The sequence below is a fragment of the Panthera tigris genome, chromosome A2 (genome assembly GCF_018350195.1).
Source record: "Panthera tigris isolate Pti1 chromosome A2, P.tigris_Pti1_mat1.1, whole genome shotgun sequence".
Classification (NCBI taxonomy): Eukaryota; Metazoa; Chordata; class Mammalia; order Carnivora; family Felidae; genus Panthera; species Panthera tigris.
The window spans coordinates 114,208,411-114,349,362 of record NC_056661.1 but is presented as its reverse complement, the minus strand read 5'-3'; the positions used below and the strand labels follow the sequence as shown (position 1 = coordinate 114,349,362).

The 140,952-nt window shown below is 38.9% G+C and overlaps 2 protein-coding genes, 1 long non-coding RNA gene and 1 pseudogene across 13 annotated transcripts; 2 read left to right on the top strand and 2 right to left on the bottom strand.

Annotated features, from left to right (window-relative positions):
* Positions 1 to 35,468: 35,468 nt before the first annotated feature.
* NUP42 (nucleoporin 42) lies at positions 35,469 to 52,880 on the bottom strand. 7 transcript variants are annotated; one of them, XM_042968129.1, is made up of 8 exons: positions 52,684 to 52,772; positions 52,145 to 52,232; positions 51,654 to 51,793; positions 50,037 to 50,262; positions 40,728 to 40,804; positions 39,901 to 39,987; positions 37,532 to 37,616; positions 35,469 to 36,312 (listed from the first exon to the last, which is right to left on the bottom strand). In XM_042968129.1, exons 3-8 carry the CDS (start codon positions 51,672 to 51,674, stop codon positions 35,744 to 35,746), a joined length of 1,065 nt encoding a protein of 354 aa, XP_042824063.1. In that variant the 5' UTR covers positions 51,675 to 51,793; positions 52,145 to 52,232; positions 52,684 to 52,772; the 3' UTR covers positions 35,469 to 35,743. The 7 variants fall into 7 exon arrangements, with proteins under 7 accessions (XP_042824063.1, XP_042824053.1, XP_007089121.1 ...); XM_042968119.1 differs by lacking the exon at positions 52,684 to 52,772 and adding an exon at positions 52,328 to 52,604; XM_007089059.3 differs by lacking the exons at positions 51,654 to 51,793; positions 52,145 to 52,232 and adding an exon at positions 47,071 to 47,165 and having other exon boundaries at positions 52,684 to 52,880.
* A 159-nt stretch (positions 52,881 to 53,039) lies between these two features.
* LOC122234007 lies at positions 53,040 to 103,225 on the top strand. The gene is made up of 4 exons (XR_006211678.1): positions 53,040 to 53,232; positions 92,826 to 92,899; positions 93,957 to 94,034; positions 102,698 to 103,225. It is a non-coding gene; the product is annotated as an uncharacterized LOC122234007 (long non-coding RNA).
* Positions 59,352 to 128,814, bottom strand: KLHL7 (kelch like family member 7). Of its 5 annotated transcripts, none has more exons than XM_042968086.1 (12): positions 128,736 to 128,814; positions 113,043 to 113,173; positions 108,054 to 108,156; positions 107,136 to 107,229; positions 106,736 to 106,860; positions 99,113 to 99,288; positions 96,492 to 96,666; positions 84,180 to 84,322; positions 69,385 to 69,625; positions 66,780 to 66,981; positions 61,696 to 61,793; positions 59,352 to 60,792 (listed from the first exon to the last, which is right to left on the bottom strand). In XM_042968086.1, the coding sequence occupies exons 3-12, from the start codon at positions 108,130 to 108,132 to the stop codon at positions 60,509 to 60,511; spliced, it is 1,617 nt and encodes a 538-aa protein (XP_042824020.1). In that variant the 5' UTR covers positions 108,133 to 108,156; positions 113,043 to 113,173; positions 128,736 to 128,814; the 3' UTR covers positions 59,352 to 60,508. The 5 variants fall into 5 exon arrangements, with proteins under 5 accessions (XP_042824020.1, XP_007089124.1, XP_042824024.1 ...); XM_007089062.2 differs by lacking the exon at positions 128,736 to 128,814 and adding an exon at positions 128,434 to 128,523; XM_042968090.1 differs by lacking the exon at positions 128,736 to 128,814 and adding an exon at positions 127,778 to 128,390.
* A 2,881-nt stretch (positions 128,815 to 131,695) lies between these two features.
* On the top strand, positions 131,696 to 132,893 carry LOC102960278 (annotated as a pseudogene).
* Positions 132,894 to 140,952: the final 8,059 nt, after the last annotated feature.

The window sequence follows — 140,952 nt, the reverse complement described above, 5'->3', positions numbered from 1 at the left end:
CACTCATATGAAGACTTTAAGACACAGAACAGTTGAACACAAGGGAAGAGAAGCAAAAATAATATAAAAACGGAGGGGGACAAAATGTAAGAGACTCTTAAATAAAGATAACAAACTGAGGGTCGCTGGAGGGGTTTTAGGTGGGGAGATGGACTAAATGGGCAAGGGGCATTAAGGGTGAGCACTGGGTGTTTATATGTAGGGAACGAATCACTGGAATCTACTCCTGAAATCATTGTTGCACTGTATGCTAACTAACTTGGATGTAAATTTAAAGAAGAAAAAGAAAAGAAAAAGAAAAAATTATGATTCTTTAAAAAATTTTAATGATCAACTCCTCAGTACCCTTTGTCAGGTGTGCCAGGTGTGGTACCAGAAACTGGGATACAGAGAAGAATAAGGAACCTGGCTTTCTGGGGCTTCCAGTCCTGTTGGAAGCAGCAGCCCAGTGAGGGAGCACGTGTAGGTGCTGAGAGGGGGAATATGTCAGGGTGCATAGTAGGGGCAGAAAAAAGTGGCTGTTCTGTTCCATCTGGGTAGCGCAGTTCCATACAAATATAACGTAAGCCACATATTACATACATAAAACTTCCTGGTAGCCACATTAAAAAAAGTAATGAGAAACAGTTGAAATTATTTTAATACTATTATGCATCATGTAACTCAATATATCTAAAACATCATTTCAGCCTGTAATCAATGTACAAAATTTTTAACAAGGTCTTTTACATTCTTTTTTTCATGTGGTCTTTGAAATTCAGTGTTTGCACTTACAGCACATGTCGCTTAGACCAGCCGGTGCTCACTGGTGCATGGGCCAGGGGCTGGTGTGTGGGACAGCGCCGCCCTGGAGGGACAGGAGAAGCTTCTCCAGCGGGTGAGGCATGGCCTGGGACTTGTGCTGCTCCAGGCAGAGCAAGTTGTGGGGGCCACAGCCCAGAGGGGAGCAGAGCTTGGAGGAGGGCTGCTGTCTGCCAGCTGTGAGGGTGACAAGCAGCCAGGGTAGAGGGTCCAGTCTGGTTTTGATGGAAAGTGAGTATAACAGGGAGTATGTTTTAATGAACATCTGGTCTTTTTTTCTCTGATTTCCCAGGAGTGGAGATAAAGAAGAGAGGCAGAGTTGTCATTATGCATAATTGATTTTTCTTACACAAAATTGATTTAATGACTATTCCCCACCCCCAACACCCCGACTGTCCGTCTCCAGCATTCTTTTCAAAGTGGTAATAAATCTTGCAAAACTTGGTTGTAAAACTTGTTCATTTCAACTTAATCATCAGTGCCTTGCTCAAGAGAATATTTCAGTGTTAGCCAAGAGTGGTATCTCTCAAGGCAAGTAATTTCAGAAGTGTAACATATGTCCCTATAACTTAAAAAAAATTCTTTTAATGTTTACTTATATTTGAGAGAGAGAGAGAGAGAGAGAGAATGCATGAGCAGGGGAGGGACAGAGAGAGATGGAGACAGAATCCAAAGCAGCTGTCAGCACAGAGCCTGAAGCGGGGCCTGAACTCAGAAGCCATGAGATCATAACCTGAGCCGAAGTCCAATGCTCAACCGACTGAGCCACCCAGGCGCCCACCCATAACTTTTTAAACTTTAATTTCAATTCAAAATAATCGCAAACGCACAGAAAAGTTACAGGAAGAGTAACTCCCATATACCCTATACCCAGATTTACCAGTTTTAACATTCTGCCACATGTGTGCGCTGACTTACATATACATGTGCCCATACATACATATGCACATTTATTCCTGTTATTATTTTTTAATGAAATATAAATTGCAGACATTACGCTCCCTTACTCTTCTTTTCTTTAGCTAGCATTTCCTAAAATCAAGGGCAATCTGTTGACATAAGTACGGTGCAGTTATCAAAATCAGGAAATCTAACATCTACATAATATATACTATCCAATCCCCAGTTTTTTTCAAATTTTTCCTATACTCCAATAACATCCCTTTTTAAAAAATGTTTATTTATTTTTGAGAGAGAGAGAGAGAGCGAGAAAGAGAGTGAGTGTGCTCAAGTGGGGAAAGGGCAGGAGAGAGGGGGACAAAGGATCCAAAGCCAGCTCTGTGCTGACAGCAGAAAGCCTGATGCAGGGCTCACACCCGTGGGGCTCAAACCCACGCACAGTGAGATCATGACCTGGGCCAAAGTCGGATGCTTAACTGACCGAGCCACCCAGGCGCCCCTCTAATAACCTCCGTTAGAGCAATTCCCCCTCTGGCTCCACCATTCAGGATCCAATCCAAGATCGTGCACTATATTTGGTTGTTATGCCTCTTTAGTCTCATTTAATCTAGAACAATCCCTCGGCCCACTTTATCTTTCATATCATTAATATTTGTGAAGACTACTGGCCAAGTTTTTATAGAGTGCCCCTCACTTTGGAGTTGTCTGGTATTTCCTTGTGCTGAGGTATTCCTGAATAGGAATACCACATAAATAATATTCCTCCCTTTTCAGAGCATCTCATCTTCCAGTATCTGTTGATCACTTTTAGCTCATTAAATTAAGAGGATATGATTTAACCAGAAATTCATGCAATCTCTTAGCACAGGGTGAAGCATGGAGTAGGCCCTGGAGCATTGTTGATTGAGGTTTGGAGGCCTTTAGGTCACTAAGAGAGGGCTACTCCAATTGTCACATGAAATTTATAAAACAAATTAAAGTTTCATTCACATAAACTGCAGCAATCTTGTTCTGATGTTAGAATGTATGAGAAAATTCTGAACATATTTAGAATGTGATTTCACTGAAAACATTCACCTGGGTATAAAGAGACATAGCTCACACACACAAGAATACTCTCTTCCTTTATTCTAACAGATCAATATTTATAAGAGGGTACATTCCAGAAGTTTTCCAGCTTGACCTCTTTACCTTCAGCATTTGCTTAGTTCTTTGGGTTTGAAAAACATCTACTTACCTTTCTTTTATTAGTCATGTAAATTGTAAAGCTTATGTAGCTTTGTAGCTGAATGGTACATATTCATTCATACTTTATAAAATGAAACAGGGGTGGGGTGCCTGGGTGGCTCAGTTGGTTGAGTGACCAACTCTTGATTGCAGCTCAGGTCATGATCTTGTGATGGAGATGGAACCCCGTGAGGGGCTCTGTGCTGAGTGTGGAGCCTGCTTGGGGTTCTCTCCCTCTCCCTCTGACCCTCCCACCTCTCAAAATAAGTAAATAAACATTAAAAAAAAATGAAACGGGGGTTTTGCTCAATACCTCTAAATATGGAAATGCAAAAGTAACACATCTCAGTGCAGAGCATGCTCAGTTATAAAATAAAACAGGATGGCATTCCAGAGCCCAAGACCTCTGAGCAGGATCAGATTTAAGGTCCAGCACCACAGGCCTCATCCTCGCTTCTCCCAGGATCCGCGGATCCCAGCTTGGAAAGAGGATATGCCTTCAAGCTGTGCCGGCTCTCTTGGCTCCCTTCCTTCTCACCCATTTGCCACGGAATACAAATTCGATTACGATTTTGAGTGCCTGCTTATGCAGTGGGTTGAGGTGCTGATAACAATGGAAGTCTGACTGAAGCAGAGAGGCCTCCATAGCCATATCTGAATTTCTGGAAGAGGTTTGGAGAGACTATAGTTCATGGCAGTCATCGATGCTTTAAAGTTTAAATATTTAAATATATTTTGTTGTTCCTTTGACCAATTCCTCACTACCTTCTGATGTTAGGAAACATCTACAAAGTCAGGGCTATGCACAGGGCTGGTCAAGGCAGTTGCCTTTGTGAAGCAGTGTTTTATTTGCTATGTGTGAGTTTGCAACTTCTCATCACACCCCTATTCCCTCCAAGTTTCCGTGGGGAGGACTGTGTGGATCGACTCCTTTATGTTCATGCCTGGATCTAAGGCAGGTGGGGTTGTCAGAACGGGACAGGGAGAGAATGTGGGGACAGATCCCACTGGAGTCACCAGACTAAACGGTCATTGAGAACGGTGCCATGGAGCAAGCAGAGCAGCCCAATGTTTTTAAAAGTATATAAAACCCACCCTATCACACTTCTCTCCTTCTGGAGTTGGCATTTCAGGATTTCTAACTTTTTAAACATTTCTAACTTTAAAAGGTATAAGAAAATATTACTTTCCTTGCTAGTCCTTGTTTGACGGTGCCTTCATTTGCACATGTACTGAATCGAGTGAGCAGAGGCACATAAACAGAACGTGTAGCACGGGGTCTGGAGGATCAAAGGAGCCATCTGTCACTGCATGTTCACGGGCCCACAGCTCTGACTCACGAGGCCCCAGATCACAGGCTGGGCACCGGCTCCTGTCTCCTCCAAGCCTGTGTGTTCTTGTCCTACTCTTTCATTTCTACATGCAGCAGAGAACTCTGGTTGTAAGCCATTACTTACACTTACACATAATAGTGTGTTTGATTGCTTGCTTAACCATTGCAAAAGAGGACTCTGGCGATCCCGATGAGCCAGACATTAAGAATAGGAGGGTTTTGAGGACAAGAGCCTTTCAACCCACGAGTGCGCAGCCGCAGAGAGTCCTGGGGACTGGGGAACAATACAATTTATTAGAAAGGGCCAACTGTCTAGTAAAAAGCTAAAAAAGCTACTCAGCCAACTCTGGTGCTTCTATGGTTTGAAAACCATCTGAAAATATTTGGTAAAGATATGCTTTTGTAAAACGAGTCACAGTCTTAGGAAAGATGGGAATTAAGCTTCTGCTTGGTTTCATTCATAACACGTTGTTCAAACTTCTGGGTTGCCTTTCCAAGGTAAAACATCAGCCTCACTGTTTGTCAGCCTCGGGGGACACTTTTTATTGCATACCCCAAAACCATTCTCTTATTCCTCATTCCCTGATGATCTTTGAATTTTGGGAGGAGATCTCTAGTTCTCGGGGGAGGGAGGTCTGGCCCCTGGTCCAGTGTGTGATCCACTTTTGGCTCACACCATGAGGAGAGGTCTGCTGGGGAGTCTCGGGGAATATTTTCCTCTTCTATAAGAGAAGGACATACTAGGTCAAGTTCTTTGTTTAAGGACACTGGCATTCGTATTTCACATATTGTTCAAGGGTCACAAAATGTTCTTTTTTTTCCTCAACCATTTAAAGATGTAAAAACCTTTCTAATTTTTTTAACGTTTATTCATTTTTGAGGGACAGAGAGTGAGACGGAGATATAGAATCTAAACCAGGCTCCAGGGTCCAGGCTCCAAGCTGTCAGCACATAGCCCAACATGGGGCTCGAACTCACAGACTGAGAGATCATGACTTGAGCTGAAGTCAGACGCTTAACTGACTGAGCCACCCAGGCGCCCCCAGGATGTAAAAACCTTTCTTAGTGGGTTGTACTAAACTTGAAGATGGGCTGGATTTGACCCGTGGGCTGTAGGTCACCAACCCTGGTGCAGGAAAAAGGGGAGGACTACAGAAAAGAAATCTTTTTGATTTAGAGGAAGGGAAAGCTGAAAGTAGGGAAAAGACAAGCTTTAAAATTTTGTTGTTCTTCCACTTTTGTCCTTACACAGAAGAAAAGGTCTGGGCAGTTGCCAAGGGCTCAGAGATGGGAGAGGGCTGAAAGTCATCGTGAATGGAAGAGATATTCAAGTGCTTTTCTGTGTTTGAGGTTTGAGAATCTCCCCCTAACCCCCACCACGGAGGCATTCACCCGCTCTTTCTTCTATTAATCCCATTGTTCCAGCTTTGAGATTTTGGTTTTTAATCGAGTTGCAGTTCACTCTGTATGCAGTGTTGGGTGGTGCTCCAGTTTTATTTGTATCCATGCAGTCCCAAGATTTTCCAAGGCCATCTTCTGAGAAACTCCTCTTTTCCCTGGTTTGTTGTGGAGGATGGCTGGGGGCAACCTAGGTGTCTGTCACCTGGGGTAGGGGAACGTCAAATGACAGGATGTGTATCTAGGATGCAGGCAGCAAGGAGAACAGAAGCCTTGAAATCCTCATAGCAACAGGGATCTTAAGACCATAGGGAAAAGGTACATGTAACATGCATGTAAGTAAGGACCCGTAAAGACCAGTGCATTCACCAGCATACTCCCTTTACCAAACACTGGGAAACTGAGAGACACCTTCAACACAGAATGTGTGTGGAGGGATATGGTAGTGAGGAAAGTGAATAAGGGAATACATAAATAAATAAAGCAAGGGAAAAGACTTACATGGAGATTTATGACAAGCATATGCTTCAAAAGGAGGAATAAAATGATCTCTCCTCATGTAGGTTAATATTTTTAACAAAAGTAATAAGCATCTTGAAAAACCAGACCTGGTTCATGTTGTAACCTGCGGTTTCCTGATCATGACTGCCTTCCAAGTAAAAGTTTGGTAATTTATCATGCCACAGCAAGGCAGCTTCCTCCTCCCCTCCCCCCTTTTTAAAAATTTACATCCAAGTTAGTTAGCATATAGTGCAACAATGATTTCAGGGGTAGATTCCTTAATGCCCCTTATCATTTAGCCTATCCCCCCTCCCACTACCCTTCCAGTAACCCTCTGTCTGTTCCCCATATTTAAGAGTTTCTTATGTTTTGTCCCCCTCCCTGTTTTTATATTATTTTTGTTTCCCTTCCCTTATGTTCATCTGTTCTGTGTCTTAAACTCCTCATATGAGTGAAGCCATATGATATTTGTCTTTCTCTGACTAATTTTGCTTAGTATCATACCCTGTAGTTCCATCCATGTAGTTGCAAATGGCAAGATTTCATTCTTTTTGATTGCCGAGTAATAATCCATTGTATATATATACCACGTCTTCTTTATCCATTCATCAATCGATGGACATTTGGGCTCTTTCCATACTTTGGCTATTGTTGATAGTGCTGCTATAAACATGGGGGTGCATGTGCCCCTTTGAAACAGCATCCCTGTATCCCTTGGATCAATACCTAGTAGTGCAATTGCTGGGTTGTAGGGTAGTTCTATTTTCAGTTTTTCGAGGAACCTCCATACTGTTTTCCAGAGTGCCTGCACCAGCTTGCATTCCCACCAGCAATGCAAAAGAGATCCTCTTTCTCTGCATCCTCGCCAACATCTGTTGTTGCCTGAGTTGTTCATGTTTAGCCATTCTGACAGGTGTGAGGTGGTATCTCATGGTGGTTTTGATTTCTATTTCCCTGATGATGAGTGATGTGGAGCATTTTTTCATGTGTCGGTTGGCACATGATGGGTTGTCTTCCTTGGAGAAGTGTCTATTCATGTCTTTTGCCCATTTCTTCACTGGATTATTTGTGTTGTCAAGGCAGCTTCCTCCTAAGGGGAGTGGCGGACCACTTGATGAGTAAAAAAATGCCAGAGGTTTGTGAGATGTGGGCGGGTGTTAGGGAGCAAGTGTGTGAGGAAGGATTGGAGCAGTGCCGCAGGAGGACCATTCTGGCAGGAGTGTAAGGCCAGATAGATCAGAGTTAACATCGTTCACCCAAGATGTCCCTGACACCAATGGCAATCAATGCTGATTGCTTTTCACTTGCTAGACCATAACTTAAGTGTTTTACATCTCATAGCAACCTGCCTGGGGTAGGTACTTTAATTGTTCTGATTTTTTAGATGAGAAGACCAGGGCACAGACAGGTGAGGTAATTTGCTCAAGTTCACACAGCTAGTAAATACTGGAATTGGGATTTGGATCCCCTGCAGTCTGGTTCCAGAATCTGCCAGTGAATCCTCTTCCTGTGCTGAGGGTTTCACTATATCACTTGCACCACTTAACTATGCTGTTGGTATTAATGGTCTAGTTATACAAGGCTTAACTTTTTTAAAATATGGGGGCATTCAGTAGTACCAGGGACAATACATAGACTTTTTTTGTCTTAAATCTTTTTTCAAAAAGACTTGCTCTATGGTTTTATTTTTCAATAACTTAATATGCCACTGACTACTTTTAAATAAAAAATATAGTGGGCCAGGTGCCTGGGTGGCTCAGTCGGTTTAACGATTTGATTTTGGCTCGTGATCTCAGGGTCATGGTTTTGAGCCCCACATTGGCCTCTGCACTGATAGCACAGAGCCTGCTTGGGATTCTCTCTCTCCCTCTCTCTGCCCCTCCCCACTGTGTGCTTTCTTTCTTTTAAAATAAATAAACATTTAAAAAAAAGAGAGAGAGAGAGAGAGACAGAGGGCCATGTTCTTTGCTGGTGCCACACATATACCATGAAGTGTCCTTCCTGGGCCTGGATATTGAGAATGACAACAGTGGGAAGAGTCCATTTTGACGGAGTTACAAACATGGCAAATTAATAGGTTAGCTGGAGCTTTTAATTGCAAATTATGTCATTTGTAACTTAGTCCATGGAAAAGATCTGGCATGTCTTCATTAGTCTTGAAAATAAATGATTGCGTTTTACACAACCAAACATAAAAATACCGTCAGTGAGCAGAATAAAATGAAGAGGAAAGAAAACGATTAGAATAATGCCAGTGAACTGCATAAAAGGCAAAGTTAAAGATTCTTGTGTTCAGGGCTCTCCAGCGTTAAATTGATCTTTCAGGCCAATGTTTTGGAGTGTGTTCAAACCCAGAAAAAAGAGCGACATTCTTCATTAGCTGGAGATAACAAGAAGCATTTTCAGCGGGATTTAATGCTGGGTAGAGACTGCAGCAAGTGTGGAAATAATTGAAAGTCTGAACTCATTGAACTGATTTGTGCTGTTTACTGATGTTCAAAAATAAAAAGACCCCATTGATTCAAGTTCTCTGCCCCTGCATCTTTTCATTAAGTGTGCAAGGAATTGGCATGACACTCAAGGCCAAAAAGAGTGACACCATGAGAAAGAGACGCGTAAAGGAAGTGGACTTTTCTGGCAGGAACACCTCCAAGTCTGTGAAAGGGAACAGTGAGTGTCTGTGGGGCCAGGCCAGGGGCCACAGCTGTCAGATGGGGCCTGAGGGGAACACGTGGCTTCTGCCGAAGGAATCGGGTTTCTGAGAAAGAATCAAGGCCCCCATCAGAGGTGGTGAGGAGAGCTCAGAATGGTGAAAAAGACAGCTGGGGCTGGCATCAGGAGAACACACCAGGCTCCTGAAAGGGGGCCCTGCTGCGAATAAGGGCCATTGTTCCACGACACTTCAGCCCCAGGGCCTGCAGCAGACCTGCTGCGGGGAGGTGGCCGTCCCTGTGGGTCAGCTCACACTGGGCTCCGTGACACACGAGGCTGCAGCTGAGAGGCTTAATCCAACTTTTAAGAGGAGAGAATTATGAAAATATTCTTTAACAGGTACATCCTTCAGAAAGACAGCAGGCCAATGTAGGGGGCAGCCTCGTAAATGAGACAAATGAAAGTGACAATTAGAAAACACGAAGAAGGAGGAGGAGGAGGAACAGGACAAGAGGGAGGAGAAAGAAAACTTAAGCCTGAACTTTTCTGTCTAGGCACCCATATCTATGTCTATATGTTCACATTTTATTATGACAAATTTCAGACATACATGAAAACAGAACAGCGCAACGATTCCCCGTATATCCATCACCTGGGTCTCACGCTAACAGCATTTTGCCATATTTTTTTCATATATTGTTCATCTGTTTATTTTTGCTATAATTTTAAAATAGATCCCAGACATTTCCTGAATACTTCAATGCCCGTCACTAAAAAAGCAAGAACAATTTTTGTAATTCCAAATTGTGACAGTTCTAATAATTCCTTAATATCATTTTATACTTAGTCCATTGTATTAGTTAGCTGTTGCTGCGTAACAAATGACTACAAACTTTGTGGCTTAAAATAGCACCAATTCATTGTCTCCTGATTTTGATGGGTCAGAAGTCTGAGCACGGCTTACCTGGGCCCTCTGCTCAAAGTCCCACAGACTTCAATGAAGGTGTTAGCTGGTTTGCATCTCCCTTCTAGACCCCAGGGTCTTCTTCCAAGCTCAAGTGGTTGTTAGCAGAATTCAGTCCCTTGTGGTTATAGGACTGAGGTTCCCATGCTTGCTGGTCAGCTGCTGTCCCTGTTGTCTGCTCTTTGCAGCACGACTCCTAAAAAGTATGTCCACATTCATTGCATCCACAACCTTTCCTCCCATTCTTTTTTGAAATCGTTTCAGTCAGGGTCCCCATCCCACCATTGCATTAGAACAGCTCTTACCAAGGTCACTGTGACCTCCATATTGTCAAATCTGATGGTCCATTCTGAGTTTTCATCTTATTTTACCCAACAGCATCATCAAACACAGCTGATCCCCTTCCTCCTCTTTACACTGTCTTTTCTTGGAGTCCAGCACCCCACCCACTCCTGTCCTCTCCCTCCTTCTCAATCTCTTTTGCGGGTTTCTTCCCAACTCTTTGACCCCTAGCTGTCATGGTGCTCCAATCCTCTACCTGCATGCAGTCCTTAGGTGAGCCCATCTACTCTCATGGCTTTAAAGGCCTACTGCATGCTGCTGACTCCAAACAATCTCCAGCCTGGTCCATTGTGCTAAACTTCAGATACATAAATAACAATAATAATAACAACAATAATAATAATGAAAACAGTAACAACAAAAAACTAATAAAATAAACACAGTGTATTGTGTATCTGCATTTGCAATACCATTAATTAAAACAATAATTATTAGGGGCACCTAGGTAGCTCAGTCGGTTAAACGTCTGACTCTTGATTTTGGCTCAGGTCATGATCTCACCATTCTGCACTGACAGTACAGAGCCTGCCTGGGATTCTCTCTCTCCCTCTCTCTCTCTTCTCCTCCCCTGCTCACACACACATTCTCTCTCTCTCAAAAATAAATTAATTAAAAAAACCAATAATTATTAATTAAAATAATTATTATCTAGCCAACACAAACACATATTGTGTCCTCACTAGTTTCTCCAGCTTTTCATGAGGCTATTCAATGCACCCAGGGCTGCTCCATAGGTGTGTGACTTGTGCAGTCCCACGGGGCTCCATCCTTACAAGGGCCCTGTGGCTGCTTCACCACTCTGCTGTCACCATCTTGAAATTCTTAAGTTTTGCACATGGAAACTTGTATTTTCATTTTGCCCTTGGCCCACAGATTATGGAGCTATTCTGGTTCCTGCCTCCAGTTGGCGCCTTAGAGCACATAGCACTGCAGCCTGGAAGGGCCACATCCACATCCTAGGCTGTCAGGGAGTGTTTCCCTGAACTCCTCGGTGCTGAAGAGTTTGCAGAGCTGGCTTAGAAATAATGGCTATGGAGGTGTCATCTGGCCGTGCCACCAGGCCCTCTGAAACCCACCGAGGGGTTAAGCTAACCAGCTGAGATGTGTCCTCAAAGGGCATAGTCTTGGTTCCCTGTAACATTGATTTCCAATGCTTGCTTTGGCCTGAAGCCCCCAACTCTGCTGAAGGATGTGGTAAAAAACAGCCCTGTGAAGCCACTATGGTGCATCCCAGAGAAATCATTGAGGACCCTGTTAACAGCATCACATGTACACTAGAAACTTCTTTTTGATCTCAGCACATGGGATGCTTAGCCTTCTCCTGAGCAGTGGTTTGTTTTTAGAAAGAAAACGTTAGGGTCACCATGGACCATATACGTCATTGTTGCCTTTGCTGTCTGGCTGTGAGGAAGGTGAGCCAGCTGTGCCACCACCGTGGAGCCCCTGATGCATACATTTGTGACTGTCTTCATTCTTGGCTCCATTTTATCTTTCCTGCCCTCCTTCTCCTTTTGCCCCAGTTTCCTCATCTATTAAAGTTTTATCTTATTGTATGTATTTTTATAAGTCATTTCATATCCTTTCTAGAAAAAAGTTGTAATGCAATAAACTAAATGACAATTGTTAAAAGAAATCAAATCCTAGGGGCACTGGGGTGGCTCAGTCAGTTAACCATCTGACTTCAGCTCAGGTCATGATCTCACATTTTGTGAGTTTAAGCCCCGCATCAGGGTCTCTGCTGTCAGCACAGAGCCTGTTTCTGATCCTCTGTCTCCCTCTCTCTCAGCCCCTCCCCCACTTGTTCTCTCTCTCTCTCTCTCAAAAATAAAAACATTTAAAAAATGGAAATATAAAAAATAAATAAAACCCTATATCAAGTGGACTCTTCTCATAACATTCCTTTAAGATAAAAAGATTTTTCAGGACCTACTCACTTCAACAGTATCATCCACAAGAACATTCTGGCACAACAGTGACCCGGGCAGTCCCATGAAGTCATGGGATTTGCTCTGCGAGAGTCTGAGCCTGCCATTGAAATGCTGCCAGGCCAACAAGCCCGTGACACTGAGTCAGCTGTCCAGGGCTCCTGGGGAGAAGATCACTACCAACCTCTTCCTCTTTCTCAAAACTAAAACAAATCCAAATCAACTCACTGGCCACTGAACAGATAAATGCCTGATAGCCTTCTCTGATACCCAAGTGCAGCACAGTCATTCCAGCCGGTGGGTTCTGCCTTGTTGCACCAGCTATGCAGGAAGCAGGCAAACACAGAAAGCCAGCCACTAGGTTAATGTGCTTTGCCTACAGCAGCTTATTTAGAATATTGCTTAAAAAAAATAGGGGCGCCTGGGTGGTTCAGTCGATTAAGCATCTGACTCTTAGTTTTGACTCAGATCATGATCTCACAGTTCGTGAGTTCAAGCCCCACATCGGGCTCTGTGCTGATAGCACAGATCCTCCTTGGGATTCTCTTTCTCCCTCTCTCTCTTCCCTCCCTCTCTCTCTCTCTCTCTCTCTCTCTCTCTCTCTCTCTCTCAAAATAAATAAATAAACTTAAAAAATTATAAAAAAATAAAAAGAAAATTGCTTAAACATTAAAAAATAATTTAAGGTACTCCTGTGTGACTCAGTCAGTTAAGTGTTCGGCTCTTGATTTTGGCTCAGGTCATGATCTCACAGTTCATGAGACTGAGCCCCACATGGGGCTCCGTGGTGAGCCTGGAGCCTGCTTGGGATTCTCTCTCCCTCTCTCTGTCCTTCCCCTGCTTGTGTGCTCTCTCTCTCTCTCAAAATAAATAAATAAACATTGAAAAATGTAAAAAAGAATATTGCTGGAAGAAGCATGGAAGACGGTCAGGCATCACATTAATGAACTCTGATGAAGCACCATGTTTTACGCAGCATGAGAGAGAGCAGGGTCATCAACTTCATTCTTGTACCACCTTTATGGTTTTTATCATCTCTGTGTACTTTTTACTTAATATTTATCTTTGAATCCACATCAACACTTTAATCTCATCCTAAACAATAGTACTCCAAATGCAGGGGTTTGATGCACTGGTTGTGTCTTTTTCTATCTATAGAAAGATAATGTACTGTAAAGTCATCTCCTGTACCTCTAAGTGGTAGACATGCCACATCCTGGGACACACGGAAGGAGAAACTTGATCCGGGTCTCATGGGGCTGCCCAGAGCAGTGCTGTCGGTGATGGGACTTGACGGGAGCAGAGAACTTGTGTTTTAAGCACCAGATGTACATACACACGTTATTATAGCCTGAAAAAAATTGGGTTTTGGAAAATAATCAAAATAATCACAAGGTAGGATCTATAACTTGTACACCTTTCCTGCCTCTATATCAAGGCTTCTTTGGGTAAAATTGTCTTTAAAACAAATACGTTTACTAATGCCAGTAGTACAGTGTCTGTAGAGCCGTTTAGAAACAATGCTGGCAGTTATAATAAATTCTCTATTTTATGAGTGGTACTTGTTCATTCAGCTTACCAAGCACCAGTAAAAGGAAGTTTTGTTTTAAAACATCGGCAAATGTGGCCTGAGGGAAGACCATATTCCAATGTGGGCTGAGACTTCCTCTGGGAGCCCCCAAGGAGTTGAGCACACTACAAGCGGGGTGAGGATCCCATCACAGAGAGGCTGGAGAGAGAATATTTTCAGTGTGTGTTTTCACTCCATACTGCAGATGTGGGAGGGGCAGGGCAGGAGGAAGAAGAGGACCTGTGCTGTAAGGGGTGGCAAATAGCATTGTTGGTGTTTTCTCATGGCACAATAGAGGATATAAAGGCAAAAGAGAAAACAGTTGCAAAAATAAATGTTCTGCAAGGTCAGGGAAGAGAAAGCTTATTTATCAGCAACAAAACAAGGACGGAAAGTGTAATTGGGTATTGACTGGAGATCTATCTGGTCAGTGGTAGAGCTGCATACTAGAACTTCAAAACTGAGTTTAGCCCAGAAAGGTTTGTAAAGTGATTATTATTGTTGTTGTTGTTGTTGTTATTTTAAATCAGGCATCAGAAGCAGAAAGGATACATGACATGCTTCTGAGACATGCTCCATTCATTTAGCTTAGGAGTGCTGATTCATGGCTTCAAGGTGGTGGGTTGGCTGGATAAGGGCATCATAGGACAGGCAAGGGCTTTTGCCACAAAGCCAGGGGATCAAGAGAAGGGCTGAGAAGTCACGTAGTGGACTGGGGGCAATGTCACCTCTTTGAAGATGGAGGTAGGAGGGTCGTGGTAGTGGCTCTTCCTATGGCTTGCGCTGAAGCAGCCCTTAGACAATGGTAAAAGAGGTGAAATTGGAAATTCCAAGATTTTTTGCAGTTCTTTTGAACTGTTAAGGTAGAAGCAGAGGTAGAACAGATTAGGAGAAATGTTACCCTACCACCCACAAAAGGTCGACTCAGAAAGATCGGAAGGCAAGTGAGGCTTCCATAGAAATTTGAAAAATTATTTTCCTTCTAATTTTAGGGGAAGCTTCAAAGAGCCCCTCTATTGACAGCTGGACTACCTTTGGTGACCTGAAGACAATGAAGAAAATGTCTAGACATTGCAGACTCCGGGGTCCCCTCCCCCTTCCTCTTTCTCAGAGTGGTCACAGGAACTTACATTGTGCCATGCTGGTGGTGTGATGGAAAGTTCCTTAAAAGCATAAAAAGCACAATTCAGCAGTCATGTGCTTGGTGAGGTTAGTAAAGAAAGAACCGTGTGAGTGTGAGTGTGTACGTAGGGGGGCAGGGTCCTAGAATGTGCATCTTGGAATGGCTTTATTTGTGTTAGGAAATTGGTAGAAAAACCCTAATGTCCTTCAGCAAAGGAGAGGTTAAATAAATTATGATATATTCATGCAATGGGATATTATGCAGCTGTTAAAAAGAAGGTAGACCTTTGTATCGGAGATTGGTCAGGTCATCAGAAGAGCCTCGGTGAATTCTGTGACTGACCCAGGATGGACACATGGTCTTGATCAGAGCCAGTGAGAGGCTGTGAGGATTCTGTTGGGAATCCTGGGAGAGACTCTTTTTCTTCACTAACTCTCTGAGAGATGTAGGGTCTGGAGCTGCTGCAGGAATGTTGTCAGTGTGAAAAGGGAGCCGGAAAGAGGCCTGACCAGTACCGAGAACTTAGCAAGGACAGTTTCAGTGAAATGAAGGCTGAGACAAATTGGGATGGGTTGAAGAGTGAGGTGAGAATGGGTGGGGGAGGAGAGTGGTAGAGTGAAACAACATTTAGAGAAGTGTGGCTTTTACAGGAAACAGAGATCTGGGGCAGTGGTTTTTGGAAGACAAGGTCAAGAGCATTTTGTATTTGTTTTCCCCCAGCAGGGAGATGCTACAGCATGTGAAATGTTTATGGGGGTACTTACTGAAGGCAAAGAACAGGTGACTCAAGAGAAAAGTGGACCACTGGTGGTGTCCCATAGCATGTGTGAAGGGCTGGCTTTGGAGTACAGAAGAGAATGACCAATGTCCTCTCTGAGGCTTCTAATTTCTCAATGAAGGATGAGGAAGATCATTTCTTCAGAGAGAAGACAGATGAGATGATATAGAAAAGGTATAGAAAAGCTTATGTGGGGGGCACCTGAGTGACTCAGTCAGTTAAGCATCTGACTCTTGATTTCAGCTCAGGTCATGATCTCATGGTTGGTGAGATTTAGCTCCACATCAGTCTCCATGCTAACAGCACAGAGCCTGCTTGGAATTCTTTCTCTTTCTCCCTCTCTTTCGGCCCCTCTCCCCCACCTGCACATACTCTCTCTTTCTCTCTCTCAAAATAAATAAATGCTAAAAAAAAAAAAGCTTAGGTCGGGGTGCTTGGCTGTCTCAGTTGGTAGAACACGCGACTCTTGATCTTGCGGTGGTGAGTTCTAGCCTCATGTTGGATGTAGAGATTAATGAGGAAGGAAGGAAGGAGGGATGGAAGGAGGAAAGGAGGGATGGAAGGAGGAAGGAAGAAAGGAAGGGAGAAAAACTTAGTTGGGAGCAGGTGCCTGGAGGAACTTTGTGGCTTTCTGGGCAGCATTACTGAGAGGGAAGGTCGTGACTTCATGGTGTAGCTTTCTGTAGCAGCTACACTGCTCTGCAGGTGTGCTGGCCATGGAAGACAGCTGGCCAGTGTCTCAGGTTGGCAGGAAATTGCCTGGAGGAAGGAACGCAGAGGAGTTGTAATTATATACTTTCAAGAGTGATTGGACTCATGGACTATGGAATCTAAGCTAGAAGAAGAAAGCTGTGAGGCCAGGAGGTGTCTCAGACACTTGGGGATAGTTCTCCTCATTGTATAGTTCTCTATATAGAGCCTCATTTTCCTCTCCCTTTGCCCATTTTGGTCTCAGACTTGGCTTGTTAGAAACTACTTGGCCAGTTAGGAAGCTGGAGTTGTTTCTTAGAATCACCTCTCTCAATTCTGCCCCCATGGGTGTGCTGTGTTTTCTTTGTGTTTTGATGAGATTCATCTCTCTGGTCAATGACAGGCTTGTACACTCAACCATCGCACATTATGCAAACCTGTTTACAGGACATATGGCATCTTCAGAGCACTTGGAAATCCAATCTCTCTGGGTTTTTCTAACTTTGATGGGAAAAAACCCAACAAGACCTGAAGCACTGTCTGTACAGTAGTGGTTCAGGGGGCTCATTGGTAGGGAATGTATATACTGTATATACTCAATGACATATATATATGTCATATGCTGTATATACTCAATGACAACAAATTCATTATCTCTGAAATGTAAGTAGGCTGTGTCTTCTGTTCTCAGGACTACATGGTGGAGGGATGGGGGAAGAAAGGATAAATTAGTAAGACATGTCAAAGATCAATTTAACAAAGTCTACTAAAATAAAAAACTATTCATACTTTCAACTCAGCATTTTCACTTCTGACAAAACACTTGCACAATGGTGCAAAGATATACGCTCTAGAATGTCCTATTGAAGCACTGTCGGCCCATGAATAGACATAGTTAAATAAATTAAGTAATGGACATACAGTGGAATACTATTTTATCTATACATTTTTAATGTATACAGTGGAATACTATTTTATCTTTACTATTTTGATAGAGTGTGCACAAGCAGGGGAGGGGCAGAGAGAGAAGGTGAGAAAGAGAGAGAGAGAGAGAGAGAGAGAGAGAGAGAGAGAGAGAGAATCCCAAGCAGGCTCTGAACTGTCAGCAGAGCCTGATGTGGGCTTGAACCCACAGACTGTGAAATCATGACCTGAGTGTAAACCAAGAGCCAGATGTTTAATTGACTAAGCCACCCAGGCACCCCTACCTCACTCTTTAAAAAAAATTTTTTTTAATGTTTTAATTTATTTTTGAGAGAGAGAGAGAGAGAGAGAGAGCGAGAGAGAGCACGAGCAGGGGAGGGGCAGAGAGAGAGGGAGACACAGAATCTGAAGCAGGCTCCAGGCTCTGAGCTGTCAGCACAGAGCCTGATGCGGGTCTAGACCTCATGGACCACAAGATCATGACCTGAGCTGAAGTTGGAGGCTCAAGTGAGGCACCCAGGCACCCCCCACTCTTTTTAAAAATAGTATTCCCTATGGGGCACCTGGGTAGCTCAGTTGGTTAAGTGTCTGACTCTCGATTTAGGCTCAGGTCATGATCTCATGGTTCGTGAGATTGAGCCCTGAGTGAGGCCTTACATTGACAGTGAGGAACCTATTTGGGATTCTCTCCCTCTCTCTCTCTCTCTCTCTGCCCCTCCCCTACTCATTCTCTTTCTCAAAATAAATAAACTCAAAAAAAAAAAGAGTGAGGTAAACCTATACATGCTGATTTGGAAGGCTCTTCAAGACATTTTGTTAAGGTAACAAGATGAAAAACAGTATATAGCACTGATAATGATAATAACTACTAGAATGTGTATAAAATACAAAAATGAGGGGTACCTGGGTGACTCAGTTAAGCATCTGACTCTTGATATCGGCTCAGGTCATGATCTTGGGGTTGTGGAATCAAGCCCTGAGTTATCAGTGCAGAGCCTGCTTGGGATTCTCTCTCTCCCTCTCTCTCTGCTCCTGCCCTCACACTCAAAGTAAATAAATAAATAAATAAATAAATAAATAAATAAATAAATATTTAAAATATATATATAAATGAGAGAATCGCCCAATAATGTTAAAGACAATGCTATTGTGAAAGAGGACAATAACTTTTATTTTATGAATTTCTGTGTGGTTTGAATTCTCTATTGTGTACAAGCATTATTTTTGCTCAAATAATGTAATCATTGAACATAATTTCTCAATTAAGCATGTTACATTCATTACTGATTCACACAGTCACTAGATGGTGGATATTACCTACTCTATGGACAAGAGGATTGGGAAAGTTAACCTGCCCAAGTTCACCCAGTTAGTAAAGATTCTTTATCTAAAGAGATAAAGAAGCTTTTCAAACTCTATATAATAAAGTTAATGTGATCTTCCCGGGCTCAGCTTATCTCTATTTAGAAGCTCACTTCTGGCTGTTTTGGCTATTTCTCCTTCCCATTATGATTTCATTTCCCTCTGCACACTATTAAAATTCATTTCCTCTGGGAAATTACCACCGGCTGATGATGGCTCCATTAACTCTACTCTGTGGCTTTTTGATGTTCTCACTGCAGCGCCTTTGAATATATGTTACCATCTGAATTTGCATAGATGATTCTATTCTTGCTCATCTTCATTTTGATGATGAGCTCCTTGAGAGACCTGATACTTTGGAACTTTCCATAATCTTTCAGGGTCATTTCCAAACCTGCTCAGTAGGTTTTAGGACTGAATCCTTAGTGTAGCATTTGCATTTGGTGGGTCCTTAATATCAGAGAGCAACAATTCCAATAAACCAGGCAATCTTTTTCTTATACAAGACTGTGTTTTCTCTACTGAATTATGTAAATGTCCCTGAGTTGAGTAGCTTCTTGATTAATAAATAATTCCAGTACTGTCTTCTCTTGACTTTTTTTTTTTTTTTTTTGTTGGAAAGGAGATGTGAGTCATGCAGTCACTAGAACTTCTCCAAATGGAAAAAGCTTGACAACCACCATGTCAAAAGAAGTATTAATGGCAGAGAATCCCTCTATTCCACTGCTTTACCAATGACAGGATTAAATACTGTTTACATTATAAATGACAAGGAAATAAGATGAGACTTCCAGCTGGTTGATGACATGTGGTTGAGAAAAGAGCTTCAAAGTAGCTAGTTAACATAGATTCTAGATTATCTACCTTGTCTGGTATAAGTAGAGAGACAAGCACATGACCATACCCAAACTAGTGAATCAAATATAATTTTCATTTTGCTCCATAAGAATCTGTGTACCCTTAACATTTCATCAGTCTGGCAGCAAAAATTACATTGTCTCTATCCACAGTCAGTTTCCTAGAGTAGTTTTCCTTCTTGTGCTTAGGTGTTTGAAGACAAGCTTCATCAGGGTGGCATATTTAATCCAAAAGACTTGGATACAGTTTGACAAACCAGCTGATCCGTAGTGATCACTTCAGAAATCTAAAAGTTACTTGATAATACACAATTTAGGGTGGAAAATAAGGGATTCCTTTCCCCCCCTAAATTAAATCTTTATAAATGTGTAAACTTATTTCAAATATATGGAAAAACATATAAAATAATATAATGAATAACTATGTACTCATCATTTGTACTTTCAAATGTCACCACTGTCATATTAAGTTTAGAGTAAATGTCACAGAGATAGGGGTGCCTAGATGGCTCAGTCGGTTAAGCATCCGCCTTCAGCTCAGGTCATGATCTTGTGGTCCGTGGGTTCTAGCCCTGTGTTGGGCTTTCTGCTGACAGCTCAGAGCCTGGAGCCTGCTTTGGATTCTGTGTCTCCCTCTCTCTCCGCCCCTCCCCCACTCATGGTCTGTCTCTCTCCATCTATCAAAAATGAATAAATGTTTAAAAAAATTTTTAAATGTCACATGCCTCCAAAATCTCATTCCTTTTTTCCCTCCCTAAGTCAATTTGATTCTGAATTTGGTGCTTATTCTCACGCAGTTATTCCTTTATTATGTTTATATATTCATAAATAACAGAATATTATTCTTGCATTTTGTACTTTAAAGGGTATACCCTACATATCAATTTGTACTTGTCCTTTTTTGGCTGTTCGTAGATATGACTGGAATTGCTGTACAGATAAATGCCATTTCACCGGATATTTATCCTATGAATGGACTTCTGGCTGTTTTCAATGTTCTGTACTACAAACAATACTGTGCATAGATTTGCATGTTTTTCTCCACACGCAATTGTTTCTCATATATTCAGGTGCATCCAATCATCTGGCAAATCTTGTTAACACGCAGACTCTGATTCGATAGGTCTGGGACGGGGCTTGAGATTCTGCATTGGTATCAAGTTCTCAGGAAGTATTGATGCTGCTGGTCCTAGAACCATTTCTGAGAAGCAAAGAGGAGTGGAATCACTAGGCTGTAAATGGTGTGGACTTTTGCCAAACTGTTGCCTCGAGTGCTTGCACCAATCCACACTCATATCAACAGCTCACAAGGTCTCGACAACATCACATCTTCTTCAATACCTGTTGTTGTCAGACTTTAGTTTCTGCCAATTTGATGGGCAAGAAGTGGTATCTCGTATTAATTTGTTTTTCATGAGAGTTATTGAGGTTGGACCACTTGAGTTTCTTTTTCTAAAGTAATTCTAAACATAAACTAAAATTTGGGGCAAAGAAAATGTCTTCATTCATTTGTTTCATACTCTAAAGCCTCCTTCTTAAAAGATTCCATCACATTTTTAAAGCCTTCAAGTGTTCTTTTTTTAAGGAATGGAAACAAAAGTGGAAAGGCAGAACTGAAAGAATGGTGTTGGAAGGGAGCCAGGAGAAGCATCTACCATCACCCCAGCTGGGAGAATGTCTTAGTCTTTTTCCTACACTGTTTCTTTGCTGAGGGTAAAAGAAACAGAATTGGAAGCTCAGGGAGGAAAGAAGGGCTAAGAAGTTTGTACCTTCTGAGTGTCTCATTTATCTTGAATTTTAGGGGAATGAATTTAACTTAAGTAACTAATCCTGCTAAAATTAAGCCTTTGCATCTAAAAAGTCTTATGCTCCATCCTACAAATTCCATGCCTATAAGAAAAATGGGAGATACATGTATTGCAAAGGTAATGCACATGTATTATAGAAAAAAGCAAAAGGCAAAAAGCAACAAGCAAACAAACAAAAAAGAAATATCTCCCCCATAATCTAATATCTAGAATAGCATGGTAGTTAAAGGCATACTTTTTTTTTTGTTCCAAGTTTTTATTTAGATTCAAGTTAGTTAACATATAGTGTAGTATTGGTTTCAGGAGTAGAGTTTAGTGATTAATCACTTACGTATAACACCCAGTGCTCATTACAACAAGTGCCCTCCTTAATGCCCATCACCCATTTAACCCATCCCCTGCCTACCTCCCCTCTAGCAACCCTCAATTTGTTCTCTATAGCTACTCTATACCTAAGAGTCTCTTATGGTTTGCCTCCCTCTCAGTTTTTCTTATTTTTCCTTCCTTTCCCCTATGTTCACCTGTTTTGTTTCTTAAATTCCACATATGAGTGAAATAATATGGTATTTGTCTTTCTCTGACTTATCTCACTTAGCACAATACACTCTAGTTCCATCCACGTCATTACCAATGGAAAGATTTTGTTATCATCAATAGTGTTGCCATTAAGATGGAGGTGCGTGTGCCCCTTCAAAACAGCACACCTGTATCCCTTGGATAAATACCTAGTAGTGCAATTTCTGGGTCGTAGGCTAGTTCTATTTTTAATTTTTTGAGGAAACTCCATACTGTTTTCCAGATTGGCTGTACCAGTTTGCATTCCTACCAGCAGTGCAAAAGGGTTCCTCTTTCTCTGCATCTCGCCAACATCTGCTGTTGCCTGAGTTGTAATTTTAGTCATTCTGACTGGTGTGATGTGGTATCTCATGGTGGTTTTAATTTGTATTTCCCTGGTCATGAGTGATGTGGAGCATTTTTTCATGTGTCTGTTAGTCATCTGGATGTCTTCTTTGGATAAGTGTCTATTCATGTCTTTTGCTCATTTCTTCACTGGATTATTTGTTGTTGTTGTTTTTCCAAAACATACTAGATTTTGTTTTTATTGCAGAGCACACACATCAGGGCAAAGTGCTGCACACACAACTACAAATCATTTTGGGGGAAAAAGCTGTAAAAAAATAAAATAAAACTGCAACTGGTTTAGTTATGCAGTCCTGACTTGAATCCATGCTGGCAAAGGAGTTCTGGCCCTTGAAAATGAATGGTAACTGTCCCAGATTTCTGCATTCTCAGGCCTAGGCCTCTGTAAGACAGGGTACCTGGGGTGGTGGCAACCTGGGTACTGGGAGGCCCTCTGCTCTCAGCAGGTCTGGGGCTTGGCCCTGGCTGGCAAGGAGACATTCCTAATGAATCTACGTCATCAAAACCTTGCAGCCTTTGAGGATCTGAGTAGGTGGAAACTGTCAAACACTTTATTTTTCTTATTATTTCTTAAAAGCCCCTTCTCAGCTCCCACGCTCCTGAGGCAGAGGAGCCACCAACCCAGCCTGCATTCCTGAGCTCTGGCCTTGGATACATGCTATAGGCAGACAGAAGGGGCCCAAGCTGGCCAATGTAGGAGAAAGGAAAGGGTTAGGAAAAAGACAGAAGACCAAAGGAAAAAATAAAGACTCAAAAGAAAACAAAAACCCTACCACACACCACAATTTTCCATACCCCAAATGCTCGACTTGGGAGGACACTAGTCCCTCTAAGCTAGAAACAATTCCTAAAACTGTTCCATACAATCACACACATATGCTAGAAAGGAACAACCCAGCAAAGAGGCGTACCCTTGGCAATAAAGGTCAGGACCACTGTAGCCAGCCCCTCTGCAGCCCAGGGACCTGTGGGCAGAGTAGGCCAATGGGCATGGAGGAAGCCTGGGGTCTCAGCCAATAACTTTGGGGTGGCAGAGGACTGCTGGAACCTCCACCCAGTCATTCTGAACAACGCTGCTGCAGGAGGAAGAGGGTGTTTGCATGAACTTTCTAGGCCCTGTAGAGCAGGTGAGAGGTATACATACACACACACACATACACCACATCTTCTTTATCCACCCACGAGTCGATGGACACTTGGGCTCTTTCCGTAGTTTCACTGTTGTTGATAGCACTGCTATAAGCATTGGTGTGCATGTGCCCCTTAGAATCAGTATTTTTGTATCCTTTGGATAAATATCTAGTAGTACAACTGCTGGGTTGAGGGTAGTTCTATTTTTAACTTTTTGAGGAACTTCCATACTGTTCTCCAGAGTGGCTGCACCAGTTTGCATTCCCACCAACAGTGCAAAAATGTTCCCCTTTCTCCACATCCTCGACAACATCTGTCGTTGCCTGAGTTGTTAATTTTAGCCATTCTGACAGTGTGAGGTGGTATCTCATTGTGGTTTTGATTTGTATTTCCCTGATGATGAGTGATGTTGAGCATTTTTTCATGTGTCCATTAGCCATTTGTATGCCTTCTTTGGAGAAATGTCTGTTCATGTCTTTTGCCCATTTCTTAACTGGATTATTTACTTTTTATGAGTTGAGTTTAATAGGTTCTTCATAGATTTTGGGTACTAGCCCTTCATCCGATATGTCATTTGCAAACATCTTCTCTCATTCCATTGGTTGCCTTTGAATTTTGTTGGTTGTTTTCTTTGCTGTGCACAAGTTTTTTTTTTTTTTAAGTTTATTTATTTTAGAGAGAGAGAGCAAAAGTGAGTGGGGCAGGGGCAGAGAGAAAGGAAGAGAGAGAGAATTCCAAGCATGCTCCCCAGTGCCAGCATGAAGCCCGATATACTGTTGGATTCGATTTGCTAGTTATCTTGTTGAGAATTTTTGTATACATGTTCATCAGAAAAGCATGTGTTTCTAAGTCCTGTGTTTGAATTCCAATTTAACCATTTGCCAGTTGAGTGACCTTGGATAGGTCATTTTCTCACTTAGAAAATAAGCATCATGATAATAGGACCCAGATCATAGGGCTTGAGGATTAAATTAGGTAATAGATGTAAAATATTTAGGACACTGTTTGAAACACTGCAAAAGCTCATTAAACCTACTGGTTTATGGAGCTATTGGAAATGACATCAGTAAGATGTAGAAAAGGAAGCCCTTCCCCCTTCTTCCCCCTATGGAGACACAGATTTAACAGTAATGCCTGAACCAATTGTCTGAAAAATCTAGAATTCAGTCAAGAGGTTCCTGCATTCCAGGTGAGTTCAAAGTCAATAATATTAAAGCCTGGTAGGAAAATATGTGGCAATTTCTCTTGCCAGAGCCCCTCCTTCTAATAGTGCTAATAGTGTAGCACTATTGGGAGGAAACACTTAATTCCCATCTCCTTCCTGTGGAAGAAAGAAGCAGAATGTATGTCCAACATTCTTTTATGTAGACTGCCCAAGGGCCTAGTTTACATTTTGCCTGACAACCAGGAGCCAGGTTGGGAGCTTCGACTCTGAGAACAAGTGATCAACATGCACCAGAGTCTGCAGTACCACAGATAGACACTAGGTGGAGCTCCAGTGTCATGTGGCATACTACAGCACCAGGGTGGCCACCAGCAGACATCAGGTGGAAGTACTGCTTAAACATAGGCAAACCTCTTTAATTAAGTTACACACAAGCCCAAAAAGGACACATCCCCAGAAAAGGCTTGAGAAGTCCAGAATCTCTAGCAAGGTTGAATTGAGAATGTCATTCCTGTACAAAACCAGACTAAGAAGTCTGAGAGGGATGGGTGATTTTTAAAATGCCAAAATTTCAACAGTAGATAACAAGACATACAAACATACAAGGAAATATGACCAATTTAGAGGAAAAAATTAAATTTCCTGAAACTGACCCCAAATAAATGGAGACATATGAGTTACTAACAAATGTGAAATAAGCATCAAATAAATGCTCACTGAATTAAAAGAGAGCACAGACAACTAAACAAAATCAGGAAAACAATGCATGAACAAAATGAGGATATCGATGATGAGATAGAAACTATGAAGAAGAGTCAAACAGAAATTCTGAAAATGAAAGCAACAATAATTGCACTGAAAAATTCACTATTCAGCATCAGATTTAACCAGGAAGAAGAATCAATGAACTCAAAGATAAGAATTTCAAAATTACTTAGGCAGAGAAGTAAAAAAGAAAAAAGACTGAAGAAAAATGAGGAGAGCCTAAGTGACTTATAGGATACTATAAAGCAGAACGACACACACATTATGGAAGCCTCAGAAAAGGAAGGAAGGAAGGAAGGAAGGAAGGAAGGAAGGAAGGAAGGAAGGAAGGAAGGAAGGAATAAAGAAAGACAGAAAGAAAGAAAGAAAGAAAGAAAGAAAGAAAGAAAGAAAGACAGAAAGAAAGAAAGAAGCAGAAAGCCTACTTGAGGAATTAATGGCCTTAAATATCCTAAATCTAAAAATAGAAATGGACATACAAATTCATGAAATTAAAAAAACTCCAACTAAGATAAATCTAAAGAAAACTCTACCAAAGCATATCATAATCAAACTGTCAGAAGCCACAAAGAGAATCTTGAAAGTGGAAAGAGAAAAGTGCCTTGTCATGTACAATTGGATTATCAGATTTCTCAGCAGAAACCTTGCAGGCTAGAAGGCAGTAGGATGATATATTAAAAATACAGTAGAGGCACCAGGTGGCTCAGTCAGTTAAGTGTCTGACTTCGACTCAGGTCATAATCTCATGGTTAGTGAGTCTGAGCCCTGCATCGAACTCTGTGCTGACAGCTTGGAGCCTGGAACCTGCTTCAGATTCTGTGTCTCTCTCTCTCTCTGCCACTTCCCCACTCACACACTCTCTCTCTCTCAAAAATAAAATAAACATTTAAAAAACATTTTTTAAATACAGTAAAACCTTGGTTTGTGAGCATAATTCATTTCAGAAACATGCTTGCAATCCAAAGCACTTGTATATCAAATCGAATTTCAAGAACCATTGTCTCAGTTGTGATCATGTGACATTTGGCATCATGTGCTACTCGTATTACAAGACACTGCTCGTTTATCAAGTTAAAATTTATTAGAAATGTTTGTTCATCTTGCAGAACACTCACAGAATAAGTTACTCACAATCCAAGGCTTTAATGTATTGAAAGAGGGGTGCATGGGTGGCTCAGTCAGTTGAGTGTCTGATTCTTGATTTCGGCTCAGGTCATGCTATCAGGATTGTGAGATCAAGCTCTGAGTCAGGCTCCACACTGAGTCAGGCTCCACACTGAGTCAGGCCTGCTTAAGATTTTCTCTCTCCTTCTCCCTCTGCCTTTCTTCCTCTCATGCATACTCTCTCTCTCAAAAAAAAAAATTACTGATAGAAACAATTGCCAGCCAAGAATACCATATCCAGCAAAACTACCCTTCAACAAATGAAGGAGAAATTTAGATTTTTCCAGATAAATGAAAGCTGAGAGAGTTTCTCATCACTAGAGCTGCCCTATAAGAAATGCTGATGCGCTCTTTCCCTTGGAGGTGGCAGAGATGGCTTGCGCAGCCATGGCCAAAATTAAGCCCCAAGACCTTCAAGGTAAGAAGGAGGAACTGCTGAAATAGCTGGACAACTAGAAGATGAAGCTATCCCAGCTGTGTGTCACCAAAGTGACAGATTGGCATCCAAGCTAAGATCAAAGTTGTTCATAAATCCATCACCTGGGTTCTTGCCACATTAACCAGACTCAGAAAGAGAATCTCAGAGAATTCTACAAGGGCAAGTAGTACAAGCCTCTGGAACTGCAGCCCAAGGAAATGTGTGCCAGATGTTGCTGGCTCAACAAGCATGAGGACTGAAGAAACTGAGGACTAAGAAGCAGCCATGGAAGACACTGCTGTGCCCACTGTGGATGTATGTGGTCAGAACCTGAGCACTGCAGTGTCAATAAACTGTCTGGGAATAAAAAGAAATGCTGAAGGGAGTCCTTTAAGTTGAAGTCAAAGGATGATAAACTGCAGCCAAAACCATACAAAAATATAAAACTCTTGTGGTGAAAGTAAATACATAAATGTAGAACTATGCAGTGTTGAAATGCAGGTGCATCTATCACTTTCTGGTATAGAATTTTAAAAACAAAAACATGAAAAGCAATTATATATAGATATATGGCTAATGGATATGTGATATAAAAAGAGGTAATTTGTGTCTCAATAACAAAGGGGGGGTGCAAAGATATAAAGGGGCAAGTTTTTATGTGATCGAAGTGAAGCTATTAACAGTTTAAAATATATTGTTACAACTTTAAAATGCTTTTACAATGATAACCACAAAGAAACTATTTATAGAATATACTCAAAGGGAAAATGAGAAGGGAATCAAAATATGTCACTAAAAAAATTTATAAAATTTTTTTTAACCTTTATTTATTTTTGAGACAGAGGAGACAGAGCATGAACGGGGGAGGGTCAGAGAGAGAGAGACACAGAATCTGAAACCGGCTCCAGGCTCTGAGCTGTCAGCACAGAGCCTGACGCAGGGCTCAAACTCATGGACTGCGAGATCACGACCTGAGCCGAAGTCGGACGCTTAACTGACTGAGCCACCCAGGCACCCCCCCAAAAATTTAAAAATTAATGAAACATAAAATAAGGTAGCAGGAAGAAAAGAAGGATAAAACAGCCATAAGATAGGCAGAACACAATGAACAAAATGGCAATAGTAACTCCTTCCCTGTCAGCAATTACTTTATAGGTAAAGGGATTTTAGATGTACCAACTGAAAGACACAGATTGGTTGAATGGGTAAGAAACAAGATCCAATTAATATACTGTCTACAAGAGATACATTTTATATCTAAAGGCACCATAGGCTAAAAGTGAAAGGTTGGAAAAAGATATTTTCTGCAAACAGGAAGCTGAAAATAGCAGGGGAGGCCATATTTAGACAAAATAGCCTTTAAGACAAAAACTATCACACAATACAAAAAAAGGACATTATATAATGCTAACAGGGTCAAATAAAAATAAAAGAAAAGATATAACAATTATAATATATATTCCCCTAACATTAGGGGTCCCAAATATATGAAGCAAACATTGACAGAACTGAAGGAAGAAATAGACAGCAAGACAATATTAGGAGATTTCATACTCCACTTTCATTTATGGATACAACAACCAGACAGAAGATCAGTAAGAAAACAGAGGACTTGAACAACACTATCAACCAACTGGACCTAAGAGATATACATAAAACAGTTAACAGAAGAAGAATACATATTCTTTTGAAGTGCACATAGACATTCTCTAAGGTATACCACATTAGGCCACAAAACAAGTTTTTTAAAAATATATATATACTTATGTTTATTTATTTTGGGGGGAGAGAGAGAAAGAGAGAGAGAGAGAGGCAGGCAGAGTGCAAGCCAGGAAGGGACAGAGAGAGAGGGAGACACAGACTCCAAAGCAGGCTCCAGACTCCGAGCTGTCAGCAGAGCCCAATGTGGGGCTCAAACACACAAACTGCAAGATCATGACTTGAGCCAAAGTCAGATGCTTTAACTGTCTGAGCCATCCAGGTGCCCGAGGCCACATAACAAGTTTTAGCAAATATAAGAAGATTGAAATTATACAAAGTATATTCTCTGACCACAATGGAATAAAACTAGAAATCAATAGAAGGAAAATCCACGTATGTGTGGAAATTAAACAATGTTCTTAATGAATGGGTTAAAGAAAAAAATCACAAGGGAACTTAGAAAATATGTAGAGACAAATGAAAACAAACACAACATACTCAAGCTTATGGGATGCACAAAAGCAGTACTAGGAGGGAATTTTATAATGGTAAGTGCTTACATTAAAAAAGATCTCGGGGCACCTGGATGGCTCAGTCGGTTGAGCGTCTGACTTCGGCTCAGGTCATGATCTCGCAGTTCATGAGTTCAAGCCCCACATCAGGCTCTGTGCTGACAGCTCAGAGCCTGGAGCCTGCTTTGGATTCTGTGTCTCCCTCTCTCTCCACCCTAACCCCACACGTGCTCTCTCTGCCTCTCAAAAATAAAGAAAACTAATAATAATTAAAAAAAAAGATCTCAAATCAATAGCCTAACTTTACACCTTGAGGAGACAAAGAACAAACTGAATCTAAATTTAGAAGAAAGAAAGAAAGAAATAATAAAGATTAGAGCAGAGGCGAATGAAATAGAGAACAGAAAAATAAAAGAAAAAAATCAATGAAACCAAAAGTTGGTGTGTTATGGACTGAATGTTTCTGTTTCTCCTCAAATTCATATATTGAAGCCCTAATCCCCAATGCAATAGTATATGGAGGTGGGGCCTTTTGGAGGTAATTAGATTTAGATGAGGTCATGAGGATGGGAACCTCATGTTGGGATTTATGGGCTTGTAAGAAGAGGGAGAGAGAAATCTCTGTCTTCATGCACATGCACCAAGAAAAGGCCATGTGAGCACACAACAAGAAGGCAACTATCTGCAAGCCAGGAAGTGGGTTCTCACCAGCACCTGATCATGCTGGTACCTTGGGCTTTCAGCTTCCAGAACTGTGAGAAATAAATGCCTGTTTTTTAAAGCCACCTAGTCTATGATATTTTATGGTAGCTTGAGCAGACTAAGATATTGTCTTTTGAAAAGATTGACAAAATTAACAAAGCCCTAGCTAGACTAAGAAAAAGAGATAGAAGACTAAAATAACTAAAACTAGAATTGAAACTGTGGGTATAACTGATATCACAGAAATTAAAAGGATTATAAGAGACTACTATGAATAATTCTAAAACAACAAATTGGATAACCTAGAAAAAATTGGATAAATTCCCAGAAACAACCAGCCTACCAAGACCGAATCATAAAGAAATAAAAAATCTGAACAGACCTATAACTGGTATGGAGATTCCAGCAGTAATCAAACACTTCCTAACCAGGACCAGATGACTCACTGAAGGATTCTACCAAACATTTAAAGAGTTAACACCAATCCTCCTCACAACCTTCCAAAGAATTGAAGAAGAGGAAACACTTCCAAACTCATTCTATGAAGCCAGCATTATTCTGATATCAAACCTAGGTAAAGATACAAGCAAATAAAACTGTAGAAAAATATTCCTGATGAGTAACAATGTAAAAATACTCAATAAAATACGAGTAAACTGAACTAAACAGCACACTAAAAGGATTATACACTATAATCAAATGGGATTTACATGTGGAATGCAAGAATGGCTCAATAATAAAAAAATCAATGTAACACACTACATTAACAAATGTAGGACAAAATCCACATGACTATCTCAAATGATGCAGAAAAAGCATTTGACAAAATATAACGCTCTTTCATGATAAAAACACTCAAAACTAGGAGTAAAAGGAAACTACCTCAACAGTGAATACATATCATACTCAACCATGAAAGACTAAAAGTTTTTCCTCTAAGATCAGAAACAAGGCCGGGGTGCCTGGGTGGCTCAGTTGGTTGAGTAGCCAGCTTCGGCTCAGGTCATGATCTCACAGTTCGTGAGTTCGAGCCCTGCGTCAGGCTCTGTGCTCGCAGCTCAGAGCCTGGTGCCTGCTTCAGTTTCTGTGTCTCCCTTTTTCTTTGCCCCATCCCCACTCATGCTCTGTCTCTCTCCGTCTTAAAAATAAAACATTAAAAAAAAAAGAAAGAAAGAAACAAGGCAAAGATGCCTCCTTTTGGGGCGTCTGGGTGGCTCAGTAGGTTAAACATCTGACTTCAGCTCAGGTCATGATCTCATGGCTCATGAGTATGAGCCCTGCGTCAGGCTCAGAGCCTGAAGCCTGCTTCAGATTCTGTGTCTCCCTCTACCTTTCTCTCTCTGCCATTCCCCTGCTAGCACTCTGTCTCTCTCTCTCAAAAATAAACTTAAAAAATATTTTTAAAAAAGGTGCCTCCTTTCAACACTACTATTCAACATAGTATTAGAATTGCTAGCCAAAGCAATTAGACAAAAAAAAAATAAAAGGTACCTAAATTGGAAAGGAAAAAAGTAAAATTATCTCCGCTCACAGATTATTTGATCTTATATGTACAAAACCTTCAAACACTCAACACACACACACACACACACACACACACACACACACACATACACACAGCTGTTACAATTAATAATTTCAGCAAAGGGGCACATGGATGACTTGTCGGTTGAGCTCTTGATTTTGGCTCAGGTCATGATCTCATGGTTTGTGAGGTCAAGCCCTGACTCAGGCTCTGTGCTGACAGTGTGGAGACTGCTTGGTATTCTCTCTCTCTCTCTGCCCCTCCCCCTACTTATGTTCACTCTCTCTCAAAATAAATAAACTTAAAAAAATTTCAGCAAAGTAGCAGGATACAAAGTCAACACAAAAATCAGTTACATTTATATACACTAGCAATAATTAATACAAAGAGGAAATGAAGAAAATAATCCCATTTACTATGGCATCAATATTTAGGAATAAACATATCCAAGGAGGTAAAAGACTTGTACACTCAAAACTATAAAGCATTGCTAAAGAAAAGAAAGAAAATACAAATGAATAGAGACATCCCACGTTTATGGAACGGGAAACTTAATACAGTTAAAATATACATACTATCCAAAGTGATGTAAATATTCAATGCAATCTATATTAAATCCCAATGGCATATATATGTATATTTTTATATACATGTATACGTACATACATGTATGTATATGTGTGTGTGTGTGTGTGTGTATATTTTTTTTTTTGAAGTAGGAAAAAATCCTAAAATTTATATGGAATCTTAAAGTATCCCAAATCTTGAAAAAGAACAAAACTGGCAGCCTCACAGTTCCTGATTTTAAAGCATAACACAATGCAACACTAATGAGACAGTGTGGTACTGGTATAAAGGCAGATGTATTGACCAACGAAACAGAATGGAGCCCAGAAGCAAACTCTTGCATATATATACCCAAATAATTTTTGACACAGGTGCCATGACTACAAAATGGGGAAAAGACAGTCTTTTCAACAAATGGTATTGGGAAACCTGGATATCCACATGCAAAAAAAATGAAATTGGACTCTTACCTTACACCATATATATAAAATTAAACGGATTAAATACCTAAATGTAAGGCCTAGAACTATATAATTCCTAGATGAAAACATAGGAAAAATCTTCATGACACTGGAGTTGGCAATGGTCTCTTGAATATGATACCAAAAGCACAGACAACAGAAGCAAAAATAGACAAATGGGACTACATCAAACGAAAAAACTTCCATCTGTCCAAGGAAACAATCAACAGAGTGAAAAGGCAATCTATGAAATAAGAGAAAATATCTGTAAATCATATATCTGATAAAGGGTTAATATACAGACTATATAGAGAATTTCTACAACTCAAGAAGAAAACAGATAACTGGATTAAAAAATTGGCAAAGGACTTAAATAGACGCATCTCCAAAGAAAATATACAGATGGCCAAGAAGCAACTGAAAAGATGTTCAATATCACAAATCACAAGAGAAATGCAAATCAGAACAACAAGATATCACCTCACACCCATTAGGATGGCTACTATGAAAACAAGAAAGTAAGTGTTGGAGAGGATGTGGAGAAACTGGAACTCTGCTGGGAATGTAAAATGGTGCAGCTGCTGTGAAAAGTGGTGTAGAGGTTCCTCAACACACTAAACATAAGAGTTGCATTGACTTATCAATTCCCCATCTAGAAATATATCCAGAAGAATTTAAAGCAGGATCTCAATGAGATATTTGCACACCCGTGTTCATTGCAGCATTATTACAGTAGCTTCCATTGGTTGGAAGCAACCCAAATCCCATCAACAGATGAATGGTTAAAGAAAATGCGGTTCATAAAACAATGGGATAGCTTCAAGTGTGGCAAGATGAAAGAGATCTAGAGATCTGTTGCACAACAATGTGAATGTTGTACACACCACCTAACACTACTATACACTTAAAAATAAGATGATAAATTTAATGTTGTGAATTTTTTTTTTTACAGTAATAAATCTGAGCTATTATGAACTTTCAGGCTTTCTTCTCCCTATGAATATACAATTTCCCCCTAAAATGGACCACATTGTACATACTATTTTATAATAGGCTTTTGTCCATTGACTACAGAAGAAAAGTCTTTTCCAAGTTATTCTCTATCTTTTATGTCATTTATTTTAAGTTTTTTTGAGAGAGACAGAGACAGAGGGGGAGGGGAGAGAGAAAGGGAGAGACAGAATCCCGAGCAGGTTCTGCACTGTCAGCACAGAGTCCCATGCAGGGCATGAACTTATGAAACTATGAGATCATGACCTGAGCTGAAACCGAGAGTCGGATGCTTAGCCAACTGAGCCACCCAAGCGCCCCTCTTTTAGGCCATTTAGAAAGGCTGTCTAGTATTGTTGGACACTAGACTGAATTATTTTATTCTTATGAATAATACTGTGTAGCTAAATCATATTATGCCTTTTGAACAGTGATAATCTCAGCTTTTTTCTCTCCTTTTCTAATCAGCTCTCAGCTATTAGACTTCTAATCTGTGATCAGACAACCAAGCTGGTTAAATAAGTTTACTTGTAATAAAACCTTATTTGCAATTCTGTAATTTGCTCCCATCCTGGGTAAACAGGGACAGCCATTGCAGCAGCTGTGAAGGGAGGTGGATTTTGCTTATTTGGGGGTGTACCTTCCAGTTAGACCAGCTCACCCAGAATTGGTTCTTGCCTTACTGAATAAATCTAGATGGTAGCACATGCTCTTGGGGTTGCTTTTTCCATTCCACTTGCTCTCAGGGTCTTGAAATTCAATCTACCTGGCCACCACCTCATTGGTACCTGTTTCTATTTTCTGAAGCACTGCTGCCTCTTAGCCAGGTCTAAGCTGGCCTTCTTTGACTCCTGATACTGCTATGCACGCACACTGCTGGTTTCTACTGTGTAAACATCTTTGCTTTAGTTCCTCACACTGTTAAGTAACCCATAGCACTTCTTTGTGCTTTTTGACAGCAGCACTATTTGACAACCTTGAATCTCATTAAGTTCACCACACCGTGTGTGGGGGGTGGGGGAGGTGAGCACGTGTGTGTGAAAGCACATAAAATGCACTTCAGCAATTACAACAGAACTCCCAAATCACATATTACTGAGTAGTGTATATGCAACTAGACAGGCCCCTGTTTCCTAAATTTGCTTGTAGAATCTCATGAAACGCTTGGTAAAAAACACATCCCCAGGTCTAGCCCTGTGGATATGTATTATTCTGGATATATAATTTAACAAATACCTCAGGTAATCCTTCTCATCAGGCAAATTTAGAAACACTAGACCCTTAACCTGCATCCTCAGAGCCTCCAGGACACTGGGAAGTTCAGCTGGGACCCATGGGAGACTGGTAAGTCTGGTAGCACAGGGTTCATTCCATTAGGGTAGGAAATTTCCTGGCGTCACCTGTAAGTTGGAATAAACATTGAAAAGTCTTTAGAGCTTGAGACCAAAGCAGAAACTTAGGATCTATTTACCATTTCTACACCAAGAATGGTTCCAAACATATACCCCTTGGCTATAGATTCTATCCCAAACTTTGGGTTTCCAGAAGTGTTAGCTGGGAGTCATAGAGTTCTTTGAAAGAAGTAACAACTGGATCCTCTGAGGACTGAATGCTTTGCATATGTGCTAAAATCATTTGGGGTGCCTTTTATTAGGTAAGATTCTGTTTTCACTTATATCAGCTCAACACCAGATCTATGTCAGGTAACTGCTCTTGTAGTGCTAGCTATGTCCTTCTGGAGGCTTGAGGGAGGAGCACAGAACTCTGATACATATGCCTCAACTCATGACGAGTCTTTGGCTTCTTGTGTCAACTGTATATAAGAGATAGAAGCATTCCTCTCTCAATCTAAGGACACAGGGAGACCCAACATGTATGAGAATTCTAAGAGAAGCTCACTAGAGCTGGTGAATCTTGACCCCACCATAGACACTATTTATTCACATGAGACCACAATTTCCATTTCTCTTACAATCCTGGGCCCATTTAAGAATTTGCCTAAAACTGATGAAGAATACTCAAATAGTGGCCCATGAGAAAGTTAAAACTGAGGGGGAAACAAAATTATGAGGGGAAAATGTCTCCACAGACCTGAAAAATACATTTTTGCCCTTTAAAAACTTATTTCTCTTTAAGAGAATTTTAACATAAAGGAAAGTGATGTTACTGACGTTTATTTGGTAAATAAGCTACATATTTAAGCATTTTTTCCCCTAACGGCTTTAGGAAAGATCTCCTTCCTTAAAAAAAAAATGTTTACAGGTAAACCTTTAAAGGGTATGACAGTAAAGTGATGTAGAATGAGAAAAGCACTTTATTCAGTGCACACTGACAGTTTTTCCAGTTCCATTCATAATTAAAGTAAAAAAAAAAAAAACCTCTTGAGTACTTTTTATGAAAAAAATATTGAATTTCAAAACCCCTGAAGTTACTATTGAAAGCTTATATTCCTTAAACGTATATATGTACATATATACGTATATATTTGAACCACTCAGAGAAATTATATATGAACCACTCAAAACAACTTTAAGAGCTGTTCTTTTCTGTATTTAAAATTGTCCTTTCAAATATTTAGAAGTTCCACAGGTGGTGGCTTTAATGGAATTTTTCCCAGAGTAAATTTCTTGGATTGAAACTGCTCCAGTTCTTCTGCTGTTAGTTGATCCTTGGGTGTGAATAACACATTATCTGTTGTGATGCTGCCATTTGAGACTGGTAAAGAGGTGGATATGCTGCTATTTCCAAAGGTGTCACTGGATGACTTGGAAAAAGCACTGTGAGAATGTGAGCCTAGATTACCAAAACCAGCCACAGAAGTGCCACTTCCAAAGGCTGGGGCTCCAACAGAGCCTGCTGCCATGGGAGCTGGAAATCCTGAAAATCCAGGTGATCCAAAACTGGAAGCTGCAGGACTTTTAAAAGAAAATGAAGCAGCAGATGTGATTGCAGGTTTCCCAAATCCAAATGTTGGAGTGGAAGTAGTGATGGCAGAACTGGCAGGGGGTGCGGCTCCAAACGCTGGAGTATTCCCAAACACAGAAGGACTTCCAGAAGCGGCAGAGGCAAATCCAGAGCTTGGTTTAAAACTAAAATTCTGAGCATTAGCACTGCTGCTGTTATGCACTGGAAAACCTAAAAAAAACAGAAAAAGGAAAAAATAACCTATGATAAGTCAGAAAATGTAACCATATTAACCACCCCTCCTTTTTTTCTTATTTCTGCCATGTTTGAATGTTGAGAAGCTTTATTGGAAAAAGTGAAAAGAAGAAGCTAGAACAAACCCATTAAAACCCTGTCGTCCTGTCTTTCTGCTGTACTGATCTCATTTGTACCATGATTATCCACACTCATGGAAACAGCTTTGAGAAACCTCTGGGATTAGGAGGTGGACTTTGGCTTTCTGTGCTCGTGTGCCCCAAGTAAATCAGCTATATCCATTATCAAAGAAGTAACTCTTTCCTCAGCTATATTCTTTTATTTAAAAATTTTTTAATTTAAAAAGATATTTATTTTGGGGAGGGGGACAGAGAAAGAGACAGAGAGACAGAGATGGAGAGAGAGAATCCCAAGCAGGCCCCATGCTGTCAGTGCAGAGACAAACGCAGGATGTGATCTCACCAACCGCAAGATCACGACCTGAGCCAAAACCAAGAGTCAGATGCTTAACTGACTGAGTCACCCAGGCGCGCCAGCTATATTCTTTTAAGCAAATATAGAGTGGTCACTTCATCTCAGTTTCCTCCTGTATAGATGGAGTGATTCTCAAGCCCCTTCCAGCTCTCAACTAAGATGAATATGATGAAATCATACTCTAATAATCGACATCTCTAGTTTTTGCCTAAATTTTTCCTGAGTTGCCATTTTTTGCATACTTTTTATGACAGTTGAAACCCCCAGTCCTAATTTGCATTTTTATTTGTCTCTAAGAACCATTGTTCACCTGTGTCCTAACTTAAAAAATTTGTCCTTTAAACTAAAAAAAAACCAAAAACAAAAAGTGACACAGTATTGCCACGTGAGACAATACTATGCTGTTATACACAGTGAAAAGAAGGTCCTCAATTGTGGTGCTGCTACAACAGTTACTATGTATTCCTATAAAACTTTTGAAAAAACTCCTAAAATACACTTTGAAAGCTTGAGCCATAGGGTCTTTCAAAAAACATGCTCCATCTGACCTCCATTTCACAAATGACTGATGAGCCAAATTCTTTGAAACTCCATTATGGAAGACAGTAGAATCTGCAATGGTAATTTAATGTCCCTTAACACACCTTCAGACTTTATGATCTGAAACCTCTAAAATCCTGTTTCCAAAATGGATAAAGTCTTGCATCACTTTATCATTTACCTGGTGGCCCAAATGTTATTCCTTGCATACTGCCAAATCCAAATGTAGCTGCTGCTTGATTTACTCCACCCTTTACATCTGAGAGCTGTAAAAAAAAAAAAAAAAAAAAAAAGCAGGCAAATAATAAATTAGTTGATGAATAATTCTCAATTCACAGCCAAATTAAATTTTAAAAATGTGCACTTACCAGGCGCATGGGTGGCTCAGTTGGTTGAGCATCCGACTTCAGCTCAGGTCATGATCTCATGTTCTGTGAGTTTGAGCACCGCATTGGGTTCTGTGTGAACAGCTAGCTCAGAGCCTGGAGCCTGCTTGGGCCTGTGTCTCCCTCTCTCTCTGCGCACCACCCCCCCCAACTCTCTCTCAAAAATGAATAAACGTTAAAAAAATTTTTTTAAATGTGCACTTAAAAATGTTTACCATAGAAAAATGCCCACAATATGAATACGCATAGGAAAAAATGGACTAATTTCAATGAGTTAAGAGCAACTCATGAATTATGAGTGATGAATTATGGGTGATTTTAATTTTACTTATGCTTCTAAAATATTTTCTAAATTTCTTCAATGAATTTATATTAAAATCAGAAAAAAAAATTTAATAAGACATTTTAATGACTAGGTTGATTATCAAAAAATCTAGACTTCAGGCAAAGGGCCTTTGGAGGCTACCTAGTCTACTTATTCTGATGCCTAAACTGAATTGATTCACAATTACATAATTAAAAACTTACTACTAAAATCTATTGAACATTTCCTATTCCTTGAAAATACTTTATGTTCTTACTATTTTCTACTCTAGAAATGTCTTTCATCTCTGCATAGTGAAATCTCAATCTCCCTTTCTTTTATTTTATTTTTAAGTTTTATTTATTTAAGTGATCTCTACACCCAATGTTGGTTCAAACTCATGACCCTGAGATCAAGAGTCGGATGCTCTACTGACTGAGCCAGCCAGGCACTCCTTTAAAATCCCTTTCAAGGAACTTTTCCCTTACTCCTTACCTCCAAGAAGTTTTTCCTAACTAACTCAAACAGATATAATTTCTCTTATTTGGAAGCCTCAATAGCATTTTCTAAAAATCAATTTCATTGAGGTATAGTTTATACGCAATAAAATGCATCCATCGTATATATGTATTTCAGTGAGTTTTGACAAACTTCTAGTCACCACCACAATCAAGATTTAGAACATTTCCATCACCTCTAAAAGTTCCCTTGTGTTTTTTTCAGTCAACTCTCTCCCAAACGCTAGGTACAGGGAAGAACTCATCTCCTATCACTATAGATGAGGTTTGTTTTCTTTAGTGTTTCATATAAATGGAATCACATAGTATGTACTTTTTTTTTTTGGTCCAGCTTCTCTCCTTCAGTGTAATATTCATTAACAGGTAAACAGATAAACATATATTCATACACTGGATTAAAAGAATAAAGAATGAACTACTCATATATGCTAAGCCCACTGTGGGTGGGGCTGTCCAAGATCTTAACCTATGGAGGGGCACCTAGAAAAGTGGCAAAGAGCAAGGAACTTCTAACCCTGAGGGTAGTTGTGTAGTTCTTTGGACTCAGTTATCCCCTTTACATCAGTAATGGTGATGGTGGGCTACCTCTCATGTACGGACAGAATCCTTCAAGAAGTCCTACTAAACTTAAACGGCATTATAACAACTAAACGGTGGAGAAATTAGCTTACACAAGAGTCTGTTTAGGAAGTACATATTTAAGAAAGGGGTGGAGCACTGCAACTGTCACACAGTCATTTACTAAGTTAGGCAGTGACAACCATCATATCCTTTTTAGAAGGTAGAAATATAAATCGTCTGGGAAACTCTAAATATCTAATTTCAAAATAAGGTCCTTAAGAAGTTTTAATGGGAATAGAAACATCATAACTTTATTGACCAAGAGAATGAATATGCTATAGTCAGGATCATGTATCTTTGGAGACAAGTGGGTATACATCTACTAAAGGCATTTCTATATAGGTCAGGGAATAGATGGTGAGTGTTTTCCAGTCACAAAAGCAAACAGTAGTCTAAATGTGTATCCAGATCATTTTTCAAAGCAATTTCTTTGTAAATGCTAATAACCTGGTATATTTGAATTTATGTAACATTTTCAAAACTAGACTACTTAAGTCAAAAACTTTACCCTAAGGAAAGCAAAGTTACCTGTGCTTTTCTGACTGAGGAACAGAGAGAAAGCAATTCCAGGACTGTGATTTTAAATGATACAATCCTGAGAATGTGTATCATAATTCTTGACAGAGAACTTTAGCTTTGCTTTCTAAATCCGAAGTGAAATTCTCTGCAAAAAAAGTAATAGATAAGACACTTCCCTGTAGAAAACTCTCCCAATACTCACCGAAGCTATGTTAGCCGATGTATTTAGATTTTTCAGTTCATTTACTCTGTTTCTCCACTGATTTATTAACTGTTGGAGGGAATTTAGCTAAAGAGAGAAGACAGAAAAATAATTAGTCAATTCTGAGTGTTTAAGTTAGTCTCTCTAACTTCATGTCTTTATTTGCTAAAATCACAAGTTTAGAAAACATTTTTATGGCCCATTACTCGTACAATTTGCCCAAGATGTTCCAGCTATAGTTCCCTCCCTGTTCTCCAAAACCTTGTGTCACCTGGTTTAGAATTTCAAGTAATGTGGCAGCACAGAGGTAGTTATATCTGGATGGGAACAAACATGTATACTAGTTGAAATGCATGATCATGACCGTAGGCAACACAAAAATACACTTTATGTCATTTCTTTTAAGCACTAACTTATTGAAGTCCAGCTTTTTTATTTTTTGATATCTCTTATGTGAGAATGTTAATCCGTACCACAGACTGTGTCTTATTTCACTGCTTTTCTAGAATTCATCATGGTGTCTGTACCTAATAGATGCTCCATAAGTGTCAAATGATGAAAGGGTCTGACTTCTATGACTGATCACTGGATAATTTGCAAGAAAAATAGTGACATTCCTAGTTACATAGTCAAAATATATTATTACCATTTTAGATAACCAACCAATTTCAAAGAAAGTAATTTAGAAAATAAAAATAGCCTTGTCTTGAGAAAAATTATTAGACCTCATCCACTTTGCCAATGTACAAGCAAGCCACTACAAACAGAGAAGACTATAATTAACAGCTAATCTGGTATTAAGGTAGATGAATAGGAAACAAACTTACATAACTCTGTAAGTTATTGCTGGTTAAGTAGTTATGGTATTCAAGCCTCAATTCCTCTGGTGAAATGTCTGTAAAACCTGAAGTGAGGAATCAATTGGAATCTTTAAAATAAATACCAGTACTTTTGATAGTATAGTAAAGCTAGAAGTCCTAGACAAGAATATATGCTAATGTTGATCATAAGAAAATTTTCATAATCATAAGGAAAAATTTCAAAGCCTATATGTTTAATAAAGTATAAGATTAAAATAAAATATAGTTGTATATTTGATCTTTAAAGGGGGAAATTTTCTAAAGATAAATGGAGTGTAAGGAATAATACAAGAGTTAACTACATATACATTCAAATTTCTGTCTAAAATAATATTCTGTATGCCAGAAACTATAATAAGCAAAATTAAAAGGCAAATGGAAAACAGTAACTTTAACATATATGACAGGAAAAGAGCTAATGTCAATGTGTAAACAGCACTTACAAATCCATAGGACAAACAAATAGGAGCAAACATAAGAAACAGGCAATTCACAAAAAAATTCAAATAGCCAGTAAGTAAGTGAAATAAAAAAGTTCAGTTTAGGGGCGCCTGGGGGGGGCTCAGTCAGTTGAGCATCAGACTCTTGGTTTCTGCTCAGGTCATGATCTCAATTGGTAAGTTTGGGCCCCACATAGGGCTCTGTGCTAACAGGGTGGAGCCTGCTTGGGATTCTCTCTCTCCCTCTCTCTGCCCCTCCCTGACTTGCTCTCTCTGTCCCTCTCTCAAAATAAATGACTAACTTAAAAAAAAATTCTTTAAAAAAAAAGTTCAATTTAAAAATACAACTTAAAATACAGGTAAGATACTTAATGGCAAAAATTAAAAATGGATGGTATTTATTGTTAGTAAGGGTGTGGTAAAATTGACATTCTCCTAAATTGCCTTTAAGGCAACCAGAAAGGCACTTTTCTAGGAGGACAATTGTCAGTACGTGTCAAATGCCTTAAATATGTTTGTACCTTCTGTCCTTAATAGAATTTCTAGGATTTAACCTCAGAAAATAATCAGACCTATAATCAAAGAGTTTTATGTATGAAGGTGTTCATTCTAGTATTTTTAGTAATAGAGACAACCTGAAAACAACAAAGTAGAATACAAAACTAGATTATGGTCCTAATTATATATATACAAACAGGAAATATGGTTGTGTGTGCATATTGTGAAAGGAATAATCTGAAATATTATAGTTTGTGACACCAGGTGATCTTTATTTTATTTATGTATTTCTGTGTTTTTCAAGTTTTCTATGGCAACAGCTGTAAATTTATAATTAGGAAACTTTTTAAGAAAGGAAAAACAACATTCAGGATATTTCCTACAGAGAATTACTTGTAACCCAGATATCATTAACTCCATGGACTTCTACACCCCAGAATAAAGAAAAGACTAAATGTTCAAATTAGAACCTTGGATTCCCTCTAACAACTTGTCGTTATACCATCTTTAATAACTGTTCAGGCCAAAAAACCTAGGAATCTCCTTGTATTTATCTCTTTCCCCACATCTAATTAATCAGCATCCTGCCAAGTTCTAATTCCAAAACACACTACGAATTTGACCAATTCTGTCTCCACTGCTAGTGATTCTAACCCAGTCAGTCACCAGCATTTGTCTCCTAACTCATCTCCTTGCCACTATTTTAGTTTTCACCCCACAGCACTCCCTACAGACCACTTCTTTCATACAACAGTCCGACTGAGTTTTTTCTAATCAGATCATGTCCTTCTGCTTAAAGCTCCACATGGCTGTCCTTACAGTTAGTCCAACATGATCTGGCTCTTGGCTGACTCTATGGCCTTATGTCCTATTACTCTTTCTCTCATTCACTCTCCTCCAGGGGTTCTGGCCTCACTTGTCTTCAAACTTGCCAATCTTGTTCCTACAAGGGTCTATGCACTAGCTATTCCTACTGCCAGGAATGCTTTCCCCAAATCTTCCCATAAGAGACACCTTCTTCTCACTTAGGACTCCGCTCCAATCCTGCTTTGTAAGAATGGATAACTTACTCTAAAGAAAAACTGTCCCTCCAGTTACTTTATCCTCCTTCCAGCTGTTCCTCATCTGAACCACAGAACACAGAAAATTATCTGAGTGACTATTTTCACGGTAAAAAAGCAGTATCATTTTAGATGCATAGAGAGTTAATTCATTACAACTGATGTCTAAGAACAGTTCTCCAACTTTTTGGTCTCAAAACCCATTTATATTCTTAAAAATCATTAACAATGCCAAAGAGCTTTTGCTTATATAGGTTATAATATACATATTTACCATATTTAAAATGAAAAATAAGAAATAATAGAACATATTTATTAATTCACATAAAAATAAGAAACCAATTACATATCAACATAAATGAAAAAACTATTTTTCAAGCAAAAAATAAAAATTTAGTGAGATGAGTGGCACTGTTTTATGTTTGTAAATGTTTTTTTGCATACTTTAATGTAAAAATATTTTATTGCTAAAAAATGCTAACCCTCTTCTGAGCTTTCAGTGAGTCATCATCTCTTTGCTGATGGAGGGTCTGTTTGTAAATTTTTTTAATGTTTGGTTTTAAGAGAAGACTGCTGGATTATTATATCTACTTCTACATTCAGTCTGTTGCAATATACTACCTGGCTGAAGTGTATGAAGAAAATCTGTTCTAACACAGATAGGGAGTTGGGAAGGAGAACTTTAATAATCTTTTCAGGTAATTGTGGTGTTAGGTTCTTACAAGTTTAGCTATAATGTAAATTTAAGCCTTAATATTAATTAACTTTTTGTATTATTATATTAAATCTAGTGGTTTATCTTGTGCTTAGAATGAATTTTTCAGCCATGCATGTTTTTATAACATCGTACATTGTCATTTAGAAACTACTGGTTCATTGAGTCATCTAGAACTTTCAAATATTGCCACATGCCATTTTACAATATCAAAAAACTCTTATTTGTTAATGTCACTGTCCATCTCATCAGAAGAGACTTTAAGAGATATTTAAGTCATCAAGCTGACAGTGGCAGAAAACAGTTTTCCATAATTCTAATTCTCACATGAAAGTTGAATTTTGTCATTGGCAATAAACAGTTGTTTTCTTTGAAGCAACAAACTCACTCCATTTGTTTTTTTAGAAAATGCTGCCAAATTCCTAAGTCTAGATAACCATAGCTGTCAGTCATTCTTTCAAGTAAAAACGATCTATGGAAAAAGTGGCTGGTTCAGCTCACAACTCAAAGGATCACTCGTGTCTTCCCTCAAGGAAGATAACCATCATATCTGAGTATGTGGCAGAAGCATTTCATGTGTGCTTCTCATTTTGTCACACAGATTAAAAAAAGTGTGCATACAGGACACCTGGGTGGCTCAGTCAGTTGAGCATCTGACTTTTGATTTCAGCTCGGGTCATGATCCCAGGGTCATGGGATGGAGCCCTGCATGCTGCTCAGTGCTGAGTGTGGAGCCTGCTTGATTTGTTCTCTCTCTGTCTCTGTCTCTCTCTCTCTCTAAAAAATAGTGTGGGGCGCCTGGGTGGCTCAGTTGGTTAAGTGACTGACTTCAGCTCAGGTCATGATGTTGCAGTTCATGAGCTTAAGCCCCACGTTGGGTTCTATGCTCACAGCTTGGAGCCTGGAGCCTGCTTCAGATTCTGTGTCTCCCCCTCTGTCTCTGCCCCTGCCCCGCTCACATTCTGTCTCTCTCTCTCTCTCTCTCTCTCTCAAAAATAAATAAACATTAAAAAAAAATTTTTTTAAGGTGTATACTCAAGGGTCATGATTAATAAAATCACTATTTTTACCTCTTCATCAAAAACTTTAAGTGAAAATGGCATTAAAAAGTTTTTTTATTGGGGTGCCTGGCTGGCTTGGTCAGAAGAGCATATGACTTTTGACCTCAGGGTCCGGAGTTCAAGTCCCATGTTAGGTGTAGAGATTACTTATAAAAATTAAAAAAAAATTTTTTTTTATTGACTAATGTAGTCTGCTAGTACAGTTATGTTGCCTCTGCCTTGATTCATGCTAAGATACAAGGAGTTTGACCCATCAATGCTTTTGCACCAACAGTGCAAATGTCAACAGAGTGAAATGGCAATTAATGTCTTGGTATTATTATGAAAATATTTTTGAATTTGTAGAGCCTTTCAAAAATTTTTTAAAATTTATTTTTATTTTTTTTTAAAGTTTATTTTTGAGAGAGAGAGAGAGAGAGAGTGCAGGGAAGGGGCAGAGAGAGAGAGAGAGAGAGAGAGCGCGAGGGAGGATCTGAAGTGGGCTCCATGCTGACACAGAGAGCCTAATGCGGGGCTTGAACTCACATACCTTGAGATCATGACCTGAGCCAAAGTCGGACGCTTAACTGACTGAGCCACCCAGGCGCTCCTGTAGAGGCTTTTTAAAAAAAGTTTGACAGAAAGCATGTGTGTGCGCACTCAAGTACAAGTGAGAAGGGGAGGGGCAGGGGGAGAAGGAGAGAGAGAATCTCAAGCAGGCTCTATGCTGTCAGCACAGAGCCCACTGTGGGGCTGGATCTCACAAACTGTGAGATCATAACCTGAGCCCAAATCAACAGTTGGATGCTCAACTGACTGAGCCACCTAGGCACCCCAAATTTGTACAGCCTTTAAAAGGGTCTCAGGAATAGGGCTGCCAGATTTAGCAAATAATACAGGATGCCCAGGGGTGTCTGGGTGGCTCAGTTGATTGTTTGACTTCGGCTCAGGTCATGATCTCACAGTTCGAGAGTTCAAAGCCTGCACTGGGCTCCCTGCTGTCAACGCAGAGTCCACTTCAGATCCTCTGTCCTCACCACCCCTACCCCTCCCCCATGCACAAGCACTCTCTCTCTCTCTCTCTCTCTCAAAATAAACATTAAAAAAAATGCAGGATGCCCAGTTAAATCTCAATGTCAGATATATAACAAATACTTTTTTAGTATAAGTATGTCCTAAATATTACATGGGATTTCATATACTAAAAATATTTTTTGTTTACCTAAATAAAAAAGAATTTAAATTTAACCGAGTGTCCCATATTTTATCTGGCAATCCTACGTAGGAATCTATATTCCACAGTTTGAGAACCATTGCTTTAGGGCATTAGACATTAGGTTTAATTCCAAACTGATTAAAAAAGGTTCAGTACTTCTTTATTTTCTTTATAGAAAACACTATCTAAAACTATCTGATTTATTTGTATTATTTACTGTCTCCCTCCCTCAAGAACATAAGCTTTGTAAGCATGGGAGCTTGTCTATCCTGCTCATCACTATATTCTTAGAACTTAGAATAGGGCCTGGCACAAAAGAAATTCAGTAAATATTTTGTTGAACAGCTGAGTGAATAAATAACTAAGGACTGGTGTGACAAATGCTCAGAGGGAATAAGCAGGCAGAGCTGAGACAGAGTAGGGATCCCAGAGTTCTGAGGGTTTGCAGGGGCTCTCATCTGCGAGGTACTTGCTATTTACTCAACAGCACAGAGGGCCCAGGACCACCCAAAATAGGATTAGAAAAGTGTGGTGCTCTAGGTTTGAGTTCAGAAAGGGCTTAGGGACCACGCACAAAAGAAAACAGGGAGGAAAAAGGGTATTCTAAAGAAATGCTATCCCTGTAGCCAAGCTAAAGCTCTTTACCTTCACATGCTATCTCCAGAATAGGTCTCAAAACGCTTTACAAAAAATAACTATCTTTGGAAGGAAATACAGGGAAGGGAGAAGAGAATCAGGCAGCCAAGGCCTTAATGACAAAAAGGATGTGAATCTTCTATTCACTGTTAGCAGCTAAGAGTTTTGAAAGTTGTACCTATAGGGGACCAAGAAGGCAGAGACTCTTTGGGGGCTTACAGAATTGGAATCGGGGTGGGTCCTGATTTCACTATTTTCCCATGAGAACTACATACTTTAAAAAAACTGTATCTTCTTTTAATTTTTTTTAATGTTTATTTATTTTTGACAGAAAGATACAGAGCATGAGCGGGGGAGGGGCAGAGAGAGAGGGAGACAAAGAATCCGAAGCAGGTTCCAGGCTCTGAGCTGTCAGCACAGACCCCGACACAGGGCTCGAACTCACAGACCACGAGATCATGACCGGTCATGATCATGACCAGATGCTCAACCGACTGAGCCACCCAGGCGCCCCCTCAAAAAACTGTATCTTCTAATCTCTATCTCTGAATTATTCAGTTCCGCCAGAAAAATGGAATACTTTAAACAATGTCTAAACTCTCCTAACTGTAGCTAAGTTTGAGATTAGTTTATTAAGCATGACCTTCGTTTTAGAAACTAAGAGTTATAAAACACAATTTATAAACATACAATTTCTCAATTACCTGAAATATTAGGCTTCTTTTTCACTGGCGAATAAACAGAAAACATCCACTGCCCTGATGATTCCCAAACTTCCATATCTTTTATAATTCCTTCTCTGGAAAAAAAAAGAGAAAAGGAACTTTTTAATCTGCTTGTTAAAATTTATTGTTTATAATTTTCAATGACTCAAATTTTAAATTATAGTAAACATATAATTTCAGATTTTTTCAATTGTATTTTCTGAAGAGTATTCTTTAAAGCAGAATTTATAGAATAAGAACTATATTTCATGATTTTAAATATTGTAATATTGGGGTGCCTGGGTGGCTCAGTTGGTTGAACATCTGACTCTTGGTTTGGGTCAGGTCATTATCCCAGGGTTGTGGGATTGAGCTGTGTTGGACTCCACACTGAGTGGGGAGCCTGCTTGGGATCCTCTATCTCTGTCTCTTCCCCTCCCTGTACCCCTCTCCTTTGCTCGAGCGCTCTTTAAAATAAAAAAAAATTAGGGGCGCCTGGGTGGATCAGTCAGTGAAAGGTCTGACTGCAGCTCAGGCTATGATCTTGTGGTTCTTGGGTTCAAGCCCTGCGTCGGGCTCTGTGCTGACAGCTCAGAGCCTGGAGCCTGCTTTAGATTTTGTGACTCCCTCTCTCTCTGCCCCTCCCCACTCATACTCTGTCTCTCTGTCTCTCTCTCTCTCAAAAATGAATAAGCATTAAAAATGAAAATAGGGGGCACCTGCATGGCTCAGTCAGTTAAGCAGCCAACTTCAGCTCAGGTCATGATCTCATGGCTCGTGAGCTTAAGCCCTGCGTTGGCCTCTGTGCTGGCAACTCAGAGCCGGGAGCCTGCTCAGATTGTGTCTGCCTCTCTCCCTGCCCCTCTCCTGCTTGAACTCTGTGTCTCTCTCTCTCAACAATAAATAAATATTAAAAAATAATTTTAAAAAATTAAAACAAAAAAATATAATACCAAAAAAGTTTATAGTTTTGGTTTTCTAGTAAGCTGAACCATTAACCAATACATTTATTAAGTGAGAACTATCCAACTATACATATTTAAAGAACTAAAATACAATAAGATATACAATACTAACTTTAATCTTTCTTTGTTATCATAAACATCAACGGCCATTTAACTGGAAAAAGACACAAAGCACCATATGAGTAATACAGAACCATGACATTTTAATTTTATGTATGTATGTATGTATGTATTTGAAGTTTATTTATTTATTTTGAAAGAGAGAGAGAATGAGCAGAGGACGGGCAGAAACTCTGAGAGGGAAAGATAGAATCCCAAATAGGCTCTGTGCCATCAGTGAGGAGCCGATGTAGGGCTCAAACTCACGAACTGTTAGATTATGACCTGAGCTCAAACCTAGAGTCAGACACTTAACTGACCAAGGCATTCAGATGTCCCTTTATTTAATTTGTTAAAAAAAAAAAATTTTTTTTAAGTAAGCTTCAAGCCCAGCGGGGAGCCCAATGCAGGGCTTGAACTCACTACCCTGACATCAAGACCTGAACTGGGATCAAATCAGACACTTTAGCCACGTAAAGCCAGCCAGGCACTCAGAACCTTAAACTTTTTAAAGTGGGCAGGATTTGGGGCGCCTGGGTGGTTCAGTCGGTTAAGCGGCCAACTTCGGCTCAGGTCATGATCTCGCAGTCCGTGAGTTCGAGCCCCGCGTCGGGCTCTGCTGACAGCTCGGAGCCTGGAGCCTGTTTCAGATTCTGTGTCTCCCTCTCTCTGACCCTCCCCCGTTCATGCTCTCTCTCTGTCTCAAAAATAAATAAATGTTAAAAAAAATTAAAAAAAAAAATAAAGTGGGCAGGATTTTAGAAACCATTTTGTTTAATTCTCATATTTTGCAGAACAGAAAACAGACCCATGTCCATATAGTTATTTTATTGGCGAAGGTGTGGATAGATTTGACTCTAAATTAAATGGTTCCCTCCACTATCCAAAAAGCCACAATTAATAAAATTTTAGCTATCACAGAATTTTAAATAATTTTTAAATTATTTTACAACATCAAATATAGGAAGGAAGGCTTTGTTTGCTTTTACCTTTAAAAAATCAATTGTATGTAGTACATGGCTCAAAATGTTTACCACTTGTTCTAATTTATTATGGGAAATAAAAGACTAACAAGTATATTTAAGTTCTGTCCTCAAGTGGGGAGCTGAGGCAACAGTTACAGAGAGTCAGGGAATATTTTGGCACCAGTCATACATTCTACCATGATCAAGAAATCATAAGGAATATACTCCACAGTAATGAAGGAAATCAAATGAAATCAGTTTCAATGGGGTAGGTGAAATAAAAATTTTAGAAAGAAAAATGCCAGATGTTGTAAGTACCACCAAGATTACAAATAGCTTAAATTACCTCATACTTTGCAAAGACCTCATAATTTGCAACAAATTTAAACAGAACTACTTTAGAAAGATATTCACAATATAGTGTTAGCCATAGAAAAGTGGGAAAAAAAATTAGCCCTGAGAGTCACTGTACTGGTATGGTAAGGTGACCAATATTTTTTTTAATTTTTACTTTAGAGAGAGAGAGTGTGTAAGTCAGGGAAAGGGAGAGAGGGGGAGAGAGAGAGAGAGTCAGAGAGAGAGAGAGAGAGAGAGAGAGAGAGAGAGAGAATCTCAAGCAGGCTCCACAGCGTGGAGCCTGATGTGGGGCTCAGTCCCATGACCCTGGGATCATGACCTAAGCTGAAATCCAGTTGGATGATCAACTGACTGAGCCACCCAGGTGCCCCAAGGTGGTACATTTTTAAGTGAAATAAAGTCTACTGTGACATATGCAAAATAGTTATCTCTGAGTAATAGGATCATGGGTGCTTTTTCTTCTTTTTGCTTATTCTGATTTTTTAATAATGTATTACTTCTTTTTTAAAGAAAATATTATAGGTACTTTTGAAAAAAATAAGCAAATGGGTAGTTAGTTTTTCTGAAGGCTTCCACTTACAGAAGTTTCTTTTCATCTTTCTGCTCATCAGAGCTGGGTGAAGCAAATGGATTCTGGGATAGTCCAAATCCCCTGTTCCTGCTAGTTGAAGCTCCAGAATCCGAACTGAAAGATGGTTTTTCTTGATCTCTGCTGCCCCCCCATGGTGTGGATTTGGAGAAGCTGGATGGCTGGATAACACTGGAGTATCTCTGGCTGGAGGGATTCCATCCACGTCTGTTACTACCTAAAAACAAAACAATTTTATTGGCAACTCCTTTTTTAAAACTCTAAAAATTTCATTACATTTTGTCTTATTATGTGCAGACATTATGCAAAGATTTAAGAAGCACATTTCCACTCATTTTAAATCACAAAATTCTTCATTTTTGATTTATATATTTACTTGTAACCAACACATCATGTAATGGTCTAGTGGCATTTTTTGTTTGTTTGCTTAAAAAGATTGAGAGGACTATAAATCCACAGAAAAATAATGATATATTACTAAGTTAAGATGATATAAGCTTATTAAATAAATAATTGCTTGATAATGGATTTAGGATCTATCTTAAACCATAAGCTCCTTCAGGATAAAAAGTTCTGTCTTTACCATTTTTTGCTCTCCTACTGGGCCCTTACACAGCAGTAAAGTCTGAAAAATGAACAATGTATTAAAGAGTTTGTTGAATATAAAAAATTAGATCCTACCCTTCGTCCTTGAATAGATGCTTAAATCTTTTTTTTTTTTTAATTGTTTTTTAACGTTTATTTATTTTTGAGACAGAGAGAGACACAGCATGAATGGGGGAGGGGCAGAGAGAGAGGGAGACACAGAACCGGAAGCAGGCTCCAGGCTCTGGGCCATCAGCCCAGAGCCCGACGCGGGGCTGGAACTCACGGACGGTGAGATTGTGACCTGAGCTGAAGTCAGACGCTTAACCGACTGAGCCACCCAGGCGCCCCGATGCTTAAATCTATTTGACTCCATCTTCCCTCTGGGAAAACACCATTACCCACCTCTCTTTCATAGGGAGATTATAATTTACATGTGAATAAAATGCATTGAGTTCTATTATGAGCAGATTCTAATATTTCATAATTATCGAAATGAACCAACAGGACTCTCTCCTCTCTCTGTATTTAAAAAAATCTTCTCACTTAAAGTACCTCATTTACTCATCACTTCCTAGTTGGGGCCAAGATAATTCACCTTGTTTTTGACTGAATTAGGAGATATGCCATGAAATATATTAAAAACTGGAGTGATGGGAGATATATTCCTTCTTGAAAATTCATCTCCCATTTCTAAAACTACTTAATAAAACCAATGATAAAAAGGAGCAGATTGCTGGGCCAGATTCCTCATGAAAGGGTTAATGGTATTTTATTTTTCTGAAGTTTCAAATCCTTTGGGGGATGACACCCTGAAGAAATTCATTCTTTCTTTTGTATATAGCTTTTGGCCTTCACTTATTAATTCTAGAAGCATTCCTTTCTGGGAACTAAATACACTGTTTACTTAATGAGTTTCTTCAACCATTAATCCATTCAACATTTATTTTTTAATTACTACATTTAGAGTGAGTCTTCAAAGAATGTCAAATATTAAGTGGTTTTTCTAGGAAATACACTCACATTTATCAAACCCCGAGTCATAATTTTTGGTTTGGAATATTCACTAGACTAATGGTGGGTGATGCAAAAGGACTGTCTCCAAGACGAGGAGGGATCAGACGTGAAACCACAATGCAACATGAAGAGTTGGATGAACAGTCCTACAAGAGGGAAGGGAAGGAAGAGTTGGAGAGGTGGTCAGCATCTTGTGACACTGTCAAGGGCTACCGTCAATCCTTAGAAAATAAAACCTAACTATTCATCTGAACTTTAAAACTTTGCATTGTAATATGGTTTCATTTTTGTTCCCTCCTCATCTTGAACACCATCCTTTCACATCATCCACGATTGGCTTAAATATTCCAAAAACTTTGACAATCACTAAGGACCAGATAGTAGGTCAACGCGGTCCCCCACCCCCTTCCCTCATAACTCACAGTTCTTAACTGGGCATCCCACCCTTCTAATTTTACCCCCAATGTTATGAACATGTACATTCACCTGGGGTATACCTTTGTAGCTATTATTAGATTTTGAAAGGAGTTTGCAACTTCTCCAAAGTTAAGAATCCAGGCTCTGACCCCAGTCGCTAGCCTCTCTCTGGAAAAAAGTTTGGTAAAAATTATATTTAAGGTGACAAGGGAAAAAAATACTCAGAAGGGTAGTAAAGCAAGGAGGCATCTGGGTCGACCTACACCAATTCTCCGGACCATTACCACCCACAGACAAGGTAGCTTTCCACGTACTCCCGACCTAAAAACTCATTGTTTCGCATTAGTAACAAAGGCCAAGTCCCTGTCTTCATCCCCTCAACAAAAAACAACCCAGGGGCTAACAAGCTAATAAAAGCGTCGGAGAGAACCTGAACCCAGCCTGGTGGGCGGGGCTCAAGAGGGGACGACGCGAGCAACTCAGCGTCACCGGACTAGTGCACAGCGCCGTAAAGCCTAGTGGCGGGCCTCACGCCTGACGCCCGGTCCCAACCAGACGAGCCCCGCCGGCCAGGCCTTTCCCTAGTCGGCTACCGGCGTAGGACCGGGGAGAACGTCACCTGAGGGCTGTTGCTGCCGTCCCCCGCCCGCACCCCCGGCGCCGGGATGTTCGTTCCAGCACCGGTCTCCAAAGCGGCACCGGCCTTGAAGGAAGAATTGACAAATGGTCATAGCGACGGCGTCGCCCACGGAACGGTCTTCAGGCGGCACCCTCAGCGGAAGGAGAGCCCAATGCAACCACAGGTCCCACCCCGCTACCGTGATGTCATCTTCTCGCGCCCCTTTCTCTCTTGTCCCGCCCTGGGATGAGAGGCGTGGATTTTACCCAATAGGGTTTGAGAAGAACGGGGCGGCCCCCACTCACTGAGCTTGTCTTGGGAAAGCGGAATGTTTGGATGGTTAACGTGGAGAAAGAGGCGTGTTTGCGCGTGGTACTAGGCCTCCGACTTTAAGGGAGGCTTGAGGGTCGGAAATGAGAAGAAAGCAGGTTAAGGAAACAGATCTTCAGCAAGGCCCTGTAGGACAGGAGTACTTGTAGTTTGAGAGACCGAATCGTACTTTTCATTTCTGCTGTTGAGGAAGCAAAAATCTGCCCAGCCATTCATCAGGTGGGTAACACATAAAGCCAGTCATAAGGTTAACAGGAAACTGGTTCCTTCAAGGACAGACAGCAACTGAAAAGTATCATAACAACTCCTATAAACACTACATTCTTACACTGAGAAAGTTAGTTGTTTAAAGTCCACATAAACACCGCTATTTGAAATTGTTTTCCTTAAGAATGAAACATCCCACTCTTCCTTGGAGGAGCGAAGAGAGAAGTAGCATCGATTTCTACCCAGGTGTGGAACTTCAGGTTCCTGAAAAGAGCATTCCATATTTTTCTTAATTTTGTAGTTTCCAAGAAAACGACCCTACATCCACTTCTCAGTCCAGATTGGATGTTGATGCCTTTACACACAACTCTGCTTTGCTTTGAGCTTGCCAAATTTTACCTAAAATCCATCTTACCCACAAAATCCTACAACTGTCTTTTCCTTTGTATGGTGAGACACCCTACTCTCCCCCTGGTTCCCAGTCTGCTTAGTTGCAAGGAGGCAATGAATATGAATTTGTTGGAATACAGGTTTATCCCTGGTGGTTTAGGATGATTGGTCATAGTTCTTGCTCACATCTTTGGATTTTGAGTACAATGGAATCTACCAAAGCACTGGGAATAACTGGTACAACCTAGCTTATTTAAAGTAATCTCTAGGGGTGCCTGGGTGGCTCAGTCGGTTAAGTGTCGGACTTCGGCTCAGGTCATGATATCAGTTTGTGAGTTTGAGCTCGGTGTTGGGCTCTGTGCTAACAGCCTAGAACCTGGAACCTGCTTCGGATTCTGTGTCTCCTATTTCTGCCCCCACTTGTGCTCTGTCTCTCAAAAATAAATACATGTAAAAAAAAAAATGTTTTAAAGTAATCTCTGTGCCCAACGTGGGGCTCAAACTCACGACCCCAAGATCAAGTCACATGCCCTTCTGACTGACTGAGCCAGCCAGGCACCCTAACCTAGTTTATTTAAAAAAAAAAATCTATTCAATTCACTTACTTTGAAACTTATTGAAGATTTACAAATACAGTATAAGAGACTATATTGCAGACTTGATACCCCATCACCCAAATAGTTCCTGTATTTCCTACAAAAACATTCTCCCACATAACCACAGTGCAGTCACCAAAATCAAGACGTTAATGTTTGTGTACTACTGGGGCGCCCAGGTGGCTCAGTCTTTTGAGTATCTAACTTCAGCTCAAGTTTGTGAGTTCGAGCCCCGCATGGGGCCTACTGCTGTCAGCACAGAGCCCGCTTTGGATCTTCTGTTCCCCTATCTCTTTGCCCCTACCCTGCTCATGCGCGTGCAACCTCTCAAAAATAAACAAACACATTTATATTAAAAAAAAAAAAAGGATCCAGTTTAGAATCATTGTTGCCTTATTCATATTTCTTTAGTCGTCTTCATTCTGGAACATTTCCTCAGTATTTCCTTTATTTTCAAGAGCATAACACTATTAAAGACCTTAACACTACGTCAAGACCTTGATAGCTAGTTATTTGGTAGAAGTTCCTCAATGCAGATTTATCTGATGTTTTCTCATGATTGGATTCAGATTGAGCATCTCTGGTAGGATTATCACAGAAATGAAGCCATGGTCTTCACATTGTACCTCCCAGATTGTGCACAATTTCAATTTGTCTCACTACCTCACTCTGATCACTTGATAAGGTGGTGTGTGCTAAGCTACTTCACTCTACAATGACTCTTTTCCTTTTTGTTATTAGTAAGGACTTTGTGGGGAGATACTCTGAAAGTATAAAAATGTCATTCCTCCTCAAGCTTTTTGGTTCATTCATTCATTTATTCCTATCAGTATGGCCTCATGATTTCCAGTTTTATTCAGTGGGTTATAATCTATTAGTCATTATTTTGAGGTTCATATCTTCCCCAATTTGGCCAGCGAGAGCCCTGTAAGCTCCTTTGTTTTTTGACACATCGCATGATTCTTTGAGCACTTCTTTACTCCTTGGCCCAAAAGATTGCCAGGCTCATCTTATGCATTCCTTGATCCAGTCTTGGAATCAGCCATTTCTCCAAGAATCTTGGGTCTTTTAATGGTACTTAGAAGCCATGATCTGAACTTTAAGTTTTCTGATTGCTGTTGTGAGGTCTTTGCTCCCAAGCCCTTTCATGGGCATTGCTAGGAAATATGTACTATAGACAGACACACATTTACACCAACACATTATTTCTGTGTCTATGTGTATTAGAAACTAGGAGTTTACACTGATAACCTCCAATTCTATCCCAAGATCACAGGATTTATCTTGCTCCTGTATTTCTAACTCCCTCCTTTGATTGGAAGGAGAAACTTGGTTCCCACTGTTCACATTTGAGTAATCCCCTTGTATTAACCAGTTTCTCATTGTGGCCACTGACTTGTCTATGCAAACACCAACATGTATAAGGACTCTGCTGGGTTATCAAAGACCTAAAATAATGTGGCTGAAGCTGTGAGGGTGAGATGGTGGTGTGTGAAGGTAGGGAGATGGGCAAGCCCAGATCCCAATGGAGATCATCTTGGTGGAGTGCTGTGTGAGACAATAGAGCGTAGGGCCAATGGATGCAGAATTCAGTAGTGATCAGTCAGGGAAGGGGAAGGTGGAAAAATCAGGAGTGGGGTCACAGGAAGGAATGGTGGAGTGAAAATACTAATGACCCCTCCCTTTTCCTCTTAAAAATCATCTCAAAATAAGAGGGAAAAGCAAAAACACCATCTTTCATTATACTAGGAGATAACCAAAATCTCAAACCACAATTTATGAGGACTGAATGCCCATGGAAGAATATTCAATTACTTAGAAGATCAAATATCTATGTCCCCAGAGAAGGCTGAAAAGCCTCAGGAACTAAAAGCCTCTAGGTAACCAGAGAAGAGTAGACTGAAAGTCTGTAAGTGGTGAAGTTAGAATCTAGCTCCATAAATCCACCTAGTGAGGCAACTATTCGTGCCTGATGGGAGATAGGTTTTTTCTTGGAAAAAAAAAAAAGGGCAGGTGGGGTGACAGGGGTAACCAGAGGTGCCTCAGAATCCAGGACATCAACGACAAAGGGGAAATTATGGTACTGACAAAGCAACTTATGTTTATTGTCCCCTTTGCCTGAGCTCCAGAAATCTTGCAGCCAGGCTTACAGTCCCCTTTTTCCCCAACTTGCCCTCCCCACCCAAGGTCCAGGAGTTTGGAAGTTTATTTTTTTTGAGAATCAAACAGCTCAGAAAAGTATCTATGAATCTCCGATAGATCCCCAACAAAAATAAGTGGCCATTTCCTCATCATATGACGAATCTCACTGATAAGTTTTACTTTTTTATAATTATTTTTACAAGTTTATTTGAGAGAGAATGGGGAGGGGGGTGCGGAAGCAGAAAGAGGGGGACAGAGGATCCTGAAGCACGCTTGGTACTGACAGCAAAGAGACCAACATGGGGCTTGAACTCATGAACTGTGAGATCATGACCTGAGCCAAGGTCAGATGCTTAACTGACTGAGCCACCCAGGTGCATCAAAGCTCACTGAAAATTAAGCCCACCTCTGTACACAAAAATTATTTTTAAATGTCTCATTTTAAATATAAATACACAGCCAGGGATCAGATATTTGTGTAAAGACTCCAACAGAAAAGAGCAAACAGAAAAAGAAGAGTTAACTGAAAGACATCAAGGTGTATAGAAAACGTTAAAGAAACTAAAGTATCCCCAGGACAGAATCCTATAGGAAAGAATATTTTTTAAAAAGTGTTCTTAGAAATTAAACATGGCTAGTGAAAACAAATTCAATAGAGGGTTGGAAGATAAAGTCAGAGAAATCCCGTACAAGAACTGACTAAACCAGATCCTGAACCCAATTACTGTAGTTATGAGAAGAGGCTTAAAGGTCTGGGAACTAAAAAGCTTTTTAGTTAGTAACATTTCAGACAATTTCCCAGCACAGATTTAAAAATTTTTATTTCTCCCAAAAATAGCCTTGCAAAGGAGGAAGTTAGGAAGGTGAAAATAAATTCAAACTTTTAAGTCTTTTGAGGCAAATGTAAGAAAAAGAGTGTTAAAGGATTTATCACAGGATGAAAGATGCAGCCTGAAATTGTCTTTCATTTTGCCAAATTATTGGGGCTTAATTTGGTGTCATGTTGGAATGGACTGAATTTTCTGACATTGTGGGTATATGTTAATGGCATCACCCTTAAAAAACAAAATTTCCTCCAAATATTTCCCTTACCCTGGCCTATGCGGCAAATCTCAAATTTTTGCTGTTAACAGTATATAAGGCAAAAGGAACATAGACTGCTTGGTTAATATGTGTTTATTTAATGGCTTATTTTTGTGATTCAAAATTTCCTTTAAGATTGTAGGTCAGGTTTTTGAAAGCTAAGTCAAAATTGTAATTGAGTACTGTTTTTTTATAGCAACATTTTTTGAAGACATTAAACTTTTTACGTTCAAGTTGTGATTTTTAAAATTTCAACTAAACTTCTGTCATCAAAATCGTGTCACTGCAAAGGATATAGTATTAACATATCACAGGGTGATTAAAAAGAAAGTAGAGACCTTTATGTGAAGGACAGGAATTTTGTGGGGAGGAAAAAGGAATAGAAAAAATACTTGCCGATATATCATGTCATCATTACTCATTATCCTGGCATTGACAATTTTGCAGAGTATTTCCAAGGCAGAAAATAGGTACTAATTAGTAATTACTAAGATTACTAACACCACCCCCCTCCCCCCAAACCACTTCATTACAATACATCAAATCTCTCTACATACTTACAGTGTGTTCTAGTCAGTTGATACAGCCTAAAGAAAAGGCTAGTCTGTTTAAAAGATTTCAAATAAGGGGTGCCTGGGTGGCTTAGTTGGTTAAGCATCCAACTTCAGCTCAGGTCATGATCTCAGTTTGTGAGTTTGAGCCCCGACTGCTGTCAGTGCAGAGCCTGCTTCAGATCCTCTGTCTCCCTCTCTCTCTCTGCCCCCCTCCCATGCTCTCTCTCAAAGACAAACATAATTTAAAAAATATTTCAAAGAGTGCTGCATATTCCATATGGGAGATTATTGTATTAAATTAATATAACCAGATCAATATTTCAAAGAGTGCTGCATATTCCATATGGGAGATAACTGTATTAAATTAATATAACCAAATCATGTTAAATGGATGTTCTGCCCTCAAAGAAATTAAAGTGGACATTTTTTTTCTAATTCAATTTCACAAAATTCACAACCCAACATAAAAATATTCAAGATAGGCAAATCCAGAGACAGAAAGATTAATGGTTGTCTTGTTTGGGGTATGTAACCAGGGTGGGTAATGTCCCCCTATAATTCATGTCCACTTGGAAATTCAGACTGTGACCTTATCTGCAAACAGGGTCTCGGCAGATGTTATTAAGATCATACTAGACTGATCTAGTAGATCTACATTGTAGTAGATACAATGACTACTGTCCTTGTAACACCACACCAAGACACAGAGACACATAGGAAAGGACATGTGAAGACAGAGGCAGTGATTTTAATGATGCAATTTCAAGTCAATGTATGCCAAGGGTTTCCAACAACCACCAGAAGCTAGGGGAGAGGTGTGGGCACTTTCTGCCTCAGAGCCTCTACCCAGAAGGAGGCAACTCTGTCAACAACCCGATTTAGGACTTTTGGCCTCTTAAACTGAGAAAGAATAAGTTTCTTTTGTTTTAAAGTCACCAAGTTTGTGGTAATTCATTATAGGAGCCACAGGAAACTAATAGAGGGGACAATGGGGACTGATGGCTAATGAGTATGGGGTTTCTTCTCTGTGGTGATGAAAATGTTCCAAAATTGTGATGCTGACTGCACAAGTCTGTGAGTATATTAAAGACCACTGAATGGTATACTTTAAATGGGTGCACTGTAGGATATGTAAATTACATTTCAAGAAAAGTGTTATGTGCATTAAAAACCCTACATAAATAAAAATACTATCACTATGCTTTTTATAATTTCTTTTTCATTTGAACATTTTTAGGATTTAAGATTATAACCCCCATATAAATAAAACAATGAAGATCAAAACAGAAACAATGGTTCACAAGTTTTAAAAACAACCGTTGCCTAACACATTTAAAATGAAAGATGAATAAAACTTAGCAGTCTATTTTAAGTTAAAAAATATTTAATATAATTGGATAAAAACACTGATGGTGACAGCTTTACATGGCTCATTCCATACATTCCATAATGTAAAAGGGCAAAACATTACTAGGAAAGAAATGAGTAGTTGGGTTTGTAAAAGATTTATTGACCACATAAAAGCAATTAATACGAGATGACAAACATTTAACTCAAATTATTACAAAACTTTTAGGAGATACCTGGGTCAAACCTCTCTGATGCGTCCTGCTAACAAAAAGAAATCATGTATCTTTTTAAATCCATAAGAAGTTCAAAGTCAACATTGATATTGTATAGCTATCAGTGCTATTCTAGTAACCTAGAAATTTACTATAAATAGCTTTATCTTTTGCTAATCATTCTTACTATGATTTTATTTTATTTAACAGTGAGTGAAGAGGCATAATCATTTTTTAACCACGGGGTAAAACAGTACTATAAATTAACCGGCGTGCTAAGCTTGACATTTTGTGTTTAAAAGATGGAATATATTTAATTGAATATATTTCATGAGGACTTGGGTATGTTTCTAAGCCCAAAATGTGTTTATGAAGTTTTGTGAGAGAATATGTGTATGCCTTGACTCACTCTGGCTTGCTTTTAAAATGGAATAAATTTGGCACTAAATGGAACAAATGAAGACAAGCAAAACTAGGTGAGACTAAGCTGCTTCATCGGAGTTGCCTGTCTTGACTTACACTTCATACTATGTCTTCGTTCTTGACTGAACAGAAACAAGTAGACCTACCTACATAGCACTTCTATGATGTATGAAAATAGAATCTAGAGCTAAGATGAGACTGCTTCACTGACGAGCCAATCCCCACTCTGCCATAATCATAGTTACACATGTAAAATTCATTCAAGAATTTGTATTTTCACCAAATGCTTATGATTTTTCAAGTTTTCTCACTAGGTATGTCTTGGTTAAGTGGCCAGCTAAAATATGGTCTTTGAATTAAGTAAGGAAATTCATATAAAAGAAACATCTATTTTATAGCGATCTTACTTTACTTGAAATTTCCTTAAAAACAAAACAAAACAAAACACCAAACTAAACCTTTGTAACCAAACTCTTGGAACAAAGCACTGGTGGCCATATTTTTGAGTCTCCAATAAATCTTGAAGTCCATTCACTTTTCATGTTTCAAGTGTTTCTTCATTTGCTCCACAAGTATCAACAACACAAATTAAACAACTTGTTACTGGAAAAGCTCGGACTTTGGAGTTGGCAACCCATTTGTCTGTCTCAGTATTATATTCAAGGATGTGTCCTAATCGACCCACACCTTGAAAACCCGCCAAGACATAGACTATAGAGCCAACTGCTGCACACTTCACTGTTACACCCTTCCATGGCATTGGTGAGACCATCTTCCATTCGTTTAATTTAATATCATAATATTCCACGTTGTCCAGGCCACCTTCAAAAGAATAAAATTACATGAACGACTATATGAACAATTCTAAGATCTCTTAAAGTATTATTTTTTTGCATTTTCCCAACATTTTATTGCGAACATTTTCAAACATGCAGAACAGTTAAGAATCTTACAATGAATGCCCAGAAATCTACCACCTATTCTTATTTTTACTCTAACATAATACAAATTTAACTTAATTTTTACTTGTTGGTTTAGAATCCTAAATATTTATATTTATTTTGCAAAATTAAAAATGTTCTGTTCTGGAAAAGTAAATCAGTGGATTCTCCTTCTGATTAACTTTGATTATAATTATTCAAATTATCCTTCTGGCATTTATCAATTTACCAATGGCGAGAGACAGGAAAAGGGAAAGAAGGTATTTCTTTGTTATATATTTAAGTAATGCTAAAAGGTACTAAAATGAGGTCTGTGGACTATAGATTCAGTCCAGATTCTCCATAAGATTTTTTATTATAAATTATTTAAGAAAGTAAAAAGTCAAATTTACTTATTTAAAAAATAGTAATATTGATATTTTCATGCAAATTTTAAAAATGTTTAGGAAATTATGCCATGCAGGGTCTGTATACAAATCTTAAAAGTTGTAAAGTTTTTTCTTTTTTTAATTCCAATGTTTCTGTTACTCAATAAGTTCTTTGGTTATTATGATACTACTACCCAGGAAATGTGTGAGGTGGACATTACCTACATTTCATGGACAGCAATGTTAAATACACTGCAATGTCTCATAAAATAGTTCCCAGAAACTATAAAAATAAGTATAATAATGTGTGTGATAAATGCTTGTATTTAGATTTTAAGAAATGTTTACAAAATTTAAGAGAAGGAGGTCTCAGCAAATTCACTGGGAAAGTTAAACAGTGAATTAATATCACATACCCAAGCCATTCTGACCACCTACAGCAAATATCTTGTCTTTTACAAATACCAGTCCATGATTCTTCCTGGCCTCAATCATTGGACACAGCTCAGTCCATCTGAAAATAAAAGAAAGTTTTTAGAGTACTTGTTCACAGGAGGTAAAGTACTCACACTAATTTATAAGAAAGGTTTGTTATCCCAATTAAAGTGGTCATTTACCACTCACCTATGTGTTCACACACAAACACACACACCTGAGAGGCTAGAAAACAAAAGTCTAACATGGTTTTGAGGAATTTATTTAAAGGTCAGGTAAATGGGGATTTTACTCCTTTCAACTTCGATAGAATATGAGAAATAGAGAATATCTGGAGACTGCTAACACGTCTTTGGAGGAAATCCAATCCCTGTAGTTCACAATAATTTGTTAAAATGGTAACAAAAAGAAAAAAGGGAAGGTATTTAAGTATAAAATACTAATATTGTCACACATGGTTTTAATTAATATTTATGTATGAGTAAAATACAAATTTAACACTGGCTCTAGCAATCAGCAAATGAGTAGTATCTGTTACTATTCACATGTCCACCTTCAAATGTACACTCGAATTTTAGGCAGCTCTAGTAACAAAAGTACTGTCACTGTGTCTAATACCTTATTAGCATGTTATTTTGTTCACAGCCACTACTATATGTAATGAGCCTGAGAATATAAATGTGGACACAAGTGTTGAAGAATACTAAATCATAGCTAACAGCCTCATACACACAACTGTTACTTTTTTCTATGAGACTCAATCCCTTCTTTTGCATATAATCCAATATACCCAATTGACATTTCTGACTGTGAAGGGAGTACTGGCACACAGGCTTGTTTGTGTCTCAACAGCTAACATATCAAAAGTCTCCAAGCAAAAACAAACAGGAAATTGGACATAAGTGTAACTCTTTAATATGATTATTTATATCTCTTATTTAAAAAGTTTTTTTCTTTAATGTTTATTTATTTTTGAGAGAGAGAGAGCACACGAGCAGGGGAGGGACAGAGAGAGGGAGTCACAGAATTCAAAGCAGGCTCCAGGCTCTGAGCTGTAGGCATAGAGCCCGACGCGGGGCTCGAACTCACAAACCGTGAGATCATGACCTGAGCCGAAGTTGGACACTTAACCAACTTACCCGCCCAGGCACCCCTATCTCTTCTTTTAAAAGTTAAATTTATAATTTTTTCAAAATAATTAGGACATAATGATTAACTGAAATATTAGCAACTGTTTTGTTGCCTTATATCTATAAATTTTGTTTGTTTTAAAAGATATTTGAAAGTCACCACTCTCATTTTCAGAGCACTCTGTAAGGTGAGGTGGGCAACACTGGTCCTTTTTTTTTTTTTTTTTTTTTTTTCTTCAGGGTAAATACACATGTTCGCCCATGCTGGTCTTTTCCAGCAAACAGCTCAGACATGGGAGCCACACTGGACCTCCACTGCCTTTCCACGCAGTGAGCTTCATATGGTGAGCTGTCAAAATGCAATAAACATAGTATTTGACTTGGAAAAATTCAAAATATATACCCCTTTCTTCTCCACATATGTCCGTGATATAAAGTAAGAGTATATTTGTATGTATGGTGGGTGGTCTGATGCTAATGATGGTTTGACTTACGATGTTTTGACTTTATGATAATGCAAAAGTGAAACACATACAGTAGAAACTGTGCTTCACATTTTGAATTCTGATCTTTTCCTGGGCCAGCTGTATGATACTCTCTCGTGATGCTGGCCAGCAGCAGTGAGCCACAGCTCCCAGTCAGCCAGATGATCACGAGGGTGAACAACTGATACACTTAGGACCATCCTGTACTTGTACAGCCATTCCGCTTTTCACGTCCAGTATTCAATATATCACATGACCTATTCAACACATTATAAAATAGTTTTTGTGTTAACTGATTTTGCCCAACTGCAGGCTACTGTAAGTGTTTTGAGCATGTTTAAGGTAGGCTAGGCTAAGCTATGATGTCCAGGTTAGGTGGAGTAAGTGCATTTGCAAGGTAACAATATTTTCAACTTACATTGGGTTTATCAGGATGTAAACCCACTGTAAGTAGAGGAAGATCTTTGTAGCTAAATCTCCTGAAGGTTTAGAGTAGGAAGTTTCCCAAAATACATTTTCTTCTTCCTGTAATTTCATATGTGGAGTATGTACTGTGTCCATGCTCTCCCCAACCTGAACTTTAGTGTTTAGAAGTTTTTCTTAAAGTTCTGACTGCATAAACTGTGTCATGTTGTTTCCACAGGCTTCATTTCTTAGCTTCCAATTAAACCAGTTACAAAACACTTAAAAAAGGAAATCACTGTAGCATATAACTTTTCATTTTGGGATGTGAATCATTATAGTCACACTAGCTTTTCACTTAGGGTAAAGTTAAGGGCATTGAAGAGAATATAGAGAATTCAGGTTTCATACATAAGCTCAATATATACAAAAGAAATGCTAAGTTGTGTAAGTTTTAAAATATTCCCCTAAATTGAATGTATTGATCCAGTTTTAAAAAATATTGAGGTTGTAGGCACGCCTGGATGGCTCAGTCGGTTGGGCATCCGACTTCGGCTCGGGTTATGATCTCATAGTTCGTGCATTCGAGCCCTGCACTGGGCTCTGTGCTGACAGCTCGGAGCCTGGAGCCTGGAGCCTGGAGCCTGCTTTGGATTCAGTCTCCTTCTCTCTCTGTCTCTACCCCTCCCCAACTTGTGCTCTGTCACTCTCTGTCTCTCAAAAATAAGTAAGTAAATAAATAATAATAATAATAATAATAATAATAATAATAATAATAAAATATTGAGGTTGCAGAGGTGCCCGGGTGGCTCAGTCAGTTAAGCATCCAACTCTGGATTTCAGCTCAGGTCATGCATGATCTGATGGTGTGTGAGACTAAGCCCCATGTAGAGTTCTGCACCGGCCTGCTTGGGATTCTCTCTCTCTCTGCCCTTCCCCAGCTACTGCTCTTGCTCTCTCTCTCTCAAAAATAAATAACTTAAAAAAAAAAATATTGAGGGGCAGAATTCCTTTATACTTCTTCCCTGCTGCTATGAATAAGAATATACTAATTTACACTGACAGTGCCTGAATAAAGACCTCAAAATTTAGAATCCTGGTGTTTATCTGGTATGGGTTCTACTTTAAGAAATTTTTTTAGAAATGAAAAAAATAATTAGGCAGCAGGATGAATGAGACCACAGTTTTCCAACTAATATGCAGTACTAGTCTTTGAGCATAAAATTTCTCAGAGGCAAAGCAGAGGTATCTCAGGGATACAGGAGGGAAGAGAGTTGGCATACACCCCCCTCCTGTAATTTGGGACAAGATGGGGTGGATAGCTCAACTGACAGATGATGGGATGAGATAAGGGGTATCCCCAGTGTGTTCTGGCAAGTACAAAGGTATATTTTGAAAAACACTGAGGAATAGTAAATTTGATGATCTCTGAGAGATTTTCTAGTCTCAACACTTCAGCAAAGGTAAGTTTCAAGATAAGTTGCTTTCAATTCTATTACTAGCACTGGTAACCAGCTGGGCAAAAAAAATGAGAAAAGAACAACTGTAACTGCAGCTTTGTTTGGGGAAGGAATTACTGATTTTAAATCCTTTAAAAATGGGTGGAAGTATAAGTAAATAATGGTACATGGCTAAATCACATTTTATAATTAAATTATTACTTTTCACTAAAAAAAAAACCAAAACAAAACAACAACAACAAAAAAACAATAGCTGGAGTAGAAGACTTCTATGTTTTATAAGCTGGCAATATTTCCTAAATGTAAAACTTGAACGTAAGACTTATGGTGCAGTTCTTTGGCATAATGTTTAAGTTGAACATATTTACCTAATAATTGGTTCTGGTAAAGGAAGAACAATGCTTTCAAATCAGTAAGTTACTTGTCTTATCAAATCTCTTTGGCTGTTTCTGAGTATCAAAAAAAGGTCTGACTTGGATATTACCCGTGGTCGTTTCCTTATTAGTTTAATGGCATTTTACTTACCCACGCCCCCTACTGTTCAGTAATTTGCACATTAGCTTTGTCTTTGTCTACATTGAACAGGTTCCATCATTAATTATAAGGTCAGAAAAGCTGTCTAACCATTTATTTCTTTAGCATTTTGTCTTTAAAAAAGCAGTTACTTGGGCGCCTGGGTGGCTCGGTCGGTTAAGCGTCCGACTTCGGCTCAGGTCATGATCTCACGGTCCGTGAGTTCAAGCCCCGCGTTGGGCTCTGTGCTGACCGCTCAGAGCCTGGAACCTGTTTCAGATTCTGTGTCTCCCTCTCTTTCTGCCCCTCCCCTGGTCATGCTCTGTCTCTCTCTGTCTCAAAAATAAATAAACGTTAAAAAAAAATTAAAAAAAAAAAAAAAAAAAAAGCAGTTACTTACTTCCTGGATTTAAGAATAATCTTACTGGAAAAATATGTATCTACCCATACAAACTCAGAATTAAGACATTATACCTAGGGGTACAATTTATTAATGATACAAACCAATCAATATATGATATTCCCAATTAAAGGCAAATTTACTACTGATCATAAATTTTTCCCTGTCCTCCCCTACATTTCCTGACCTCAAACAAAAGTATTTTATGACTTTGATGAATCAAGTCATACTTGTCCCATTCACAGCATCTGCTGCACAAACAAGAACAGAAAGAAAGCAGCTCCCACAGGGTATATAAGGTCAAGCCATTTCTTAAAGCATAGAGGAGTGGTCCAGGCCATGAATGTCCCAAACCTAGCACATTCCCAAGTGTATGCACATTCTTGATACGAGAACTAAATTCTTCTGTTGGGTTCCTTTGCCTTTTGCCATCTTCTTCCTCTGAGCTTACATACAATTAACTGAAAGAAGACTTTTTTTTTGTTTATACAGTGTAGTTTTAATGAGTTATGCATAAGGTTATTCCCACACACTTCTACACATAAGTTTACAAACCCTTATATCTAAAGAACGATGTTACTTAAAAGACGAATTATACCCAGTGTGATTTCAATGACTTAAGAACAGGTCTGTTCTTGCATGATTTTAAAATAGGACTTTTAAACTGATACATACGTTTCTGTGGCAGGATCATAAACCTCACAGGAATTCAGCACGCGCCCAGAAACATTGTTCCCTAAACTTCCACCACAAACATAGATCAGGCCATTGGCTTCCACCATCCCGTGGCTGCAGCGCTGAGTCAACATGCTGGGCTTTGTGTGCCAGCTTTCAGTTCTTGTATCATAGCACTCAAATAAATACAGCGCTGAGTTTCCTGTAAAAGAAAAGGCCCAACCAGACTTAGCTTAGTGTGTGTGTGGGCTTGGAGTGAGCTGATTGTAGAAGTAAGTCCCTAGTTACTGGAGGGAGGAATTTACAGTTGTAGAGTCTTTTCTAAACTTAATTAACAATAACAGCAAAATGTAGGAATAGCTTAAGAAAAAGCTAACCCTGTTTGTATAGACCTTAGAAAATATTAAAAAAAAAAAAAAAGGATCTGCTGAAGATACTTATTTATTGGTAATTTAGGAAAAGATTGGTTTGAATTCAGAAGAAAAATTAAATAAATAACATTATGTATGTCTTCAAGCCCAGTTATGCATGATGGGAATTATCCAAACTTCAAATGTTTGGATAATTAGAGATATGAGAAACCATAGTTATTTATAGATGATAAATCCATACCTTAAACCCTGAAAACTATGATCTGATAATATTCTAAGGATTATAATTTAACATTCTGTAATAGTCACTGCACCATTAACAAAACTATTCTTCCTGACTACTCTTAGTGGTTGTGTGAGTAAACCCTGAAGTCATGCTGGGCCATTCTGAAGTATATTCTCAAGGTACCACTGCATGACTCTGATGTAATTTGATTATATGTTTTAATAGCAAAACATATATTCATCCTGTTTTGCAACTTCTGCAAGTTATAGGGGCTCAATAGAGAATTTTAGAAATAATACTAATGAAGAAACAGGTGCTTTTTTCCTTCCGAAGAAAAACGTTAAAATTTAACCAAATGATTTCTCATCTCCCACTCTTCTGGACTTTGCTAATGCTAACAACACCCTTATAATTCTCAACCACAACCAAGGTCTCTACAGAAGGCAAAATTCAGGGAATAACAAATGGAAGAAGCAACCGTCCTGATTAACATTAACTTCTTTGTAACTTTTAGAACATTTTCTTTTTTTTTTAATTTTTTTTTTTTAACGTTTATTTATTTTTGAGACAGAGAGAGACAGAGCATGAACGGGGGAGGGTCAGAGAGAGGGAGACACAGAATCCGAAGCAGGCTCCAGGCTCTGAGCTGTCAGCACAGAGCCCAACGCGGGGCTCGAACTCACGGACCGCAAGATCATGACCTGAGCCGAAGTCGGCCGCTTAACCGACTGAGCCACCCAGGCGCCCCTTGAACATTTTCAATTTGATAGATTCAATTGGTTGATATTAAGGGGAAATACAGGGTATGTGGCAGATATAAGAAATTACTATTTAAGTAAAAAACTCAGTAATTGCTGAAGAAGTAAAGTTACATATTATACTTTCTATAAAAAGTGTATCTATAGAACAGTTACTTTCTATTATCTTTAGTATTTATTGTGTTTGAAATGTCTTCATAGACATTCTATGAAGAATGCTTTTAAAGGGGGGAAAAGAAAAAAAAAGGAAAAAAAGAAAGGGGGGAAAAGGTCACTTCTTAAGTCACATTTTAAAAATCTTTAATTTTTCTGGGTTTCTTGGGTGTCACGAGGATGAGTGTCCAACTCTTGATTTTGGCTCAGGCTGTGATCGAGCCCTGCATGGGGTCCCATGCTGACAGCATGGAGCCTGCTTGGGATTCTTTCTCTCCCTTTCTCTCGGACCCTCCCCAGTGTTTGCTCATGCTCCCTCTCTTTCAAAATAAACTTAAAAAAAACTTTAAATTTTCTAATATTTTAGAATCTAAATATTTTTGACATCTAGTGGGGGAGTAAAAACATCAAACAGATAAATATGCTGACCAAAAGTAAAACATTCTCTGGCCTAATATAAAAATTATCAAAGAAAATAAAGACTTAATTAACATTTAAATTCTGTACCTTAGGTTTACTTGGTCTTTCTAGTTTTCTTTATAAACCCATTATTTAGCTAAAGAAATTATCTGAAAAGGTGAAAGCATGTAAATGCTATTATATATCCAGTCTGCACCTAGAATATTCATTTAGAAAAACTACTCATTTAGAAAAAGACCACTCCTGATGCTAACAAATTATCCATTAAAGAGAAAGGTGTTTTACACCCAAGCCCATATGCTGTTCTAAAAAGGCAATATAGATTTTAAAAGCAAGAATGTAGTAAAGAAATCTTAAAGAGTCTATGAGTGAGCCACACTCTGAAATCGTTAAAGCAAATACTATGTATCTTAAAGCAATCTACATAGAACTAAAATCTAGACGGCATGAGAGAAAAATGGGACAGTTAACGTAACTCAGGAAGCTGAAGTTCTTGTAAAATTAACGAAGTAAGGTAAACCTTCAGGGAAATGGGCTGTACAATGTGACAGATGTGTATGTAAGTTATGTTAAAAAGACCATACCAGTTGTTTATATAAATATGAAAAACCAAGAAACTTTACCAAGATACTTGGTAAAACACTTTTTGCAAACAAAGATACCAAGTAATTCCTTACCGACTTCGGAACCTCCAGATGTATAAATTTTGCCTTCTGCAGCACAGGCAGCAAGGCTGTCTCGAGGTGTCGGAGGGCCCAGCTTGGAATACCAGCTATCCTTCACGACATTGTAGCAATCCATTCGTTTTATGGGGAAAAGCTGAGAGCCCCCCAAAATGTACACTACGTTGTCCCAAAACACACATGCTGCATCCCTTCGTTTTTCAAAGGGGCAGCGGATGTCTGTCCAGCTATAATCCTGTAACAGGAAAAAAATGGTCAGTAATGCAAAACTTATCAGATGATAAGATGATCTTATCTTATTGATCAGATGAGGCATTGATCTGATGAGGCAAATTGATACAGATGAGGCAAAGACATAGTTGAGAAAATACAAAATATGTTTGTTAATTTACTAGAGTACATATCACAATGTTTGGCTTGAGACATTATCTAACTTCATCTTGTGTGATTTCTTCAGAATGTCGGTTAGGTGGGGGCAGAGGGCGAGAGGAAGATAGTGGCTGCTTTGGGTGTTTTCTGGCTCCAGATTAAACTGTCACACATTTGAATGCATCCCTACCACCAGTCTCCTATTCCTTCTGTTACTAAGCATAATAATACAAGAAAATTCTAAAATAAGTGAAGTACTTTTGTTACTTAGAAAAAGGCCTATTTCAAATGTAACTCTAGCCATCCCTTCCCTGCCAGATACACTGAGAGATGTAAATAATCATTGGCTAACATGAAGTTTAAGGTGCTGTGATCTTCCTGACATCTAAGGCGAGAAGGTATTTTGTGGACTTCTGTAATATTAACTTTTTAAAAATATTCAGTTGAGCCAGTTTATTCAGATGGACTCTTAAAGCTGTGATATTTACTATGGAATACTTGAAGAATCTGTTCAACTAGGCTGGAAGCTCACTTTTTTCTTCCCAGGGATTAAAAATGAGCACATAATCAGTACTTCACAATAAGGGTGGTTCACAGCACCATTTAGTTTCCTCACTATGTCTGATACATCCAAGGATACCTTTTTCTGTGTAAATGTATGGGGATTCTCCCAAAGCTACAGCATCTTTGATTCCACCCCCCCCCCTTTTTTTTTTGAACAAGGAAGCTATAGTGTTTCTGCTGCTTTCTGAAAATGTCTAAAAATAATTTGGGACTGGCAGAAATCCAAACAATTCCTGCTGTCACTGAGCAAAGCAGTGTGTGTGTGATTATTAACGCTCAGTGCCCTTTGGGAAAATCTGATGGATATCTGTCATACTAGCGCCCACTGTTTTAGGCATTCATCAGATTAGATCAAAGCATCATACAACACCAGGAAGTCTCAGGAAAAAGAGCCCCTTATGCAGAGCACCTTGACTCCTTGTGATGATGAACATTCTGCTCTTTAGGTGACCAGAAAAACAAGAGACTTTTTATTTTTAAATACAAATTCTTTTTCTTTTAATGTTTATTTTTATTTTTGAGAGAGAGAGAGAGAGAGAGAGGGAAAGGGCGACAGAGGATCTGAAGCAGGCTCAGTACTGAGTGCAGAGCCTGATGTGGGGCTTGAACTCACAAACTGCGAGATCATGACCTGAGCTGAAGGCAGATGCTTAACTGACTGAGCCACCCAGGCACCCCTAGAAAAACAAGAGTCTTAATCCTTGCTTTATTCTCAATTTGGGATCCCCCTGGGTTACTCAGTGGTATACCTATGGCAGGCATACAAAACTATAGGATAAATATAACATTTTCCCAAAGTTTGTTTTGCTCAATGGACACTGAAAAATGGGAAAATTATTTTAAAAATTTGTTTTCTTAGAGTTGCATACCACAGAATGAAAAAAAAAATAAGAGAGAAAGTAATGACCATACTCTACAGGGAATGATCCCTCAAAAGTAAACTAATGACTCTCTTACATATTCTGCAAATCTACTCATAATTCCGACCTGACCAACTTTATAAGTAGAGAACTTCAGTTTCATTCATAAAATACATTGTTAATTCACTGAATCTCAAGTCTTGCCACTTTTACACCCAATTTATTTGATATTATTAGAAAGCAGTATGGGAACTTTCCCATAATTTCTAAAGATATTCTCAAGAACATTATCTTTTCCTGCTCTTCCTTTATTTCAGGATGAGAAAGTGGGTGATATATCCTTTTAAATGATCTCTAAGACCCGCTACTCTTCAAATTAAAAATAACTGCCCATGTATGAGCTGGGATTAAACACACAAACAAAATACTTTTTCTTTTAGCTAAATGAGTTTGAACATTTAGACGCTAGGATATGAAGTTCCAAAAAGAAAACAAAACAAAACAAATAACTCCCAAGAGTTTGATAATAGAATAGTTCTAACTTTTGATACTACCCAAGGGTTTGAGTAAGGAATAAATGAGTTCTCATATGTACCTGTCACATAGGGCTTAGGCTTCAGATTTAAGAATTAAAATAAATTGTGCTCTTAGAACTATAAGCTCAAGGGAAAAATGATTATCCAGTGTGTGTGCACACATGTGTGACCAGGAATAGATAGGCACATGCACATGCTTGTATCTACTTGCAATTTGGGCCCTGATTTCTTTAGAAATCCTCAAATTTTTAAATCTTTTTCAATTCTCCAAATACTGTCATTGGTCAATGTACATTGTAGACGCTAAGCTTGATAAATACTAACTACATATAATATTCTTACCTAAGAGTTCATCTTCAAGGCAGATAGATGAAATAACCTTTGCAAGAATTTTACCTAGAATGTAAATCCGACTTCATTTCAGCTAAAATTTAATATTTTATATTTTAGCTCATTAAATACACCTGTCAGGTATACACAGGTATGCACCTGTGCTTGAAAATACCTGGCTTTGGTTGTATCCATGTTTGAGGGAAGGGAGCTTTTTTACTCACATGTACGTATGGTAGATCTCACTCCCATCTACTAACTGCCCCCATCTACACTTCATCCAAAACAATACTAAGAAGGTGATTTGATGTTTGCCCTTTAATAACTTGTTATACTGCCTAGGAGATAATGTGTGCAGTTGAGAGAGCAAGCAGAGAGGGTAAAAATACAGATTAGAAGTCTGACTTAAAGCCTCTGTGGGTAGGAATGCCAGGTCTTATCCTAGCAATAGGACCATTCCCAACTTGGGGCCTGCAGGTAGAGGAAGGGTTGCTTATGGCTCTGAGCTCCTAGGCTACAGGTCAAGTTAGACACGCAGCTTTCCTGTAAGTCCAGACACATACATAGCACTAGAGTTACATTGTATATGTGTGGGCATGGAACTGTTACTCTAAAAACAATGTAACTCAGTTAAGTTTTATTGAGTATCAATTTCATGCACGTTTCTGTGCCTGACCGCTGATATGAAAATGGGATAACTGGAAAGCCTGGAAAAGACACAGGTAGAAGGAAGTTTTGACACATCACTCATTTATGCATCCACACACATATACACTCATGTATAAAGTCCTGTCTTCCTTTGTCCTTAGCCTTTCTGGTCTCTGCTGTGATATATACCACATTCAACATTTTTTTCAAGCTCAAGGCTTCTTTCCTTTTTGTAGGCTTCGCTGTCTTTTTCTGAATCCCCACCACACTTAAGTCTGGGCTTGATGACTGAGCACTCCATTACATCGTGTCCTGTATGATTTTCCAGCAGTGGTGTGGTACTACAGTGAAATGCTTCTTGAGGTGAGGGGCTGTAATCGCCTCTCTAAATCCCTCAAGGCAAAAATATCAGCTTGCTGTTTTCCTTGAGAGTAAGGACTGATTTTATACAATCTGCATTCTGAAAACACATGAATCTTCAAAAAATAAAGACACCACACACAGATATTTTAACAATCAAGACAAGCAAAATCCAAAATAAAAGAAATACTTTTTATTTTTAAGACTCGAGAATTTTATTTTGGATCATTTTGAGAGGAAACCAAGCAAACATAGGAAAGATGGGGTCTTAGAAAAAAAGGAAAACAAAATTAACAAAACAGCAAAAAAAATTAAATAAATAAAAGAAAAAAAACCCTTAAGATTTCTTGCAGAAACTTCAAGGAGTCAATCTAATCTGAGTTTACAATGTCCAAATTGTAAGCACTTTCTGTAAAGCCATTATCTGACTTATTTCAAGCATTCCCCTTCCAGGAGCTATGCTGAAATACCTTAAAACATTTTATTTAATTTCCTCAATAACTCCATGAGGAATGAGCTTATTTTATAGATGATGATATCTTAGAGAGTTAAGTACCATGTCAAGATCACAGCGTTAGAAAGTAGTGAATCCAAGATTTAAGTCCCAATTTGTCAAGACTCCAAAGCTGTGCTCTTAACTCCTACGCTGCCCTGCTCTCTAAAAATCTTCTTATAGGGCCTCCTAGAAAGAACACTGGACTGGGAGTGGAATAATCTGGGTTCTTCTTATTCCTGTTGTATTTCTAGCTAAGTCACTCTGGGCATTTGACTTGACATCAAAGGACCTGAACCACCCTCATCTACCAATCAAGATGATGGCGAGAGGACCACTGAGGTCCTCATGCACAGTCTCCATATCTTATCACTTAGAAAAATAATAATTGAGCACTAAAACCACAGCCTCTCTGAAAACAGTGATTTCCCCCATGTCTTTGTATGGTATTTGGCCGAAGGCTTAGCGTACTGATGGGAATGTTTTTGTTGGGAGATAGGCCAGATTTGTGGGAATGTCTTTCAGCTGAACCACCTTCATTTTTGACTTTCTAAAGGTCAAAGACTGTAGATGCTGCTGCACGGGGCTCCTAGTCCAATGAGTCAGTTCCTCATTGTAGTGATGTCTTTATACTGACTCCAGTGTGCATCTTGTCACTCTAGTCCCTGGGCCTCTGGTGGCTGCACTACTGAGGTACAGGAAACCTATGACCCACCAACAAACAGTAGCTGATGTTAGGAACCAAGCTTTTATCTACTTTTTTGGTAAACTGAAAGAGTTTCCATCTTTATCCTTAGCTAGAACAATTCTTCTCCTAGGAATTTACTCTCCAGAAAAAATTGGGACAGTGTAAAGTTGGCATATACAAGATGTTTCACTGCAGGGGTATTTTAACAGGGAAAAATGGGAATTAGGCCAAATGTGCATGAAGAAGATAAGCATTAAACAAATTATGGTATATCCTTAGCTTCAGATAAATTATGTTATATCCCTATGACGGAACACTCTGTAGCCCTTTGAAAGGATGGTATTTTCACTGACATGAAAATACTTCCACAATATAAATGCCGAAAGAGTAAAAAATAGTTTTTACAAGATAGCGTGTACAGTATGATCTTATATATGTAAAATGAGAGGACTGGAATGATATTCACTAACTTCTGAGAACTGTCTTTTGATACTGGGAGTGCTTTGGCTTTCTCCTTTATATCTTGCTATATTTGAATTTTCTACATGTGTTTATTTAAACAGAAAAAGTAGGGGCACCTGGGTGGCTCAGTTGGTCAAGCGTCCGACTTTGGCTCAGTTTATGACCTCGTGGTCCATGGGTTCATGCCCCATGTCGGGCTCTGTGCTGACAGCCTGGAGCCTGCTTGGGAGCCTGTGTCTCTGTCTCTCTCTGCCCCTCCCTTGCACTCTGTCTTTCTCTCAAAAATAAACATTAAAAACAAACAAACAGAAAAAGTAAATACATCAATCAGGCAAATGGTAGCAAAAGTATGGTACAAGGGAAACAACTTCTCAGAGCAGATGTTTATAATAGTGCTAATGTTTTAACACAAAGGTGGAAGTAAAATTAATTTCAGGTTTTAAGAACTGAAACACATAAATAGCTACTATACTATGAGGCTGAGTTTCAACTACAGGACAGATCAGAAGCAGTCTTTCTGCCTTCCTTCCAAACAGCACACTTACCAGGGCACTCTGGTTTTCAGAAGTAAACATTTGATCATGCCAAGTAATTTCTCAGGCCATACCCATTTTGAAATACACTATTTTCAACAGGGTCACACAAATATTGCTGAGAACATATTAACCTTCCAAACTCCAGAAAGGGATTTAAATAATCAGCCATTAGGAGAAACTGCTCTTGTAATTTAAGTTCTTCAAGAAATACAGCATTGTAGTTAGGAAGAAAGGGCTTCCACAGTGGGGGCTGGGTGGGGGTGGGTGGGGCATGGCTGTGCTGTAGTAAACTGTGAGATAAATAAGGAACAACAAGCATGTAAGTGGCCATTTCTCAGCTGTTAATGATTGTTAAAATTAGCAAGGAGCCTGAAGGAAGGGCAGAGACCTGATGAAAGGGAATTACTGATTAAGAATAACTGCTGCTGGGTGTCTGGGTGGCTCAGTAGGTTTAAGTGTCAGACTCAGTCTCAGCTCAGATCTTGATCTTGGGGGTCATGAGTTCAAGCCCCACATTGGGCTCCATCCTGGGCGTGGGACCGACTTTAAAACAAAAAACCTGCGGCTTTATAAAGTCACAAAATGTCTTCCCTTCAACTCTCAGATGAATACCATACCACCAGAAAACAAAACTCAAACCTGAATTACTCAGAAATTTAAATATGAAATGAAGCTCAATGCAAAAGTGGACCCTGAGAAGGATGTTAGGCTTTATAAGAGCCCTTGTGCTTTGCGTGGAGAATCCATGAAGCGCCCCTATGCTAGCGCTCTGCCAGTTACTTCAACACAAGATCTGCCTTTACAGCCCTAACTTGCAAATCTTGGCACGGGAAGGCACACTACGCTTTAAATGACTGTCCCAAATCTTGAAATGCAGTAACAGACTCCTTTAATAAACTGTTCTCACTAGATGGGATGAACATCTGCTGTCTCAGATGGACAGAGTAGGGGAGATGCTGCACAAGGGCAAGAGGTTTGGAAGAGTTGGGGAAGGTGAAGAGACAAAGGAGATGAACAACAAAGGAAGATGAGAAGCCTTTTTATGTTTAAATATGGAAGATGAAGAATCCTAAAGATGTGGCAGGGAGAAGCTGAGTGAATGAAGGTCAAAGAAAAGATGGAGTCAAATAAACATAACTGATGCTCACACAAATGCTGAGAAGCTTTAAACTTTCTTAATAGACCAGAAAGCTGAAGTTTAGAAAGACTGATTTGCCTTAGTTCATATACCCTAAACTTGAAATGCTCTTTCTCCTAAAGAGGTGCTTTCATTTACAAAAACAAAACAAAACAAAAGTAACCAACCAACAGAACAAATAAAACAAAGAAAAAGAACCAAAAAAAAAAAAAAAAAAAAAAAAAAAAAGGGCATCACAAAAGAAAAATGACCAATGGCCTAGTCTTTCAGTTCTTCCACCTACATCTAATTTCTTTTTTTAAAGCACAAAGTTAGATTCCATTCAGCTAAGTAATACTTTGGAAGCTCACATGAAAAATTTTAATAACCATACTTATCAAACCAAAAAGATGCAAACATACTTAGGATTCAATATATTCTTCTCTTTTCTCTTTCTTCCTATCCAAACTCTACCAGTAAGTTTCCCTCAAGAAAACCTCCATGGGGCGCCTGGGTGGTGCAGTCGGTTAAGCGTCCGACTTCAGCCAGGTCACGATCTCGCGGTCCGTGAGTTCGAGCCCCGCGTCGGGCTCTGGGCTGATGGCTCAGAGCCTGGAGCCTGTTTCAGATTCTGTGTCTCCCTCTCTCTCTGCCCCTCCCCCGTTCATGCTCTGTCTCTCTCTGTCCCAAAAATAAATAAAAAACGTTGAAAAAAAAAAAAAAATTAAAAAAAAAAAAAAAGAAAACCTCCATGAAGCTTCCATGGACAAATCCAACTCAGGTGGAGCTCTTCATATCAACAAGGCCATTACTGTCCATCCCATATTGGGACTTTTGATTGGCTGTGTTCAGTGGCTTCCTCACTGACCTCAGCCTCTAACTGCTTCCTGCTTCTGGACATAGTCCATACAATATGTTCTGTTGTTTATAACCACTGAGGATAATTTTCTCTTAAAACCTGATCACCAATTTTCAAAGAAAATAATCACAGCAAACCTATTTGGACGTGATTTAATACTTCTAGGATGACAGATCTTACTGTGCCTCTGGGTCATCATATGAACAATTACCCAAATTAGCCAAGAGAAAATTCCAAGTGCCATGGTAGTGGTAATTTTTCTACTTCTCTGAGGATTACCCTCAACCTGACCCTTATCCCTGTAGTCCTGTGTTCATATGCCCACTACTCTCCGGCTCATTTCAGAATGGCTGGAGTCTTTAAAGCACCACCACACACAGATGCCATGTTTAGTTTTCTCATTCCTTCCCCCTTACACCCCTTAATCAAATACCTACTGCTCTATTACAGAAACAAAACAAAATAATAAAACTACAGCTCTATTTCTGCTCTCTCCCAGACTTTTTTAGGGGATTGATCTGTTAATTTATGATAACTATGGCTTACAGAGAATGAGTCTGGTATCATCCCTCCTGTGGTTAGCTGTACTTCACTGGGGTTTCTTGCAGACGCAGTGACTAAACACAAAAAGAAACAGATCCCTGAAGGGTGACAGCAAGGGGCTGTCAGGTTGGTTTTAGAATAAAACTACAAAATAGTGTGTGGTGGAGATGCTTGAAGAGAGAAGAACTGAGGCTCTCAATATTTTAGAAGACATTTTAGGAAGGAAGAGCACTCTCCTGAGAATTTACTTCAGAATGTACTCCAGTCTCTTCCATATGAATGTGAGTACCGCCTCTCTAACCAAACTGCATGCAAACAAGCTCACGGAACAGCTACTGTGCCCAAGCTGTAGAGGACCTTATTACCACTGGATGCCTATTATAACGACAACTAACGAAGCTGAAGGGATACCCAGGGTGACCCACACTTGCGTTCCAACAATGTCGGCCCCTGGGTACACAGCCAGGATCCAATCCACTTGGGATGACTGCTGCCCACTTTGGATATTTTGTTCCTATGGGCGCTCCTGATCCTTTGAGCAGTGCTCTTCCTTTTACCTCTGTGCACTGCTTCTACAGCACTCTTTTGCTGGTGGCAAACACAACTGATACACTCTCATACAAGCTTTGTTAATTTTTTATTTAAGTAATCTCTACATCCAATGTGGGGCTCAAACTCACAACCCTGAGATCAAGAGTTGCTCTCTGACAAAGGAGCCTGCTCTTCTAGGTTCCCCATGTGCCTTATTAACTTTTTAATTTAAGATTTACACTTCTTCGTGTACATGTCTTTTAAAATAATATGCAATGTATAACTGCCCATTTCCACCCTGATCACAGAGTGGGACTGTCTCCTCAGTGAAGGCCTGTTTAAGAGGTAAGGTGGCTATGATGCTGTGAGAAAAAGCACTGTGAAGCACACTGATACCTATAACAAACAATATTTCCAGCAGGAAAATGTGTTCTGAGTGGAAGGTAACTTCATTTCTTTTGATTTAGGGCCCACCTATGTTTAAACCCAGTCCTATAAAACTGACAAAACTGCTTGTGAAGTGTTATATATAAAGTTATCTTGGTGTATTCATCCTTTCAAACTTGAGTGTCCACATTGGGCCAGACACTAAGCTCAGTGATGAATCTGTCAGAGTTCTGAATGAGAAAATGTACTCAGGGTAATCCTTCTGAACCTGATGGTTTCATATGACACGGCACCATACGGTTTTCTGCCTTTGTAATTTACAGGCTCTGGCCCTTACCTTGTTGGGTCTCAGTCCTTATTTGTTTTTGGCAGGGAATAGGCAGAATCCCTTTTTCTCTAGGACACGGTCTCCTATTTCTCCACTATACTGAAGTGGCAAGCCAAGACCTTTACCAAGTTCTAAGCCCTTAGAGCTCATCATTTTACCGGTAGTAACAGTCCATATAAAAACTGGTCAATTAAGTCAACTTTTATTTAGGCATTAATATCATAAGACATTCCCATCCTACAATTTGAGAATACCAGTACTAAAAGAGTAGAGCATGGTTACACATAAATAACTTTTTTAGTAATCACTAAGCACTTGAAAACTTTAAGAACAGGTGCAGATGGGAGAAAGGAAGACTCAACAGACTTTATAAAAGGATCATAACAAGAATTACATCATTTCAATTCAATACAGCAACCCAAGACTCCTTTTTCTGTCAATACTCAGGAAAAAAAATAAGATTTTATCATTTTTCAGTCAGCAATTAATATATTTGCCTCTTCTCACCAGTGATATCCAAGGAATATCTAATGATAATAGTTTATAGGGATACCACCTTAATTCTAGACAATTCAATTAAGTAATAATACTGCTTAAATTGCCTCCTTTAAAGGAGATCAATTCAATGAAAATAATTTTTGGTGCATATAGCACACACACAAATGGGGCCCACTTGATGACCGTCAAATCTGAATTTCTGAATTCTAACTGATGAAAGGTTAAGTTCAATAAAATATAATTTCTGAATAGTACTTCTTATTAAGCAATCTACTTGAATACTGAAATAGTGTTCACTTTGGGAGATTCAAGATAAATAACAATAATTTATAATGAAATCAGCCTTCCCAATTATTTAAATATTAGATATAATAAAGACTAATCAACTTATATTAAAATATTATATACAAATAATAGTAATGGGTGAGTTTTTCAAGATAAAATTTTATAGCAAAAAGAAGGGAGGGCGTGATACTTCTAATAGAAACATTTAATAAACATTTAGTGGAATTCTAATGGTGTTAGCTTCAGGGCATAAGAGAATTGATGGAATGAGTATAATTTTATTTCTGGTTATTTCCTTAATTATTTGAATTTTTCCATTGAAAGCCTAAAAATTTGTGGTTGCATACAGGGAAGAACATTAAGTATGTATCAGGCATTTATAAGAGCAAAGTAAGACAATGAATGAGAATTCTGGAGTTACAGTCTTACTTTCAGGCTTGTATAGAATATGTGTCTCTTTTTCACTGTCCAATAAAAAAAAAAAAAAATCAAGGAAAGGGTTAGAACTACACACCAAAAATAAAGTGCTGGGAGTCATTCCACATTTGCCACATTCTACAATGCTCAGCCTCGTAAATGAAATTAAGATCTCCTTGTCCCTCCATACATCAAAATAGCCACCTACTTTAATATAAAATATTTTCTACCAAAATGTAGTTTCATTTCCTTTTAAAGAAACTGAAGTATACTTAACACACAATGTTACATTAGTTTTAGGTGTGCAACATAGTGATTTGATAAGTCTATATGTTATGCTCTGCTCACCACAAGTATAGTTAGGGTTTTTTTGTTTTTGTTTTTTGCTTTTAACTGTAAAAATCAATACTGTAGTTAGGCTTTGGGTAACAAGAAGGGGTTATTATCAACACTTGAAAGCTGTGGTTCATAGAATTATAAACTCCTATGATTTCAATTTTTGCTTGGAAAAAAAAGATCATACTTGTAAGTTTCCTGCTCTTTATTCAAATGGATCCTGAAAAATTAAAAAACAATGAAACAGTGAAATGTCAAGAAGTCTTAACTTTACCTGGTGTGAAATAGATGGGTAGGTGTATCAATCACTTAAGCACAACACCATTGTGCTTACTGGGTTGTACCACATAGGCCATGAAGCCTTGTTGTACCTGCCAGACACCAGTCTTCTGAGAAAGGAAGCCAGATGTCTTTAGTAAAGAAAATACAGCCTATATTCTGGAGATGGAAGAATGGGCCAGAGACGGATGGATGAGTTGAGACCAGACCAACAGGGACAGTCCAAACATGATGCTGTTTAACCAATCTAACCCAACCCTCCCTCCTTGGAGAGAGGTCTTCTTGCTATCTGGCAGTATATTTACTCATGGGTTGTGGTGTTAAATACTACAGTAAGAAGGAAAAGCCTTCTTTGGTAAGGCCTCTTTTTCTACCAAAACAGAGGAGGAACTGCTGCTTTGTAGAACTGCCGAGACTAATGCCTCTAATTGTTGCAGCAGGGTCATGTGTGGTCTTCTGACTGGACCAGATTGAAACTACTGCTAACACTTGGTATATAGCTAACACTCTGCTAGGAGTATTTCTGTTACTGTCTATCCACACCATTCGATGGGATTTCTTTTCAGCTGGCAGGGAAAACAAAATCATTTCATGGTCTGACCTCAAGTCAAGAGAGGACTCTGTATGCTATAATCTAAGCTGCAGGACCCTTGGTCTATCTCACTTTACCAAAGGTTGTCACACCCTGGTTTCCTATATTGATGCCCATAATTCTGATCAGTTCTGGAGAACAGGAAGTGGTAAGACAAGTGCTTGACAGGACAGAAGCTTAGCCTAGAATATAGTCACTACAAAGTTCAAAGATGTGCACAGGTCTAGAGCTGGGTTGGCAAACTATGGCCTACAGATGGCAAAACTGGGCTGGCAAATCACTGCCTATTTTTGTAAATAAACAAGAACACACCCATGCCCATTTGTTCATGTAGTTTATGGCTGTTTTCCTGCTATAGCATCAGAGTTGACCAGTAATGACAGAGACTGTGTAGCCTACAAAACTGAAAATATTTATTATGAAGTCCTTTATAGACAAAGTTCATTAAGCTCTGATCTACAGCATGTTGGTATAGCTCCTTGGAAACGAAGGCTATAGCTTGCTGCCCCAAGTATCTCCTACATACTACAGATGGAACAGATCCTGTAACTGAGTGTCCCACTTTTATATGTTTATAGGGTAAACCAAAAAGCTGCCAGTTGCAAGTGAAACCTAGAGCAGGAGACAACCTTCTAAGTAGGACAGGCTATAGTAGAATGGCTTGGCTGCTCAGGTTACTTTGTGATCCTGGGGCATCAATGTACTGACCAGTGTGCTGCTTATAGCTTGGGGCATGTTCCAGTATGATCACGGAGCATGCCCCTGGGATTCTGGAGCAAGGCCAACCCATTTTTTTCAGTACATAGCTCCTGGCTGGCCACTAGGTTGTGACAGACAGCAAATGTCTGACACCAAAGGAAACCAGGTTGACCATATCATTAACCTGTTTTGAACCATTTTACCTGATCTATCAAATCACAAATAGCATGCCTTTGACCAGTCATTTGGTTTGTAAACATAACCCTGCACTTACGGAGGTCCCAAAGGCACAGAATACCCGAAAGGACGAATCACAACTCCTTCCTAGGAGGTCTTCTCCTTCGACCAGGGTTATGTCTTTGTGGAGGTGGTCCCTGATAAATCAGCTGATGAATTTGAAAGACCTGAGCTTGGATCATTTGTGATAGTACTAGTCAAGAGGGGACTGCTAAAGCATTTTAGTCCCTTCAAAAATGGTACTAAAGGACAATTCAGAAGAAACCTTCTGATTTGGCAGAATTTCAAGTAGTTCCTTTTATCTTCCATTATGCCCTTCAGGAGAGACAGGCTAAGATCAGTTTTTATCAATTCTGACAGTAGCTAATGGTTCACCCAGATGGATGCAGACCTGAAATAAGCAACAATGTAAGACTGTTGACAGAAAGATTCGAGGAAGGATAATGTAGATGGCCCTCTAGAAAGGACACAAACCTGCATCCCATATGAATTCTTAACAGAGCGCCCACCAGTAAAGTCTCTTAATAATTACATGGATAGGACTGCCATCTATACCTTCCCTTTTCAATCTGATGCTTGTGCTCAATGGGCTTATGAGTGACCACAGGGTCAATGACAGAGGCTACATATGCTAGCAGCTATGGAAGCTAACATACTTTCCCGCCCTAAGGCCAATGTGGCTATCCACTAGTCAGCTCCCACTTTGTCAGGAATATTGATCAATCCTAAGCCCTTGATTTGTTACCAAACCTTGCGGGAACCAGTTAGTTATCTAATACCAGGCTAATTGCACTGGGACCCCTCCACTGTTAAAGGGACAATGCTCTGCCCTCATTGGAACTAATACTTTGGACTTGGCTTGGACTTCACTCTCTCTTGTACACTTGACAACATCACCATATTACAAATGCTTTGTACATCACTACTACAGTATGACATAGACTGCCTCCAAAGAAACAAGTATCAGATAAGCATCCTGATGTCAAGAGGATGCTCTGGACTTATCAGGTATCTATCATCAACCAAAAATGGGCCAACAAAATAATAAAGAGACCATTATATGCTTAGATTCAACACCAGTTATGGGTACCACCTTGCAAGGTTGGGGTGTTATATTTTAGGACTGTGATATGTGCTCTGCCCCAGCAACACATTTAGTACTAACAGAATATGGTATTATCCCTTCCATAGCCAAAACATACAAGACTAAGAAACGAGGGGTAGAAATGTAAGTGGCCTTTCTCAAGGTTATAATTAATAGTCTATTAAAAATTGTATTTCTAGACCTATGACTCAGGCTCTGCTTGTCCAAATGGTATAACATGTACTGGAAAACACATTAAAATTGATAATTATTTCTACATAGTTAAAGGTAACTTTATCTGTTTTCTTTGTGATTTTCTAGGTTTTCAAATTTTCCAGAATGAGTATGTATTAATTTACACTAAAACATAATTACTAAAGTAAAAAAAAAAACAACAACCCACATACAGCTCCAGAACCATATTGTCATTGAAAATAGCACCTAAAGGAAACAAGGAGTCGTAATGAATGCAAGGGGTTAGTAACAAAATGAGATAAGATAGGAGAACTAGTTTTCCATTTTCTTTGGTACAGTGGTTACTACCCTGCATTCCAGAGCAATTACTGAAACATTTAAAATCTGAGTAGCCTCAATTTCTTTATTTGTTAAAGAAGACAACTGTGTATATCAAAAGATATGTGAAAGAACAACACAAACTGTAACTTCTCTAAACGTATGAGCTATTACTAGTGGCAGATGAGTGTTTATGTGCTCTGAGCTTTCAAAAACCAAAACAATAAAAATCAGTTACCTTTGGGTTAAAATATCTACAAGATTGTGGCTGGGAGCCTCCAAACAGGGCTATGCGGTAGTCATGTTTCTTTCTTCTGGGCCTTGTGCCTTCTACCAATTCCTCTCGATCCTCTGGAGACAGCAGATGATACCTCATTCCACCTGTGGAAAAACATATAGCAACTTTTCAAAGACTTTAGGCACTTTGATGCTTTGAAAAGGAAATAACCAAATATAATAGTGCTTTTACTTCTGTAACTGTTTTTCTATTATCCTTTTAAAGCAGTTAAGGAAAGAGGGGGAAAAGGTAGGAAAATGTGTAAGGGTTGGAGTCCTCACCAATTTATTATTCTCAGCAATCACTATTAGGCTAAGAACGCCAAACCCACTTACTTTACACCAGGTAATTATCTGGCTCTTCAAGCAATAGTTGCCAAAATAATAGTTACTGAAATTCAGATCTCCTAATCTATCAGTTCTCAACCCTAACTGTACATTAGAATCACCTCGGAAATCTCTGAAACTACCACAGACGAATACGGTAAAAAACTCTGTTGGAGGGGCCCAGGCACAAGTATTGCCACTTAAAATGTAGTTCAAAGACCAACAGCTTTAGCATCTGGGAGCTTATTAGAAATAGTGAACCCCAGAACCTACTAGGCTTAGTGAATCAGAATCTACGTATTTAACAAAATCCCATGGTAGTTCAGATACACACTTCGAGAAAGTAGATGCCTTAGATGATTTGAAAATGCAATGACAGTTCAGAATTATTGTGATCTAACCTGATCCTTTTCATTTAGCATTTCCTTCATTTTGTCAATGGCCATTTAACAATGAAAAACTTTTAAGGTATTATTTGAAACCAGCATGGGAAGGTGGGTTGCTCAATAAATCATGTTAGATAATGATATAAAGAAAAAAGTTATGGGGCGCCTGGGTGGCTCAGTCAATTAAGTGTTGGACTTCGGCTCAGGTCATGAGTTCACGGTTTGTGAGTTCGAGCCCCGTGTCGGGCTCTGTGCTGACAGCTCGGAGCCTGGAGCCTGCTTCAGATTCTGTCTCCTTCTCTCTGCCCCTCCCCCACTTGTGCTCGGTCTCTCAAAAATGAATAAATGTAAAAATTAAATAAATGTAAAAAAAAAAAAAAAAAAAAGGAAAAAGTTATACCCCTACCTCATAATTTATTCTAAGTTCCAAATCAAAAGAATACCCGAATATGCAAAAAATCTCATAAATGTACTAAGAGAAAAATACAACAGTTTTCTTTTTTAAAAATAGGCCCCAAGTGGAAAAGCTAAGGCAGAAAACACAGAAGCCGTGAAAAAAAAAACAAACCAAAAAAACTGACTTAACTACATACAATTTTAAGTTAAATTGCTGCATGGCAGAAAGAAAAAAAACAAAACCAAAAGACGATGACAAACTAAGAAAATATTTATCAACAAAAGGGACAAATATTGAAAGATACCGTTAACAAGATAAAGACCAGTTACTAACAGAAAATTCCATTAAGTAACTGAACACAGTTCACAGAAAAAGAACTACTTAAATATACTAACTCTTAAACACACAAAAAGATGCTGAAGTGCTCTAGAGAAATGCAAATTAAATCATACTTTTTCACTTATCAAATTGGCCAAGATCAAACTGTCTGGACACAGGTTAGAATATAGGTGTGGGGAAGCACATGCTGCCTTCTATACAGTGCTGGGGGTGGGGGGGTGGGGTGGGGGACGTGAACAGGTACTACTATTTGGAAGGCAATAGTGTGATCCACCGAAATTACAAATGCACACACTCTTTATAGTCAATGATTCTTCTTAATTCTTCCAGGAGTTTATCAACCTAAAGTTCAGTTAGGAAAGTGGTTAAAAATTACTGTATATCCATATAATGGAGTATTGTATGTGGCTGTTAAGAAAAATGAAAAAGGGAATATGTACCCATGGAATAATCTCCCAAAACTAACATGGAATAAAAAAAAGCAATATGTAGCAGAGTACACAGTGTGATACCATTTGTGTTTTAAAATGTACGTTTTATGCATATATACACAGTTACATAATTTATACAAGGATATGTACGTAAATGTGTATGCAGACTCAAGTAACCTCCCGCATGAGGGAACAAGGGGATAGGGGACAGACTTTTCACTATATACCCTTTTGTATCTTTTTGAATTATGTATGATGTGCAGTATTATAGATCCAAAGACAAAATAATGTCAACAATTCTTAACACACGCAAAACACTTTGTTCATGATGCTGTGCTGGGCTTTCAAATAAAAAGAGGTTGGAGAAGTTTGTGAGGGAATGAAAATCAATATTTAGCACCTCCTTCATTTCAGAGTTTGAGTAGAAGCACTTTGTATTGGAACAGCAGGAGACCTTTGCAGCCAAGGCTCTGGCACATGCTCTAGGTCAGGGGTCAGCAAACTTTTTCTGGAAAGGGCCAGTAAATATTTTAGGCTTTGCGAGCCACAGATGGTTTTTGTCACATACTCTCGATTTGTTTGTTTTTATAATCCTTTTAGCTCAGGGCTAGCTTTAGCCTGTGGAGTGTAGTTTGCTGACCTCCCCTTCAGCCCTCCTGTTCCTGGTCTGAGATAGTGGTTCTTGCCTGACCATCACTAGTAGCAGCAGCGCCTGGAAACTTGTTAAAAATACAAATTACTGTACTTGGCCCCAGACTTTGTGAATCAGAAATGCTGGAATTTGATACTTGACCCCAGACTTTGTGAATCAGAAATGCCGGAATTTGAGAGCTACTGCTCTAGGAGGGCTCCACACAGGCACAAGTGTACTGTGGACACTCCCAACAAGAGAAGACAGGTAGCAAGGAAGGAGAGGGACAGGAGGTAATGGTTTGCAACCAACAGGCCACTGGGTAAAAGTGGCTGACTGTGGCCAACTGTGTTGACCTCTGTAGGAAGCATAAGCTGGGGCTTTACTGGTAGGCTTTTTCTCTACAAGGACAGGGCTAGAAACAAATACTCTGACATCTTTCCTGGGGAGCTCTTTGCTCTTTAGGCTTATTGCTTTGGGAGTTATTCCCTTGAGAGTCAGGTATTGTCACTTGCAAATTTTGAGTAAGAAGTTGGTCTGGCCCTTTGCAGTGGCTTTGTGCTTTTTGCTTCCGCTTTGAAAAGACAGTGCTAAGGCAGATGTTAGGAAGGTAATTAATGATCTGAAGAAGGGAGGTTTGAGGTCTTCTTTCCTCCATTTAGCTCTGCCCAGGTCCCAAAGCCTAGAAGAGTCTCAGCTGCTTGTATTAGGGAATTTTAGAATAACCTACTGTCTTTATTTTTAAAAAAGAAAAAAAAATGTAATAAATAACAGAGCCTTGATTGGCTTTCTGGAATCCCTATACTTGGTTGGATTTCCAGAATAATCCTGCCATCCTGTTTCTAAATCAATTCAGAATCTACATAGGAACTAAATACTGTACTTGAATGAGATTGGCTAGTTGTCTTTAACAGCTCACATCATGTATGAAGAAACAGGTGCAGTGCTTTATCCAATGAAACCAGAAATATAACACACGGTGTGGGAATGGAGGCATGACAAAAAATCTAATATTAACATGTGTGAAATCCAAAAGGTGAAAGCCCTAATCTAAAGGTATCTTTTTGGTCCCAATTTTTTCTTTCATCTTTATGAACTTAAGAGACTAGTGGGCACCTATGCTGTACTTCCTAAAATTCTCTCTATACCTTGGTTTTCAAGACACCATCCTTTGGTTCAAGCAGTTTAATAAATTCTCCTTTCCTGGTTCTTTTCCTTCTACCACTGCTTAAATGTAGGTATTCATAAAGATATGTCCCTAACTTATACCCTCTTCTCTTTTTTCTCTTCACACTTTAACTGGATTAAAATATTCCTAGTCTTTTAAAAATTCTTTATTTTCATTTAACAAAAAGATAGTATACCATATACTATTTCATGCTTTTACCACTTATGAAAAATTTCCAAATTACTAGATATTCATTTAAAATATTTTTAGTAAATACAAAGCATTCCATTGTATGGATATATCATAATACTTTTCCAATTTAAGGGACAATATTGGGTCAACCTACCTAATGCCATAACAATATTATTAAGTAGTAGCAGTGTGATAAATCTAATGAAAATTTTACTTAACTTCCAAATTAAGAGGCAAGTGATACTATTTAATTACTAGGACACTCAAACTTAATGCCACTCCTGAGAAAGATGTCCTAGGCAGGAGGGAACATGCTCCTTTCTCTTTCATTTATTTCCTTAACTTTGTGCCTGAAACCAGCTATACCTTAAATGAAATGTCCAGATAAGGCACCAAAAACAACTTAATGGTTCAAAGTAGGTTCCAGCTACCTTCTATGAGAGGCTTTCTTTTTTTTTTTTTAAATCGTTTTTTTTTTATTTATCTTTGAGACAGAGAGAGACAGAGTATGACCAGGGGAGGGGCAGAGAGAGAGGGAGACACAGAATCCGAAGCAGGCTCCAGGCTCTGAGCTATCAGCACAGAGCCCAACGTGGGGCTCGAACTCACAGACTGTGAGATCATGACCTGAGCTGAAGTCAGACGCTCAACCGACTGAGCCACCCAGGCACCCCTATGAGAGGCTTTCTTGATCATCACATTAAGTGAAATCTTACAGTTGGTCCCATTTGTGGATACTATCCATGTGGTTTTTGGTTTAGGATGACTGGGAATTCAAGAGCCCAGGAGAGTGAGCATTAGTATACTTAACTTAGCATATTACAGTCATTGCCTGCACATTTCAGGCCTCTTCAAAGAATAAGCTTAACTTCTACTTATAGCAGCATGACAGTTTTGACTTCCACAAAAACAAAATAACTTTAATGCTGGAAATAATAAATGTTAAAACATCGTTTTATGTTTTAAATGCATTGCTAAGGGGCACCTGGCTTGCTTGTCGGTAGGGCATACAACTCGATCTTTGGGTTGTGGGTTTGAGCCCCATGTTGGGCTTACTTAAGATTACTTAAAGTAAAATAAAAAGTAAAGAGTAAAAAGAGTAAGAAGAGTAAAATAAAATAAAATAAAATAAAATAAAATAAAATAAAATAAAATAGTTAAAGTGGCAAAAAAAAAAAAAAATGCACAGCCAAGATCAGAGGGTGAAAAATGAGAAAACTAAACACTAGAATGGTAAGCATTTAGAGACCCTGGAGCGACTCTGAGGGCTTTTGATAATATCGGAAACATAGAAATTTATTTTATTGGCTGTATGAGGGAGAGAAGATAAGGTCTTAGATTTATACAAGTAAGGTGTTGGAACTGAGATCTTTGCCTAAAGCCAATTCACTTGGACTTGTTATACCTTTAATGAAAAGATGAGCCAAAACAAAACAAAATGCCAAAAAACTAAGCTGCCTTATGGCAGAATGGGGAAATAATACTTTGCCTATTTAAATTTCAGCTCCAGGTAGAGGTAAAGTTTCCTTTCCTTTATAAATTCTATACAAAGAATTTATAATGATGGTCCTGCCCTTGTAAAGGCTGAGGTTTGAATTTACCTATCTGTAAATCTAGGAAACTGTAAGCCAAGAAAAATTCAAAGTAGTCTTGGATTTTTGTGCCCCAGGGCACTTGGCAAAAGCAAATACTATTCTCCTCTTGAGGAGAGCAGGGAAGACTCACAGGAATACAACCCAGGTCTCCCCATATTCTTGGAGATTAATATCAAACAAATATAAGCTCACAATACAAAAATCACAAAACACATAAGGAATTAAGCAACCAGAAATGAGTCAAAACAAGCAACAAATAGCAGCATCTGGTCTTCAAAGACTTCACATATTGGTATCATCAAACATAAAACATAAAATAACTATATTTAAGGTGTTTACAGAAATAAAAGAACTGAAAACATGAGCAAAGAAAGGCCACTGAAAATGACCAGGCTGCTATGAAAAAAAAAGAAATATCAAGTAATATTCAAAACTGAAAGGGTAAGTTAAACAAGTGACTAGAATAGAAATAGATGAAAGAATCAGTGAACTGGAATACAGACTTGAAGGATTACCCCAAATGCAACACAACGAGACAAAGATGAATGGAACGTTTAGAAATCACAAAGGCAAGACCTGCCAACATTTCTAACTGAAGAATTCCTGAAGCTGTGGCATTATTTGAAGAAAAAAATGGCTGAGAATTTTCCAAATGATGAAAAACACAGATCATTGGACTCAGGAAACAAAACAAATACCAAGCAGGATAAACTAAAGAAATAAACACCCATACACATTTGGTGCTGAACACCACAAATAAAGAAAAGCTCTTGTAAAAAGCCACAGAAAAAATTCAGATCTACAAAGAATGACAACTAGACTAATAGCAGGGATCAACAGTAATGATGCAGGGTGAAATAACACCTTCAAGTATTCAATCTAGAATTATACGCCCACTTAATCTTTCATTTAAGAATAGGATGAATAAAAAGACATTTCCAGATAATCGTTTACAATGGCTATTACAATCAGACCATAAATGTAGAAATATGGAAAATAATCTCAGAAGGAAGGTCTAAGGTACAAGAAATGGTGAGCAAAGAAACTGGTAAACATGTATATATCTAAACACTCACTATATTTTTTAAAAATTATAAAAAAAATTATAATGTCCCACTTGGAAAGTTAAAAAAAAAAAAAAAAGAACTAAAATACAGAACAACAAAACACCTAAAGAGATACACTGAATTAAAATGTCCTAAGACCCTTATTTTCTTCTAGAGAAGGGTAGAAATCAATCTATGTTTATTTTTTCATTTTGAGAGAGAGAGAGAGAGTACACATGCACAAGCAAAGGAGGGGCATGGAGAAGGAGAGACAGAATCCCAAGCAGGCTCCTCACCATCAGAGCAGAGCCCAATGTGGGGCTCTTATTCTCAAACTGTGAGATCATGACATGAGCTGCGACCAAGAGTTGGATGCTTAACTGAATGCACCACCCAGGTGCCCTGAAATATATATATTTTAAGTTTATTCATCTATTTTGAGAGACAGAGACAGTGCGAATGGGAGAGGGCAGAGAGAGAGGGAGAGAGAAATCCCAAGCAGGCTCCGTGCTGCCAGCCGCAGAGCCTCATGTGGGGCTCAAACCCACGAACCATGAGAGCATGACCTGAGCTGAAATCAAGAGTCAGACAAGCTCAACTGACTAAGCCACCCAGGTGCCCATGGAAGCAGGTAGAAATATTAATGTTTAAGGTACACATATTAAAATATAAAGGATAACTATTAAAAAGATTGATACAAAATATAAAACTTCTCTAACAGAAGGAAAAAATGAAGGGAATAAACCTCAACCCAAAAGGAGATTAAAAAAGTATAGAAAAATTGGGATGAACAAAAAGTGCAAAATAAGGTATTAGAAATAATTAAAAATATAATAGTATTTACAATAAATTAAATGGAATATAATTTACCTGTTAAAAGATAGTAAGAAAGGGTTTAAAAAAGAAAATAAAGCTATATGCTGTTTTTAAGAGATCTAACTAAAATATAAGGACACAAAATGTTTGAAAAGAATGAATGCATAGATATAAGCTAAGAAAATAGTAACCAGATAAAAAGTGGTTTAGTTATATAAATATCTGATAAAATAGAGAAAGGCAACAATCTGTATTAGGGAAAAAGAAGATCATTACATAATGATAAAAGGTTGCATTCACCAGGAAGATAACATTTCTAAACTCATATTTAGAACCCTCAAAATATAGAACAGAAAAATTAACAGAATTATAGGAGAAATGGAGAAATCCACTATAGTGGGTGAATATAATACAACTTTGTCAGTAACTGATAAATTAACTAGACCAAAAAATTAGTCATAAAAGATACAAAACAACTTTACAAATATTGACAACTTTCAATAAATATTAAAAAACTGGTATCTGATCATAACATTCTTAGACCACAATGCAATTAAGTTAAAAATCCATGACCAAAGGCATTTAAAAGCATACTTCTACTAAACTTATTGGTCACAAGAGAAAACATAATGGAAATTAGAAAGTATTTTTAAAAGCAAGTTGTAGGGGCGCCTGGGTGGCTCAGTCAGTTAAGCGCCCGACTTCGGCTCAGGTCATGATCTCGCGGTTCGTGAGTTCAAGCCCCGCGTCGGGCTCTGTGCTGACAGCTCCAACAGCTCAGAGCCTGGAGCCTGTTTCAGATTCTGTGTCTCCCTCTCTCTCTCTGACCCTCCCCCATTCATGCTCTGTCTCTCTCTGTCTCAAAAATAAATAAACGTTAAAAAAAAAAATTAAAAAAAAAAAAAAAAAAAGCAAGTTGCAGGGGGCGCCTGGGCGACTCAGTCAGTTAAGCGTCTGACTTCAGCTCAGGTCATTATCTCATGGTTCATGAGTTTGAGCCCCGCATCAGGCTCTGTGCTGACAGCTCAGAGCCTGGAGCCTGCTTCAGGTTCTGTATCTCCCTCGCTCTCTGCCCCTCCCCCACTCTCACTGTCTCTCTCTCTCCCTCAAGAATAAACATTAAAAAAATATATTAAAAGCAAGTTGCAGAAGAATACATACAGTATACCATTCATGTAGCATTTAGGAACAGGCAAAACAATACTAAATGTTGCTTATATATATGGTAAAGAACTGCATGCTGATCAAACACCATATTCAGGGCTATTGTTTCCTCCTAGGTAGAAGAATGTGAGCTGTCACTGGGGAGGAACACATTGGATGCTTCATCTGTACTGACTTCTCAGGGTGCTAGGTAAGTTCATGAATATTTTCATTATTAGTTTTTATACCTTTCTGTACAGCTTAAATATGCATACTAAATTTTAAAACAACACTTATAGCAATATTTGCCCAAATCCTCAAACTCTCAGAAAAAAAAAAAAACAAACTGATGGGTGATTATTAAAGTTTAGAGTTTAGGAAAACGAAAGTACTGTCTTAATTATAGACACCCACTCTATTCATATCCATCTAGTACCACACACACACAGCCAACCAGTCAGAACCCAGATCCACACCACTAGGACTAAAGGTATTTCCAGAAAGGAAAATACAAGGCTGCCATTTATCATTATTAGTTAACTGCACACTGTCATGAAAAGGCTATTGAAAGTAGTCAATGTAACAAAATAAAAGGTATAAATAGTAGAGGGGAGAATCTAAAATTATCATTACTTGCAGATAAAAGATTAAATCCCTAGAAAAAGCAAGAGAAATCAACTGAACAAGTTTTAAAAAGAAATGAGTAATGACAAATGCAAATACAATTCACAACAGCAACAACAAAAATATCTAAAAAAAGATTTTAAGAAGTGTAGAAGTTTATAAAAAGAAAATTATAAATTCTCCAGGACATACAATTTCAATGAGGTACAACAATAATTAAAAGGTACCAGAATGAAATGGAAGAGAAACTGATTTTTGTGTGTATACAGATAAGGAGAAATTTAGTTCATGATGTTCAAATCAGTGGGAAAAGATAAATTATTTAATAATGATATTGGGCCATCTTGCCAGACATTTAAAGAGGAAAAAAAGCTAGACTCTTACGTATTCAAATAAATTTCAGTTGGATACAAGGTTTCAACATTTTTTTTAAAAAGGAGAAAATAAGAAATCCATTAAGTGCACAAGACAAGAATTTATGAAATTAAAAAATTACCTTGGAATAAGGAAGACATTTCCAACTACATCCCTAACACTAGATTCAGAGTCAATAATACAAAAACACTGATTCAGATTTAACGATAAAACGAACTTGAGACTGAATGTGCCAGTTTTAAGACCTTTTTCTCTTCTTCTCTTGAAAGCCATCCCAAACAACAATGAAGCAAGAAACAAACTCTACCTTTGATAATACTAGAAGATCTATATAACCCTGAAACTCAGTAAGTGAAGACATATAGCAGATAGAATGTTAACCTGAAATGGTTGTGGGGGCACCTGGGTGGCTCAGTTGGTTGAGTGTCTGACTTCAGCTCAGGTCATGATCTCACAGCTTATGAGTTCAAGCCCCCATCGGGCTCTGTACTGACAGCTCAGAGCCTGGAGCCTGCTTTAGATTCTGTGTCTCCCTCTCTGCCCCTCCCCCACTCGTGCTCTGTCTTTCTCAAAAATAAAACATTAAAAAAAAAGAAAAAGAAAAAGAGATGGTTGTGGAAGGAGACACCAATGAGAAGCAAGCAAATTATCTTGCAGAAGCCTGGAAAGATTCATAATGGCAGATAGGAAGTACCCCCAGAAAGTGGGGTGGGGATGAAAACAAGAGAGCTTTAAAATTCTGAATAAACAACACTTTAATTGTCAGGTTTCCTTCCCCTACTGCACAGTCCAGTAACCTGCCATGCCTTCTCCAAGTAGGATATATGATGACTGGTCTTTGGAGAATCACACAGAGAAGGGTATGAGCCTGATGACAAGGGTTAAGTGAAAGTCTACATATCAAAATATTCCCCACCCAGCTCCCAAATGCCTGTATCCAACTATCCGAGAAAATATTTATAGATACTAACATTGGAGGGGTCCTCAATTAAAAACAAAATGTGTGTTGGGGCACCTGGGTGGCTCAGTCGGTTAAGCACCCGACTCTTGATTTCGGCTCAGGTCACCATCTCAGTTTGTGAATTCAAGCCCCACATCGGGCACTGTGCTGATGGTGTGGAGCCTGCTTGGGATTCTGTCTCCCTCTCTCTCTGTCCCTCCCCTGCTTGCTATCTCTCTCAAAAATAAACAAAAAAACGTGTGTTTACACTGACTACCCTACAGTTCAGGCCAAGAACCAAGAGCCCACTCACATATACAGTGCTATTGGCTTTATTAATAACTTAGTCTTATAAATATGACTCACAGATAACACATTAAGAAAAGCTTCCAACAACAAAAACAGAAAAACAAAATTCAAAGGTAATACAGAAAATGCAGACAAGATAAACATGAAAGGCACTATAATGCTACTTCAGAATAAGGTGTTACAACCATGAAATAAGGAATTAGAGAATAAGTAAAAACTCACAGCAATTACAAATAATAGCTGAAATAAAAGTGATGATAGAAAAATTAAGGCTGTCTCCTGGAAGACAGATCAGAGAAACAGAGACAAGAGTTGTATTGAAGAATCATAATACCAGTAACAGAGAAATGAGAAATTTGTGATTGAAAAGACAATGTCCAACATGATTACTAAAAAAACAAAAAACAAAAACACAAAGTTACATTATTGTGAACCTCCAAAACATCAGGGATATTACAAAAAAATTACAAAGAGGAATAAAAAATAAAAGGATCAGACTGGCATCAGATTTCTGAAAAACACTGGCAGCTAGTTAATGGAGCAATGCCTTCGAAATTCTAACTTGAATTTTCTAAAATGATTTTCAACATAATTCTATATACCCAGTTTAACTATCCTTCAACATTTTATGGTAAAATAAATACAGGAGATTCATCAAGTCTCCTAATATTTACTGATGACATACTCTTTCTCAGGAACCTGTTATGGGATACATTCCATTCAACAGGGAGAATTAAAAAAGGGGAAGACCTGAGGTCTGGGAAGGCAGTGGATCTAACAAAGGAGAGGAGTGAAAGGACATCCCAGGATGGCAGAGAAGGGAAGTTCCAGGACAAGAAGAGTGTCTCAGGGTTAGAGTGCAAATAGTCCACACTGGAATACGTAGAAGGCTCTATGAAGGATGTTTACAAGAAATAAAAGCAACAGATTGTTTAATTGTACAATTTTATTAAGTAGCATTTTACAGAGGGGTTGGGACTTAGCCTGCAAGCCAAGAAAAACTAAGTAAATGACAAAATATGGCAGTTGTTGGCTGGTCAAAAAGGAAAAAAAAAAGTGATCACAGTATATTATGTGGCTGAGTAAAATAAAAAGGAAACACTAGGCACAAAGTACATGAAAGCTATTATACACAAAAGGAGACAAGGCATAAGTAATTTTTACCTTCTATCATACACATTCCTATAAAATGAGGGCTGGGGCTAAGTCTCCTCCAGGTAGACAGCTAAGAACCCCAGTGGATTATTAATCTAAAAAAGGTAAGTCTTGGGGCACCTGGGTGGCTAGGTCAGTTAAGTGTCTGACTCTTGGTTTCAGCACAGTGTGTGGGTTCGAGCTCCGCATTGGACTCTGTGCTCTCAGCTCAGAACCTGCTTGGACATTCTCAATCCCTCCCTCTCTCTCTCAATAAACAAACAAACAAACTTAAAAAAAAAAAAAAAAAAAGAATTAAAGAGCTAAGTCTTGAATGGAGTCTGATCCATTCTAAAGGGTTTTAAGCCCATGAGAAACTGCCTACAGGATCAGGTTATAAATGGGTATTAAGGCAACTTACTTATCACCATCTTAAGGCATTCAGGATTGTCTTGAATAAGTGGTTCAGCTTGTACTGTTTTACTTAAGAAATTCTTTGATATAAGAGGAAACCTGACTTTAGCAAGGATATCGACCATAAATGGCTGGCGATTAGGTTCATCATATTTCAGCCATCTGACAGCAGCATCATAAACCTAAGGGGGGAAAAACAGCACAGTAAAGTTCTTACAAGGCAGCAACATTTCCAATTACCTATGTTTACTCTCACACTGAAGGTCAGGGGAGGATCTCATAAAGACGCAACCACTTATTCCCAATATTTTATCAGACATTTTCTTTCATTCCCCAACACTTGCCTGTGCTTCAGAACAGCTTACACACTGCTTTAATGATTCTTGTCGGTAATATATTTTTTAGAATTACTACTATATAATGTAATGACAGGGAGGATATTGAACTTATTTTTTGAAACAAAATATAACCTTTTTTTCAGAAGGAGCTGTGATGTACATTTCTACTGAAATAAATCTACTGGTCAATGATAGTGTCAATATATGTTTACTTGGTATCACGGAAATACTTTAATTTCCTAAGAGGATGTCCATCCCGAGAGGAATGAAGTTCATCTATGATTTTATTTCAATATGATATTCCTGAATTGTGAACTGATAGACTTATCTACATTCCAGAAACTTTATAAGAATTCTATGTTTAAAAAATACATTACAGATTATATAAGAATTTTTTTCAAAATAATACTGTAGTATTTACCTGTCCAAGTTCATCAACACAACCTGATTTATGAATCACTAGTTTTTTATTGTTATTGTTAGTTTTATACTGGTTCCATGCCCACCATGCAGCTTGAGCTCATAGCCATGAGATCAAGAGTCACATGTTCTAATGACTGAGCCAGTCAGGTGTCCCCACAAATCACTAGTTCAGACACACTGAAAACACACCTGCCACATTTGAGTTACTTAAATTAGTTAATTTGGGATTGGTGTTAATATGGCCTAAGTTCTGACCTCCATATGAATTAATTTTTAATGGGAATTGGTCTATTTTTTTTAAAAAAAAAACTCTTAATTTTGGAGAAGTTTTAGATTTACAGAAAAACTACAAAGATAGCACACAAAGTTCCGATATACCCTGCACTCAGCTGTTAAAATGTTACATTAGTACGATACTCTTATCACAGCTAACGATCCATTATTAACTAAAGTCCGTATTTCCAAAAAAACTTCTTTAGTTTTTTATCTAATTTTTTTCTCTGTCCCATAATCCCATAAAGGAGAGCACATCACATTTACTCATTATGTCACCTAGGGTCTTATGGACTATAACAGTTTTGCTGACTTTCCTTGTTTCTGATGACTTTGACAGTTGTGAGTTCTGGTAAGGTATTTTGTAAAATGTCTCTCAATTTGGGTTTGTCTGAGGTTTTTCTCATGATTAGACTAGGAGCACTGTGTTTTGGGAGGAAGACTAGGGAGGTGCCATGCATATCAATGTGACTTATCACTGACGGTATTATCCTATAAATAGTGCTCATCAGGCTTGATATAATAATAATCTGTAGATAATGTTTGCCAGGTTTCTTCAGACTAGTTACATTTTTAATTCCCTTTCCATAATGCATATAAGTCAGTTAATTTTAGTCATGGGTCACAGAACTAAGATTTTTGTTTGTTTGTTTTTCCCTAGTCAGGTCTTCCAGGTCCAACCTGTCAACTTGTAGACTAATATAATACGCTGGGCCATGAAGAAGACTGGACAAAAATGGCCCAGTGCTAATCTTTTATCTTGAGAACAAAAGTAACTCAAAGCATATGATCCTACAGTACCTCTATTAGTTTGCTACTGCTGATTTAACAAATAAAATACAGAGAAGGATGTGGGACTGAAAACAGGGAATAATTGAATGACAGCATTTCTAAGTGTTAGTCCACCCAGCTCCCAAATGCCTGCACCCAGCTTATACCTCCGGCAGTTTAATCTGACAGTTATGGAGGTTGAATCCAAAATAGGTCACAATGGGTCAAAATCCATGTGTCAGCGGGGATGCCTGAAGGCTCTAGAGGAGAAAGCATCTCCTTGCCTTTTTCAGAATCTAGCAGCCTCCTCCTGCATTCCTTGGCTTGCGGCCTCTTCTTCCATCTTCAAAGCCAGCAATATCCAGCCAAGTCTTTCTCACACTGCATCACACTGACACTGACTCTTCTGCCTCCCTCTTCCACATTTAAGGACGCTTGAGATTACACTGGGCCCACCTGGATAATCTCTCCATCTCAAAGATCTTTAACCACATCTGCAAAGTCCTACCGCCATGTAAGGTAACATATTCACAACAGGTTCTGACAATTAGGATGTGGATATCCTTGGGGGGAAGCACTGTTCTTCCTACCATGGTACCCAATAGCTTTATTTCTACCAAATGGTCTTTCTCTCAAAGAGCAAGCCTTACAAGCACGCAAGACTTACTTTTCCTATGAAAAAGACTTTGGAATACTCTGTTTAATGTAAAGAACACATTCTCTCCTACTATGATTCTTTTCCTTGTCATGTATCCAAATGTGAAACATAAGAAATCAGAAAAGATATTTTACTAAGAAAAAAGTGAGAAGACAATTTAGTCACCTGGTCCTCTGCTCTCACAGTCAGAGTGTCCTGGTTGAGGAGATGTGTAACTCGCTTCACATCAAGTTGCAGAAATTCATCAGTTTTATAAACTTCAGTAAAATGCTGATGGATAAAGTCATCTGCAGTTGCTTTCAATTCAGGACAGTCCAGACACTCTGCTAGCACACTTATACCTAAACATAAAAGAAAATAAATGAATAGAAAATCACTTTAAAAATCCCCAAACATACATTGAAAACAAAAAAAATGAGGCTGAGTGAATTTAACAAATCTGGATCCTTCTCTGTTCTACTGGTTTATTCCTATGCCTATGCTATGCTGAATTAAGTATGGCCAATATTGATACTTTGTAGGAGAAGCCCCTTCAATGTTTTCTCAAATTTTTGTTGGCTGCTGTTAAACATTTTTCTCTTGTAAATAAATTTAAAAATAAGCTTATAACATTCTACTGTAAAAAATCCTGGTATAATTTTACTTAGGACTGCAGTGCATTTCTGGATTACTGTGGAGACTGTTCCGCAACACAAGAGGAGCTCCTCTTAGGAATGTGACATGTATCTCCATTTACTCAGATTTTTTATGATTTTCAATATAATTAACACAGATTTCTTTATATAAACCCTCATACATTTCCCATTCAGCCTTTTCCTAGCTATTCTATATTTTTGTTTGAGAGGGAGTGTCTCCCCAATTGGCTATTAATGTTCTGTTTCAGGAATCTGTAAAGTACTGTCCATGAGCTAAATCCAGCCCACAACCAGCTGGTCAGCAGCTAAAAACATTTTTCACGGTTTTAAAGGGTCATAAAAAAAAGAAAAGTGGGGCAGAGGGAGAGGGAAAAGAAGTGACAAGGACCACGTGTGACATGTGCATGGCATACAAAGTCTAAAATATTTAACTATCTGGCCCTTTACAGAAAAAGTTGGCCAATCCCCCTTCTAAATAAATCCACTGATTATTGTGTGTGATTTTGTTGCAGGCCCCCCTTCAAAGTCAGAGGTTGAATATTTTTCAGTTATTTTTGATTTTCTGTTTAAACTCATGCTGCCTTAAGATAATGAGTTTTGATACTTTCACATTTATATCACAGAGGTTCTCATAACTGATGCCTGGTAATGAACTTGTCAGATTAACTGCTATTATCTAATACCAACCAAGGCCATGGCATGCTAGATGCTCATGGTGAGCAGTCTGCTATAGCTTGTATCTATGCTCCCAACAGAGAGAGGGTATCTTCACCAAGAACCAATATTTGTTTATTAACTAATTTCTGGCAGTTGAATTTTCTGTATTTATGCAACCCAATTAAATATCATGCTTTTCAATAAAATATGAATGTGAAAAGAAAGTTGTTTCTATGAAAACTAATCTTCAGATTTCAGACAAACTTGAGAAAAGCTCAGATTAGGCATATGACCAAGACAACTGGTGAGATATGAAAAAACACTGCAAAATTCTAAGGGGATTCTATACTCAGACTAAGTTCTCAATTCATTTCAAGGAAACTAAAAAAAAAAAAAAATTATATATATTATTGGTGTGATTTATTTAAGACATGACATGGATCAATACTGACAGACTAGGTTTGGGCCTCACAGTCAAAGACTGGAAGATTGGTATACTTACATACTACGTTAAACACCTTTACAGCAGAGCCTCTCTTATTTAACCACTCATTGTTTTAATGACATTTTAAATTAGACAACCAACTAATGTTCTGATTATGCCTGATAAGGAAGCTTTTACTGTTACCTTATTTTGTCTTCACTGATTGCATTAATGGACACCTCCAGCAAAAGTTGAATAGTAGCATCTTTCCATGTAAAGAATATTTGCTATTGGCTTCAGACACAGGTTAATTAGATATTCTATTTCTAGTGCAAGAGTTTTTTTTTTTTTTAAATCAGGAATGGGTAATGGAAATATAAAAGTGCCTTCAGTATCTGTTGCTATGATTATATTTTTTTCCTATAGCTTGGTAGTATATTAAATTATGTTAGATTCTTAAGCATTCAATCATTCTGACATTTCTGAAGTCAATCCTACTGGGTCACAAAGTATTATTGTTTTAATTAACAAACTTTAATTTCCACAGCAGTTGTAGGTTCACAACAAAATTTAGTAGAAACCAGAGTTCCCATATACTTCTGTTTTATACATAAATAATCTCTTCCATTGTCAACATCTCACACCAGGGTGGTAAAGTATTACAATATTTTTTTTTTTTTGGTAAAGTATTATTTTTAAAAATATATTCATTGGATTCAATTTGCTATTTTTAAGGAATTTAAATTATTGTTAAAAAATTTTTTTTTAAATGTTTATTTTGGAGAGAGAGAGAGAGACAGAGTGCGAGTGGGGGAAGGGCAAAGAGAAAGGGAGACAGAATCCGAAGCAGGCTCCGTCCGCAAGCTGTCAGCACAGAGCCCGATGCAGGGCTTGAACTCATGAATCGTGAGATCATTACCTGGGCCTAAATCAGATGCTCACCCGACTGAGCCACCCACAGGCCCCATAAATCATTGTTCCTAAGTGAAACTAAAATCACATGTGTGGGTGTGTGTTATCTGTCCAATCCTGGCATCTCAATAATCCTACCCTTGTAGAATGAGCTGTAAAGTTTTCTATCCATGTCCACTGGATTTAAGTAATACAGAATTAATCTATTGCTTGAAAGCTTGGTAGAATTAACACATAAAACCATCAAACCTGGAGCATTCATTGGGAACAAATCTTTACCTTTTCAACATTTCTATTTCTGGGTTTTCAACTTTTAAAGACAATTTTGACTATTTCTCTTTTGTGTTCATATCTTGTTGTTTCTTTGACCTTTTCTAATTCTTGTTGTTTGTTCTATGATCTTTCCTTCTTGATTAGACCTGTTTACTATTTTATACCATTTTTTGAAATAATTAGCTTTTGTTTCCCTGGCCAAGTCTACAGTCTATTAGTGTTCTTTTTCCATTTTATTAATTTTGCTTTGAAAGAGATTTTCTTCTACTTTCATTAGGTGTTTAAAGTTTTTTCCTATCTCTTTGAGTAGAATACTCAGTCAAGGAAAGATAAAAATAAATGCATTTATTTGGAAAATATTTTAAGACTACAAATTCTCTTCTAAGAAATACTTTGATCACTGGGGTGTCTGGGTGGCTCAGTCGGTTAAGCATCTGACTTCACCTCAGGTCATGATCTCATGGTTTATGGGTTTGAGCCCCTCATCGGGCTCTCTGCTGTCAGTGCAGAACCTCCTTTGGATCCTCAGTATCCCTCTCCCTTTCTGCCCTCCTGCATATTCACTCTCTCTCAAAAATAAACATTAAAAAAAAATTTTTTTTTTTTTAAAAAGGAATACTTTGGTCACATTCTAAAGGTTTGGGTTGTTTTTTTTCTGTACATATTGTCATATATTTCTATTTGGCCTGTAAGTTCATTAACACCTCTTTAAAAATATTTTTCTAAATTTCTCAATTAAATATCTAGTGTTCAGAATGGAGTGGGAGGAAACAGCTTTCCTTTTGAGGTTAGTTCACAGCTTTATTGCACTGTAATCAGTGGATGTAGACTGTGTCTCTTCTCTTTTAGGTGCTCCAGATTTTCTGTGGCTGCTGATCAGTATTTGTGAACACTCCAGGGGTGTCTGAAAACTGTATGTGTTCTCTGATTACTGAGTAAAACACTCTGTGATATCTACCTAAACAAGTTTGTGTTGTTCAAATTCAGACTTTTACTAAGCTTGATTTGAGATTTCTATGCAATTTTGTGTATTTAATTTTGTATTTTAAGTAAACTTCACGCCACACTTGGGGCTTGAACTCACAGCCCCAAGATCAAGAGTTGCATGCTTCACCAACTGAGCTGAGCCAGCCAATTCTGAGTTACTCAAAAGCTTTCAACAAATTCCTTTTCTGTTTAAACTAGCAAAGTCAGTTTATTTCGCTTGCAATTAAGGAAGCTGATGCAGCATATCCCTATCTTGAGATCTTTACCATACTTTGCTGTAGTAGTTCCCCCAATACTTTTCTCAGAAGGCTCCAGGTGCATTATACATTGTGTCTTTGCAATATCTCAAATGAACAATGTTTTTAAATGTAATTCTTTTTTTCTCTATGATTTGCATATCTAATGCTGTGGTCTTCTAACTTCCTGTTGCAGATAAAAAATTAATGTCATTCAGATTCTCCTTTTCTAAGTAAACTTTTATGTTAATTATCTGTTGATGCAGGAAAAACAACACCAAAACTTAGTGGCTCAAAATAACAATGCACTTCTATGGGTCAAGTGGGTGGTTCTTTTGACCTGGGCTGGTTTAATCTCTGCAGCCAGCTGGTTGCTTAGTGGGGACTGTATAGTCTAGATTGGCCTCATTCACATACTTGGTAATAGGCAAGCTGGTTGGTGAAGGGAACATCAGCTAGTATAACTCATCTGTGTCCCAAATGGTCTCTAATTTTCTTTTCATGATGGCAGAAGAGTCCCCAGCAGCAAAGCAGGGCAAGCCCCAAAGCACATTTAAGCTTTTGCTCATGTCACATTTGCAAATGTCCCATGGGCTAAAGCAAGCCACATGGCCAAGCTTAGATTACAAGGGGAAAAAGACTCCACTTCTTGATGGAAGAGCTACAGTCACATATATAAGGGGTATACATACAAGGATGAAAAGAATTTGTGACCAATTTCTGGTAACCTATCATACATACCCTTTCTAAAAACTTATAAATTCTTTTTATTATACTTTAAAAAATTAAGATACAATACATGCAACATAAAACTTACCATTAGTGATTTAGTGCCTTCACCATGTTGTGTCACCATCACCACTATCTAGTGCCAGAACATTTTTATCACGTCAAATGGTTTTCTTGGGGCACCCGGGGCGCTCAGTTGGTTAAGCGTCCAACTTTTGGCTCAGGTCATGATCTCATGGTTGGTGAGACTGAGCCCCAATCAGGCTCTGCACTGACAGCACGGAGCCTGCTTGGGTTCTCTCTCTGCTCCTCCCCCACTCATGCTCACTCTCTTTCTCAAAATAAACATACATTAAAAAAAATAAAAAGTTCTCTCTTGATTTTGGAGGTGAAAAAATATCACTAGGATATGTTTAGGAGAGGAAAATCTCACTCCATCAGGTCTGGTACTTGGTATAAGTGTGAAAGTTCAAGTTTTTTAAGTCTCAAATAAGTTTTCTTTTACGATTTCTTTGATATCACTTTTCCTCCACTTGTTCCTTGTGGAATCCCTACTTCACATCAGTGTCCCATATCTTCCTTTCAGGTCTTTTATGTTTTTCACTAATGATTTCCATTTCTTTGCATTTTTGTGTTGTTATCATAAGGCAGTTTTCTCTGTTTTATTTTCTTTAGGTTGATTTTTAGGAATATCCATTCTGTTTTTCAATTCAATTGAATTTTATGGAAAATCATGGCTTTCCTTTCTATTTAAGGTCTCCTCCATTTCTTAAATGAAAATTTCTACTGGAGCCATTCATTTTGGCTGTTTAACTTGATTTCTGTCCTCGAACTAGCAGGTTTCCTTTAACCTGGTATGATATCTTTGCCCACTTCCATCAGATACTATGAGTGCCTTTAGAATTCATGGAAATCAGCTTGTTGGGATCTCTGGGGCAGCAGAGAACAAAGGAGTTCTCTAATCAGTTCACAGGGAGAGCCACCCCAGGGCTAAAAAGAATGCAGGCTGCAGCAGTTCCCTTGGGTAGTGAGAGTAGCTGCACTTGGCTCAACTGGATGGGCCACTATCTTTACCCGGCTTAGAGAATCAGGCTCCCTTCTAGGCTGCTACACCATCCTTCCTCTCTTGAAAACAATGATCCAGAAGGCATCCAGAAGTAACACTCCCAAGTGGTCTCCTCAGAAGCCCAAAGCCTAAAATGAGATTAGCACAAACTTGCTCCAGGTTCCACCATATCCACTCCCTACTCTGGCTGTTTTTCTTTCTAGTTGAATCACCTGGTTGGAAGTTTAGAGTGCTAGGGAGTTAAGGAGAAGTACTTAAGCCATCATCTTCCAAAAACTCCTTTGAATTCTTTTTATAATAAATTTTGTGAGACTACATATTTATATAAGGGAAAATAAGTAAAATCTCAGAATATAAATTTTATTGATGAATGGAGCCCCAAACTATGGCCCAGAGAAATAGAGGGACTCATTCCAGAGTGTCTCTGCTGCACAGATGAGATTAGAGACTGGCCTTTTATTTCCTAATATATGGGTCTTTTCGTTTGTGACCTACAACCACCTTTAAAATAAATTCCACCAGTATATTCACCTGCATAGCTATTACCTGTCCTGTTCCGTTTGGTCCATTTCCTTTTTTGGATACCAGCCACAAACTCATTCCCATCCCCTTTGCCTGCCTTTTATCCCTCCCTAAAATTTATTCTGCTTCCTATCTACCTGCCTACAAAGATCTTTTGCTCTGCATTCACAGTAGGGGTGTGTGACAGATGGGAGTAATGAACCGTCTAGTTCATTACTAGAGGGGAGCCTAGAAAAACGGGGGAAAGAGAAGGCTTGCAAACTTCTCATGTATCTCCAGGAGCCCTTTGCCCAGCTGTTGGCTTGTCAGCACCCCTCATCTTCTCTCATATGTCAAAAACCTTTGCACTGGTTGTCCTTGATTCAGCTTTCCTCTCCTCCCTGCCTTCCTAGGACTCCTACCCTGATTCTTTTCCCCTCTGAATCACAGCAAGGGTAAGAAAATATAACTACAAAGACCTGGATGTTCATTTATGTGCCACTAAAGATTATTTCACAGTGGAAAGCATACCATATCACACCTTGGAAAACTCTGATCAACTATTTCTGCTTTTCCTGACATGAAATATAAAATACTTTATTAATGGCTTTAAAATAGAGTGCTGGAGCACCTGGATGGCTCAGTCGGTTAAGCGTCTGTCTGGCTCTTGGTTTCAGTGCAGGTCATGATCTCATGGTTCGTGAGTTTGAGCCCGCATCAGGCTCTGCGCTGACAGCATGGAGACTGCTTGGGATTTCTCTCTGCCCCTCTCCTGCTTGCAACTGACCTCTCTCTCAAAAATAAATAAAGACTTAAAAAAATAAAATAGAGTGCTATAGCAGTCTCTTACTTAGTATCTTAATTTATAGTCTAGGATTTTTAAGTGTCCTAGTATACAATAACATATTTAATAATGTGGAGAGGCAACATGGGACAGTAGTTAAGAACAAGAGGACTTGAATTCCAACTCCAGCTCCTCCACATACTAGCTTTAAGACCTCAGGTAATATACACAACCTGTTTTCTCATCTATGACAGACCAATCTAAGTACTGCAACAAAGGTAAACATTCATGTTTATGACATTACCACACCACCACCAGACGCAATCCTTACTTTTTGTTCTAGATACACAAAAACTCATTATTAAAGCTATTTTATATTTTGGAAATTTTAATGGGCTTGTTCCTGCCCGGGTTAATAGGCATCTTCCTAAATGTCTCTTAAAATGTATTTTAAGTGTATTTTCTAGTGGACAATGTCTTTAAAATTAAATGAGGACACTTAGAATGACTTTTTTTTTCCTTTATTAAAATGCACATTAAAGTTTGTTTTGGTTTTTATTTTAAATAGGAATATGACTTCTTACCAAGACAATTTGAAGCATCAACTTGTTCTTTCAAAAAATCAACACACATTTTCTTCACAGGTTCAATCTGGTACTGGTTTGCTGCATCTAACAAAGACTGAACGTTGTTGCTATTCACAGAAATTCTGCAAAGAAGTTAAAGTGAATTTAATTTCCTATAATTTTTTATTACTTAAATAATGCTTTGTAAAATGTATCCTACTAGCTCCTGAAATTAAACAAAAAATTAAACTTTTTGGTCCTTGCTTGCATGAGTATGGCATAAGCTCCTCAAACTTCCCCATCCTTATGGTTTTTCCTGTCGAAGAATTTGGAGCACATCAATTTGTCAAGATAATGCTCTGCCCTAGTAGATCCCAACCTTACTCCTCCACAACAGAAATGATCCTTCTTAACTTACCTAGCAGTATAAGCAAATTCCACAAGTTGTTCAATAATGTCAGGTTCAGCATCTTTGAGTTCAACTTCAAAGGACTTTGATTCAAGCATGTTAGCTAAAATGAAAAGAAGAAATATAAATGACATGACTACTATCACCAGGTTAACTGAGGACCAGATCATTCCAGGCCATGTTAAATGTGGAGAAGAATAACAGGACAGAGAGCTCTCTGTTAATAAAGATCCCAGGAAGCCCAACATTCCTATAACAAATGCAAATTAATTCTCCACACTTAATGTGTCTTAAAATAAGGTAAGAAATTAGTGGATTAGTGTACTTCTTTAAAAAAACAAAAAGGGCCAAGTAAACAGAGATACATAAAACTAGATTTAGTATTTCCCCAACTCCTAAAATGACTTAGTGGCACTCTTCTAAATTGCTGTGAGCAAAACTACATCTGATATAACTGGAGCCAATCTATGAGAACAATGACAATTGTTCAACTAGAAACTGCATCTCCATCAATAAAGCCCTTGGGCCTCTAGTGCTAGTGAAAGGACATTTTTCTTTTGATCAAACATCATCATAACCCCTTTCCAATCTCTTCAATGTTTTATGGCCTTAATATCTTAAGGGCTTTAGAAAGATATTTTCTTCTTTAAAAAAAATTTTTAAGTTTATTTTGAGAGAGAGAGAGAGAGAGAGAGAGAGAGAGAGAGAGAGAGAGAGAGAGAATATATCCCAAGCAGACTTTGCACCATCAGTACAGAGCCCCAAGTGGGGCTTGAACTCATGAAACCTAGATATCATGACCTGAGCCGAAACTGAGTTGGACACTTAACTGCCTGAGCCACCCAGGTACTGGAAAGATATTTTAATTTAGACTCTAAGTCATTCTCATGGAAAAAATAACATGTTTTATTACTTTAAGATACTTACTTGTGAACATTAAGTTGAAAAAATGACTGGCTGCTGCGAGAACAACTCGATGAGCAGGTATCTTTCTTTCCTGGACCATAAGGATCACATCACACAACGTTTTCTAGTCAAGAGAAAAATAAATGAAATTAAAAGGGGCTCATTGGGCCTGGCTTAGCACACATATAAAACTGGTGCTTGCCAAAGGTTTTAGCTCTATTTTCTGTCCAAATCCAGTCTTTTTTCAGCACAGAATCTGTTTATAAGACCTATTTAGGAAGACCTTAGAGAGGTGCTATCATGATTTGCTGTATCAAAATGTGCTATTGACTTTCCCAGTAGTAAAAACAGAAAAAAAGAAAAGATCTTTACAATCAGAAAAGAAGTATTCTACTAATCTGTTAGGGAAACCATTTTTTTTTTTTTTTCTGACACAAATTCTTAAGGGTTTTCTCATGGTAAAATTTTAAGGGGACACTAAATGACATAGGAGCAATGTCCTTGATGGTTTCTCAAACAGAACAATCTGGGCTTTTTAAATTATCTATTTGTTTTGAGATGCAGTGTGCATGCTGTATTTCCCAAGAAAGTAACCTTCACAGAAACAACTCAGAATACACAGAGTGGACGAAGCAAATGACCATTCAGCACTCTTTCCTTAAGTAACACTTTTCTCAAATGCATTTCTGACAAGCTGGATACCAACCACTTTTATATTGTGATCTCTAACCAAGGCAAAAATTGTATCACTCTAGATTGCTGAAAGAAGCCAGAGTCAGATTACATACTTACGATGCTGAGGAAATGAAATATTAAAGAAAAAATTTAAGGTTTATTGGAACCCTTCAACATGAATTTCAAGGAAAAAAACATCTTTTTTGTCAAACAAAATTTCAATTTCTTAATGAAGTTACATATGTAACCTCCAGGTTAGTCTCAGAGAAAATTTGATGCTTGCGATATATTAGGCACTCTCTTAGGCACTGGGAATATGAGGAAAATAATGTTATCAGAGTAAAAGAAAATCTATCACATATCTAAATGTCGGGTTAGTAGCTCAGAGGATGTGGCCTTTTGTAAATTTTAAATATTTACTAAAACTATTAATACAGTTTCTGATATTCTCATTACCAAATGAGATGGTAATGCTTAGAACAAGAAAAGAAATGGGATTTATATTTTATAGTTGGGTAAGAGAGAAACAAAATTTCACTTTTACAGCTATGTAAAGATTTTGTAAATAAGGCCTGTGGTCTACTGCTTAGAAATTATATGCAGATTATTTATAGTTAAAGCCATTGTTATCCCAATAGTGTCTCGAAGTTTAAAATTTTTATTTCCTTTGGTCAGCTTTCAGGTGATTTTGCCACATACCACACCAAAAATACCAGGTAGCAAAACCAAGCCAAATATTTGGTCACCACCAAAAGAAACTGATCTAGTTGCTCAAAAGCAAGAAAAATAAAGGTGGAAGGAAAAGAAGGAAAGGTGGGAGAGAAAAAGAACACTGATAGAGAACAGCAAATCAGATAAGGGAGGGGTCTATGGCTGCTGACAGGAAGTTCCAGAAGATGTAGAACTGTATGGAAACGGAGCCAAAAACCTTTTCAAAATATACACTCAGCAACAGGGAGTTCTAGTGGCATGAATTTACAGGCACTGAAGAAAGTTAAAGAAATCAGATCTCTGCAAAGCAATTCAGTCTTCTCTAAGATTAATCTCCAGCTGGATATTAATGTTGTAGAAGGAAAGGGAGGAACTTTTTGTATCCAAATTGTGCATCTGACTGTACTACAGTAGATTAATAGGTTTTAACAAGAGATAGGACTGACTTAAAGAGAGAGGCTCCTATTGGCAAGAGTGTAACCACAGAAAACCGGAAGACAGAGACTTGCATTACGTTAGACAGTATGAAAGATAACAAGTCCTATCTATATGAACTGAGGACAAACTTACACAGAACTACCTTTTGAACAATACATGTTCACTGGACAAAACAAAACAAAAAAAAATCTTGTAATTTTTTTGTTTATACTCCCCCATATTTGTTACATCTTTGTATTTATTATTTTCAGCTTTTGAATTTTTAGCCTCTCATAAATTGATAGATTTAGGTGATTTAATTAAAAATTCTCACCATCTAAGATTACTTTCTTTTTTAAAGTTTTATTTATTTTGAGATAGAGCACATGCACAAGTGGGGGAGGGGCAGAAACAGAAGAGAGAATCCCAAGCAGGCTCTGCACTGTCAGCACAAGCCCAATGAGGGGCGAGAACTAATGAACTGTGACATCATGACCTGAGCTGAAGTTACTTAACTGAGCCACTCAGCACCCCCACCCCCATCTGAGATTACTTTAAGTCAGATTTAGTTTAATCTTCATATTTATTACTGATAACTTATGTTTCATCTTACATATGCCATGTTCTTTTACATTACTTATTATGCTTCCTTGCTTTTTTCTTTTCTTTTTCTTCTTGATAGAGAAGCAGAGAGAGAGAGAGAAAATCTTAAGCAGGCTCTCCGCTCAGTGTGGAGCCTGATGTGGGACTCAATCCCATGACCCTGGGATCATGACATGAACCTGAAATCAAGAGCTGGATATTCAACCGACTAAGCCACCCAGGCGCCCCATCTTCTTTTTTTCTTTAAATACCAGTTGCTATTTTGGTCACATTTTCTTTGCACCTTTTTCTTCTTTTAGAGACTTAGAGATCTGTCAAATAGTTGCTGAGTGAATTCAGAAGTGTTACTAGTCAAATATTGTTCTAGGAATGCAAGGAGGGTTCAAGAACAATAATTCTTTAATATAATTCAGCATATATACAGGTTAAAAGAGAAAAACCTCATGTAGAAAAACTTGAACTTTTAAAACTCTATTAAAAATAGATGGCAAAATTAAACATTCATTTCCTTTCATACTCTTTAATAAAGAAAATGATGCATCTGTATAACGAAGATCATTCGAATCAAGAGGAAACACCTGGGTGGCTCATTCGGTTAAGTGTCTGACTTTGGCTCAGGTCATGATGTTACAGTTTGTGGGTTTGAGCCTTCAGTCAGGCTCTGTGCTGACAGCTCGGAGCTTGGTTCAGATTCTGGGTCTCCCTCTCTCTCTGCCCCTCCCCTGCTCACACTGTCTCTCTCTTAGAAATAAATAATGAACACTAAAAAATAAATTAAAAAAAAAAACAAGAAAGAGCAAACATCACGTTTAATGTCGACACAGAAGAGGCATTCTCATCTAAGAAACATATGCTGTCACTACTTTTTTCAATTTTTGTTCTGGAAATTTTACCCAAATTGAAGCTGATACCTCAGCCCCTCTGGCCAACTTAGTAGTCTTTAAGTTTCAGAAAGCACTTTTAACCCATGTGATTAACTAAGCCTTTCTTTGTGTATCTACAGGTTATACATTGTTCCTTAGAAAGAACCAAATCCTCTTGCACAACCTCCCCCTGGGGCACCAATACACAACCTCCTGGCACTGTGATGATGATGTCTGTAGCTGGCATCAAGTCTGCATGCAATCAGGAAGGGTTACAGGCCACTGTGCTCTCTTTTTATTGATTAAATGCCCTAAAGTTCCTTTAAAACTCTTTGGACCAGGCAGAATAGTCAGAATTGGTTTTCAGACAAGAGTTTCCCTTCTCCCCAGATGGCCAGCCTCCTGAATAAAGCTCATATTCCTTTCCAATCAAAATTCCTCCCTTGAGTATTGGCTTTTCAAGCAACAAGTAGCCGAACCTGGGTTTTTTGGTAACAAAATCAGTAAGAAAATAAAGATAAATAAACCTAACACTTGTAGAACTAAATGAAAAGATGGCTAGACACAAATAAGATAAATATGAAAAAGCAATTAGCTAACCTATATGTGAGCAGTAAGCCATAAAAAAACACAAATGAGAAAACAAAAAAAACAACCAAAACAACCCATCATAGCAGCAACAAAATAATTAAATGTTGAGAAGTAAACCTAAGAAATGTGAGGGATCTACACTAAGCAGGAATTTGATGTATCATAAAGATACTATTTCAAAAATGTGGTAAGAAGGCAATGTTTAAGGCAGTGAAACTATTATGTATGATAGTGTAACAGTGGATACACGTCATTATACATTTGTCAACATCCACAGAATGTATAACACTAAGAAAAAACCCTAATGTAAACTATGGTTAATAATAATGTAACAATATTGGCTCATCAATTATAACAAATGTATCACACTTGTATTAGCAAGATGTTACTAGTAGGGGAAACTGGGAGGGGGAGAGGGAAAACGGAAACTCTGTGCTTTCTGTTCAAGTTTTTGGTAAACATAAAACCTCTCTAAAAAACAAAGTCTATTAATTTAAAAAGTGGGATGAGAGAATGGATAATTGGAAAAAAATGGTATAACTGTTACCCATTTAGGGGAAATTAGATATCTCTCTCATAATGCTCTTCCTCTGGGGAAAGTAAGTACTGAGAAGCAAAGTGCAGTCCTTTTCTCCACTGTCACTTGTGGAAGAGTGTCTACAAGATGAGCAAGAGTTAAGGCAGAGGTCACTGACCATAAACTGCCCGGTCTGGCTCATTCTCTTCTATAATTTTGCCCCAAAGCAGAACATAACTCATCTCAAATGTTTGGAACCAACAGTGGAAGAGGGCTGTTGAAATCCATATGCATAGACACTCCAAGCCCTGTAGACAGAGGCAGAAACTTTGGTAATGCTTTAGTGCCTGCAAATATTAGGGACTTCTGTGGGAAGCGTCCTTCGGTCAGGAAAGGTTCACTTCAAAAGAGGCAAGGATTTCAGGCAAGTGTTGGTAGAATGACCTTTTTGCTCTCTTTACAGGTTTTCTTAGTAGGACTGCAAAAGGTAGGAAGCTCCATGTAAGCTCCGCAGCATTGCAGGAGGTTCTAGCTTTTAACAATGTGTGCTGGCATTAGTAGGAGGCATGCAAACAGCTGTCCCAAATTCTGTTCTTCATCGTATCCCAAGAAGAGGACCAGGGAATGACTAACCTTTGGGTTTATGTAGCTTGTCAACAAGGTTCTGCAATCAGTCCTGCACAGCGTGATTTCAAGTTGGCCCTGGGTATAACTCCCTGAGTAGACTGCAGATTCAACTATAGTTGGGTGGTGGATTTAAATCACTGAAAAGATAAAGGGAAATGGAGCCCTTATTATATGGGGGTAAATCTTCTCGGATTGAGATACTAGAAAAGCCTCAACAAAGCTATGATAAACTCAAAACCTAAGAGAAAAATTAAAAAGCCTTCAGAATCACATTTTCTCAGAAAGCCAAGAAAAACAGCACCGGATTTAAACACACATAATGACAATAAGGCCAGTGGGAAAGGAAAGAAAAAGTTAGACACCAGATAAACAGAGGGAAAGGGGACTTCTTCCTTAATGGAAACACAGGGCATGTTAGGTCAAACAGCTTTGAAAGGGAAAGCATATACAGTTTGGTATAACTGCTCTTTAAAAGATAAGACTAGGAAAAAGAGTTATTTTTGCTTTATTTATTCAATTTAGGTGATACATACCAAAGAGATATAATGGAGGAAGAGAAATAAAATTCAGAAAAGGCCTGGATCTAGGAAATTTTTAAGAGCTCTTTCAAAGCTAAAGGTAAGGAATCATGAACATAATGACAGGATTGCCCTTAAAGAGTAGGACAGTTATAATAGGTGGTTACATTAAATTCAGATAGATTTGTAAACTTTTGGAAAAGGAAGATCAGCAATAAAGTAGCTCCTCCATTACATAATTTGCAAGGTGGTGTGTCTGGGAAGACAGGAAGGCTACAAGCTATAGTGGAACATATCTGGGAAATGTGTGGAAATAAGACTCTAAGGGAGAGTACTAGATCACATTAAAGGGAAGCCAAATGACCCAGCCATAATCCAAGCCTAAGTTAATACTGAACTTGTCCATAATTGGAATTACTCTGCTGAGGGTTGGCAGTAACTGAATCAATACTGAACACGTGTACCCTTTTGTTTTCACTAGGACAGTGTCTTTTAAGAAAGGCACTAGAGAAAGAAGAAGCAAAACAAACATTTGGGCCCAAAATCAAAAGGAAAGGAAAAGGAAGTTATTCTGATCTGAATAACGTTAGCTCCACACTATGTAGAAAGGAAAAGATTTAACTTAAACAGGTTAACAACTCAGCTGGTGATGCCTGAAAGGAACAGACAACAGAGACACAGCCCATTTTGACACATACAGGTAACAGAAAGGAATATGTGTGCTACTACTGAGTTTCCAAGGTCTGGAAAGCTCAAGTAACGAGGAAAGGTAAGATTCTGAGGAGCACACTGCAAAGGCCATGTTGGTCCCCATAGGCTTTAGAGCAATCAGTCAAAGGCCATTCTCCAGCTGAGAAAAATGGAAAGGAAAAAAGACCCCTTCAGGGGGCAGGATTAGTAGATACAAGGAATTTCACAGCAGGATAGGATCATAATGGGGACACAAGGGTGCAGAACTAGGAGGATCAGAACTGTAGAGAATGCAAGGCTACAGACTGTGCTTTGCCTGACTGCCTGCTACAAATGTGGATCATCCTCTCTCAAAGGACAGAACTCAACTATTCTAGCATTGGGGTGCGAGGAACACAAGGTTGAAAAAGGAAAAATTAAGCTTTTAATGTGCAGGACAAAGGGGAACAAGAGAAATTCTAGAAGACCTGGCAGCTGAGCAAATCCCCCTGGCAAATTGCTCTAAGTACAAAATATCCTATGCCAGTGAAACATTGTAATGCATAGACAAAATTCTTCCCTATATGGTAAAGTGTCCCTATTAGCCTCTTGATAAGTGATTCCTCTTAGCTGAGTTTAGAGTCTATAAATTATAGATAGCCAACACAGACTGGCAAGCCAAAAGCCAAGATATCCTGAAGTTTTCTTTGAAGATTCTCTGTTTTCTAGAAACCGACGTTTCTGTTGTTTTTGTCTGGGAACAACGTGGGTTAGGACTGTATAGTAAGGTGTCAACATCTATTGTAGAGATGGGAGATTTGCTTGTATCTTTTCAGGTTTGTGGGGATCAGGATGCTGTACTCATTCATATTAAGAGTCCTCTGAACCCTTTGACATTCTGAAAACATGTGGCACCAACCACCTTGACACTGGAAAAATTCAGCTTTGGAGGTGCTAAACTAACTTAATATATGCCAGTGGAAGATAGCCCAGGCTGCAGCTGCTGAACAAAGTCCTAGAACCTACCCAAACACTTAAGTGAATGCTTTTTGGCTGAGACCTGGCATATAAGAAACCAGAGAGGGGCGCCTGGGTGGCTCAGTCGGTTAAGCGTCCGACTTCGGCTCAGGTCATGATCTCATGGTCCGTGGGTTCGAGCCCTGCGTCGGGCTCTGTGCTGACAGCTCAGAGCCTGGAGCCTGTTTCAGATTCTGTGTCTCCTTCTCTCTGTGACCCTCCCCCGTTCATGCTCTGTCTCTGTCTCAAAAATAAATAAAAAACGTTAAAAAAAAAATTAAAAAAAAAAAAAAGAAACCAGAGAGAGCACACATTTGGAACTGCCTTTAATTTTAACCCACAGGGAGATCACAGATGTGGGAATTTAATAATGAGTGGGTTCATAACAGTCAGATTTGGGGGATTTTATATTGCTAGTATGGAATTAGATGGAGCGCTTTAAGCTGTCATTTGTTTCACTCCAGATAATCTGGAAAGCTATGAATGACACCTTGGCTGAGAAAAATTTTAGATGGGAAATGCAAGTGAATTTCCAGTCTAGAGTTAATAGATTATCTACTCATTTTAAAGCTTTCTGGAGTAAAAAATTTAAATAATCTTCCTAAGGTGGTCTGCAGAAGACACATGGAAGAATAGGTATTGATAGAGGATGCCTTTAACATAGAACAAAACACTCCGGGGGCACCTGGGTGGTTCAGTTGGTTAAGCATCTGACTCTTAATTTTGGTGCACGTTATGATATCATGGTCCATGAGACTGAACCCCCGTCAGGCTTCACACTATCAGCACGGAGCCTGCTTGGGATTCTCTCTCTGCCCCTCTCCTGCTCATGCATGTGTGCTCTCTCTCTCAACACAAATTTAAAAAAAAAAAAAAAAAAAAAAAAGAACAAAACGCTCCTTGTACAGGTTAAAAACAAAGAAAACTTAAAAAAAAAAAAACAAACAAAAACAAAAAAAACTTGGAAATAAGAACTTATAGGTACTTGGTCCAGTACATTCTGTTGGGAGTTGGGATGGGGCTCTGGTGCCTGAATACTATTATTCAGCCCTCTGAGATTCTCAACTCAGGGAGTTTATGTAAAGATTTACAGCCAAGTGAGACAAAATAAAACAGATGGGTGAGTGCTTAGTAATCCCCACCTACTCACACCCATATACTCCAATAATCTAAATTTTTAAATTTGCATATTCATATGGCGGGGGGGGGGGGGAGATAGCGGGGCCCAAATCCACCTTATAGAGTCCACAAGACATATCCTACCTGTCCTCCTTAGCAGATGGAGACCTTAAGTAGAAGTATATGAGTCTCCTTAAAGATAGAGAACTGAGGGCTGAGGGAGGGAGCTGGGTGCATGCGTAGGGGATGGACTAGATGGGTGATGGGTATTAAGGAGGGCATTTGTTATAAGCACTGGGTGTTGTATGTAAGTGATGAATCATGGAATTCTACTCCTGAAACCAATACTGCACTGTATGTTAACTAGAATTTAAATAAAAATTTGGGGCAAAAAGTATGTAAGTCTCAAAAGAGTAATCCTACCATTAATAAAACAACAATGTCTTAAATCCTAGCTTCATTAGAACTTCTCTCTCATTGGGCAAAATTTGTAGGAGAGAGAGAGATGAGTTCAAGATACCTCGCTTCCTCTTTCAGTAAGGTGAAGGTCAGAAATATTTTTCCCAGCCCACACCACACACACACAGACAATATATATGTCTTTTCCTTTCAGGGAAAAGCCTTATAACAGTGGTTTTCAAACTTTTTAGGCAGTAGAATCCATTTTCAAATGATGTGATTACACATAATTTATACAGAAATAATGTTTTCTCTATAGCCAGAGTTAGCCTGGCAACCAAGGGATGGAAGAAACTCCCCTCACTCTTATGCTTAATGATTCACTCACAAATATTTTGCTTCTGATCTCAGCAATCAGTCTCTGGAGGTGGGTTCTGCTAGTTTAGAGATATGAGGACCCAAAAGAAGAATGATTCAAGTGATAGAATCATGTTTCCACAGAATTAGAAGTTAAAACTGCAACCTGGCCATTTTGGCCTCCTCCTGCCACTGGGTAAAAAGAACAAAAGTTACTACATTTGGGTAGTTCTCTGAACCTGGCAATGAAGGGGGGGTGGGGAACCATTGCTCTTTATGGGACAGAAGATAGCTGGAGCTCAGGGGATCCCCTTGGGTATCTTTTGTCTGTTGGGAGAGAAGAGACCTCTGTGGGTCTCTTGAATTCCTATATATTTTAAAACCCGGACATGTCAAGAAGGCAAGGCCCTGACACTTTTTCCCTGGGCCACCATTTCTCAAGATTATGTTGCCAGCAAGCAACCATAGGGATGAGATACCTTCTCCCTCACAAGAATAAGGAGCAGGCTTGCTTATTGTTTGCTATAAAAATGGCAGATTCCTTAAGCTCAGTGTTCATTCCAGAGCTACAACACAAACCCACTGTGTGTATAATATCCATCTGGGCCCCGGGCAGGTCACCCTCATAGTACTTGTGGGGCAAGAGGAACTGACACATACATACGGATGCTCATAATGCTATGCTGTGAGTAATCAATTCTATTGTCTCTAATCTAGGAGTCTCATGTCTTCTGCCAGCATCCATTAAAGAGCAACAGGCTGGGGGGCCTGCGTAGCTCAGCTGGTTAAGCGCCCGACTGGCTCAGGTTATGATCTGATTCGTGAGTTCGAGCCCTGCGTCGGGCTCTGTGCTGACAGCTCAGAGCCTAGAGCCTGCTTCAGATTCTGTGCCTCCCTCTCTCTGCTCTTCCCTCACTCACACTCGCTCGCGTGCTCTCTCTCTCAAGAATAAACATTAGAAAAATAAAATAAAATAAACAGCAACAGGCTAACTAATCAACTTTTAAATATCATAAAATCAAATTCCCGCCTAAGGCTCGTACTGCTAAAGCTAGTAATAAGCATTAATGGAAGACTAATGTGACTTTATAGGTAATACCAAAGGTTCAAGATACCTAGGAATAAAGGATTAGATCATCCCATCAGAAAAAGAACCTTGAGGAGTTGGCTAAAGACAAATAGGAATAGTCAGGGAAGGACGAAGTCATGAAAACAATGCATAATAAAAATATTAAATAATAACAATGTGGCTTGCATTTTTATTTTCATCTTTGCGCGCGCACACACACACACACACACACACACACACACACACGCATTTATGTTTATTTGAGAGAGAGAGAGAGAGAGAGAGCATGCACATGCACAGGGGAGGGGCAAAAGAGAGGGAAGAGAGAGAATCCCAAGCAGGCTTTGTGCTGTCAGTGCACAAGAACTCAACAACTGTGAGATCATGACCTAAGCCAAAATTGAGTTGGATGCTTAACCGACTGAGCCTTCCAGGCACCCTTTTGCTCTTATATTTATATAAGTTTTAACTATGTGAAACTTTCCCCTTTACAATCAAATAAATCTATTAAGACTTAGGCCTAAGAATCTTGAAAAGACTATAGAAGAAACTGGTATCACCAATAATCTTGAACTTCAAGTTAGATATGGTAAGTGAAAAAGACTGATGACTTTTTTTTTTAATTATAGGAATGAGAATAAGTGCATACATGTTTGTATTTAACAGCTTGAGGTATATAGATCACAGTAGACATTTGTGGATTCTGGCAACCTAGCACCCAATTTCCTGCTTATTAAAACCCGAAGCTCCCGGGGCACCTGGATGGCTCAGTCAGCTGAGCATCCGACTTCGGCTCAGGTCATGGTATCACCGTCTGTGGGTTCAAGCCCTGCGTCGGGCTCTGTGCTGACAGCTCAGAGCCTGGAGCCTGCTTCAGATTCTGTGTCTCCCTCTCTCTCTGCCCCTCCCCTGCTCATGCTCTCTCTCTCCCTCTCAAAAATAAATAAACAAATTAAAAAAAAACAAAACCCAACCTCCCATTTCTGGAAAATTTTCTCATTATGAAAATGGTGAGAGGGCAATTCTCAGAGCCTCTCATTATGGAAACTAGAAGTCAGTTGTTTCTATTATTCACTTACCAGAGCCAAAACCTGGCAAACAATCTAAGGCCAGTCAATTATATGCCAACTTTCAGGATTTTGAATCTTGAGCAAATGATAGAAAGATGGAGGAAAAATCTCTTTACGGTGGCGGCAGCAGCAGCAGGTAGTCAAGACTGTGCCTACACTGTAATGAACTCCAGGGTTTGTGAAGCCTAGCTAACGGAGAATGCCTGATTTCTGCCTGTTTGCCATGCTTGCTCATCTTCCAGCCTGTGGTCAACATTATAAGCTTCTGAACTTCTTACAATAAATTATTTTGACTTGAGAACATATTTCTTTTGCTGATAACCAAGAATGCCAGTAGACTCGTTGTGATAACAATATCAACAATATTTAACATTAAATAATTTATCAAGAGTTTTCACATTCTCTCTCTCACTATCCCCAACATCAGTAAGGTAGGTCAGTATGATATTATAATCATTATTGTGTAAATATAAACATAAAAGGCTAAAGAAGTTGACTTGCCCAATGTCACACAATTAGGAAGAGCTAGGATTCAAACCCAGATCTGTTTGATTCCAAAACTCAAGTTATTTCCACTATAGCATATTGTTTCCCATAGCAATGAGTGACTAAAGACAACATGACTAAAAGAAGTTTTATAGAAGATACAAAGACATTTTAAAATCATTGTTCATGATAAAAGCTTACAGTATAATATTAAATTGTGATTGAATTTAAGTGCAATTCAAAGGTCTAAAAAAGAACTAATTTCATTCTGGCAAACCATTTGCCAGTAGACTAACCTGATACCGACTATAGAATTTATGACATTTAGCATAGATGGCATATTAAGAGTGCCTCTCTTAAATATTAATCAACCACATTTTAGACAGTTCAACAGAATGTAACTAAATTATATGCTATATTATTATGTATTAAAATATATAATATGCCAGCTGTTTTAATGATATGAATCTTTGTAATAGATGCCCACTGGAGTAGCTACCCAACTTGTAATTCTCCATTCCCCAGAAATGGAATACATAAAATAAGTACATAAAATAACCCTTTCAAGATCATGTTTGTGCTACGTGACCTTGCTCTCCTTAGCATAGATCATTGATTCAAAGGGTTAACATTCAACCCAAACTAGGTCTATCAGATCCTCTCTCTCCAGGATTTGAAACTCTGAAAGAGAAACAGACTGGCGGTAGTCAGAGCTGAGGTGCAATGAAGGCAGTGTCCTAGAGAGAGGCTAGAGGCCTCTGGGGTTGGCATGATTCTTGCAGCTCCCAAATCTTGATTTTCTTCTCCTCACAGGGAATTTTAATACAATCATGTCTCCTTTAAGATGTGCTTCTGTATTCATTTATTCAACACACATGTGGTAAGTGTCATGATGGCAGTATGCACTTTATACTACCAGAGTTTTTTTTTAATTTGGAAGTACATTTTACTTTTTTGAAGTTTTTATTTAAATTCTAGTTAGTTAACATATAGTATAATATTAGTTTCAGGTATACAATTTAGTGATTCAACACTACCATACAACCCCTGTGCGCATCACAAAAGTGCATTCTTTACTCCCCTTATTTAACCCATCCACCCACCCACCTCCTTTCTGGTACAGTTTGCTCTCCACAGTTAAGAGTCTGTTTCTTGGTTTGCCTCTCTCTCTCTTTCTCCTATGCTTGTTTGTTTCTTAAATTCTGCATATAAGTGAAATCATATGGTATTTGTCTTTCTCTGACTTTGTTTCGTATAATATTCTCTAGCTCCATCCATGTTGTTGCAAATGTCAAGATTTCATTCTTTTTTATGGCTGAATAAAAAGTGTGTGTGCATCTGTGTGTGTGTGCTTGCATGCGTGTTGTTATCTATTCATCAGTCAGTGGACATGTGGGCTGTTTCCATAGTTTGGCTATTGAAGATAATGATGCTGTAAACATTAGGGTGCATGCATGATTATTTGAATTAGTATTTTTGTATTCTTTGGGTATATACCGCTGGTGTTTAAAGAACATTAATCTCATCCTGGAAAGCCTTGGCCACAGAGGAGGCAGGTCCCTCTCCATGTACTCACCATTCTGTCCTTCCTTTGTCCTCTAAAATCTGCTCCCTCCCCAACCATTCCATTAAAACTTTATTTGCTAAATGCACCACTTTTCAAACCCAGGGAACACTATCTTTTTTTGGCCTCCCTACTACATTTGATACTCCTGTCTCCTCTTCTTTGTAACTTATATCTAGGTTTCAATGACATTATTCCCTGCTGTCTTTCTTCCTTCCACACCTCAATCTCCAATGCACTTTTCTTTCTATCCTTTAAAATGTTGATGTTCCTCTAGAATTTCATCCTGTCTTCTTTTCTTACTTCCTCCTCAATCTCTAGGTGTTATCAACCATACCTATGACATCAACTATTTACTTAACAAATATTTGACACCTATGTGGTAGATGTTGGCAATATAGCACTGAATAAGACAGATATTGTCCCTGCCCTCAAGGAACTTAGTGCCTAGTAGCAAAGACATACATACAAAGTGTTTATCTGTCTAATAAAGAAGATCAATAGGTGAAGGAAAGAAATAGAGTATATCTAGTACATGCCCTTGACACAATGAAGGGCATTCAGGGAGGAAGTGCCATTTATGGTAAGAACTGAGCATGAGTAAGAGGGAAAGAGTTACAAGCACTGATACAACATTTCAGGCTCTGAAGGAAGACAGGTGCCTTGGAGTGAAATTGCTATGAGAACAATGGTATGAAATCTGACTCAAATAGGATGGGATCAGGTCAGACAGGGCTTTGAAGGCCAGGGTGAGGATAAATATTAATTACAAATACATGGTAATTAACCTCAACAAAAAAAAAAAAAACCTTCAAAAATACTGCCAGCCATCATACCATTTCCACTCCACAAAAACTATTTTCCTCAACCTCTAACTTCATTTTCTTCTTCATTTCAGCAGATGGTCTCATTTGCTACTTTTCAGAGAGACAGCCTCTGACAGAGGGTCTTTTATTCTGATTCCAAACCTCTCTTCCAACCACTCTTCCTTCCCACTCTGATGAAAGAGAAACTATCCTCCTCCCATGACAGATTACCTTTACTTTAGATCTTATCTCAGGAATCATCTATCAATTATACATTCTGTTTCATATACATTCAACCTCAACATCTCAAATGAATTCTTCCTTTCAGTTTTGAAGCACACTTATATCTCCCGAGTTTAAACACATGAAACCAAACAACCTTCATTTGAACTCCCTTACTCCCTTCTGGGCCAAGTTTCTCCAAAAATATTGTCTCAATGGTCTCATATCCTACTCATGCCAATCTGACTTCCATCTGTCTTCCAATCAAAACAACACACTACAGTCAACAACTCCCCTGTGTTGCTATATCATATCTTGACTTCTCATAGGCTTCAAAATTTGCCATCCTCCTTCTGAAACAATGTCTTCCCTGATTCTGAAAATTCTCACTTTCCTCTTACTCTTCTGGCCTTTTTTTTTGCGGGGGGGGGGGGGGGCAGGGGTCTCCTTTATAGGCTCCTTCCTATTCTTTATCCCAGACTCCTGACTCTCCATAGTTTCAACAAAGTTATCTTCTATCTGCAGATAATCACAAATTTACACTTAAAAAATTTTTTTTAAGTAAACTCTATCTCCAAAATGGGGCTTGAATTCACAACCCTGAAATCAAGAGTTGTGCACTCTACTGCTCTACCTACTGACCAAGCCAGCCAGGTGCACCACAAATTTATACTTTTAACCCACAACTCTCAAACCTGTCAGTTCATTATATACCTTACTGTCTCATGGCATTGTGAACCGAACATATCTAAAATACAACCTATAATCCTTTCCTCAAAGCCTTGATCCTTTTCTCTAGTGTCTCCTCTCTTGGTGGCTAATGTCATCATCTATCTAGTTATGAATTCTAGAACCCTAGAGGTCATAACTGACAACGTGTATTAAATCCCTCAGCATCGAATCAACCACCATATCACAAGAGCAACAAAAATAGCCAACATCATCAGGTCATGCTTTATTTTACTTTGGCTATCTAATTTAGTCATCACAACCACATGTGAGAGTTATCATCACCAAGATCTATTGATTTTACCTCCTAAATCTTGAATATGTCATCTTTTCATCATTGCTACTGCTGCTACCACCTTAGTCCAAGGGACCATCTGAGTTACTGAACAACTTCCTATTTGGTCTGCCAACAAACACTCTGAGAGTTCTCCCATTTGGCCACAGATTAGGCACCATCTTTTTCAAAAGAAAAACAAATACTCACAGATCCCTTTTCTGTTTCTGTCACACACACACACACACACACCCCGCATCTGAAGGGGTTTTAGGATAGAGGCACCCCCCCAATGTCTTATGAGACTATGCATGGACAGTTCTCTAACTACTTCTCCAGTTTCATGTTCGCCATCCTCCCCCTTATGTTCTGTGCTCCAGTCACACTGGCCTTTAATCAGTATCTTGCACTTGCCATTCTATGGTAAGTAGGTCTTTTGACTCAGAACCTCTGCATTTGTTGTTCCATCTACCTAAGAGGCTCCTCCTTAAGGTGCCCTTACTCTTATTTCAGCTCTCAGTTCATTTACCAGTTTCCTGGGGAAATCTTCTTGATGTCAAATGATTTATTCATATGCCCTCACTGTACTATGTTCTTCTCTTTAATAATACCTACCACTGTTGCAATTTTACATTTGTGTGTGTGTGACTGCTTGACTAATGTCTCTCTTACTAGACAAAACCCACATGAAGACAGGGACTGTCTGGTTTTGCTCATCACTGCAACTACACAATCTAGCAAAATGCCTAGCATAGAGTGGGTCTCAATAAATATTCATCTGAAGGGCTGAGTTAGAAAGTCAAACTGAGATAAGGGAATAAATCAACAGTGAGCCAAAAAAGGCAGTGAATCTACCTACCTTTTGGTTTTAACAAGGGGGAGAGAGGTATTATTTACAGGGGAATGTTGAGACTAAGAATAGGTGTATTGGTTTGGTTGGCTTAAAAGCTAGGGAGGTTAAAACATGACTGAATGTTGATGGCTAGAGTCTAGTAGAAAAGAAGTAGTTAAGGGTGCTTAGCAGAGATGCGAGTAACCAACAATATAACTTTTCTGACCAGACTGAGTCAAAGCCCAGGTGAAATCACTGGCTTTAGATGGAAAAGAGGCAGCTTCTTCACGGTAGCAAAATAAAATGTGACAAAATAGGCTTAAAGACTTGGTGGTAGAAAGTTAAAAGTTAGATAGTTCCAAACTAATGTCTTCTATTTATTTGTGATATCACAAGAGGGATGCCCTACTGAAAATGAGGATATAGAGAAAAGACTCAGGTTAGAGAAAAACAGTAAAATTAATGGAAAGTAGGATTGATCACCAGTACTGACAGCCCTGTTGAAATTAGGACTTACCTAGCAGAGGACTGTTCAATAATGGGATATTCTCCAGCTGTGCTTGGAAGCCTTGCACAAATAAGGTAAATTGTCATCAATGCTTTTGGCCAGATGGATGTGAAAAAAAGGCTGAATGTCAAGAAAGCCTGGGGCATTTGAAAGGGAGTGAAGAGAGAGATGATTATCTCCTAAACTGGGCAGACAAAAGGAGAAGGCAGCAATTAAGAATAGGAAGGTCTGAATGATGGGAGTTGTATATGGGAATTGTTAGCTGAATTAAGACAAAGCTGGTAGAAAATACATGCCCAAGAAGTGTTTCTCTTACTGAAGATTTAATGCAGAGGGTTTAGATTATTCACAAGAGACCCTAAAGAAAATGACTACTAGTAATTAACAATCTTTAAGAGGTGACTGTACAGAAGCTGAGTCCTTTTAGTTGGTAAATAATCCCAGTTAACTGCTCAGCATCCAGTCTTCAAATCAGCTTTTTTTTTGGTTCTCTCACATAATTCTCAATAGCGCTTTAACATAAGCTCTTAAATTCTAATTATGCTTTAATTCACTTAACATGAGAAAACTATAAACTACAGTGGTACTCCAAAAGGTCTCAAAACATATCCCTCAAATGTTAAGGGTCTCCTAGACTTCATTAACACAGTGACAGCAACTGGATAGGAGCAGTAGTGACTATGACCCAGGCCTCCTTTGTAGAGCCCCTCTCTAGTGTATCAGGTAATAAAATTAATCTAAACAAAAAGTTAGGGAAATAAAAAGGTGCTCAACCTAATAAGATGCTACAATACACCCGCTAGAATGGCTAACGTTATAAAGACTGACAATACTAAGTGCTGACAAAGATGAGAGCAAAACCCTCTCTCGTACACAACTGGAATGAGCATGAACTGACACAACTTTGGAAATTACAGGACAGTGTCTATTAAAGCTAAAAGTAGTGTAACCTATGACTCCACAGCTCTGCTCTTACGTAGTTCCCAACAGAAATGCAGACATGCACACATCCAAAGACATGTACAAAATATACAAAACATTCCAAGTAGAACTTGTCTTTATAGTGCCAAACTAGAAATGACTCAAATGTCCATAATGATGGAATGGATAAATGTGGTGTATTCATACAGTGGAATACTAAGCACAACGAGGATGTACTAAAGTGACACAGAACGACATAATAAATCTCACAAACATAATGTTAGCTTTAAGAAGCCAAGACTCAAGAATATATACAGTAGGATTTCATTTATATAAGTTCAAAAACAGAAAAAACAAATCTATGGTGACAGAAGTTGGAACAGTGGTTGCCTTTGGGGGGGGGGGTAGTGATTCAGAAGAGTGTAAAGGGGGACCTCTTTTGTACTCTTCATGTTCTATTTCTTATCGTTGATGGTGTGTTTAGTTTGTAATAATTCAATGAGCTGCATGTTTATGACTTGTATCCTTTTAGTGAATTCTCTACTTCATTGGAAAGTTTACTTAAAAATAAAAGGCTAGAAATGACTGCAAGGATGATGAAGGAAAAGAGGCCCATAAGAAGCTGAGGCTGCTGGCTCTGTACAACCTCCTTGGCCACTACGTATAGAATTGACTGCTATGTTATGGAGAGATGAAATGACCTAAGTCATATTTATCTAAGATCACAAAACTAATTAATGGTACAGCAGGAATTTGAATTCAGGTATTCTAATTTCAGTGTTCTCAAGTTCTTGTAAGAATGTTTCTGGGTGTGTACAGAGGGGTCCTTGTCATCTAGGCACTCATTATCCTGATCCCCAAAGTAATGAAGTCATATGGGAAAGCAAAAAGAGTCACAATACAAAAATATTCACTGAAGAACAAGAACACTTATAAAACTGGTTCTCATTCAAACATTCTTCCTCTGGCTCAGACCACTTTCTATTTCTGCCAATCCCATCAAATGCCCTTGTAAGTCATTCTTGGTGAGTCTCTCCTGTGTTACGTTAAACAGAACAATACGAGTACAATGTACATCAACTGCAAAGGAAACTGCACATCTTGCAAAAGGATTCCATGAAGTTGGTGAAAATTCTACTGGAGAATACCTTAAAAACATGCAAAGCCATTGACAAAAAGAGAACCCGCAGATTAAGATCAGTGAACCACCGTGGAAGAGATCTCTGGTTGTTCTAGCTCTATTTTCCCCTACTACACAGTAACAGAATCCTGATTTTTCAGTAACTTTATTTCTAGTTTAACAGTGGATAAACAGAGGTTAATATAGTCTAAAGCTAAATCTAAGAAATGGATACAATTCAATTTTTGAACCCAAACAGTTAAACATACAATCCCCTTTTCCTCAAGTAAACAGCTGATGCTGCAACCCAGCTGCAACCTATCTACATAAGGAATGAGGCAAGCTTTACAATGCTGGAGTCCACAGATGAAACCACCTCTCTGGGGATGGGGGAGGGGGGCGGGGGGGGGGGAGGATTGCTGGAAACAAATTTGAGCACTGGTTAACTGTGTTCAACTACCCTTTAGGAGCACACACTTGTTAAATGCACCAGTAATTTGAAGTCACCGGTGTTGCAAATATAAAAAGGTTTACATGAAAGGAACTTGAATGTATACATGAAAATAGATACATTAAAGTCAGGTACATACAATACTGAATGCAGACATTCACGGTGACTTCGGCACAAAAGCCGGGAAGATTTAAAGGCATTCAGACAGATATCTACCGCATTCATGCACCATGCCAGGAGCTGATGAACAAAGACAAGATCCCTGCAGTCAGAGTTTGCTTCAAGAAATCAGAAGCTAGGATCTAATTACAAATCTCAAATTCCTGTACTGTTCTCCATATTCCCATCAAAACCACTAGATAACCAAACCAGGTTTTGCAGTTATTCATACACCCTGCTTTTGTCTTCTTTGGAAACAGGACCACAGTTACAGAACAGAAACATTCCCACATCTAAGAAGCCTATTTGCTATAAATAAAGCTTACGGTAACCAAGTGACTTTTCTATACTTATTGGTATAAGATGTTATGGAATTTAAAAAAAAAAACCCACCAAAAAACCTCTCTTGTCTACATCCTCCACGTTAAAATCCGTTCTTTTCATCACCCACCTTTCGCCGACGTGAAGATGGTCATTAATGCGCCACACGTCAAGGACAGAACAAAGAGCTCCTCTTAATAACAGAGGCGCAGAGGAGCCTTAAAAGACTGCGCGGTATTTATCGGTGACTGTTTCTGCTCTAAATTAACACGTACAGGAGGATTTGCCTTCAACTAGCTCCACCCGGGGAACACAGACGAGGGGCGGGGATCCTTATCTAAGAGTAGCTGATTTCAGGCCAGCAATGCTTCTCCCTTCTGAGGGGGCTTCGGGCTGGGCTGTGCCAATGGGCTTCTTCGCACGAGATCTCACGACACCTTAACGCGGCGGCTCGCCAATGGAAGGATCCTCGCCTCACAAAGAGATAACTAGGGCAGAGCTGTTACACAACCGATACGCGATGCCGAATATGCCAGCCCAGGAGTCTCCCAGTAGCCTGACTTGCGAGCCACGCAGCACCGGCAGACGAGGAGACGCTTCTGCTCGACAAATGGTTAACGCGACCCTCTACTAACAGCAGCTTGGCTGGCGTGCGAAAATGGAAGGAAAGGCGAGGACAGAGGAGAGTCGCGATCACCACCGGGCGCGGTTTCGGCCCAGGGAGCCAGGGGCGCGAGTCCCGGACCCCCTCCCCCCTGGCGTCCGTCACTCCCACAAAGGCGGTACCTGTTTCCGCATGTTATTCATGACGCCCATGAAGCCCGCCAACAATTTAGCTTCTTCTCGAGCAGCAAGTTTCTTCTCGGTCTTCTTCTTGCTGCTCTTCTCCACCCCGGAGGCTGCCATCCTCCGTCAGCTCCGTTCACGCCCGGGGCTGTGGCCGGGCCGAGCGGCGGGGGGCTGCACGCTCAGGGCACGCCGGGGCTTCTGCTTACCAAACACCGCGGCCGGGACTGCGGCTGCAGTGCCCTGCTGCCGGCGCGGCCACTGCGGAAGGACAAGGCCTGGCGGCCCCCTCAGAAACTCACCGGGAGGCGACGTCGCGGGCTCAGCGGCGTCCCGACCGAATTGGAGCCGGGCTGAGGAGTCTGCGCACTTCGCTCACGGGGGCGGGGCACTATGAAGGGAGCGGTGGGCGGGGCGTGCGCGTCACAGAGGCGCGCCGCTCCCTGCGACGCGGCGCTGGGCGGGAGGCTGGGTCGCCCCCGGGAGCAGGAACGGTTTTGACTTTCAGCGGCCCCAAGGACGAGCGTGCGCTTCCATTTCCCCAAGTCAGATTTTATAAATTTAGGTTATGTGGTGAGATTATATATATTTTTTTGGAAGCGTAGGCGGTAGGACACATTAGGGTGTCTCCCGTTAGCGTAAGCTCCTTAGGAACAGGATTGGTGTTTTCTTCACTGCAGCATCAGACGCAAACTGTAGGCGCTCAATATATATTTATTAAATGATGAAAGATGTTCACGTACTGCCAGTAAAAGGCGTATTACACAGAATACAAGATTTATTTGCTTGGGATTTATAGAGCAAAAACGTACAGTACCGTTGGCGTCTCCCTGATGTGGAACGCCTGCCTACTTAGGCTGGATTACTGTGTTTGAAACCAGAGGATCAGGTTAGAAACCAGAAATCTTCAGTTAGTCTTACCCAAATGTTCTACCTGAACTCAATCACAGAACGCATGAAAAGACTTTTGGTGACTCTAATAATCTTTCTAGTGCATGATAATGTACAAGATCATTTGAAATTATACATTGTTTCACATTCTGAAAAATTTCTACATAACCCAGAGGGTAGAAGATTTTCTACCTATGTCTATATGGGTATATATGGAGACATGTTTTATGGAAAATAACATGCTATTGAAGTATTATGCTTTCTCTTCATGAAGACAAACTATACAATAACTCAAATGAAAAAGCAAGGGGTATATAAGCCTCCATTTTTACGAAAGTCTAAGGCATTTATGCCTCTGTGCACTTTATCTTTCTTCTCTTAATCTAGAGGTTCTCAGATCTTGTATTTTAGCTAGTTCATAATTTGAGGTTTTATACTGGAGCCTGGCAATAGAAACCATTTATTCCTCATGAAATTAGAAATGAGGAAAACCCTACGTACTTCATCAAATGCCCCAGGACACTGAAGAATATGAGTGCATTTAAATATTTATTTTAATTGAAAGTAAGTGGAAACCTGTCTTCTAACTCTTAAGGCCTTGGGAGTCACTAAGGATCCATGATTCCAAAGCAGAAATACAGGTGAGGAGATGGAATACTCATCTGTAACAAGGCAAAAAAACCCAAGAAACAGTAATCACCTATTTGATGTTAAAACAATCCTTTTACATATTGCAGAATATGCCTCCTTTTACTGTGCTTTGCTTTATTGTACTTTGCAGGTATTGCACTTTTTTAAATTTAAGGTTTGTGGTAATACTGTGGTGAGCAAGTCTATCAGCACAATTTTTCCAACTGCATTTGTTCACTTTGTGGGTCACATTTTGGTAATTCTAGCAGTATTTTATATTATTATTATGTTTGTTATGATACTCTTGATCAGTGACCTTTGATGTTACCATTCGAATTATTTTGGGGTGCCACAAACTGTCCCTATATAAGATGGTGAACTTGATAAATACATGTGTTCTGGCTCTTTCACCAACCAGCTGTTTCCCTGTCTCTCTTTCCTCAGACCTCCCTATTCCCTGAGATGCATCAATGAGGGAATTAGGTCAATTAATAACCCTAAGGGCCTCTAAGTGTTCAAGGGAAAGGAAGAGCTATACATCTGTCACTTTAAATCAAAAGCTAGAAATGATTAAGCTTAGTGAGGAAGACATGTTGAAAGTGAGATAGGCCAAAAGCTAGGTCTCTTGCACCAAACTGTTAGCCAACCTATGAAGGCAAAAGAAAAGTTCTTGATGGAAATTAAAAGTACTACTCCAGCGAACATACAAATGATTGAGTGAAACAGCGTTACTGCTTATATGAAGAAAGGTTTAGTGCTCTAGATAGAAGATCAAACCACCCACAACATTCCCTTAAGCCAAAGCCTAATCCAGAGCACAATCTTAACCCTCTTCAATTCTATGAATCCTGAGAGAGGTGAGGAAGCTGCAGAAATTTGAAGCTATCGGAGGTTGGTTCATGAGGTTTAAGGAAAGAGCTATGTCCATAACACAAAAGTGCAAGGTGAAGTGGTGATGATGTAGAAGCCATATCAAGTTATGCACAAGATCTAGCTAAGGCAATTAATGAAATGTGGCTACACTGAACAACAGATTTTCAATCTAGACTAAACAGGCTTCTATTGGAAAAGAGGCCACCTGGTATTTTCATAGCTAAGGAAGAATAGTCAATGCCTGATTTTAAAGTTTCAAAGGACAGCGTTACTCTCTTGGGGCTAACGAAGCTGGTGGCTTTAAGTTCAAGCCGATGCTCATTTACCATTCCAAAAATCCTAGGACCCTTAATAATTATGCTAAATTTACATGGAAAAACAAAACCTAGGTAATGGCACATTTGTTTACAATATGATTTACTTAATATTTTAGCCCCACTGTTGAGATCTGCTTCCTTTCAAAATATGACTGCTCATTGACAATACCCCTGGTCACCCAAGAGCTCTGATGGAGATATAAAACAAGATTTTCATGCCTGCTAATACAACATCCATTCTGCAGCTCATGGGTCAAAGAGAATTTTGACTTATTATTTAAGAAACACATATCGGGGCACCTGCATGGCTCAATGGATTAAGTGTCTGACTCTTGATTTTTTGCTCAGGTCATGATCTCATGGTTGTGAGAGCAAGCCCCAGGTAGAGCCCTGCGTTGAGCCCTGCATCAAGCAGATTCTCTCTCTTGCTTTCTGCCTGTAGACGCCGTCATGTCAGAGTCTCCCAAAGAGCCTGAACAGTTGCGGTTTTCATCAGAGGTTTGGGCTTTGAACCAACCGATGAGAGTCTGAGGAGCCATTTTGAGTAATGGGGGAACGCTTACAGACTGTGTGGTAATGAGAGATCCAACACGAAGCGCTCCAGAGACTTTGGGTTTGTCACGTACGCCATTGTGGAAGAGGTGGACGCAGCCATGAATGCAAGGCCACACAAGGTGGATGGAAGAGTTGTAGAACCAGAGAGGGCTGTCTCAAGAGACGAGTCTCAAAGACCTGGTGCCCGCTTAACAGTGAAAACGATTTCTGTCGGTGGCCTTAAAGAAGACCCTGAAGCACACATCCTAGAGATTATTTTGAACAGAATGGGAAAACTGAAGTGACTGAAATCATGGCTGACCGAGGTAGTGGCGAGAAGAGAATTTTGCTTTTGTAACATTTAATGATCATGACTCTGTAGACAAGATTGTCATTCAAAAATACCATACTGTGAATGGCCACGCTTGGAAGTGAGGAGAGCCCTATTTAAGCAGGAGATGGCTGGTGCTTCATCCAGCCAGAGAGGTCAAAGTGGTCCTGGAAACTTTGGTGGTGGTTGTGGTGGGAATGACAACTCTGGTCGTGGGGGAAACTTCAGTGGGCGAGGTGGCTGGTGGCAGGCGAGGTGGCTTTGGTGGCAATCGTGGTGGTGGGCGTGGTGGCAGTGGGGACGGCTGTAACGGATTTGGTAATGATGGAAGCAATTTTGGAGGTGGCGGAAGCTATAATGATTTTGGCGATTACAACAATCAATCTTCAAATTTTGGACCCCTGCAAGGAGGGAAGTTTGGAGGCAGAAGCTCTGTGCCCTATGGTGGTGGAGGCCAATACTTTGTCAAACCAGAAACCAAGGTGGCTGTGGCAGTTCCAGCAGCAGCAGTAGCTATGGCAGTGGCAGAAGATTTTAATTACTGTCGGGAAACGAAGCTTAGCAGGAGAGGAGAGCCAGAGAAGTGACAGGGAAGCTACAGGTTACAACAGGTTTGTGAGCTCAGCCAAGCACGGTGGTGGCAGGGCCTAGCTGCCACAAAGGAGTCATGTTTTAGACAATATTCATGTGTATGGGCTAAAACCCGAGGACTATATTCATGACTAATTATATAACAGTTTATTTTAGTTTCTGTTCTGTGGAAAGTGTAATGCACTCCAACAAAGGGTTTTAATGTAGATATTTTTTTTGCACCCATGCTGTTGATTTCTCAATGTAATAATCTAATCATGATGCTGAATAACTATGTCTTTAAAAATAAAAGATTCTCTCTCTCTCCCTCTCATGCATGGAGGAGAAGAAAATAATAAATAGAATAAATAATAAATAAAAGTAATAAAATATTTTTTAAAAATAAAAATAAAAAATTTTTCTTTAAAATAAATAAAAATAAAAATGCATTTATAAGGCTATAGCTGCCATAGATAGTTATTCGTCTGATAAGTCTGAGCAAAGTAAATTGAAAATCTTCTGGAAAGGATTCACCATTTTAGATGCCATTACGAACATTCATAACCCATGGGAAGAGGTCAAAATGTCAACATTTACAGGAGTTTGGAAGAAGTTGATTACAACCCTTATGGATGACTTGGAGGGGTTGAAGACTTCAGTGCAGGACAGAACTGTAGACATGATGGAAACAGCAAGAGAACTAGAACCAGAGATAAAGACTGAAGATGTAATTGAGTTGCTGCAATCTCAAGATCAAACTTTAATGGATGGGGAGTTACTTCTTATGCAGGAGCAAATAAAGTGGTTTCTTCAGATGGAATCTACTCCTGGTTAGGAACTGTGAAGACTGTTGAAATGACAAGGATTTAGAATACTACAGAAACTTAGTTGATAAAGCAGCAGCAAGGTCTGAGAGGATTGACTCCAATTTTGAAAAAATTTTACTCCTACTGTGAGTAAAATGCTATCAAACAGGGATATCACATGCTACAGGGAAATCAGTTGTGAAAGGAGGAGTCCACTGAAGCAGCAAACTTCATAGTTGTCTTATTTTAAGAAATGGCACAGCCACCCCAGGCTTCAGCAACCCACCACCCTGACCAGTCAGCAGCCATCAACATCAAGGTAAGATCCTCCACCAGCGAAAAGATTATGGCTTGCTGAAAGTTCAGATGATGATTAGCAATTTTTGGTAATAAAGAATTTTACAATTAATGTATGTACATTGTTTTTTAAGGCATAATGCTATTGCATGCTTAATACACTATAGTGTAAAGATAATTTTTATATGCACTGGGAAAGCATAAAATTCATTTGACTCACTGTATTATGATTTTTGCCTTATTTCAGTAATTTGGAACTGAACCATAATATCTCCAAGGTATGCCTATGTAGCACAAGGTTAAGCATGAAACCTTGCCTGGATGCCAGTCAAGCAGCCCCACTCCTTAGTTGTTCAACTTGGGGCAAATTGGTCAACTTCTCTTATGCCTCAGCGTCTCTATTTGTAAGAATAGAACCTACCACATGGAACTGGTATAAGGATTACAAAAATGCTTAGATTGGTGTCACGCTGAGACAAACAATATTACTTTACTGAGTAATAATTTCACTGTTATTATTTAATCCAGAATTCCCCAAAATGTGTTCCTCAGAATTCTAGTGCTATGAACAATCCCTATCCCCCTGAAATAGGATCCCTGTGAATACAATTTTGGGAAATAAGATATATGTTCTTAGAGAAAATCCCAAATATATTTACATATGAAGTTTTTGGCAAAGACTTTGCTGTACCTATTGCTTGAACGTAATCGAGTTTTCCATAATATACTGCCTTGGGCATCAGGTTAGCCTGTTCCTATTTTCCATCCACAAATTATTTGATATTCTATCCACTTACAGTATGGGACTCTAAAGCTACCCTTGTCCTATGAGACTTATACTTGGTATAGCTTATTGGATCAAAGTTGAACACCTGAGCCGAAGAAAGCCAATTAATAAACTGGTGGGGAGAGCAATTAGCTTCTCTCTGGAAACTGGACAAATAGATGTTAGTGAGCTGGCACTTAGCAATTCTACAGGGTATATGTACAAGGGGCTCAGGCAGCCATCTTAGGGCCGTGTGCATAGATAAGCCGAGTAAAGCAGTCTGCAGAAACTACATAGAGGAAAAGAAACCCAGAGATCCAGAGAGAAATCAAAGGAGAGACCAGGTGGTGTGTGTGTGTGTGTGTGTGTGTGTGTGTGTGTGTGTGTGAGAGAGAGAGAAATAGAGGCAGAGACAGAGACATATAGTGAGGTTAAGCTTAAAATTCAGGATCTCTAATAGGCCCTTTTTAAGGTTGGAGTCCTAGCAATGTGTTCATATAGTCATTTGGTTTTGTAAAATTTCTAAAAGATATTGTAACCATACTAGGTTGAGTCTGTTGTCTCATTCTACTCTGATTTTATCTCTATATATTTCTTTTACTATAAAGTGGTGTGGGAGTGGACATGGATTTTTTGAGACATGACTAAGAACAAACTGAGCTTGGGATACATTTTGTTGGGGTTTAGTAGCATGTACTTTTGTGGATCATAGTTACTTCTATATAATTAGGTTATTTTCAGCCCTTCAATGTAGGTATGACTTCCAGGCATAGTCCTTGTGCCCACTGTGCCAATTCTGTGCTGCAATGTAAAGATGTAGGGCCAGAGATCTTATCACAATATATTCTACAGTGCCCAATACCATAAGGAGTGGAGGAAAAACAAGTGTGAAATATATAAAGCCAGAAGCTGGTCTGTGGAAATTTCTTTCAATCTTCAGTTGTGTAAAATGGTAGGCAAAAAAGATTTAGTGTTCATTGAATTCTAGTCAAAAATGGTAGAAATATGCTTGTCATGTGTATATTTTATAATACAGCATATAAGTTACACGCGTGACCTCAGCTTGCAAAATGGTGGAGTAAGTTGGACCTCTGAAAATCGATTCCTCCCTGAAAGCGACAAGAACACTAGGGAACTGTCAAAATCAGCTTTTTCAGGTTGCTAGAAACTAGCTAAAGGCTTGAAATAACCTAAGGAGTATTTTTTTGTATCTTGTTTTCTTTCCTCAAATATTATGTTTATGAAGCTCATCGCTCTTAATACTTACAGCTTTATCATTTTTTTTTACTGCAATGTAATTTTTTTTGTGTCCATATCCATCCTTTATCCATTTTCCTATTAGGGTACATTTAGGTTGTTTAGACTTTTTTTCTATCACCAAAACATAGCTATTCATATATAAATACATATCTCTTTGGATATATGTGTGAGATTCTATGGTCCAGGTGTGGAATTGCTTAGAGGGGAAATATGCATTGTCAACTTTACTAGCTTTTGTCGAATTGTTCTGCAAAGTGGTTGTACCAAGTTATATTCTTACCAGCAATGGATAAGTGCTCAACTATTTCAGAACCCCAAATTTTGTTTATACAGCTCATAATCATAAGTGGTAAGGAAGTGGGGGATTTAAGCTGACAATTAGTCTTTATTATTTAAGCCATTTTTTCCTTCAATGAAGTCAACAAAGATTAACATTTAATGAGCACTTACTATATTCCAATCACTGTTACCTATTTTCTCTATATCATTCCCTTCATCTTCATGGCCCTCTGAACTAGGCACTGATAATTTGCACTTCACAAGAGTCAAGAACTTCTCTTCAAAAGGCACTGTTAAGAGAATGAAAAGACAAGCTACAGACTGGGAGAAAATATTTGTAAATCACATACCTGATGAATGACTCATTTCCAGAATATAAAAGAACTCTCAATAGGAAGAAAAGAAACAATTGGGGGGCGGAGAAAGCAAAATATTTGAACAGATACTCTATCGAAGCATATATATGGATAGGAAATAAGCATCAGTAGATGTCAGAAAATGCAAATTAAAACCACAATAAGATGCCACTTCATGCTAAAAGAATGTCTAAAGTTACAAAGACTGACCATATCAAGTGTGTGTGAGGATTTGGAAAAACTGGTGCTCTCATACACTGCCAGTGGGAAATGTTAAATGCATAACCACTTTGGGCAATAGTTTGGCAGTTTCTTAAAATCAAACATATGCCCATTAGATTAGATATTAGATAAATCAACCGTTAGATAAATCAACCATTCTATTTATAGGTATTTATCCTAAAGGAATGAAAGCACATGTCCTGTAAAAACTTGTAAAAAATGTTTATAGAAGACTTATTTGTAATAGCCTGAAACTGGAAAAAACTCCATATTCAACAGGTGAAGACACAAAAGAAAGTGATATACCCATACAGTGGAATACTATGTATGTATACTACTGATACATGTAAAAAAATGGATGGATATCAAAATAATTTTGCTGAGTAGAACAGGACAGGCAAAAAATAATACGCACTGTATGATTCCATTTTATAATTCTAGACAATACAAACTAATCTGTATTGATAGAAAGTAGATCAGTGGTTGCCTAGGTTATGGGTTGGGGACAGGGAGGGACAAAAGGGAAAGATTACAAAGGGGCACGGAGAAAAATTGGGGGAAGCTCTAATGGTGATGTCAGCAAGATGGCTGAATAAAACCTCCCTTGCTTGTATTCCGTCCTCAACAATAACAATTTGACATCTATCCATGAACAAAAGTGCCTGTGTGGAAGATAGGAGATTGTGAATTTCCTGTACAGTCCAAGAATTAGGAGGGGTATTTTGAGAAGACAGGCCTGCACCCAGGCAGTTGACCTATCTACTGTAGTCCCAGCTGTAGACCCAAAACAGTTTCATATCCTTGAAGACTTAGCTGTAGCCTTGTTTGGCTTTAGTTCTGTTACCAGCACTATATACCAAGGGATTTGAGAGAGGACTTGCCCACTTGTGAGTCAGGTAGTAGACCTTGGTTTGGGCTGTGGAACCTGAAGTAGCCCATGAACTGGCATCTGCCTATCTTAGCTATAGTCTGGGAGGTCCTGGAGAACACTGATTTAAGCAATCACCCACAACGAGAGATCCTTTTTGGAAGTTCAAGTGTCCAGCAGATAAGATCCAGCACAATGTTGGAGCCAAAAACAAACAGACAAACAAACAAATCCAAGACAGTGCAGTGGTGAGGGTAAGAGGAACAGTTTGACTCTACCTGTATCAACTCTCCCACAAAGCAACACAGCTTAGTACTAAGAGAGCCCTTCTCAGCACATGATTTCTCCCACAGGGGAAAGTGAAAGCATGTGAATGAACACCTGGCTTTCCCACTTGTGCAGGATGCTGCCAAAAGGACCCATTTATCTCAGGGCACCTGAGTGGCTCAGTCAGTTAAACATCCAGCTTCAGCTTGGATTATATCTCACAGTTCATGGGTTTGAGCCCCATATTAGGTTCTGTGCTGACAGCATGGAGCCTGCTTGGGGTCCTCTCTCTCTCTACCCCTCCTTCATGCATTCATTCTCTCTCTCTCTCTCTCAAAAATGAACTTTTAAAAAAGACCCCATTTCTCCCTAGTCCCAATTCGGAGTACTAAGTCATGAGCTGCATGACTGGAGGGTGGTGAACAGCTGAGAGAATAGCATCCAGGACTCAGGATGACTGTATGAAAGGGACACAGAACCTCTACACTGACAAGCATTCCATTGGGAGGCTTGCCCATGAACCACTGGGTATGCCTTGCTTGCAGATCCCCCCAGCTGGCCCACAGGCACCCCCAGCACTCTATTTGTCTCACCCACACACATTCCCATCCCATGGCCAGTTCCCTGTGTATACTCCCAATGGCAGTGAGAGGGAGCTTTTGCAGACAGCTAGTGAGCACATGCAGAAAGCCCAAATCTGTAAGCCTGGGAGAGACCACAAACTTGAGAATTTAGTACCACCTTTATAAAAGCAAAGGGGAGACTATTAGTACTTGACCTGTTGCTTTGGAAGACCCAGACAAGTTTAAGAATTTTGCCACAAGAGGGAGCAATAGGCATGAAGCAGGCATATTCATAGGTCTGAGAAAGCCTTAGAATCTGTAGCAGGACTGATGGAAGGTATCTCTCTCCCAAAGTTAGTCAGTGAAGACCTGAGAAGGTGACTGCCACTTGAAATGTAAAGACAGCAACACAAAACTTCATGAAACATAAAAAATCAAGGAAACGCGATCTCACCAAATGATCACAACAATTTTCCAGTAATCAACCCCAAGACATGAAGATCTGTGATTTACTTGCTATAGAATTCAAACAACTGTTTTGAGGAAACTCAATAAGCCACCAGAAAATACAGAGACAATTCAATGAAATTAGGAAAACAGTACATGAACAAAATGAAAAGTTTACCAAACAGATAGAAATCATAAAAAAGAACCAAACAGAAAGTTTTGGAACTGAAGAATAATACAATGAATGGAGTAGGGGGGAAATACAATAGAGAGCATCAACAATAGAATGGGTAGAGCAGAAGAAAGAATCTATAAAGTGGGAGACAAAACCTTTGAAATTATCTAGTCAGAGGTGAACAAAGAAAAAATAATACAAAAGATTTTCAGAAAGCCTACATAAACTATAGGATACTATTGAAAGAAGCAGTCTGTGAATTACTGAAGTCACAGAAGGAGAAGAGGAGAAGAGAGGGAGGAGGGGGCAGAAGGCTTATTTAAAGAAATAATGGCTGAGAACTTCTCAAATCTGGGGAGAGATTTGGCCATCCAAGTTTATCAAGCTTATAGGTCCTCCTAAGAATTCAACTCAAAAAGATCTTCTCTAAGACACAGTGTTATAAAACTGTCAAAAATAAAAGACAAAGAGAATACCTTAAAAGTGGCAGGAAAAAAAAATGTCTCTTAAGGAATCCTCATAAGTCTATCAGCAGATTTTTTAACAGAAATCTTAAAATAGCAAGTGGGATGGTATATCCAAAGAGTTGAAAGACAAAAAAACAAACACCCCCCCACCCCAAAACCCTGCTATCTAATAATACTAATCCAGCTACATCATCATTTAGAAATGAAGGAGATAAAGAGTTTCCCAGACAAACAAAAACAGGGAGTTCGTCATTACTAGACCTACGTTGCAAGAAATGCTGCAAGGAATCTTTCTCTTTCTTTCCTTCCTTCCTTCCTTCCTTCCTTCCTTCCTTCCTTCCTTCCTTCCTTCCTTCTTTTTAGAGAGAGAGAGAGTGCTTGCACATATGAGTCAGGGAGAGAGGCAAAGGAAGGGAGAAAAAGAGAGAGTGAGAGAGAATCTCAAGTAGGTTCCGTGCTCAGCTCAGTGCGGAGTCATGACCTAAGCCGAAATCAAGAGTTGGATGCTCAACCGACTGAGCCACCCAGGTGCCACTGTGAGGAATTTTTCAAGATGAAGTGAAAGGATGATAATAAGTAACATATGCAAATATATTACATAGGTAAAGGTAAAATATGAAGTCAGATTCAGAATATTCTAATAGGGTAATATGGTGATGTGTTTACCACTTAACTCTAGTAAAAAGGTTAAAGAATAAAAGTATTAAAAATAATACTATAGCTACAGTAATTTGGTAATGAATAAATAATATAAAAAGGGGAGATATGTGACATTAAAACATAAAAGGGGGAGTAAAAGTGTAGAGATTTGGTATGCAATTGGAGTTAAGTTGTTATCAATATAAAATGTACTTATAAATATACTATAAGATGTTTTATATAGCCTCATGTAAACACAGTGTAGAAACCTACAGCGGATACACAAAAAACAAGGAGAGGGAGTCAAAGCATACCACTAGGAGAATTATTAATTCACAAAGGAAGATAATGAGAAAAAAAGAAAGGAACAAGAGAATGACAAAACAGGCAGACGACAATGAATAAAATGGCACTACTAAGTCTCCTGTATCAATAATTATTCTGAATTTAAGGGAATTGTATTATCTAATCAAAAGGAATAGAGTGGCTGAATGGATACAAAAGCAAAGCAAGACCCAACAAGAGACTTATTTCATCTTTAAGGACATACATAGTCTCAAAGGAAAAGGATGTAAAAAAAATATTCTGTGCAGGTGGAAGACAAACGAGTTCAGGGGTAGGTATACTTAAGTCAGACAAAATAGATTTTAACTCAAAAGCTGTGACAAGAAACAAAAAAAGGTCATTATATAATGATAAAGGAGAAAAATAATCCAGGGGATATCATAATTGTAAAAACATATGTACTCAACATTAGAGCACCCAATATATTCAGCAAATACTAACAGATCTGAAAGGAAAAATATACTACATGATAATAGAGAAATTTAATACCCCACTTTCAAGAATAGATATACCATCAAAAAGAAAAGGTTGGACTTAAATTGTACTTTAGATCAAATAGACCTAATAGCATATACAGCATATACAGAACATTCCATCCAGCAACAGCAGAATACAC

What these genes read in the sequence shown, in the direction of transcription:
- NUP42 (XM_007089059.3), bottom strand. Translation starts at nt 52,795, where the DNA reads ATGACCATTTGTCAATTCTTCCTTCAAGGCCGGTGCCGCTTTGGAGAC. An exon ending in ACGGCAGCAACAGCCCTCAG is followed by an intron (nt 50,263 to 52,683) that starts GTGACGTTCTCC and finishes TTTTGTTTTTAG; the next exon opens with GTAGTAACAGACGTGGATGG. An exon ending in GCAATAACTTACAGAGTTAT is followed by an intron (nt 39,988 to 40,727) that starts GTAAGTTTGTTT and finishes TTCTCTCTTTAG; the next exon opens with CTAAATTCCCTCCAACAGTT.
- KLHL7 (XM_007089061.3), bottom strand. Translation starts at nt 128,553, where the DNA reads ATGGCAGCCTCCGGGGTGGAGAAGAGCAGCAAGAAGAAGACCGAGAAG. An exon ending in GAATTTGCTTATACTGCTAG is followed by an intron (nt 106,861 to 107,135) that starts GTAAGTTAAGAA and finishes ACTTCTTTGCAG; the next exon opens with AATTTCTGTGAATAGCAACA. An exon ending in TGATGCTTCAAATTGTCTTG is followed by an intron (nt 99,289 to 106,735) that starts GTAAGAAGTCAT and finishes TTTTATGTTTAG; the next exon opens with GTATAAGTGTGCTAGCAGAG.